General features: G+C 33.1%; 2 protein-coding genes and 1 long non-coding RNA gene across 3 annotated transcripts in view; 1 reads left to right on the forward strand and 2 right to left on the reverse strand.

Moving 5' to 3' along the window:
• Window positions 1-55,454: 55,454 nt before the first annotated feature.
• LOC124354206 (zinc finger CCCH domain-containing protein 15 homolog) lies at window positions 55,455-74,545 on the reverse strand. Its single transcript, XM_046804492.1, has 8 exons — window positions 74,307-74,545; window positions 72,501-72,696; window positions 68,627-68,865; window positions 65,784-65,903; window positions 62,608-62,820; window positions 62,101-62,223; window positions 58,975-59,095; window positions 55,455-55,632 (listed from the first exon to the last, which is right to left on the reverse strand). The coding sequence occupies exons 1-8, from the start codon at window positions 74,376-74,378 to the stop codon at window positions 55,520-55,522; spliced, it is 1,197 nt and encodes a 398-aa protein (XP_046660448.1). The 5' UTR covers window positions 74,379-74,545; the 3' UTR covers window positions 55,455-55,519.
• Window positions 74,546-79,836: 5,291 nt separating this feature from the next.
• Window positions 79,837-121,451, forward strand: LOC124354207. Its single transcript, XM_046804493.1, has 6 exons — window positions 79,837-80,287; window positions 92,003-92,134; window positions 93,340-93,448; window positions 107,239-107,409; window positions 117,259-117,456; window positions 119,316-121,451. The coding sequence occupies exons 1-6, from the start codon at window positions 80,186-80,188 to the stop codon at window positions 121,148-121,150; spliced, it is 2,547 nt and encodes an 848-aa protein (XP_046660449.1). The 5' UTR covers window positions 79,837-80,185; the 3' UTR covers window positions 121,151-121,451.
• Window positions 121,452-134,983: 13,532 nt separating this feature from the next.
• Window positions 134,984-144,179, reverse strand: part of LOC124354208 — a 19,893-nt gene continuing 10,697 nt past the window's right edge. The window contains exons 2-3 of the long non-coding RNA XR_006921664.1: window positions 142,076-142,291; window positions 134,984-135,112 (exon numbers count right to left, since the gene is read on the reverse strand). This is a non-coding gene — a long non-coding RNA (uncharacterized LOC124354208). The remainder of the gene's footprint in view (window positions 135,113-142,075; window positions 142,292-144,179) is intronic.

Genomic DNA, 144,179 nt, shown 5'->3' on the forward strand with positions numbered 1-144,179 from the left:
TATAAACTCGTGCCAAAAATGATTAAACTTTCCATGTGTTAAAATATCATCAATACTGAATGCACATGTATGAGTACGGCCACATAAAGCTTAATTATCTTCTAAACACACTGTTTTGACTCGGTGGGAGGAAAAAGATTAAATTATGTTTTTATTATCAAATTTATAAATTTCTTATATACTAATAATTTATATTAGGTAAGTAAAGACACGAATTAAATATACTTTTCATACATAACGAACGTATGAGGCCTAAGGTAGAAATAAAAGAATTATACAAAGGAGAGTTATTGACGAAAACCACATTAAAACTAGATGTGAAAAAAAACATATCTCAGAAGTTATTATCCATAAAGGTTGACAAATAATGGAGTGTTTGTGCAATGCGTAATGATTAATTGACTAACAGTCCTTAATGCAGTTTCGTAAACGAAAGCCATTGTAAGCAAATCTCGCCGCAGGAGACGAAAATAATAGAGGCGCCAACGCTGACCCCTGTGGTACACCTCAACAGCGGTGACGTCATCAATATAAATCTCGTGCCCTAGTCAGCATACGTGCTGGTGATGTCATTGAAACAGTTGTTCTGGACAGGAAGTGTGACAGTGATAACTTCCGCCCATATATGACTTTACACTATGTCACTGTGATAGTCTTGGCCTTTGAGATACCGACATTCCGATTCTCTTTGTGGTGACGACGCCTACTAGAGTCGTTATGTCGGTTAGATCACCTATCATTTGGCCAGACATATTCATACCGTACAAATAGTTCTTCGAATTATATGAAGATTAATTTCTCGTTAACGTCACAGTCACATTTAAATCACGACTCATAGAGTAAATTATGAATGACGTTCCTCTTCTAATTAGAGCAATATGAAATCGTTACACTAATTACACATTAATATTCTAACAACAAATAGAGTTTCAAGTTTTTATTTACAAGTATTACAAAATAGGAGCACGATTGATTTTCTGATAGAATGGGCAGCTCTGCGCGTCTGCGCTCTTCGCACTCAAGTTCGACTTTACCACTTTTCAAATTTCTTATTTATGATTACCTACCTTGTATAAAAATAACTTTCAAATCTTATTAAGACATCTCTGTTTGTAAGGTACTCTTAAGTAGCTGTTTACCGTGTTCAGTTGCAACCGTCTTTCCCTGTGCAGTTCTTCTGTAATGCTTCTGTATATAGGAACGGAAGATTCTAATTCTTCATAGTACCAGTTTGCTTTTCTTTTTAAGCAACTTGTACGAAGTATTACGTCATCCATTGGTGTGAAATTAGGTTCCACTTCTGTGAAACTTTACAGACATTTCAATTAGACCAAAACACCCAATAATGCTTCTCCAAATTATGTGAGACTTTCGAGAAATGGAACTGTCGGAAATATTTCGACAGTATTGTCAAATTAAATATTACATATATTTTATCTCAATTGCTACAATATTTTAGTGCATAACCTTAAAAAGTCAATAATGAGGGCGAATGGTCGTCAGAAAGTCTTTTAGTTTTTGGATTGGAAATATTTAAAAAATATTTAAAAGTTTTTAAGGTTTTAGAATGTTATCGGACTAACGACTATGAATTATTGTTTATTTTATTACTTTTGTACCATGCCTTCGTAATAAAGGAATGCCGCCAAATTTTTGGGTAATATGGGTATTAAATAAAAATGCCTTTGCTATACTTAAAAATATACAGTACTTAGTTTCTATTTATCTATTTATATAGGAAAAACATTAACATTTCTTTAAAGTAAAATATATAATAACACTATTGTCAAATTAAATATTACATCTCTTTTATCTCAATTACTACAATATTTTAGTGCTTAACCTCAAAAAGTCAATAATGAGGACGAACGGTGGTTAAAATGTAAACCGGTAAAATGGTTACCATTTTATGTCAATCTTTAACATCAACAAAATGTATTTATAGTTTATTTTATTACTACAAATTAGACCAAGCAATTAATTTTAAGAAGCTATCTCAATTAATTATTATAACTACGAGGTAACACGTAAGTAAATTCAATCGTACAAAATAAATTAAACTTTGATATCAGAATTTTCAACAGATATTCGTCGAATTAAAACTCAATCAACCCTTTGGTATTATTGATAAGTCGATAAGTCCATTAAGGCTCTCATTCAAAAGTAAGCATGAAATGGGATTTTATCATTGAACAAGAGATTATGAAGTTCGTTAACGATAATTAATTTATGATTTATCGTAGATAGCTTACAATGTCCGATCGCTTTTGTTGGAGAGATTAACTGTAACTGTCCAGTTAGATTAGCGCCCAGCCTGTGTGTACAGTCTGTACCTGGCTTTGCTCATTTATGACGCAATTTACATGCAGATCTGGGGTATTAATATAGGATTAGTCTCTCATTTTCATTCATCAATTTTGTGACATTTAATGTAGTAAATTTTATCCGTTTATTCTTTAGGCCTAAATAAAATTCATTTTTTTCATGTATTTTCAATCAAGCCAGACACTTCATATTCAATATGTATATGGATATACATTGCGTTCTATGCAACGAATCGTTGGTTCTATGTTTGGTAAAGGTGCGCTTTAATAATTTTGTTACTTAACTCAAGAAGTAAACTGGCCTCAGATCAGCGATTTGGATAAGTAACTTTTTGTACTTTATTTGAAACTCTGCATTCTTGCTAAACTATAATTTTTTTAGTACAAATATTTAATATCATTTTGGTCACGGATAATCGAGTGGAGTAAGCCTTTCTGGCTTTCCTAACGCTAAAGATAATTAAGAGCTTGGTTAATAACCTGTTATAAAATGTTATAATCTGTATGTGTGTGTGTGTGTGTGTGTGTGTGTGTGTGTGTGTGTGTGTGTGAGCGTGCGCGCGAGTAATAAGTGAATGAGCGAATGAGGGCTTTGCCTTATATATATTAACACACACATTCCTCAAGATTTACAAATAAAAAATAAAAGCATTTTCATAAAAATCTATTTGCAGTTTTAAAATGGTTGCAATCTCTATAAAACAGTTTTTCAACATCCTGATGGTTGGAGAATGATGAATTTAAAATTAAACTGTTCTCTTAGGAGACAATGTGAAGATTTTTTTTTAGATCAACCCTATGTATTTATGTATTTTCTTGATTGAGACAATGCAAACGCTACTACGGCACCTTAATTGCTTTGGACTTCAAGTCAATTATAATGACCTTAAATAGACGTTATTTTATTTACTCGCTATTTCACAAAAGGGTGATATTAATAATCGTTTAAAACAAAACATGTCATATAAACATAGGTTTAGAAATGTCTCGTTTAGCTGCTAGCTGCCATTTTATATTGATTACAAATGATTATTGTTTATAAAATTACATAAACTAAAGAAACCAAATTTGTCACATAGTTTTAAATAGAGAAGAGGAAAATTATAAAAAATTATAATTTTATTTTCTTTAATGCCAACAAAATGAAGCATGTTGGAAATTTTTAAGTCAAGTACCAAAAAACCAGTATATTTATAAAACATTTACTAGATACCAACTATTTGAAAATATTTATTAAAATTCCACCGACACTTGTTTCAAAGAAATCGGTCAATTCATAAGTGAGCATGACCACTTTAAAGATACGCTTGCACAAGCCGGGAGCGCCAAATATGTCACAGTTGAGAGGTATCAGTTGATTGTTACTCCTGTCTTGTATGTACGACTCTATCATGCTAAATTATAAATGATTTCACTAAGATTACTATAGACTCTGACCTTAATTAGTTTAATTGTAGGAGTAGGCTACTATAGAACGTTGTAGTGAAATGTGTGTATTTATTTGTACTCGTAAAAACTGTGTTAAATTACAACGTCAGAAACATTGCTCTTTCAAATTAAAGTCCAGTTATTCTAAAATGGCTCAGTAGATTAGAATATCTTCCAATGATCTTTACTTCAATAGTGTTTTATGCTATTTAAAACGGATATCCCTAGAACGTACGTGTTTTCCAATATGAAATAGCGTGCAAAGCCGTAGGTACTTGCTAGCTTATTATAATAATCTTCGTACATTCCTTCTTATTTGCACACGCATTGTGAAATTGTTTACTCTTTAAATGCTCTCAGTTTCTTGTTTTAAATTCTATCATTTACACATTATTCTTCTAAATAAATAATGTTATAAATGCTTCGATTTGTTTAATTTAAACTGAATTGATTGGAAATATATGTTTCATGGCATTTTTTTAAGTAATTTGTTTCTTTACAATTATTTTAGTAGAAGGTTTTTTGAACCTGTTGGAATTGAAGTTTATGAAATGAATTTGTTTTGAATGTTGAATTTTGCTCCAGCTCACCTTCCTTTTATTGTTGCATCTGGTATCTGACACTCCCTCATACCTGACTCCACGAATCTGGAGCCATGTTAGTCTGAAGAGATCCAAAGAAAGTCGGCGACAAAGAAGCTCAAAACAAACCTTTACATCGTTTCGACATAAGACACACCTATAAATAGGTGAAGTGCCAGTCTCATTGTCTCGTCAGGTGCACAACTGAGTGCAATACTATGATGTTATATACGGTGACACGATCTCTAAGCACGGTGGAGCAACCGAGTTTTCTGCAAGTAACGTAGCTATGGTAGGAATAGTTGATTCAACATTCAAATTTAATGAACCTATTCCTTTCTACCACAGCTACGTTATAAATTTGTTGTTTGATATCAGGGAAGAGCCAACAGCTGCTGGAGGAGATGAGAACCAGAATAGTGTTTTGTAATATTATTAAAGCGGTATTCCATACTTCGCCAAGCATAATCAAATTTGACAAATCATATCGTACAGTGATAACAGAAATACGTTTCTTCTAATTGAGTTGTGTGAAACTCGTTCAAATGTGAAATTAAAACAATAGTAGCGCACAAATACTGAGGTCTCCAGTCATGTGTAACTTGTAGCAACACGTGTGAAGTGATTATGCACGGCCCCTTAAACTTGTTAGATTGTGAGAACAGTACTCGTACATTATGTAGCGTCGGCATTGACCATGTGTAAGTGAAGGCTATTCACATAATAGTGTAATACTGGTTTGGGTATTTAGTCAATTTAATGTAAATAGTGTAATTCGATCGATTCATTTAAAAAGGCATTAAGTCGTTTGCTTCGCTCATTTCATCACTTTTTCATGGTTTTCATACCAACTTCCTCCATCCGAGGCATTTCTTGATACTAATAACTACTAATAGCTAGGCTTACTTTTCCGGAGTAATTGTCTATGATTTGAAGGTCAAGTTCCATTGTATTAGCACTCAACCTGGCTTATCTTGGTATTAATTCAGGAATTTCTCTTAGAAAGAAACCGATTGTCAACCACGCTAGTTTTGTTGGAGGTCGAAATGGAGGGCATCTAAAGGGTTAATTGTAAGAAGCGATATTTTTTGTCATGTTATATTTTTCTATCGTCAAACAGTTAAAAACTGACCATCAAACACAAAAATAATAGTTGTATTATTTATTATCTACGTAACACAACTAGATATAGATTAAAATCCACCACATCAAGGATTTCTATAATTATAGTTACTCCATGCTTAACAATATTTATGTGTCTGACGGTTGTCAAGTAAACTAAAACTATTATTTAACAAACAATATTATGCGATTATACAATACTAATTGGCTCTGCGGTCCTAAACTCTATATATCTTTAATAAATTATCCAACGTGTAATATGAAGCAACCGAACTAATTAAATTAAATTTCTGAAGATCAAACTTGGTTATATAATAGTTTTTGACTGAATTAATGAACCATATTATAATTTTAAATTGTCAACATGCAGTTAGAGTCACATACGCGACGTTCTATTTTCCTTGAAATGTGGAGAACTGGGGGAACTTAGATTTATGATTTTAACGATTTAAGCACCTATTAACTATAATAATTGAACTAAAGGCATTAGGTGCAAGTTAGTCATATTTCACATTTGCAACTATCTAAATTTTACGGATGGATTTTTTAGTTTATCCTTAATTTATCATGAATTTACCGTACAGTCTATTAAAAAAGTGGTCATATATAATTTTTAAATAGAATGATCGTTAATTTTTTTATTTCATATAAGTAATTACATGTTTTAATTGAGTTAATCCAAATCTGTAGTAGTAAGTTTTGTTATTCAATTTATTTCAACAATGTGTTATAAACCTTAATACATAGGGAAGCAAATACAAATAAAAAACACTTCTAAATGGACTTACCAAAGTCAAAAATTTTACATAAAAACTAGTTGTACGTCACACAATCTACATGTTTCAAATTCTAACCCACAACTTATACTGTTGTCAATTGTTTTACTTTGGCAACTCCACCTCCGTATATTGGGTCGTTTGCTACCCTATGTACTAAGTTTTGACACTCGAAGAGGAGATTCGATTTCATTCTCAAAAAGTAGTGTTCTACTTGTGTAACATTCAACAGCAAATATCAAAATTCTGTGATTCTTTCAAGTCAACTTTCGTCGATAGTAACTTTTAAACAAAAAGTACCCTTTTAATGCAAAAGACATAGTTCATACTTCCACATTAAATTTATTTAAAAAGCGCTTTCGCCGGTTAAGGTATCATCAGTTTCATATTGTTTACAGAAAAAAACATATGTGTAAAATAGAAAAAAAACTTGTGATTGAAAACTAACTGTAAAGACCAAAAACTAATAAATTATAAAAGAATTATGTAGAAAAATATGGTTTGCAATTCATAATTTTGGAATGGATTTCATTTTTCACTAATGGTATAAAAATATCACTGAAATTTACGGAAGGTTGGGAAATACAATTATCTTTTAAAACTGTCATACATGCACTTTCAATTTTATTTCTTTTAGTCCAGGAAGATTCTTTAAACACTACACTAAATGATTCAACATTTATATGATGATTTTCCTTTACTGCATGATCAACTAATTTAGATTTTTCAATGTTTTCTTTTTTATAATTATAAATATGTTCTTTTAGCCTAATTTTCACAGGTCTTGATGTTTGGCCGATATACGTCTTGTTGCAACCACAGTCAATTTTATATATCACATTCTTGGTTTCCTGTTGTTTGTTTTTCGGTTTTAATTTTGTTAAGTAGCTTCTTATATTATTTTGTGACTTAAAAAACAGTGCGGATATTAAATTTATAATTTATCCTACGAATTTTTTATGATGTTCCTTTTACATAAAGAATAGTTACGGTAGTGAGATAATTAGGATTGTCTTTTTTGGTAATTTGCTTGCAACTTTTGTTTTTAGCCTTAGCTCGTTCAATAATTGACGGAGGGTAGTTGTTTTTAATCAAAAGTTCTGTAGTATATTTTTCCTTTAGCATTTTATCTTTATTTATTTATTTATTTATCAACGGACAACCATTTTTATAAGAATAATACAAAGTTTCAATGGCTAATATAGATAGACAGCATAATCGAACAAATTTACAATAAAACATTTTGTGTTAGTTTTGACTATACAATAAATATCAAAAAAATAACTAATCATAAATAACACTAACCAACTCGAAAACTAATATAACTTGAGTATAATAACAATAACAACAAGATAAAAGAAAAACAACGATAAATATTTAAGAATTAACAAGATAAATTGAGAGGCAACCACATTCAGCAGTGCAATTTTAGAAACAATTATTAATTCATTTAAAAAAATAAATTAAGCATCATTGAGCATGGTGAAAAGACTATTTCTAAAAAAGCTATAGCTACATGCGAAATAGTCCAGATGCTGGCACACCAAATTACCCAATGATGGACTATGTTGCTGAAAAAGTTGGCCCGATAATTGGTGTCCACGTGCTTACGGACGAAAAGCTCCCTGGACCTAGTTTGAACAGTGGGACATCTGAATGAGATCAAGGCAAGTAGTTCTGGAGCATCCACCAAGTTGTTCAGCAGCTTAAACAGGAATAGGACATAATGGACGCTTCTTCTGGTAGAGAGTGCGTGAAGAGACAGTGACTGGCCAATCGCCAAGATAGGAGCATCCAAGTAAGCAAATCCCAGTCTCACACCAACCATTCTCAAAAAGCGGTCCTGAATCTTCCGGAGCTCTGCCTGGAAAGTAGCTTGATGCGGAGACCACACAGAAGAGCAGTATTCAAGAGTGGATCTTACGAGAGAGGAATACAACATTTTGAGTGCCGTAGCGCTAGTCATACCTCTGGTAGATCGAGAAAGGAAACCAAGATGTCTCTGGGCTCTCTTGCACACATCAAGTACATGTTGCTCAGGGCTAATATTATAAAAGCATGATTTATGAACCAATCACAAAGTACAAATATTGAAGATTTCAATACAGTTAGAATATTATGAAAATGTCAAGATAAGCAAAGGTATCAACACTTCACCGTAATATATACTATATAGCAGGCACAGTGATATAAAAATACAATCAAACTGCAAGAATTCAAATAAATTATGTAAAGAATGAAAAATAAACATTAGTAAATATAATCAAACAAACTAAACAAAAATTAACTTATACAAGTGGTAGTAACAATTAATAAATTAAATTAAGTTAATAAATATAGAGAGTGATAAATAATGAATAATTATTTATGAAACAATAAAATTTAATGTAATAAGTGAAGAATAAAAAACCTTTTAACACTGAAATATTAACTACGATTAAGAGTGATTAATGATAAAATTCTTATTAGAAACAGCATAAAACCAATCACAAACGTACAAATATGCAAGATAATTAGTAAAAGTTCGAATATATTTAAATAGAATATGTCACCTCACAGTAGCATAGTATATAACGCATAACAGGGCACTGCTTAAAAATATAATCGCTATGATAGCAATGTTTATTATTCTTTTTTTAAGGAATAATTATAAAACTATTTTCTATCCCCCGTTGGAATCTCACTTGAGAGCCGTAATATTATTATTCTTGTACTTATTCGAGTTGTTGTGTAAAATATTATTTTTCTGTCTTGTTCACGTTCAAATTTTTAGCTAATAAAATAATAAGCCAAATTATTTTAAAATGATTCCACGTGTATTTCTATACAAAAATTGTTTTTGTTAAAATAAAAATAGTAAAACTAATTTTCTGGCTTATTATATTAAGAAGTCTATGTTTAAAATAAGTTTTGTGGCACGAATTGGGATTTGCGCTGTTTAATAAGGAAGAGATCATTATTATTATAATTGAGGATTATAAAGGATTCCATGGTGCTATTCCTGTTAATTGTCTTAAGCGCCTTTCAACTCCTGATTTTCCTACTCTACAATTAGGAGTCCTAGAATAATCCACTTCTCTTAACATTAATTATTTTGGTTTTAAATTAACAGATTTTAGTTATATCAAATAATCTAGAAAATAATGTAAGTTTAGGATAGGTAAAAGATGTACTAATATTATAATAATAACGATCGTCACTATACATGAAATCTTTAAGAGTGTTATGCAAAATAACAGCAAAATATTAATTGTTTTACCTTTAAATAAAACTTTAAGAAATTAGGTTAATTGATCAATTTAAATATCTTATTTATTTTTAATCACGTTATCTCAAGTAATTACTATAATAACTACGAGGTAAATAATAATTAAATAACATGTACAGAATAAATTAAACTTTTTTACCAGAATTCATATAAGTTAAAACCTATTACTTTTTTTTCATGTCTTCATTATAAAGGGATGCCACCAAAGTTTTGCTTTTAATATGAGAAGTAATTCAAAATAAATTTGTATATATCATATTATAAATACCTTTACAGATTATAGTTCCTCCAAACAATCTAAAAAACGCTCTAAGTTTTAGATGGATAAAAATATATTCATAATGCAATACTAACAACCCAACCATACATTAAACCAATAATAGTTTGATGCATAATAATAATAGTGATAGTTATTATTTTATGTCAATCTTTAACATCAACAAAATGTATTTATAATTTATTTCATGATTACAAATTATACCAAGCAATTAAATTTTAGTAGCTATCTCAATTAATTATTATAACTGCAAGGTAACACGTAAGTAAATTCAAACGTACAAAATAAATTAAACTTTGATATCAGAATTTTCAACAGATATTCATCGAATTAAAACCCAATCAACACTTTGGTATTATTGATAAGTCCGTTAAGGCTCTCATTCAAAAGTACGCATGAAATGGGATTTTATCATTGAACAAGAGATTATGAAGTTCGTTAACGATAATTAATTTATGATTTATCGTAGATAGCTTACAATGTCCGATCGCTTTTGTTGGAGAGATTAACTGTAACTGTCCAGTTAGATTAGCGCCCTGCCTGTGTGTACAGTCTGTACCTGGCTTTGCTCATTTATTACTCATTGTACATGCAGATTAATTTGTGATATTAATATAAGATGGACTCCTATTTTCTTACATCAATTTTGTGATTTTTAATGCAATAATTATTGTAATTTGTTATAAACTAGACATAGTCATTGAATCACTAGCCTAAATGTAATGATAAAGCATTTCCAATAAAGCAGACACACAACATTCAGCGTGTATGTGGTTTGGTTTCTAACACTTATCAAAACAAATTGGGAAAATCCATATTGTTTTTTGTAATATTTTCTTCTATGTCAAAAGTGATTCCCTTTTCTGTGGGTAAAGGTCCCGCTTTAATATTTCTTTTACTTACCTCAAGAAGTAAACCGGTCACGGATAAGCGATTTGTATAAGTAACTTTTGGTACTTTATTTGATACTCTGAACATTGAATATAATTATGGTAAAGGATAAGAGAATGGAGTAAAACATACTTGTAAATGTGGTCTGGTTATTTAGCCTGAACATATTTTTTTGGAAACCCCAAAATATAATAAGCTGTTATAAAATGTTATAATTTCTATAAGTAAAAGGCAAAGCCCTCACTCACTCATTAGTAATCCTCCAACCTCCCGATTCACAAAGTTGAAATTTGGCACACGTTTGCCTAATGAATTAAATAGGAAAAGAAAGCCTTTTCATAACATCCATAGGGGTTAAAATGGGAGAACTATATTTTATTTTCAACTTCTCTGTGTCCTAGAAAGATTAAATTTGACACACACATGCCTGTGCTTTAAAAATAAAAATAAATGCATTTTCATACACAACTCCCCATTGGGGCTTAGAAAGGATTGCGTTTTCTCTAAACCCCCAATTTCTGTTTCTCGACGTCTCTTTGTACTACATGTTATATGAAATGTTACACACACACACATGTATACATATCCTCATCAGGCAAATAAAATACTTTTCACGAAGATTAATCTCGTAGATGGGTTATAATTGGTTTGGGATCCTTAAAATAACTGTATTTTTGTTATCCAACATACAAAATGTCTTAGAACATTTTAATAATACACACATGCCTTTTCATAAAGATCAGCCAGCCATAAGGGTTAAAAAAAGGCTTTCGGTTCCTTTAAAAACAACATTTTTTTCAACTTCCCGATGGTCTAATACCTGGCTTAAGCTCTCAACATACAATGTAAAGATTTTTCTTGAAGATCGACTCTATGGATAATATAATAAAGTTGCAACCCCTAGAAGAACTCTTTTTCACCTTCCCGCTGTTATAGAAATGTGTAACTTGATACAATTGTGTACATGAACTTAACAGACCACGGGTAACGGAAATGCGTTAGACCGGAAATACACGCTTTTTAACCAAGGAAGACTTTCCAGACCTATGTGTTCGTATTATTTGTTTTCTTGTTCGAGACATCAATGCAAACGCTGCTAGAGCACCGGAAATACCTTAGACTGAAAGAAGAACACAATAACCGAAATAATAACTTTTAGACCGAAGGAAAAATTTTCTGACCTATGTATGTACGGATCTTTTTGATTGGGGTAAGAACGCTACTACGGTCCCGGAAATATCTTAACCAACCCAAATTACATTACAGTGGCTTGAAGTAAACTGTTTTTAACCGAAGAGGGGTTCCAGACCCATGTAGTTTGATATTTTTTAATCAGGACAGCAATGCAAACACTACCATGGCACCGGAATTACTTTATACCGGAAGTCAATTACAGTTATATGGATTAGACGGTTTTTTACCAAACCTTTAAGACCTACGTATAATTATATATTCTTGATCGAGCCAACAATACAAACGTTACTACAACACCTTACGTACTAGAAGAATTACATAGAACAGATTATTATACACTAGAACTTCATATCAATGAATATTGAAATAATATACACCGATTCAAAATTACAAAATTGGGCTCTTATCAAATTACAACATAAGTGATCTCAATATCTCATCGTGGCAAAAAGGAAAACTTAACATTGGTGTCGAAAATATAATTCACTCGAACCAGATATGCTTATGCAGGTGCAAAATCTACGAAATCGCATGAAAAGCCGCAAGTCATTGCTAGTATATTATAATAAGCTTAATTATAATGGTAATTATTGTCAGAAGGCAATTGTGGAATTATTTAGTTTTTAAAGGCTTCCCATTTCATTTTTTTCCATTAACATTATTCATGTAAGTAAATTATTGCTTAATTGTTTCAATTTGTTTCATTTAAACTCCAAACAAAATTGGTTGGAAATATATGAGTTTAATTTTTGTGTTTTACCTAATTTTCATACTTATCATTTTTATGATGAATATTATATCTCAGTTTTTTGAAACCTGTTAGAACTAATATTTATATGAAATGAATTTGTTGACAGACTTCAAGGAAAACTAACTGCTACAGTACAAGAGAACCATTATAATGTTTTGTAATATTATTAAAGCAATATCTCGTGCTTCGCCAAGAATAATCTCATTTCACAAATCATATCGCTATACAATAGGAAAAGAAATACCTTCTTCTAATTGAGTTGAGTGAAAATCGTTGAAATGTTAAATTAAAACAATAGCTTAAATCCTGAGGTCTCCATCCATGTATAACCTGTAGCAACACGTGTGAAGTGATTATGCACGGCCCCTTGGACTTGTTAGATTGTGAGAACAGTACTCGTACATTATGTAGCGTCGGAGTTGACCATGTGTAAGTGAACGCTAATAACATAATAGTGCAATACTGGTTTGGATATTTAGTCAATTTAATTTAAATGCTGTAATACTATCCTTTCATTCGATCGATACTATTAGCCAGGCGGCATATTTGTAGTCAGCGCAATTGACTAGGAGTCGAGGGTTAATTTACATCGTAAAAGCACACGACCTGGTTTTTCTTGAAATTAATAGAGAAATTTCCCCCACTAAGAAATAAATAGATTGTCAGTCACACTAGTTTTGTTTTATAAAACCGACCTTTCAACACTAAAATAATCCTTGTATTAACTCAGACAACACTAGATAAAGAGACCGAAAGTCGGCACTTCACGGACTTTTATATAGTCAGCTGACCTAACATTAATTTGTGTGAATGTATATAATTTAAGTGAGTCAAACTAAGAAAAGATATTATTTCAGAAAAAAAGTCATTTTTGCTTATACAATGCAAGTTGGATCTTCGATTCTAAACTCTATATATTTAATATAAATCATCTAACATAATATTAAGCGACCGAACTAATAAAATTAAATATTTGAAGATAGAATTTAGTTCTGTAAAAGTTTTTTGACATAATTAACTAACCATATTAGCATTTTACATTGCCAAAATGCAGTTATAGCCGCATACGCTAGGCTATGTTTCCATTGAATTATGGAGAACTGGGGGAATCTAGATGTACAGGGATTCACGAAGATATGCAGAAACTTTGGGAGCTCATTCTACGTGTAAATATAAAGAAGAAATTTGATATAAACGTGGATCCGGAAATGCTTGTTGAAAGCATAAAAAACTAAAACGTTGTTGAAAGTTACGTTCTATTGTTGCATTAGGGTTCACTTCTGCCCTTAAATATTGGTTTGTAAATTTTTGATACCATCACGAGTAAACCGTAACTCATCGGTAAATAGAATATACTTAAAGAGTCTACGATGAATGTTTAACCAAATGCAATATTCCAAGCTATGGGCATTATCTCCTGGATTTAAATGCTGTATTTTTTGTTTATGGTAGGAATAGAGCTTCTTATTATTGAGTCTCCATACTTTACTTTGCGTAACCGTTTATAAACATGTATTGCACTAATACCTAGACCATGTTCAACAGCAGCAACAGTGTTTTCTATACAATAACATCATGTTGGCAAGAACAGTCATGCGGGAACTTTGGTACTAGGAAGTGGTCCTGTTTTCCGTAACATAATAAATGCAAAAGTAATTGTCTAGCATTGTAGGGTAACGTTGTCTGTATTCTTCAACTGCGGTCAGCACTGCCTTCACATACAACAAAAATAATTACCATATCGGCGTATTCCTCACTTGTAAATAAGTGTGGCATTATTACTCCAATAATTTAATAATTAATATGAACGAAACAGTAATTTCAAGGACTGAAACTCAATTACTACTAACACAACAATACGCACATGGACTGAAACTCAGTAATAAGTTCTCAAAATTATTTGAATTCTACAATTCAAATCATACCAATGTATTGTATAGCTGCTTATTGTATTGCCAACTTATAAAATAACAATTTCCCGCAAAAAACCATTCATTATTTTTAAATCAAACTAAATAAATCCGTACAGAATGTCAGCAGCACCTGAATGCACTGCTTAACTCAATCTACTCGATGAAATAATTTTTCATTTCATAATTTTAATTTAAATTTTAATCAAAGTTATTGTCAGTCTAATGTAAAAGGCGAGGTTTACAGTTATTAGTGAAAACTCATTTAATCAAACATCTATTCGCTTACTGTGTACTTTATTTCTACCGTGTTGTTCAGAATAACATTTTCTACAAGTTTTATAAGTGATTTTGATCTGTTTCTTGGAGAAATAATAAAGTTATTGTTGCCCAAAGATGAAAATCCGTTATTCACTCCATTGTTGCATTTGACACTGGTTTACTCAAAACTACTTAACTTACAGATTTTGCACCTATTTTATTCAATTTATTAAGTCAAAAACCATAAGAAAAGATTTAATTCGCCTCTTAATCTACCTTACCAGAATTTCAGGAAGATCTCCTTTTACATGATGAGCTACAATCCGGGCGAAATGTTTCGCTAGCCAGATCCATGTTTACATAAACTTTTTCATTATTTTTACACGTAGAATGAGTGCCAAAGTGTCTACATATCTCCTTGAATAACCCTGAATGAATTGAACTGACCATTATCTATGATAATAACACTAAGTATTAGTTGCAACTTTAACATGTTTAACATTCACAACTATCAAAATTTCTTATATAAGCTTTACCCTTTGATTGTTCAGTTTATCCATCATTTATTTCGAATTTACTGTCAAGCCTGTTATTATATAATTTTTAATTGGATTGAGGATTAATAATTTTATTCTCTTCGCAAACCGAAGCAAACACAGATTTAAAACAAACAAAAAAACCACAAAAGAGACTTACCAAAGTCTAAAATTTGACAACAGAACTAGTTGTACGTCAAGAAAGATGCGAGTAATGTACCTGAGGTTCATAGCTGTGTGTAGAAGCCTCTTCACATAACCTGCACGTTTCAATTTCTTGATGTACAACTTATTCTGCTATCAATGTTTTATTTTGGCAAATCCTTTTCCGTATGTTTTGTTTTTTGCTTCCCTGTGTATTAAGTTTTGACACTCGAAGAGAATGATGGATTCCGATCCTCGAAAAGTAGTATTTTAATAACGGAAAACGTCAAAATTCTGTGATTCTTTCGAATCAATCTTCGTCAATAACAACAATAAACAAAGAATATCCTTATTTTTTAAATACATTACAGTGGTAAAAATTTGATTTTCCAATTTGAATGACGGAAGTGATCTCAGTTCGGCCCCTGGCCAATCCTACCTCGTCCCACTCGCTGATTGGCTATCCAGATTCGGCCGCAATCCTATTTGTTCACAACCGGGAGACAAATCATCTCGGGTCCTGACACAGATAAGACCAAGCCCTAGGCGCCTGCAGACAAATCGTACCATTTGTATTCAACATTTCCCCATTGTGAGGCCGTCGTTTGTCAAACCGTATATCGTTGGCGTTGAGCGCCTTACAAGAGCTGGCTTGTTACTACTATCTGTAAGAACGTACTACGCGCAGTTACTAGGCAATGACGAAAGAAGGGATCAACCTGATTTTTGCAAGGAAAAGAGACGTTGACTGGGGCGTTATTGACATCCAGGTTTGTACGCCAAGAAAGTTCAAGTGGAGTCAAGCAACGTCTTCACAGGTTAATATCCGGCTATAGTGAAATGTCCTTGAGCTTTACCTTATAAGAGTAATGTTAATCGTTCTTACATAAATTCGGTACAACATAATTGAAATTATTTTTTTACTATCCCGTACATATTGGAGAAATATGTCATCGTATGCTTAGGTATGCTTTACCTAAATTAATTTTTCTCTCAACATTAAATGACATACAAATTGTGTATTAAAGAATAAAACTTGGGTATTTTTAGCAAGAAAACAAAATCCATATTTGGTTAGATGCTGTAATTGAATTACTTTTCCTATAGTTGTGCATTAAATTATTTCCTGTATATATTACGTATTGAAGATTGGACAAATTAAACTCTGATTGTTGTTACTGGTTTATTTAGGAAGAGCAGTGCAATATACCAGCAGTGCAATATACCAGCAGTGCAATATACCAGCAGTGCAATATACCAGCCTACCGATTTTTCTCTTGCTTCTGACCCAGTTTTAGAATGTAGATCACTCTGATTAAATCGCCACTTAACTAACTGGCCAATCCACAGCAATAATGTACGCGGCCCCGGGGTCATCCCGAGAGTTATCGAGCTCGCCAGCCGGAAATTATCAATGCGACAGATTACACCGTAAATATGTATCAGTCGTGTAGTCATTAAGCATTACACTTTCATTTAACTTGGTTAGTATCTCGTGTTTGTAATCAAGCAAATTGTGTTAACTATACAACTGTTGTAATAGCTCCACTTGCTAATTAGCTTCTAATAGTTATAACTGGTCGTTTCTATCTCAATCGCAGACTAAATAGCCCAGGATATTGTCTGTCGTATAGATGAACTGAAATAAACTAATGTAAATAATGAACTATTCCTTGATCTTAAATATCTACAAAAATATCTATTTGGGAATTAAAATTATACTTTTACTTTTAAATTATACTTACTGTCAAAACTACAATTTGCGTAAAAAAATTAAGAAAAAAACAAATATTGGTTAAACCTAAATTTGGCATGAATTTATTTTTGTATTTTTCCAGCTTTCTGTAAATATAATGACGATTGTGTCAAATGAAGAAAGGTTAATAGATATCTTTATTTAATAAATATAATACAACCATATAGCATTATCTGAACACTATATATATATATATATATATATATATATATATATATATATATATATATGTATATATATATATGTATATATATATATGTATATATATATATATATATGTATTATATATCTCATAGCTGATCTTGAAACTTTTAATCGTATTTAACATAATTGTTGTAAAATTAACGTTTCCTATTTATAAATACATAATCAATTTAAAATATCAAATGTGGGGTGAAATGTATAGGTACAAATGTTATAGCTAAACTGATTAAAGGTAAGGACTTAACATCTAAATACTTGTATTATACAGTGTGTATAATATATATATATATATATATATATATATATATATATATATATATATATATATATATATATATATATATATATTGTATATATATTTGATAAAAGTAAATAACAGTCAAACTGCGGCAAGAAATAAAATGATGGATGGACGAAAATATAAACAGGAATAGATAGTAATACATATTAATATTCGTTTTTTTAATAATTTATACAAACAATAAAAATTTATGTAACAAATTAACAAAATTTTAACACCGAAATGTTAACGGCGATTAAGATTTATTAACGGCAAAATCATTTATAGACACAATATCCTATAAACTACAATACTTTAAAAACTAATTACGAACGTACAAAATAAGCAAGACATCTAATTTGTAGAATACAAATATCAGTTTAATAGTTTATTAGCTTATATATATATTATAAATTATTGTGTTATATGTGTTATATTATTGTGTAATTATATATATATATATATATATATATATATAATTATATATATATATATATATATATATAATTATGTTTATTAAATTTTTTAGGAAAAATCGTTTAAATTCAATCCCAAATTTTTACCTTCCTTGGAATAGAACTTGTAGAAAACCGCAGACTTATTCTTCCTCTTGTTCTGAATTTTATTCTCCCTGTCTTGTTCACGTTCCGTAAATGATTAACATTGGTTTAATAACAGACAAAAGTTGTAATTTCATAACAAATAGCCCAATCATATGCTACTAGTAAACAGTAAGCCTCATAAATATATTTCCAAGGGAAAATTAACTCTTACAACCGACACACTAGTAAAACCCAGAGATATTATTCCCACAAAATCTTATTACTTGAAATACGTACGAATCTAGATTTTTATAAAACGCATACATATGGCGAAATGTGTTTTACATTCAATATTATATAGGCCTTAGAGAAAACGTTTGTAGTACCAATGGTAAGATCCTAATTAAGCAGATTTTGTGTATTCTCAGTTTAAATTATTATTAACGGTGTTCCAGTCATATTTCAATGTGGAAATAATAAGCTAAATTATTTTATGATTCCACGTGTATTTCTGCACCAAGGTAGGTTTTGTTAAAATAAAAATAACAGTACTAGTTGACTGGCTTCTATATCTAATCTTGTGGCGTGAATTAGGGTTCACGCAGTTTAATGAGGGAGAGATCATTATTTATAATTGAGGATTAAAAAGGATTTCATGGTGCAGTTCCTGTTAATTGTCTTAAGCTCCTTTAAACTCCTGATTGTCCTATTCTACAATTAGGAGTCCTAGAACATCATTATTATTGTCTCTTAACATTATTTATTTTGGTCTACAATTTACAGATTTTAGTTACCAAATAATCTAGAAAATAATTTAAGTCTAAGATAGATAAAAGATTTATTAATAATTGCGATCCACGCTATACATGAAATCACTAAGAGTGTTAAACAAAATAACAGCAAAATAGTAATAATTTTGCCTTTAGATAAAACTTTAAGAAATCAGTTTAATTAATTAATTTAAATATCTTATTTATTTTTAATCACCTATCTCAATTAATTACTGTAGTAACTACGAGGTAAAAAGTAAGTAAATAGAAAATGTACAGAATAAATGAAACTTTGTTACCAGAATTTTGAACAGATATTCATCAAATTAAAACTCAATCGACCCTTTAGTATTTTTTGTAATGCAATACTAACAACCCAACCATACATTAAACCAATAATAGTGTGAAGCATAATAATAATAGTGATAGTTATCATTTTAGATCAACTTTAACATCAAGAAAATCTATTTATTGTTTATTTCATGATTACAAATTAGACCAAGCAATTGAATTTAATTAGCTATCTCAATTAATTATTATAACTACGAGGTATCACATAAGTAAATTCAAACATACAAAATAAATTAAACTTTGATATCAGAATATTCAACCGATATATTCATCGAATTAAAACCCAATCAACACTTTGGTATTATTGATAAGTCCATTAAGGCTTTCATTCAAAAGTATGCATGAAATGGGATTTTATCATTGAACAAGAGATTATGAAGTTCGTTAACGATAATTAATTTATGATTTATCGTAGATAGCTTACAATGACCGATCGCTTTTGTTGGAGAGATTAACTGTAACTAACTGTCCAGTTAGATTAGCGCCCTGCCTGTGTGTACAGTCTGTACCTGGCTTTGCTCATTTATGACGCAATGTACAGGCAGATCTGGGGTATTAATATAGGTTTAGATTACCGTATCCTTTTCATTCATCATTTTGTGACATTTCATGTAGTAAACTTTTAATTTTATTTTATAGGCATAACTTAAATTATAAAGCATTTCCAATCAAGCCAAACTACAACATTTAGCTTGTTTGCGTTTTGTTTCTAAATCAAATCAACAAGAAAATTCTACACGTTTCCATTTTCCTAATGCCACCAAATATTTCTAATGAGATCAGTAATATAAAGTTGCTCACAAATGTTTTGACAGTTGAGCGCCCTAAGGAAGAATAAAACGTACTACAAAAATTTAATGTTTTAGGTTTAACCCTTGCTAGCTGAATCTTAAACTGTATTTATTTGGTGATTATTTCATGTGTAGATCAAAACGTACCAAACATAGAGCATATATGCACGTCCATACGTGTGTTGTTAGTACTTTACAGAGTAGTGAACATAATTATAAAGGACTATTGTCTTGAATCCACCGAATTCGTTGCTTGAATCTGTGTTAAATAAAGTTATACATATAGTGTTGATGTAACTACTTCCACATTATTCGTATGTGTATTTGTTTTCCTTTTCGATATATCTTAAGGTTTCAAGATGGCAGCCATTCAAAATTTGCTAAGGGAGTGGTTCCGTGGTATGTTCCGTTACTATACTCGAAACAAATAAGTGTTTTATAATCTCGTCATTTACATTAACGCTTGTTCCTACGAACTTTTTTAATATATTTCGTATGATTTCCAGATAGCAGGCATACATAGTTTTAAATTATTATACAATGTTGCGGGAATAATACTTCTTACTTAGACAATATTTGAACGTACCTTGGATGCATTTCTTAAACATACCTAACCAATTAAACATTTAAAGATAGCGGCCATACGCATTTAAGCAAAAATATTATCTCGACTTTTTATTAACATATATAACATATTTCGTAATACAAAATGTGGGTTTATGTTTTTAATAAGACTATACATTAAAAAAATATATTAGGTAACTATAAACAACTTTTAAACATATTTGTTTTCGATATCTCTTATGGTTTCAAGATGGCGGCCGTTCAAATAAGAGTGGACAAAGAATGGTTATTTATCAGTTATTATGTATTATAGGGCAAAAAATGTTTTCAAACTCTCAGGCCATTTACGACAACGTTTGCTCTTGCTTTTTTGCTATCTCGTATGATTTTAAGACAGTGGGCATACAATGTTTTAATTAGTATACATTACGGGAATATTGTGAACACGATAAGTACCATATTTCTTAATATATTCAGACTATACTTGGAACAGAGTCAGTATTTGTTAATACCTTAGATGAGTTTGCTAGCCACAATATTAACAAAAAAGTTTCAAGATGGTGGCCATTCGCATTTGGTCAAATTTTTTATCTCGGGGATTTCAAAACATAAATCAAAATTTACACTTTTCTTAAAATTTTAGACAAGTTCAAGCAACAATTATTCATACTTAATTTTTGATAGCTCATAAGGTTTCAAGATGGTGGACGCTTAAGTTATACAATTGAACCGTTTTAAGTGAATGCGTTTATAAACATTACTTCGGATCAATTGTAACTAAATCAAGCCCGCATTTTTATAAAGAAATTTATATGCATATAACAAATAAAACCAACTTTATTTATCTCATCACATGCAATTTGTATATTGGCCATACTTTGGTATGAACAAGTTAGGTCGTACGTAACCTGTGCTTGAGAGCTGTGTACCGTTATTACAGCACATATTTTGTAATTTATATGGAGCTAATACTTTATAAATTAAACAACTTTTCGGAAATACTTGGTTTATTCCGAAATTCAAGTTCACCCAAAAGTTTACAAAGTTTACAAACTTTTGATTCAATTTTATTCAAAAAATCACTCAATCAATCAAATCTAATTAAGAGTCTGATCAAAAGGTACTGAAATTAAAATTAAACTAAAAATGTATACTTCTCCAAAAATGGTTTAAATAACCAAAACAAAATAAAAGTTCTCTTCTCAAAATACTCAAAATTAATATAACACAAAACTTGATATTTACTTTATCACCAAAATTTAATTCACAAAACTTCAAAATTTGAATTAAATTTTCAGACTCTGAAAGATGGGAAACTTTAGAAATTTTTAATACAGTATTATAAAATAAAAGATATTAACTATACGCTGGTACGGGACTTACTACTTTGAAGATTACGGAGGCAGATCAGAAAATTAAACGCACTAAAAATTTAAATACAATACTTGAACTTGAATTTACACGCGATAAATAATTACTCTAAATCCCAACTATAGGGTTAGAGGAAGAAAACTTCAGCTTCTAACTCGACCGCTACACGTACTCCTCAATCGCCAAGACTAGACTGACCGCTCCTCCAGCGAGCCGGGAGGAACGCATCACCCGATACGTCACTGACCGATCAGCTGATTGCCGGTCCAACTGAACAAACAATGTCCCCGCACCGCGTCTAGTTAATAAGAGCCTACTTCCTACCGCGATTCAGCATAAATGAATTTGAACTATGGTACAGCTGAGTACATGAATTTGAAAGGTCTAATACAGATAAGGTACAATTTGTGACAAATACAATTGCAGAAATAAAATCAAATTAATTAAATCTTAACTTATGCACAAGATGTAAATAAAATCTAACCATTTATCAAAATAAAATACAATAAAAATAGTAATATGCACAGTGTTAATCTCTAAATCCTAAAATCTAACAATTCGTTTTCTTCTAGCCTAAGGTTAAAAGTTATGGAGTTTCTAAATGTTTTAAAGTGTTACGATTGAGAGATACCAGCATTGAGAGATCCATGATTACTGTGCAAATTAAACATCTAAATTAATAATGCATTATCAGTTTCACATATCGAGAAGACGGCCTGATATGAAATTTACCTTTCTTTCTACTGTGCCGGAAGGGATATTTTAATTCTGCTTGGACATCAAGTTCTGTTGTCTTGCTATCCTGCAAGTGGAATTCCTAGTTGAATGTAATACAATATTTAGTAACTTAAATTGTAATTAATAGTACCAAAATATTAGAATTTATACCTTTTAGGAAAAGGAATAATAAATCTATAATTATTATAGATCACTCGATTCGGGAAACTTATCAAAGCTAAGAAAGGCACAGAAATTATAAAAATATGTAATATATTCCAAGCACACTAACTATAAAAATAAACACTACTTATTAAAACTGAAATACAGACTTACAGGTCACGACAGGTCTGCACTCACAGGCCAACCAAATAAACACACAACATGGCTGTTGTCGTTCCTGTTATGCGTGTCAAAACGCTCTGGTACGTTTTGTTTACTTTAACCTAGATTTTAGTTGTGCATTAGTTTAGGCATTTACCTGAACAAGAGATCAGATCTCGAAACGTAATGTCATTGATTGTATTGTATCACTGAACGATAGCAAATGTCCGGGAAATCCTGTTTCCTTAACAAACCTTCCATCACCAAAAACAAACTTCAAACAAAGGATGCAATAATACCATTTTTTTTTTTTTTAGCTTAAATATATTTTAACAGAGAGTGTTATATAATGTGATTTTGGAATAACAACACAAACTTTTCAGATGATACAGTAGGCACATACTATAAGTCCACTATGGTTTGAAGAAACAGGTTGAAATGTTGCACAACATCTACATTTACAGACTATAATATTACCTAAAACCCCTGCGAATGTATTGAAAGTATAGTAGTTCCGAGGGCACAGTTATGTACTAGTCACTAGTAAATTTCAGAGTTCTACCTGATAGTTAATTCGATTTTCGTTGTAATCACTTATTACACTGCAGCCTAAATGGCTCTAAAACCACTTTATAATTCTTAATGAAAAAGGGGAGTACTTAAACCATTAACTAAAGGTATTCACACAAACAACATAACATTTTGATAAATATTCTAGTTAGGTTTCTTTAAATTAGGTTACGGTTTCTGAACGTTACAGTTTTCCGCAACCCTATATCTTAGTAAATAGGCATTTAAAAAAAAACACCCAAGAAAAATTATGGTTGCCTGTAAAGTCGGTTTTACGGGCGAAGATTTTACGTGACAACGTCTTTTTCTCGGTAGAATATTTATTGATATGAATATTATTAAATTGCACAATAGGAACAAGGAATTGAATGAAAATAAGAATTGCACAAATTTTAACTATAGAAATATATTTTGTTTACTAAAACATTGTACATAATTTGAAATTAATTAAAATTTGTTATTGTAAATGGTAAAGTTGAATAAAACATTTACTAAAATTGGAATTTGAAATTCTTGCTAAACACAGTTAAATTCTAACTCCGCGCGTGTTTGACTAGCAATACGCGCTGTTTCTTCTCAATCGACTGAATTACGATTGATTGCAGAGTGATTTAAACTAATAATTTACTTAACACTATCAACATTTGTCAATAGTATGACATAACCTATAAACTCAGTTTCTCAACTTTTGTGTCAATCTAACAATTAATCAATCAATCATAGTTTACGATAATGAAATATCAGTGTACAATTATTTACCTTTATTGTTGTAGTTGTTGTAAATGACGAATCTAAGCACTCCACATTTTCACGAATAAACATAGTTATCTGCTTTATCCCGTGCGGCGGACCCACAGTTATCTGCTTTATCCCGTGCGGATCCCGTGCGGCGGACCCACTGGACGGGCATCGTAACGTTACCGGGCGTTACACTTTTTCATGAGTGACTCCGAGCCGCAACCTAATTTAAGACGTTGTCACGTCAAAAAAACTTGTGTTAAAATTATGCTATTTAGCCTACTTCAGAAAAACACTCACGTCCAATAATTTTTATTATTTTAAATAACTTTATTTTATAACCTATAGAAATCAATTAAACTGAGTAATACAATTAATTTCTTAAAAACGAATATGCAAAATACCTTTTTTTACTTTCTGTATTGACCTAGATTTACTACAATTTTCTATAATAAATGTATGTATTCTGTTTACGCTAATTCTATGGGTTAATGTTCTTAGAAACCTTAGCTAATGTACATTTTCATAAAATTTTCAAGAGTAATTTCTTATTTAATCAATGTTTTGTAACATATAAAATCATTTTTTATATATTTAACTATAAAACTATAATAACTAGAAACTATAAAAATGTATTATAGGCTTAATTGTTTTTCATGTATTTTTAATCATGAAAACAAATAAAAATCAATCATGATGATTGTTTTTCATCATGATTGTTGATCATGTTGTATCATTAATCATGTTTTAATAATAATTTGTCTTATAAAAAGATATTAAGGCATATAATAGTTTAATTTTTAATATATTGAGAAACTTTTTTATTTGAAAAGAAAATTTGTATTGTAAAAATGGCAGAAGAACGGGACCCGTAAAGAGTATTGTAAATACTGCTATAAATCTTATACAAACATAAAGCTTGTAACAAATTCAAAATAACACATGTATAAGTTAATAATTATGTGTAATAATAATTACCGTACTTGCCGAATAATTAAAAATTAATTATTAAAACTCAGAAACCAACAGTCAATAGTTCCCACGATTCAAAACCATGAAGAAAGGAATAATGTGATTGTTGGAATGGTTGAGAAGCTTCTGCCACAGACACGGTGATTACTCTTACATAATATGTTGCATTGAACATATTACAATTAACTATGGTGTATTTTAACTTTTTACAAAACGTTTGTCATATATAACAATGTATAAATCAATTTCACATCAATGTTTCTATCTGAAAATATGTTTAAACGTTTATAATAAATATAATGTTTGAGTTAATAATAAAAATAAATTTCATTATTTGTAATGTAGCGTTTAAAAGTAATTTATAAAAAGTATAATATTGAATATTAGATGTTATAACAAAACATCAAGAACATTTTATGAGCTTTATGATATTTTTCTCCATATATATCGAGTACACATTTCTAAGCATAATGTTTAAAACATTCCTTCACAAAACATGAAAAAAAGAATTTATATATTTACAACTATGTTTCACATTACATTTATAAACTTTCAAAAATTAAAAGAATGGTTGTAAGTCTGTCCATGTAGGGTACTATAATAATTCCATTTGTATGAAATTGCTTACACTATATTATGGTATCTTTATATCTATAAATATTATTTATCGTGATTTTTTGTAAAGCGGATGACTATTATGGATGCATCTTCTTTAAAAATATTACTAATAAATTTCAAGTAGTTTAATTTCTAAAACAAACATTTTTCAAGTGACAATTTCCAGTATACTTATCAATCTAAATATACTGTAAATACATTAGTGTATAACTCTAAAAATACAACTAATAGAGAGACCTTTAGATGTTATTCCAATATATTTACAAGATATTTCTGTGTATGGAAGGCTATATGTAGACAATTACTATAATTATATATATATATATATATATATATATATATATATATATATATATATATATATATATAGTTCAACAGAAAGTTTAGCAGTTTAGTTTAGAAGTTTAGTTAATATGCATTGTATATGCAATATTACATTCAAAACTATTTTATTATTTACTATACATAAGTATTTGTGTAAAAATAATGTGCATTTAACCAACTGAAACACGATTCTTGAACAATCGAGATAATCCATGCAAACGAATCGATAGACGCCTCACGTTGTATTGCGTTATCATTGAATCACTTAATTCCATTCAGGAATGTTCTCATTTACATTCAGTTAGAAATCTGAAATTTACATTCAGTTAGTGGGGACTGTTACCTTGCTTTAAGAGGTCGCATTCCGAGTTTTCCTTGGAATTGGAGTATCTTCCTCACTTCTCTCAAGTTTTCTTAGATTTTAGGTAGATTTTATAGAATATTTTCCTTTCATAACTAATTATAGCTGATTTTAAGGGAGATTATTTGTATTTGTCGATTGCGACCCATTGAAGACAAAACCAACATAATTCGAAAATTAATATTGGCAATATAATATTGACTTGTGAATACAATAACGGTCGTAATTTCCAATTGGTTGAGAAAAACGTGGTAGTAATACTAATTTCGAAATTGTACAAGGCAGTACAACCAACTAAAAGTTTCGAACAAACGTTATACTTTGACTACTTCCCAATACAGGCAAAATTAATGTTTTTCATAAACAATGAACAAATTAAACCGAATTTTGTAATAATACATTGTTATACTTCTTAAGGTTTAAAGACAGCAACCGTTCAGGTTTCCAAAAAATAAATAATGTTTATTATCAACAATTTTATTGTATGTCGCAGAGCATAATGAAAACAGTTTTAGAACTCTCATTTAGCTTGTCGTACACAAAAATGTGTATTTAAAAGCTTTTATATATTTTGTAATGGTTTATATCAGCGGCCGTACAAAGTTCTGAGAAGTATAAAGTAACATAGCGGCAACACAAGCAAAATAATATGATAGCTACCAAAATTTGTAATTGTTGAAATTTATACTAGATACGAAGGTAATACGTGCGCATGCATTGAATGGGTTTGATAACCAATATCAACCAACAAAAGGTTTTAATTATGCATATTTTATATCTCTAGCAGGTTAAGTCCCAGACTAAACTTGATAGTACTACCTATGTCCCATATGTATCACTTTTGCTTCATGCTTGAATTATTCTATATCCCATGTGCAGCACATTTGCTCACATTACACGTCTGTGTTTGGAGCTGCATGAATCAGATAGGATGCATGTTTATAGCTTTCTAACATATACTGCCTTGTTGCCTGGGACATGGTTACTGTCCACAAACTATTGGGTTTCTGAAAGTTGGCAACCCTTTCCCCCTCCACCACGTTCACCCACACCACTCAGTGAGCACATGGTCAGTGCTGAGTGTAGCTGTGTTAAGTGTATACATTGAGGTTATGTGATTTTAAATACATTGATTATGGATAGGAAACTTGATCTAACACCTAGTAAGATATATATTGATGGTTATGAGAGTAGTAGCAGTGAGTTTGACAGCGACGTCGACCCAGAGTTTAACCCTTCGTAAGAGAGCTGTGTTGTTGGCCCAAAAATGTGCATAGACGAAACAATGGTGCCGTTTCAAGGCAGATTAAGTTTTTGCCAATACATTCCCAATAAAAAACACAAATATGGTGTTAAACTATACAAACTGTGCATTGATGGAGGAATTACTCATACGGTCAAAGTTTATGGGGGTAAAGACACTTCCATTGAAAATGCCGGATTGATTTCCAAACATGTTGTATGTGAGATGGTAAAGAAATAAATAAATAAAAAAGAAATAGACTGACTATGTTTTGTAGAAACAAAATTTGTAACACTTTTTTAGTAATACTAAAACAGTACATTGACTATGTTTTATTGTGGTTTCTACTACTTTAAAAACGTAATTTACATGGTATTTGGTAATAATTATGGAATAAATAAAAATTATTTTGTACACTATTTTGAGCATGTGTTTTATTTTATATAGGCCTACCAAAATATTCCAAATTTAGGCATGAAGCAATTGTGATCACGAAGAAATTACTTCGGCGTCCCATGTGCAGCAAAAATGTTCACATGTAATTTCTCAGTCAAATATTACACAAAACAATTTTTTTTCTTATTAATAGGTTTTATTGGCCAATAAAAAGTAAAATGCAAGGTAAAAAGTTATCTGGGATTTGGGAACATTTCTTCATGTAAGGTCCGGGATGTGGGAGTAGTCAGCTGTGAAGCTAATCTGCTGCACATGGGACTTAACCTGCTAGGGTTCCGAGAATGTACCTGTTCAGATTTAAAAAAATAAAAAGTCATATCTTAGCTGTTAAGCGTCTTATACGAAAACAAAAATTTACTTTACATTAATTGATTTACATTTCTAATGTAATTTACAAATAAGGTAGGAGTACTCCACACCACGTGTCGAGTAAAAGGCTTCGCAAAGGTTGCAAAATATCAAATCTCGTATAGTTAATTTCATTTTTGAGATGCTCTACAGATGCTTTCTTCATAATTGTACACAAAAGAAAGTTAACATCGCCCCGGCAGGCAAAAAAGAAACTGTGTCAGCCTACTAAGTGATAGGCTTTAATAACGCTCACCCTAATCCATAATTGGATATGCACCATCATAGACACATAGAGTAATTCTATGAACATCATAGGTCTATCTAGGAATGAAATTTCATTCAAAATTAAAGTCCAAAAATAAATTTTTTTCTCGAGATATCTTGCTACATAACACATTTAAATGTTTGTTCATTAAGTTACGGCTGATATTCAAATACTATGGTTGTTCAATGATGTTCTATGATGTTCAAAGTTCCTGTGAGCTAGGGAGAGTATTACAGCGCAAGAGCGGGCTGAATCCATTCTTGTCACTGACTTTTAATATCGACTTTCCACTCTGTTATGTTTTAATTTTACCCTGTGAATAAAATTTTTCACATGTTTAAATCAAATATTATTGTACTCAGTTTGTTTACAAGTTTATTTATTTTGCTATTCTCCCGTTGCCATCGTGGTTACCTACAAGACCAATGTAAAATTATTCGCTAACACTCAACCAAACTCCATGCAGTAACGTACACCAGCATCGAACTCAGTGCTGCTCATATAGAAATGAAGCTTCATTAAAAATTTCAAGTCTGTAAGTCATTTCATTTTAGATATATCGTGCGGACAAACAGAGAGATAGACAGGCAGAAATAAAAAAATTTCGAGCCTCTAGAGTGACAGTCTTCGCTTAAGCTTAGCCAATAATTTTGCTATCACGGTGTTTTAACATCTCATAAGGTTTCCAGATGGGGACGGTTTGAAGTTTTGAAACTTACACGGTAATATTGAAGCAACATAAATGAATACGTTTAAAACATAACTTCTAGTTAACAAGATTTAAACCAAGTTCACATTTTTTATAAACCGATGAATGTGGTTATTAATACTACATAGGGCTATCATTTATGTATCTGACCTAAGGATGAAAATACAAGAATATAAAGACAAGGCCTTTATTAATGTTTTTCAAAATATTCTCCATGAAGATTGATACACTTGTGGAACCAATTTTATTTTCAAAGCACTTTCTCCACTTCGATTCAGATACTTCTAAACCAGGGGTTTTGAATGCAAAAACTGCTTCTTCAGGTATAGGAAACCGTTGTTCACGAAGTCTTTTCTTGGTGTTCAGGAACAAAAAAAGTCATCAAGATCCAAGTCAGGGCTGTACGGCGGATGGCCCATCAATTCAATGATTTTCCCTGTCAAAAATTGCATTGTTTCAGTCGATCTGTGGCGGCTTGCATTGTGATGATGAAGAATGATGCGTCTTTTCTTTGACTTTTACCGAAGTTTCTCAAAAACTTCTGGCAAACAAATAGTGGTGTACCATTCCGAATTGACCGTCCTACGTTGCTCTAATGGCACAGTCGCCACATGACCGGTATTGCTGAAGAAACAAGCAACCATTTGCTTTGGTGTGCTTCTCCCACGAACAACTTTGGAACTTTGGGATTGGAATTGGCTCGTCTTGAAAGACCCATACGGTGGATTGCTGTTTTGTTTCAAGACCATATGAGTATATTTATGATTCATCACCTGTGCAGATATCATAAACCGCATTGGATGCACCTTGAGCGAATTTCTTCAACATTGTCTTGCACCAATCAACACGAGCCCCCTTAGAGCGTTTGTCAGGTTAAGCGGCATCCAACGCGAACAAACCTTTTTCACACGCAAATGTCCATGCAAAATCTTATGGATGTGTGTCATATTAATGCCTAAAGATGCCTTAATCTCACGATAGATCACATGTCTATCATGCATTATCAGCTCATGCACAGCATCGATGTTTTCTTTCGCAACAACCGATTTTACATACAATTACACAATTAATTACAAATGTTGTGTACAATTACTTTACTGTTATATAACTTTTACGGTTATATTTGCTGTCACGAATCTAGGATATTGATATGAGTCTTGATAGTTCTATGACTGAATATGAGTCTCTCTATACGAAGGTTCAGGAGAGACTACTCTCCAATATTGAATTCCAATAAGATAAATGGTAGGGAGTGCATTTTATACGTTTGATTTCAAATATTTTGTATGCCAATTCGTTAACTCACTGTGAGTTTATTTCATTAAATTTCCTTTAGTTATTTATGCAATTAATATTGTGTTGTTTAAGCACTTTTGCATGAAGTGCAGAGTGTGGGCAAACTGTGATGTTTATTGGCAAGTACGTACATTTTGACAATCTGGATTAGATATCGTACTGGTATTGCTTCAGTATTATAAATAGTAAAGACAGAATTTGAAATATCTTTCTCAATTAAATGAAATATTTTGATTTGCTTTGGTAAAATGAAAATAAACCGATACAAAGGAATATCGAAGGGGCCAACAGAACGTAACGAAAGTAAACACAGTTCTTTTGACCAAGAAGAGCGTAGTCGTATGTACAGACGTCCAAGTGTCTAGAATCTCTCCATCAAGAGTTATCGCACAGACAGACACGGACACGATGTTAAGGACCTACTGGAACCTTAATAAATGGAATCCACAATTGTTTTGACCAAGAAGAACTCTTGTATGTACAGATGTCCAAGTGTCTAGAATCTCTCCATCAAGAGTTATCGCACAGACAGACACGGACACGATGTTAAGGACCTACTGGAACCTTAATAAATGGAATCCACAATTGTTTTGACCAAGAAGAACTCTTGTATGTACAGATGTCCAAGTGTCTAGAATCTCTCCATCAAGAGTTATCGCACAGACAGACACGGACACGATGTTAAGGACCTACTGGAACCTTAATAAATGGAATCCACAATTGTTTTGACCAAGAAGAACTCTTGTATGTACAGATGTCCAAGTGTCTAGAATCTCTCCATCAAGAGTTATCGCACAGACAGACACGGACACGATGTTAAGGACCTACTGGAACCTTAATAAATGGAATCCACAATTGTTTTGACCAAGAAGAACTCTTGTATGTACAGATGTCCAAGTGTCTAGAATCTCTCCATCAAGAGTTATCGCACAGACAGACACGGACACGATGTTAAGGACCTACTGGAACCTTAATAAATGGAATCCACAATTGTTTTGACCAAGAAGAACTCTTGTATGTACAGATGTCCAAGTGTCTAGAATCTCTCCATCAAGAGTTATCGCACAGACAGACACGGACACGATGTTAAGGACCACTGGAACCAATAAATGGAATCCACAATTGTTTTCGCCTTACGCTCCCGATTACATAGTAATGACTCCGTATGCGCCGACGCGATGAACTCTTATCATACAGTCCTCCTCACCCGGATCCCAGATAAGTTTATTTTCTTTCCAAAATAAATTATATAACCTAAAAAGTCTTCTTTGTAATATAACTCGATGAGAAAAATACAAGATAACAACTCTTATCAATAGACACATATCCGCATATTATTTGGGCACATTTCCGGTACGGCTGATAGAACACCAACTTTTGGTAGTTTGCTTCAAACTGATATACTCGTACATCATCTGTATCGTTTATACTGTGTCGTTATGTACTATTAAAATATTGTAACTTGTATAACATTTTCTTCATTGTGTTTAACACAAAAGGAAAGGGCCAAAATTTGTTACATATTTTGTAAATGCGGTTTTAACAGAACTAACGAATAATCAGTTACGAATTTTATATGTAATCAAATCAGTTATTATTATCACTTTATATTGCCATAAGCTAAATAAAAAATATAAATATTCATTTTCACTAAGTTAAAAAATACTTGGCAGAGCGTCTCCAATATTTTTTCACTCATTTCACACACTACACTGTCAGTATTGCTGCGTGTATTTTGAAAGAATTAGAGCATGATTGGAGTCATCGAATCAGGATTTATTGATAAATAAGGCTTCACTAAGTAATTCAAGTAGGAAGATTAAATGAAATATAAGCCTACTAAATATAAATATCTCACACAGAACTCCTAAAACGAATAGTTTTCTAACTTAACCGTTAATGAACCCTAGAACTTGAAAACCCCTCCCTATACAGTTTATTATAACACAATATAATGCGTGCTTGTAAAGACAGTACCGCATTTCTTAGCTGGCCACAACCAGAATTGACCGATGCACAATTACGGACCTACAATTACCACACAATTACCTTTCCTACAAGAGTATCATTTGAGGAAACTCGCTTTTGAGGGCTATTTGATTATGGGTTTAATTAATCTATTCATAATTCAGATTTTGTAAACGGTTGTGGGCTTACCCTTAGAACGTTTGTAAGCAAGCTCAATTTATAGGATACAAAAGTTTCAATATGACAAGACGTGCTTAAGGTGATGTTTTTCTTCAACTATTGCCCGATGCTTAGTTATAATACAGTGCTGGCCAAATTATTAGACTAAAGCATATTTTTTTGTTTTTTCTTCTCAACTTTTACTAAATAAATTTTTAATTTCATGTTGGTATATGTTAAAGTATATACCCTCATTCGTGTGTTACTTTAGAATAGTATGAGCAGAAAATTTGGTAATTCTATGTTGGCGGGTGGCAACACTGCCTGTTTTGTTTATCATCTGCCTTTACAAATCTACCAGCTCCATAACCAAAATCAGGTTACAGTTACACTCTACTGAATCCTGAGGGTACTGTACCTTGTTCCAATCATCATCAGTGAACTAAATGCTTTTGGCCCATTCCAATCTCTTCTTAGCCATTGCCGGTATTATTTTTTGTTTTTTGTAGGCCTGCATGCTCGAAGACCTTGTTTATTCAAGGTTCTTCTGATGGTCCTGGGCGAAGCATTTTTGCCATAATCTCTTAACTGCTCACTAAGAACCTTGCTGGTCATTTTTCTATTGACTAGTGTCAGGTTTTTCAACTTTCTGGCCATCCTTGTACTTAACGCTTTCACCGGCCACATTTTTCCGATACGGCTGGATTTATAAATACCATTGATATCAAGTGTTTTCTTGATCCTACTAACTGACTTCGGTGAAATATTTAGTCTGTGTGCTATTTCAGTTTGTGTGTAATGTTGTTCTTCCAAAAGAACCTTGGCCACAGCACATTTCCTTGATGAAAGGTACTCTTTTTACCCATTTCCTGATAATTTTATAAATAGCCAATAAGGAAGTAAAAAAGTAGTTTCATACACTCACAAATGAACTTAAACTTACTTTAATAATAACAGAACACACTAATAGAAAGATCTACTGAAACTAAAACATGTTAACCACAGGAAAAAATAACTGTAACCTGATTGAGGTTATGAAGCTATTAGATTTGTAAAGGCAGATGATAAATAAAACAGGCAGTGTTGCCACCCGCCAACATAAAATTACCAAATTTTCTGCTAATACTATTCTAAACTAACACACGAATGAGGGTATATACTTTAACATATACCAACATGAAATTAAAATTTTTTTTAGTAAAAATTGAGAAGAAAAACAAAAAAATGTGCTTTAGTCTAATAATTTGGCCAGCACTGTATGTACTTTAGAAATTATAAGCAATTTAGAACAATATACTAGCATACTTTACATTTTACAGTCCTAATAAACCTTAATTGATTTGTTAAGGATGAAATGTAAGCCTACGATTTGAATAAAGATCAACTTAACCAAACACAAGAAAAGGTTATGACGCTTTCTTAGTGATCGCTTGCTGTTCAGATCACTAAATATACCGCATTCTTTTCAACTAGTTCTAATAGGATTTCGGATATTTGCCATCGTTATTTACGTTACAAAAGGCAAATATCCAATATCCTATTATCATTTCAAACCTCCCATCGTCAACAACAAACTTTAAACAAAGTATAGTTCTAGTTGTAGCACTACAGTAGCGGCCTAACGATGTAACGACGACTGTCACGATAGCGATCCTGACAGTTGTATGGGCGGTAAACTATCTTTGACAGCTGCCGCGCATCCACGCCGGGTAATTGGTTCCCTTGGACACTAGACCTGGTAAGTAGTCCAGAATACCGAATACCTCGCTCGGGTCCTAGACCGATATATCTGCCGTCTCTGGTAGCTGAGTTAGTGTCTCGCATTGTCATCTAAGGGTATTAATCAATGGCTTTCTCTCATCACAAAACCAGACGATTTTGGATTTACAAGACGAAAGTTCGTGCAGAGTCGCATTGAGGAGTGACTTTCTAGGTAAATACATTACTCATTCACGTCATTGTGATCATCTTTGTAACTAGCATTTTGTCAAATTGTATCAATACACCATCTCTGAGTTATTCACACTTACAATTCATAATGTCTTATTGCAGTAAAAAACCCTTTCACAATTTTAAAAAAGGCCCCTTGCATCACTAAAAACTAGTACATTTAAATAAAAACATGTTTTTAGTGAACCACGACATTCTGATCTTAATGTAAACATTTTCTACACCTATATTATATAACAATCTAATGGTGCCTCTTTTGTGTGTTTGTTACTCAATCACGTAAAAATTACTAGACCGATTGCGCTGAAATTTTACATGGACATTCCTAGGGTCTCTTGTTAATATATATAGAACTATTACTATTTAAAAAATCCCTCTGGGCTATTCCTCGCTGGTCTTGAAAACACTTTTTGACTTTATCAGCAGACAGTAAATGTTTTTTTATAACCTACTAGCTGTTTCCCGCGGCTTCGCACGCGTCTCTTAAGCTTTGCCCGTATATTTCTTTGCCTTCAAATAGTGTTTGGATATTTTAATATACGTAACTACTGTGTTGTAATTGCAGTTTATAATGTGCAGGCGCTTTGATAACTTTTATATCTTGCAGTACAGCCTGGTGGTTAGTTACATCAATGGGCATTGCGTATAAACCTTCTACATAGAAAAAAAAAATTTTTCATAGTGATCGGTCCAATAGTTTCTGAGTCTATAAAGGACAAACACACAAACATTCATTTTTATATATTATGATTGCAGAAACAGTTTAAACAAAATTTGTCGTTTCTCTTAAGCTTACTCTATGCTTTAAAACTATAAGTGTAAAGAAATTTATATATAAATATATTTTTTGTCGCATTATATATGTTTACAAAGAACAGCTGATTAAAAATTTGAAAAGACTCTTTCACTTAATAACATATGTTTGCTGCAATGCATTTCTTACGGGTATTTCTGTAACCAGTGGGGCGGAATCCTGAATCGGGAAAGGGATAAAAAGTATCCTATAACCTTCTACAGATCAAGACGAACAAATTAAAAAAAAAATTAGGCGAATCCGTCCAGCCGTTTGTGAGTGATGCTGTTACACACACGAACAGTTTCATTTTTATATATATAGATCAAAGTCAAAGGTCTAAAAAAAGCTGTGACTCTTTCATTGTCACTAAATACACACACAAAATAATAAGACCAAAACAAATCTAGAATATTTTCATGCATTTTTCAAGTACTTAAATCATACTTCAATAGTAAATGCTTTAATGAGGCATTAAAATTTTGCAAAACACTAACATTAACACAGTTATATTAACAAAAACCTCTCAGCTGCTTTATAACTAGGGTCTACAACTGTGCTGAAGCCAATGTAGTTTTAGTAACTAGTAAAATGGCTATTCAAGCCATCAAGCAGTTTTGGATCAGTTGGTATAACCATAAATTGAGGAGAATTTTAATTTTTACATAACAAAACCATTTGAGAAAGTTTGTGCCATTCATCATAGAGTATTCAAACTCCACATACGTGTTTTTGTTTTTAATATCAGTTTTATTATCGAATTATTTAAAATCCTAATTTAAATTACTCATATTTGTACTTAATAATTCATCAATACCAAATTACTAGTAAAATATAAATAATTACTATTAGTTATTTATATAATTATGAGGGCTCAACCAATTGTTTTGTCCAGGATCTGCAATTTTATGTACGGTTCTACCAATTGGCACTGGCAATTGTAGTATACCACAAACTGTAATTACTACAGTAGTATGAGTAAAATGGTAAATAAAACGTTATATAAGGATTTTTTATGTTAACAATTCATTGCTATATTTAGGATACAGTGATACAGTGATCGTTTAAAATGATGAGTCATGAGACATTCTGTAACATGGTACTGAACAGAAAGATAAATCACACCTTCTACAAAAACTATCTTGGATCGTTTGTTGGAACAAGATGTTTCAACAGTACACATACACAAACACATGCCATACCTTTATTGTTAATCCTTGAACAGGCAAATATGTAGTCACCTAACATTAACTTTTGACTTGTGTTTGTAAAAAAAACATTGTAATGATGTGAAATAAGTCACGTCACATGTTGAGAAATAACACAAAAAATATTCCGTTTTGTTTTTTATTTAAAATGCATACCATTAACTTTTGTTTCACTACAAACAATAATTTTCTTGTGTAAGAATTATTTTTTTTTAACGAATACAATTTCATCAAACAGTATTCTTTAATATGTTTTAATGTGTGTTTTCTAGACCACAATTTGTGTTTATCTTGAGAGAATTTGTAATGTATAAATAACAATAGAATAAATATATATATATATATATATATATATATATATATATATATTATATATACAGTGTGTATCAAAATGAATGACCTGATTTTAAAACTCAATATCTATTGCTAAAAATTTACTACAAAAATAATATTTATTACAAAACACTCACAAAATCTAAAAGTTTTAGGTATGTTATTATAAATGTTCTATATGTCCACCAGCAGCAGCACGAACATCCAGACGATAGCTAAATTCCTCATAAACCTTACACAACGTATCTACGTTCACAGACCTTATTGCGACAGTTATTCTGTTCTTTAGTTCTTCGATGTCATGAGTTAGAGGGGGAACAAACACTTTTTCCTTCACATATCCCCACAAGAAAAAGTCGCATGGGGTCAAGTCTGGTGATCTTGGAGGCCAAGAATGAAGGGCATGCCTCCCTCCCTCAGAACCTGAGACTTTTATAGAAGCCAATTAAATTTGAGGGTTCCTGTTCTCTTATGCTTTCAAGACTGAGAGGATATGCACCAAGGAATTGTTTCCTAATTGTAGATATGGCAGGACAACTTAAGCATATGTGTTCCGCTGATTCTTTTACTCTGTCTGATTATACAGACTGTACTGATTCTCTGTAGTCTAGATTCAACAGTCTGGCTAAGACCCACCTTTATAAGGTGTTTTCTAAGGGGGCATGTTCTGTCAACATACCTATCATTCTTATATCTAGGATCTAGGACATATCCCCACCATTTAGCGTAAGAAGAGATAAACATTTTTGATTGCCTTAATCCTGAGGCCCTACTTCAAGTTCAGAATCAGAAATAATTTATTTCGTTAATAACAAAAAGTTACATGAAATAAGTCATAGATAAAATAGTAGATAAATATAATAATAATTAAATAAAATCTCAAATAGTCAACATAGGTTATTTCACATGTTTGTGCAATCTGACAGGAATTCTTGAACAGAATACGGACATTTTTCAAGCAAAATAGTTTTAACGTTTTTTAGAAAACTTTGTGAGCTGGTTATGTTTTTCAGGTGCCGAGGCAGCGCGTTATAGAGCCGTAGGGCTGAATAGTGTATGCCCCTTTCAAAAATTTTCAATCTATGGATCGGGTAGACCATATTACCCCTGTGGCGGGTATTGTACTGATGATTAAAAGTGTTCTCTGCAAAGAGATGTTGGTTATTTTTGAAGAAAGTCAAGACTTCAAGTATATAGATACTTGGAAGAGTGAGGAGATTCAGTTGCTGAAAAAAGGGCTTACAGTGAGCACGATTACCCGCTGCAGACATAATGCGAACAATTCTTTTGTGGACTCTAAATACCCTTAGAATTTCACTAGAAGATCCTCAGAATCCAATAGCGTATTTCAGTCTACTGTATACACAAGCATAGTAAATTTGAAGAATAGTTTCTTTACCAACTGCAGGCATTAAAACTCGAAAAGCAAAGGTAATTGATGACAGCTTTGAGCATAGCGTATCTATATGTTTAAGGACTGGAGTAGGGCCTCTAATCCTCTCTTCCCAATCTTTTACAAGAGCTCTGCTGTAGGGGAAAGCTACTCTGGCCCTAACATAAGGGACTCGTTCCTATTTTGGCGAGGGTTTCTGCTTTTCAATTATTATGAATGCCCTCATGACCTGGCACCCAACTGACTACATAATAAATTTAACATGTTCACGACGATGCAAAATTTAACATGGTAATACATATTAAACAGTCACATAACAAGAAATCATCGAAAGAGGCATAACCTTTTTTTACATAAAACCATTTTTTAATGCACAAAAATACATTTTAGGCTAAAATTAGTAGAAAAAAACTTATGATACTAATAAATATATATAAATAAGTTTATATCTGTGTTACCCATGGCACACGACACCTATACATTACTCATCGTTACAATGGATGTGATATGTCGGGTGACACATGGTTTCTCTCAGCTTAATCTATGCTAATCACCTAGCAACACATGCCATTACTTTCCCGCATCTTTTCTATGTTGTTTGTTTCGCATGCAATCATCAATCTTACCTAGTCACTCACTCGCAGCTACTCTTGCATATTCACGACGATTGCTTGTGTTCTACATTTTGCAATTAGTTTTTACATATTGTGGTGTTTTATATTATTTATATCAGTTGTTATTGTGCAATTGTAAATCGTAGCTTGTGAGATGGATAACAGCGACATTGACATCGCTTTTAACGATTTTAACACAAATGACCTAACTGATTTTGAGCACTTGAGAAGTGAGTATGTACCTTCTCTATTTACTCTGATGACAATAGGGCAGATCAGTAGATACAATGAGTGATTTTGAGGATAACCCACAACCTATAAGTAATCAAGAGCTAGTGAATCATCTTGAAATTGTAACTAATTGCTAGCCTTTAAAAAACTCTTAGATTTTAAATGATACTCAGATTGTTAATGATTCCCACATTGGAAATAATGCCCAGCCCATAAATGATCATCACAATAATGTTCAACCTCATAGACCTCAACGACAACCTGAAATTTTAAGAGTTTGGGAGACTACACAGAAACTGTTATACAATTTCCATACACTGAGACGTATGTCTGGCTTGCAGCACAATTTTTATATTTCTGAACCTATTTCAGTTTTTGAAAAGTTTGCAAATAACAATGTATTTGATCTTATTGTGAGAAAAACAAATAAGTTTGCACATCAGTTTTTGGCCGATAACGATGTAAGCAGGAGGTCTATGGTGCATCACTGGCTTCCGGTTGACAGAAATGAAATAAGGCGAAATAAGGGAACATACAATGAACGACAAAGATATTGTGGATGGAACCGAACTTAGGCTTTCTAAAATAAAAGAATTAACTAATTTGCTAACTAATTGTACAAGAATATATATGTTCCTAGCGAAGAAGTATTCATTGACGAGTCGCTGGTGCCTTGTAGGGGAAGATTAATCTTCAGTCAATATAAGCCTAAAAAATACAATATGGGCTAAAAATAAGCAAAATATGCATAACATCTAACTACAAACAAAAAGTTGAAGAATATGCTGGAAAACCTGATGTTACGGCTAACATTGGTCATACACAAAAAGTTGTCATATATTTTATGGATGATTTACTAAATAATGCTCTTTCCTTATATTTTGATAATTTCTAAAAATGTGATCCTCTTGCTGAACAATTACTAAACAAGAAGACCTATGATTGTGGAAGGCTGAGTAAAGATCGAAATGTAAATTCAAAAGAGAATGAGTTTGGTTTGAGGTCAAAGTAATTATTTGGAAAGACAAACAAAGAGTTTTGATAGTATAAATAACCTTATACCAACAGCAAGGCACAACCGAAAAGTTGAAGTACATAAACCTTAAGTTGCCTACAATACTGAAAAAAAGGGAGTTGATTATTCTGAGCAAATGTCTGATTATAACACAGCTTTAAGAAATAGTACAAAATGGTTCAAGAAGGTTGGAATGTAGCTTCTGTTGGGTAGATGTGTGGGTAACGCTTATGTAATATTTAACGAACATTGACAGAAAAAATGTTAAATTTCAGAGAATCATTGATAGTCACTCATAATACAAGTTACAGCAGCTCAGCAACCTTGTACGGAGCAAACCATCGCATAATCACAACTTGATGCAGCGACCAGGATCAGCACGAACATCATGAAAACGATGCCTGCTGTCCAATGAGAAAGTAAGTAACGAAAGGAAAGCAAAAGAAGCACGAAAAACTCAACCGTACTGTCACATATTGCAATGGATGCCCAAATGAACACACACCGTGCCCTCATTGGTACAATGTAAAACACATGTAATTGTATACTATAAAAGAATATCAATCTTGAAATATTCTAGTACTGTGTGTTTGTTTCTTCTTGCTTTTTTGTCCATGTGATTTGTTCTTTTTAAATAAACACCTTTATTTATAGTACTGAAACTTCACATACTTTTTAACCTGCCATGATTATTTAACAATTCTTTAGCATTAAAAAATGGTATCATTTCTATTCATTTTATACATAATTTTGTAATATTTTTCACATTTCATAAATTACAATGATCGCTCACTTCTAAATATTTAAAGTAATAAATATTTATACATCTTCTTATTATTGTTTGTACTAGTTTCTATAATTTGGTCAGTATATAAGGAAAAACACAATGTATAATTTTATTTTCACCGTATATATTAACAAACATTAATGTGACAGGCGTTGAATATAAAACATTGCTTTAAACTCTGGCATACGTTGAAAATTACCCATACTAACATATAGAGATAGTGCATCACCTGTGGCACACTCCGTCCCCAGTTGAAGGCTATTGAGTGTGGCACCAGCGACACACGCCGGCATACTGAATGAAGCAGCATAGGTTGCCAGTGATGCACGTTGTCATGATGGTGTTATAACCTTACCACACTGTACTATTTTTTTTTCATTTTAAGCCAAATAGAATAACAGAATGTATAGAATGAAGAAGATAAATTTGACAAGTTTCAAACAATTATATTTAAAATAACTCATTTACAAAATTTTAATTCTATATTTTATGCATTTTTACCCAAATTATAAAACATATTATTGTGTATATAAAATAAATATAATAAAATACACTATTTATGATTAATTAAAAAGTTTAATCAAGAAGATCCACTGAATAAGATTAACATTTAAATTTAGAAAATGTACATATTCATAGGAAAATATTTTAAAAACCACAAGTACAATAATTATTATTACACACACATTACACAATATCTTTGGACAATTCAACTTAACAGACATCAATAATACACAGATAATACACTAAATATAATCATTGTTTCAATTCAATAAAATTCTGAAACATTAACTAAAAATAATGACTGCACTAAAAATAGAGTATTATACAAGTGACTATGTTGCCCTAGTCATCTATTGAGCACACAACTAAAAAGACTAAACCTTTTAATAAAGCAATATACACATATTGGACAATTCTCTACTGAGTAATTATTACACTCACACATTCAGTATACAGGCAGGCAGGCTGGTTGGCGAGGACTTTTCAAGTCCCTCTTTTAGTAGCGTCTCTCTGTTAAAATCAGAATAGCTGCTGGAGGGTTGGTGTGTCCAGATCTTAAAAGATCTTTGGATGCTGACATTATATGATAATTCTAGACAACTATCAATATGTGATGACAATACATTGAACATGTTCAACAATAAATTGATAATGTAATAAACATGTAAATCATTATTACTATTTCAATTAACCCTTTCACGGCCAGGAGCAAATATGAGATGTTGCAAAATTTTTTCACATCTCATATCCCCTTGTGACTAGTCAAAAGTGCTAGGCTAAATTTGGCGATTTTGCAGTCTCTTAGATTAACATTTGTAAGTTTTCATAAAAATTAGACAATGACCTAAAAGTTGCACCAAATTACTCGTATAGATATATACTATTAACAAAAAATATATAGATGTAGTTTCAAGTCATTTAGAATTTTTTTTTAAATGTTTTATTAGATTACATAAAGATTTTATTTTTTTTGCATATAACTAAAAACGTAAAAATAAAAAATAATTTTCTGTGGGAAGCTATTTTATTATATTATACATTTAGAAAGGAACACCCATACAAAATTTTGTGTTATTTCTTTCATAAATAAATTTTTTATGACACATTTTTATGACACTGGCAGCAGTCAGCTGATAATGTCACGTGACAATTACAAAATAAAAATGCATAGACCTCCAAAATAAAAATGATATTCATATTAATTATCTAAAAATATACCAGGAAATAAAAAAAAACAAAACAAAACTTTCATCATTTGATGTTGTATTTATTTAAGAAAACTACGAATATCAAGGAGACAATATATTGCTGCCTGGCGCTTTTCGCATATGTCACCGACAGCAATATTTTGTCACCTGGCACTTTTCAGACACAATCTATGGCGGCAATGTATTGCATTCTGGCCCGGAAAGGGTTAAAATAAAAATTAGCTGAAATATAAAAGTGTTGCATACAGACTGTAAAAAATAACGGGCTTTGAATAATATTAGTATCCCAGTAAAATGGGAGGGAATAGGTGAGCATAAATATCTCAAAGTGATGTACTTTCTTTTCGCCCAAGCTGAATACAATATAGTACAATCCCAATGCAAGTATAGTAAAATATTTCAAGAACAACAAATATAATCATTATATTCAGATATTACAAAGTATTTTTTTAACGATTACATTCAACACACACTGATATGACCAACACATAGATTTTGTACTAAATATAACTATTGGTACAAATCGACTATAAGATTTTAAAAGTCAATTGGTACAATTTTAAAGATTTAAAATATTATTGTATTCCACATTGATTTTCAAAAAGCTACAAATATAACATTTTTTATTCTCTTAGGACAAGAAGCTTAGAAATTGCACCTAGCTTTGCACTGCTTCCGGAGTGGAAAGATATTCTGGATGGGTAAGGTTAGGGGTAGGGGCTGCCTCCTGTCGAGATCCACGAGGAAAACTTTAGGGCATTAGTCTCATGTCCCTTCGGAAGAACCAGCCTCTCCAGTCTGGGAGTGGCACATCTTTGTGTCTATGCTAGCAAGAGCCTTTGACATTTAGGGAACCCCACCAACTCCAACAGTCATCTCCTACAGTAGACTAGACCTATAACTACCCTCCCTCTTGCACTCCTGAATCTGGACATTTACGGTGAGTGATGTGCCGCTCCTGGAAATCCATGAGGGTGACCAGATTTAAGTCACACATCGGTTTTTGCTGTGCCCAGTGTGAGTTCAACTGGAAGGCTTAAACCAGCCAGAAGTGAACCCTCCTGGGAGTACCAATATAACATACAAACTGGCCATACCTCTATTATTCAAGTACTCTATTGATAAATATTGATGTAAAATTAAATAATTATTATAGATGAGCCGCTTTGAAAGCGACCTATTAAGTGAACAGTGCGGGGGAGAAGTGATAGAGAGAGAGATATGGAGAGGGACAAGAAGCGCGGACTCACTTCCCCTTCCACATTCCTTATCAACCAATCCTCAGTCACCACTTTAACACTCGTAGGATATGTGTTACATAAAAGTTGTTTTTCAAACCTAGTAATAATAATAACAGCTGTTAACAATAAACATTTGTTTAAATACTTCATAATTATACTAAAATGTTAAATAGATGCAATGCACTATTCTTAAAATAAATAATAATATTTGTTATAACGTAACAACGAGAATAGCAAATACAGTGTGATACTCCAAAACACCAATACAGTGAAGCAGAGCACCAGCAAGAAATAGAACAAGCAGTGAAAGAGAATGTGGTGGTAGGAATGGTAAAGCTCATATTCCCCCCCTCATGCGCAAGAAATCTTTGCGCAGGTCGCTTTCAATGTGGCTCATCTATAATATTGAGTATTTTATTCTCCTTATCCTCTATCAAGCACAAAGAAAAATATGAAACCTCTTCATATAACAATGAACGGGTAATGATAAATACTTTAAGATCCTAAACAGTAACAATTAAATTCACATTATACATCTATACACATGCAATTAATCAATAATACATGTATTATGTACTAAAAGCAAGAACTGTTGTTTCAAACCACAAGTTCTCAAATAACTTCAAATTAAATAAATCATTATTATTTAGTACCTTACGGGTGGCTCCTAATAAAGAAAATTCTTTTTGCTTCATAGCTGCAACCACTCCCATTGCAATTAAAGTGAACCAACACCAATAGTGGAGGTGGTGGTCGAGCACTTAATCGTCAATTAAATTATCCATCCAACAAACAACCACGCTCATTGTAACATGAATGGGCTTATCTTATGCTAACAGCTATAGCTAATACACCTTCAACACAAAAAGTTACATATAAAGGTTAATGCACTGGAACATCTTCTACTATTTACTGTATAAGAATAAATGTAATTAACAATATTTAAAATAAGCAATGGTTAACGTAGATAATGAAAGGTGAATGCATCTAAAGAGATACTTCAGAGAAGGATGCTTGATAAGCCATGCAGGTCCCAAGTGTGAGCCTCAATACAAGTGGGGAGGTTAGTGTAGGCTATGGCGTACATGGACAAAAGAGAAGAGCCTCCACAGTGTGAAGAATCCAAGCTTGGAGCACTGCTAGTAGAAGTAGAAGAACTGCTGCGGAGGATCATGGATAATAATGGTGGAGTAAATCAAAAGAATGGTGAAGAGAAGTCAAATCACCTAAAAACATTGCAAATTTATCATCATTCATCTTGGTTATAAACTACATCTATTTATTCCTCTTTTTTGAGATAATAAATCTCAAAGAGAAAACTAGTAGGCCTACTTTTCATAAACTGTTATTGATTGGATACTAAAGAAAAAACACAGGTCCTAGGTAATATTTGTACTTAAATTTTATCCCAATGGTTGCAAAGTGATGGATGAATACTTGCACATCAACAAAGGTATTACAGTGGAGTCCCGCTAATCCGAACACGTGTAATCCGAACGTCGGTTAATCCGAACAGGTCCAGGAGGAATTATTTATAACGATAATGAACAGTTATAGGAACTACAGTGGAGTCCCGCTAATCCTAACACGTGTAATCCGAACGTTGGTTAATCCGAACAGGTCCAGGAGGAATTATTTATAACGATAATGAACAGTTATAGGAACTAATTACATAAAAAATGAAAATGGGTGCATCATTTCGTACATCATAAACAAAGAAAACTTTAATTAAATAGACATACAGTATTTTATTAAGACAAATTGTGTACGGTACAGTACATAAATAATGAAGTTAAATACAGTACCAAATTGAAACTTATAGGTTAAGTATGAGTTAAATTACTGTATTAAGAAGTGAAATCAAACAAAAATTGGACGTACAGTACTGATATTATTATTGAGTACAATATTAATTGTTAAAAGACATAAATTCAGTTATTGTCTTCTGTCGCATTAAAGAGAGTCTATTGGATGACGCGCAGTTTCGTACAACTATTGAACTCGTGGACCTGTACAATATCCAGTACGCTTACATTGCTTAACAATAGAACTCTCACACTAAATACAGTAAATGTGCTTAGTATTCGCAAACACGTTTATTTGTCAAGAAATACAATGCAACAGTCAGATAACATGTTTTAATAAACAATGTTGATAATTCTATAACAAAATAGACCCATTCTCAAGTTTAAAACCGTATTTTTCTGTAATTCTGGCTAATTCGAACAATCACATAATCCGAATAGGGCTCGGTCCCAATTAAGTCGGATTAACGGGACTCTACTGTACTTTAACCTGTTAATGTGAAGGATGGTTTACACCCAGAAGAAATATACACAAAGAACCTTGTTTACTGAACTGTTACACATAAAAGATCTTATATAGTCACAGTCTTCAGATAGTGACTATATAAGACGCCTGACCTAACAATATTATCAGTTTGATTTTTGAAAGCAATGAGGGGCACAGATTTCAGGATGTTTTGATATTAACTCTGTTGGCCAAAAGTCCTAAGGATGAAGGGGACTGATTGTTAAGATGTATGATAATTAATTCCCCCAAGCTACAAGTTATTGATTTTATAAATAAAATTTGTATGTTTGTGTTTCAAATGTTGAACTTGCACCGCAAGCAGTAATAGTCTAAGTGCACAGAGCCAGTGAGACAAGCAGTAGGCCTTGGCAATACTACTTAGACATCCTTAAATGCAGCAGCATTACCAGGGTATCGAGATATAGGGCCAACCAATGGTTGACAACCAACCCAGTCAGGCGGTGACAAAGACATTCAAAATGTTCTCTCTTGGCAATACAATGAGTTTTTTTTTTCATACTGCATCGTTTTGACATCAGAAACACCTAGGCTGCAACTGTTAAGTTCGCCCAGCAGCCATCCCGTGTATTCCAGATAAAAAGGTGTTCTCATCGTCTTGTCAGATACACAACTCAGTGCACTACAATGTTTAGACACGAACCCATAGCACCTGTGGAGCAACCGTGTCTTCTACACAAAACACAAGGTCAATTACTAAAGTTATAGAAGGTCATAGTAATTTATTAATTAGAATTGGTTGGTCTTGAGGAAGTTGAGTTTTAAATTATCCTGCATGTTATTACATAGTTTGTCTCATTTTCACTCTATAAACCATACAAAGTTACTTTATTTTAATAAAAACAATTTTATTTTTAATTTCAAACACTGTAAAATATAGTGTTGTGATAGGAAATTATTAATTTAGCCCTATATATTTGTTTTATTTTAACTTCTTGTCAACCCCTCCATAGGGTGACCTGACAATATTAGCCCTACTCTAAGTGGAACATTCCTAAGTGTGCAGTCCAGGCACTTCATTCGCCTAAGAAAATTTTCTTTTGAGTATTATGTTGCTATCATTCTACCTCAGATTTTCAGAACAAAGTATTCAACATGTATTGAAATGTTCACCTTTTTTATAATAATGGAAGATTTTTAAACTGAAGTAGAAGGCAGATACCTACTCTCGAAGTTTTCAGTTATGTACATAATGATGGCAACTGTCATTAACCTTAACATAGTACATTCTTTTTCGCTTAAACTAATCATGTATTCAGACATTTACATTGGGAATTATTAACGTTTGTTTCATCTGAATTTTACTAATTAAACCTTAAATATTAAATTAATATTGACCATAAACTCGTTTGTAATGAGACTACACCAGGTTACACAAATATGAAGCAGTTACTAGATTAAAAGGAGTACTTGTTACGTTTACTTTGCATGAATCTCAATAAAATACTACAGGATCCTGTAAAAGTGAAGGAAGTATACTATCCTTTGTTACTTTCATTTTTATTCACTGAAAACAAAGTAATTGCTTCAAAATCAGCATATCAAAACAAGTATTACTTTAACTTCACCCATTGAAGATATTAATTGAAGATAATGTCTTCCTCCCCATCACTCCCCCCTCCTTATTGTCAGTCCATTCTACTCCCGCTTAAAATGGACCAAAGGGTATATCGAGCTGTGCATTTTCAAGACAACTGTCATGTCCGCTACCATCAGACATTTTACTCACATCACTCAGTTCTAGCTCACTGGTAAACAACATTCGATTTACATCATCATCTAAGATTTAACTTGAACTCAGAATACATAACAGTCTGGATTTTAAATAATTGAGACATACACAGCAGGAACAGTGAAAATTGAGGTATTTAGCTGTCAATGAAGGTCAACCACATTACGCTTACAGATAAATCAATGACCCACTTTGAATGCTGAACACAAAGAGAGTGATTTATGAAACAATATCAACAATACATGATTGACAATGGAAGAAGTGAAGTCCTTGGTTTATTACTAGTCTAATAACGAGACCAATGTAGTTCTTTTAAAACTATACAATATCAAGAATAAGTAACAAATTTTAAACAGAAACACAATTTACAATATATACCTCTAGATAAATTTGGTATCATCAAATAAGTTCTCTTTACATCTCCAACAGGCCATATGGTAGCTTCTTTTCTGACAAGCCCATACATATATAATTGTTTTTTTTTCCAAAGAATGTAGGATTTAAATATTAAACTGGAAAAAAACTCACTGCTCATGTAACTTTATTTTTTGGAAACATCCAAATTGCTTTAAAACACAGAATTAACATGTACATAGTATGCTAACTTATACAATAAAGTACATTATTGACTAAAAATTCAATGGTTTTTGTTTATAAGTAAATATAAAATATTGATTTACATACAAACCTAACAAATGTTGGCATAGTAATCACAAATAGATGTTCTATTGGGTAAATTCAAATGTATAAGTCTCAATAAAAAAGAAAAAACAGAAAAATGTTAAATAAAAACTATTTTAATTAAATAACTTTTTACAAGTAGTGTAGAATGTAAATGTTGTATTGATATTAAATACATGTTGTAAATGTTTATTCTTACTGGAATAAAGGATAATTCAAATATTGTTTTATATATAACAAAACATAACACTACCTAAGAATTTCTAATAATAATGGTCATGTTTTAGTAAAAAAGAAACTCACAGTAAATAAAATATATAAAAATATAAATCAGAAAACGACACCTGCATATACAGACGTTCATGGTACAAATTCTCCATGATCCTCTTTTTCATTTTGTTGGTATATAAATAATCAGAATAAATCAAACTACAAGAAAAATATATTTATACAAATGTTGTAAGATTAATTAGATGTTTAATTTAAAACAGTGAAAATTTAGCTTTCTAAAAACAACATAACTTTACAGTTTTAAAATATAGTCAAAACTTGATATTATTGTACTAATTTAATTTTCTCTTTCAATTGATAGTGTTTTTTGTAATGTAATAATTTTTTCTCAAGTGCTTGTTCTCATGTGAAACTGAAAAAATATATATTGTTGGTAAATATTTTTATTTTAAAAATTAAACTACAAGATTAAAAATTCAAATATAAGATTTATTAATTATTTTCCACAGTACTTAACGGTTTTATTTTTAAATAAATATTTTTCTATTCAAGTGTTCAATCATTCACAACTAAGTGATAACATGTGTATTTTATAAACTGTGTTTAGGAATCTTGAGTTTAGATAAGGCCTATGACAAAAAGTGAAAACATAGGTTTACACAAAAAGTAGTGTTATCTTTACAGTTTTGAACAATTTATCTGTAAATAAAATAAAAAAGAAATTATGAGCCTATCTAACACAGTTTTGATTTTATGAATACTGTAATAAAATGTTATAAAATCGCTGAAATAGGCTTGGCATTTTTCAACAGTAGCTTGAGAGAAATCTCTGGCATTTTTTGGACAAACTTTTTTACTATGCTCCTGCAATAAAAGGATTAAAATGTCGTTTTATGGTTAAATATGCCATAGTGACTTGTATCATATGCCAAAATGAGCTGCTGGCCATTACAAAGTGGTCCTAGAGGAACTCAAAATGAGTCGCTGACCAGTAGCGACTTAAAAAATAAATTTTAACATTCAATATTCTATTTAAAAAAGCTTGTAAAAACTATAATTTTTTGTATAGTACAAAAAGCAATTAGATTTTAAATATGAATGATGTACAGAAAATGAGTTAACATAGCTTTAAACAGAATGAAACAATTTTGGATTAATTCATTTTGAAACAAGACTAACAGGTCAGTAAATAATCAATACACAAACCCAAATATCTGTACTCGTTCCATCAATGGTAGAAACTGAATTCGTAACATGATTGTAGTCTTATGATTTCTGAACTGAATTCTGAGAACACCTACCACTTGTAAGTGCTAGCCTTAAAGCAAACATTTGCAGACTCAGTGAATCTGAGGTGGTGACGATGCACATAATCCATCATAATAATCACACACAAGAATATTTTGAATATAGTAGATCTTACCCCCACCCAAAGAACAGATGCTATGGTTCAACTTATGACTGAATTAAAAATAAAATATTAAATAATAGATCAGATAAAAATTCTGATGGACTTTAATTTTTATTATAATAAAATACATAATAGAACCCATTAATCACTAACTAGAATTAAATTACAGGAACTTACGTTTGGTGAGAAGAAATTACTATTTTGTCCCAGACCAGCTACGTACCACGATATGATTTCACTGCTGAAGCTAGGTAGTCAAAGTAATCACTCTTATCAGCTCCTGTGCTGCTTTAAGCAGTAACATGGTCACTGCCTCATCTGAACAATAAGAAAGTAGAGCATATTTTATTCTGAGACAGAAACAACAAATAAAACTTTTCTAATATTATTATTCAATAATAAGTGTCAAAATAGAGGAATGAAAAGTGACCATCAGGCTGAGGAGCAATCTGGAAACTACGAGTAAATATACTATCATATAAATTACTAAACATTAAATTAAAAAGTTAGATATCTTACCTGTGGTTTTCTCCTTTCATATTATATTTCCCAAATCTGCATTTTTGAGAAGCTTAAATTGTTGGATCTCATCCTCAATGGTAAAGGGGGGAAAGTTATATTCTTAACTCGTTCTGTTTTGATTAAGTATTGAGTTATTGAAATCTGACAGTAGTCTCTGTTCTTCATTGGTAATCGTAGAGATTTTTCAAGTAACAATATGAAAGACATACATAAAACACCCAATACGTATTGTATTTACGTGTACAAAATCTTACATAATATAATGAAAGCAGAATAATTTGATATGGCAAATATAATTTTACTAATAAATTGCTTGTTTTAAAATATTTTTCATGTTATTTTGCCAAGGTCCGTAACAAGAAAGACAACACTATAGCCAAACAACACTTTAAGAATTTGAAAGCATTCACAAACACATGTATTATATTTAAAACTTGGAAGTTTGTTAACTTTTAATTAAATATGGCTGGATGCTGTTACTTAATTGTTATTCATGTCTCAAAATAATTTCCTTCTTGTTCCGTTCTTGCATTAGTATTTCTGTAAATCTTGACCGAACTCTTTTGCTGATAGTGTAGTAGACAGAGGACTTGTGGTAGCAGACACTTTGGTATTTTCCTGCTGTTTGTACTGCAAATCAGTACTCCACTCAGAATTCACAACTTCGCATAAGTCAATTCGCTGATCCACCAAAAATCCGATGTCCAAGGTTGTTAAGTTTTGCCTGGCTCGTCTCCTAGCAAGTAACTGGTCTTTATCAATCCTTCTGACAAATCGAACAAAAATAACTGCAGGTCTTTTATTATCAGTTTTATTCTGTATTCTATAGCAAAAATCAATCATCCAATTTCTTAAGTTATAGTCTAATGCATTTCCAACCTCCTTTATTTTTGTCATCAATTGATCAAGAGATTCCATTTTCCGCTCTGGAACTCCATGAATTTCAATAGAGTTCTTTCTCATGTATTTATTGTGTTCCTCCAGAAGGCGTTCTAGTGTGGCTACTCTGATCTTCAATAACTCGTTCTCAGCTGTGTTCCGAGCTAATTTATCTAAGCGAGATTCCAGTCTCTTAGCTTCTTCATTCAGTTCAGTGGTTCTTGCCCCCACTGGCAAATTCACGTTTCTCAGAGAACAACTTAAAGTAGCAAACAATAAGGATTGAATGTTACTCACATTTTCCATAATTTTCAATAAACATTCCAGTTTACGAATTTCAGGTTCCCGATATTCAGGTAATTTATGTTCCTTCCGTACATGGGAGTCACTCATCATCAATATGTTTGGAATCAGTTTTAACTCGTAATATTTCTTAAGCAAATATACTTATGGCTATTTCAAACATTGATTTATCACTTAACAATAACATTAAATCAACTATTTCACACATCACAAAACAACCACAGTCACAGACATGTAACACTTATTCAGATAATTAAATGTATTAGGGTTTGATAAACAGAAAAACGATACAATTTTTAAAAGTGAAAAGATTTAAAACAATGAAGAGGCCCTACAATGTGCACAGGTCCAGTGATTACACAATACTGAACCCTCTCCAGTATACATAACAGGGTTTGTTCCTGTTAACTTGTTAAGTGGACACCGCAATAACGCATTTATCCCAGTTTGATCAAAGTTAGGTCCGGCCAGTTGATGGCATAATGTAATTTTTGCTTTAAGTGGAGACACATTCAATACAGACAGGCCTGTGGTGAAATTTTGTACGATTGCTACAAGTAGTTTATTGGACTTTGGGTAGCCAGCCTAATATTCTATAAAGTAATAAGGAATTTTAGAGTGTTGTCTTATTTAATATCACAATTTTTGAAACATGTTTTGCATCTAGTTGGTGTCATCTCCCCAATTAAAAATATAATGTTCTGAAAAGAAGTTGTAATCAGAATAGTTATATCAACACAACAAATATCATCAAATTTTGGTCTCATGAATAAAAAGGGAAAATTCCTACAAAATGTTTGTTTCAGGGCAGATTTTAATAGAGGTGGGCTTTATTGTTGTAAACATTTTAAAACCTTTTCAAATGCTACCTTAATGATTTTAATACACCAGTAGTTAAGCGAACAGCTGCAATTAATAGTTGCAATATTTATATATAGTTTATCAATATATGTGGTGCCATTTATCTACATACAATTTTAAATGTTACAAGTATATCTTAGAATCAAACTGAAATATTTTAGTATTTTTTTATCTTGGCCTGTCTGGAACATGTGTTATAAAAACCATTTGAGAAATATATTGTATAGTTAAGAATAAATATTATCTTTAAAAAATAATCTACTTGTACAGTAGGTCAAATGGATTTTGTTAAAATAATTATTGTACAATGTCAATCTGAAACAGTTCTAAGTTCTAATATGATTTTTTTTAACATGACATACCATTATCAACTTTTGAGGAGAGATGACTGCTTTATAGTCAACCACGAAATAATTTAGAAAAGCTAAAATATACACAACTTTTATTGTTGATGTTACACAATAGTGAACATCAAGCAGAGCCCAGAGAACTAAGTGTGTTCTTTTTTCAACGATTATACATATATGTATAAGGTAGCTATAAACGTAAACCCTGCTACCCAGCCACAAACAAAGTCAGGGTTGAGCTTAACCATGTTACCAATTAAATATCATTACTCAACAAAGTTTTTGATATTTTGGATGAAGATTGGTTTTCAGAAAAGTCAAAATTGAACTTGAAAATATATATATAATTTTTTTTCAAGTGCAATTTTTAACTATATATATAGTTGACCAAGATTCAACCTAGCCTATTCCAAAACCATAATTAATTAATGTTCTTTTTTTAAATATGTATAATTAATATTTCTTTTTTCTGCATTAATAGAAAGATATTTTTATGTAATAAATAAAAATTACTGTCTATAATAATATAAAACTAAGTTAGTTCTTTGTTTATAGTTTGTTATTGAACTAACTTAATATTAATTCAATAAATTACACTTTTCACAGGTATACTTTTACGGTGAGTAAAAACCAAAAAATTCCAGCCAATAATATTGTTCGCTAGTACGATTTTCATTGATACAATGCTGTTTCATTAAAATCAGCTGCTCATAAAACTGCAACATTCCTAGTATTCATTATAGAAGTTTTATTTAACAATTCACAATTCTTGAAAGACTGGTGATTAATAGAATTACTGAATTAATTGAAGGATCATTTGAAACGGATTCCTGGAATGTGAAGCAACTGTAAGAATGTAGGAGGAGTGTACTTTGAATTGTACTCTGAAGGCAATTAAGGTATAATCCCTCTACATATTTGTGAAAAATCACAAGTTATAAATTCTGTAACATTTTTTAATCAACCTTACGTATCTGGAAACTTCAGTGAACTGTCCATGCTGGGAACTAAATTAATACAATGAAAACCACTTAAACCACCAATGAAGTAAGCAAAACCACTGTCACTACAGAAAATTACCCACTATGTTTTACAGAATTTTATATTTGTATTAATTTATATTTTAGCGAAATCTGTACTAAATGTGAAAAAGATTTTGAAAATAATTAAATTAGGAGTATGGATGAAGCATATTTCAGAAATTGTATCCAATATTATGCTACGTGAGAGCAGCATTTGAGCTTTTTTTAATAGTTCCATACCTTGTATATATAAAGATTTTGCAAAAGGAGTATTTTAAATTTACAAATAGATGACAGGCACTATCAATTTTGTTTGATTTAGCAATAATGCAAAAGAATTTTTTTTAATATTACAAGAGGATATTATAGCATTGATGTATATCCTCTTGTAAGTGCATACAAGCTTGTAAGTTAGTCTGTAGCTTATTAAAACATTCTTGGAGAACATATACCACATAACACTTAAAAAATTATAAACTTCCATAAAACTCGTTTTTCAATGTATTTACACAATCCTTTTAAAGATTAAAGATAAGATTGGTCAATGGTCAACCCAGGTCAATACAATAATACAATATCAGTGTAAAGCTTCTAAGTGACAAAACAAAATTCATTATATTTAATCTACATGAAACATGTAACTTTAAGTATGGAGGATCGTAAGTGGTGTTCTAAGGCAATTAAATAGACTGTAAACAGAAAAGACCAATTTATTATAGTGATGGGGGGTATGCCCGGCCAGTAGGGGACAGGGGAGGGTTACTGGTCGAGCGCTAATTCGTCCAGCTCTTCTTCCAAATCTCCGAGATCATCATCGAGGAACAGGTTCTCATTGATGGGAACAGCGGCAGCTCCTTCTTCACTTGGACTCTCTGAAAAGAATGTTAAGTTGGAAGCAAGATTTATAGGAATATACAAACCCTCAAATAAAGTCACTTTTTCTGAATTCACAAGCACTAGTAGACTACATAACCTAAGCACCGCATCTCACAATTAAATATTTTCAATAGGGTGCTACAATAGCTATAACTACATTTCTATATGTTTCTACTTGCAGAATTTGAACTACGTATAGTAATCTATTAATGAATAGTGTCAGTCAATGTACAGGATTCAATCTTGCAATTTAAACCTTATTAATTTCTTGGAGCATGTAAAATCCCAATAAATGGGTTGAAATTGCATTCTTGTCAAATATTTTAATCTTGCTGTTTGATTCTTTTATGGAGAGATAATTTATTTACCAAGTTTGTGCCTTGCTCTCCACTTCCCAACATGGCTTGGATTTGTAATTACTTAACTATTAAGCAGAAATTCAAATGTGAATTTTACATAACTGTGCATATAATTGGTGACGGATTCCAGTCACCTTAAAGGAACAATGCAAACATTTTAGATCGAGTTAAAGATATAGTCAAATATTATCAATATTATTAGTACGAATCAAAAAAACTATTTTAATCTACATAAATAATTATCATTTATAACCAGGGTAATGGTTACCATGTACTTTCAACAGTAGCAAACATAACATCTAACTGGTTCATTCAACTATTGTTGTTTTCTATTTCTTTATACTTGTGCATTACTAAATGTTTACATGTATTTAAGTTACTTAAATAATAATCTGTGTTTAGAGAGTTGTAATTTACATATAATCTCAATTTTAATCATAATTTATTGAAATAGGAAAATTTGTGCATAAATTTCTTTTATTTACTTCCGCAGATTTATTTATGATATTTAAATTGGGATGGACACAAAATTTGTTAACCCGCTGCTGGTAAGTCTCATGTTTATAAATTGAGAACTGTTAGTTTGGGTAAGAAGGGAATATGTCTCAACCTTAACTGGTCAACTCCCTGTCCTTCCAAGAAAGAGACAACTGCCAAGCTCTGTAAATCTTAATCAAGCACTCAGCACAAAATATTACTCTGAAATAGGGAGAATTCATTCCAATATTCGATATCTGTATACAGTATGGATATTCAATACCTCTTTTCAAATTCCCAGTTTTTTCCGGTCCAAAATTTCTGATTCTCTATTCCATTTTGAAACCAAAAAAACAACTGTAATGCTGTATTTAACCCCTACACTCTCGAAATGGGTTCGCGCTGAACATGAGAGAAGGTGGAGGTTGCATCCGGGTACGAGAATGAGCAGAATGGTACTACAGTCGCCTTCCTCCAGGGTGGCATCTGAATTTCTCTTACTAAGTAGATCAATGACTTCTTAGGTTATAGATCTGATTACGGGACCTGAGGAAGCATCTCCACAGAGTCGCATCCTTTGGGAGGGCCCGCTAAGCAGAATATGTGATGAGCAGGAGGAAACTACTGAACACCTGCTCTTTAATTGCTCTGCAATAGCAAGGGAGCGGTATGCCATTTTTGGTACTTTGGACAAGGGTGGTGAATTTCCCTAGGACAACATGATAGGTTGTTTTCGCCAGTTTGTGGAACTGCTGAAATCGTAGACTGGTAGGCTTCATAGTGTGCTTCTGGAGTGCGCAAAATGCCCTTGAGACTTAAGTGCATAGCAATAGGCCGCCCAATAGAAAAAGCAGAACCCCTACACCACGTGGAAAGATGAATGATTATAGTCACCAGCTGTATTTACAGGGAATACCATGAAGCTGCGGTAGTCTAGTAAATTTCATTGCTAGAGATATGCGAGAAATTCGGTGACAACTCATCACTACAAATTATTTTAAACTCCTTAGCATTTGTCTTTGCGTCTTTCAATGTGCCTACATAACATTGTGTATAACTAGCTGTCGCAAACCCACTTTTTCTTCTACAAAGTGTCTCATAAGATCTTTTAAAAATCCAATTTACATTCTGATGTATTCAAAGTCCCAGGTTGCATCTCTTATCTAACCATTAAACAGATGATAATATTAACCGAACCAAACTCTAAGCCTGTTTATAGGGTAACACTGTAAATTATAGGCCTACGCAATCTATCAAACAAACCTCTTTTTAAAATGCTATTTTCACTCAAGAATATGAGTTGGACAATTTCATTCGGAGACCCATTTTGGTAAATGAATAAAACTTAAACAGAAAACACAATTTGTATTGCGGCCACTTTCGCTTTACCGTTCGAATAGTGGCTGAGATCTGAGACAATCGGTCGGCCGACTATTTACACTTGATGGATAGTAAGCAAAATATAAAAATGCTAAAATATCTTTATATTGTACTAAATATGTAACCAAATTAACAAATTTGCATTTCCAATGTCTACGTATAACAAATTATATGGGCTAACATCAGCTACTCTATGATAAACAAACAGCCAATCGCTAACTTAGGGTTACTTTGCAATTTGTGTAGTTGTATAAATAGTTGTTGAGAATATATTTATGTTTATTTCTTAATATCATGGCTAAAAACTATATAATGGATATTTCTTTTTTACTTAAAATGTTTAGTTTTTTTGTTTGATTACATATTATAAGTATATTTACATACCTATTTCAAGTAAAAAAATATTCTGGTTCGGACGATAATTTCATAATCTACAAATGAAAGTAAACAGAAGGTAGAGGACATGCACTCAAAAATTAGTCATTTTCAAGTCCTATCCAACTCCTATAATCCATTGGCCTACTAGTTTGTACAGCATATGAACTGCACAATAAAACCAATTAATTTAGTCAAAACTTAAATTTTTTCTTGACATATTATTACTTTATTACTTGTGCTTTTAAATTCTTAATGAAACTTGGGAGACTGCCATCTTAAACTACATTTTTGTAGAAAAAAGTTATATACAGCTAGAAGTATAAATGTTAATCCAGCTAATTTTTGTTAATGTTATGTTAATTAAAGAATAAAAATGTATTGTTTTTGACATGCTTAAAATATATCATATTACAATGTACAAGTATAAAAACTACTAACAATAAAAACGACTATTTAACGTTAATTTTATGTTCATTTAAATAAAAATAAGTCTTTTTTGGCAAACACAATTTTATATTTTTTTGTACTAGTCTCTATATATTACCAACTCACTGTTAATTTTGTTATATTTTACTTAATTTCTAAATGAAATGCAACTTTTCTGATGAAAATTTTGTATATATTGTATATATGTATTGTGTATTGTATATATATATATGCAATATATATAATGCCAATACTATATTAAAAACTAGGAAATTAACATTTAAAAAATAATTTTTAGCCAAATAAATGACATAATACCTGGAGAGGATGCTTCGCCATTGGCCACACCGTTTTTGAGCCTGTCTTCTGCCGCCACCGTACCACTGTTGTCTGCTTCTTGTGCTTCCATTGCCAGGATTTCTAGTTCAATGTCTCGATACTGTTAAAAATAAATAAAAATCACTGTCTTGTATGAAACTAAAGTATTTGACTATTAAAATTTGGAATTAAAACATTAAATAATTTAAGTATTATCACCCAAAGGACTCTTCTTCTTTATAAGGGTATATTTATCTGATTTTAAAAATGTTAAGGTAAGAGATCCACATAAATTCTCTTGGGTAAGTTGATGAATTTTATTGAAAGAATGTGTATAATTGCACCAACAACCCAATGATTCATCGCCGAAAATGTCAGGCCAATAGAACTCTCAGACTCAAGAATCAATGATAGCCCAGGAGCCTCAAACATCCAATACTTAATAAAGGTTTATTCTTGAGGTCATAGACATCTTTCCATCAAATTTAAAACTCAGCAGGCTGTAGAAAAAGAACAAGCCAGCCAAATTACGATGAGCTGAAAAATTACAATATTGAAGTACATGACACAAATAAATTTGCAAAAATACTGGTAGTTTTATTAAATTATTAAAGTAGATATTAAACATGCACTATGCGCAAAGTATTAACACTTGCTCTCAAGTAATTAAAATCCTGAACATGGGCTTTGCCCAAAAGGAGACAGTATGATCACGAAAATCATTTTCACCTTCCCCTAGCTGTGATGGAGAGAATAAATCCCATTTTTAAGGATCTTAGTGCACCTGATCTACTAAAGAAATGCCTGTATGGCAAATCACAGAATCCAAATGAGTTTTTGAACCATATAATCTGGAATCGCTTCCCTAAAACCATGTTTATAAGTGTATATATTCTTTACTGTGGAGTATATGATACCACAAACTCTTTTAACAATGGAAACATAACTAGGTGTACAGTTTTACAAATGCTGGGCATGGTTGTTGGCAGAAATCTTTCAATGCAACAACAAACCTTTGATATAAGCCTGCTACAAAAAGCTCAGCTCATGGCCTATGATGTTGCCAAGAATACTCGACAAGCCCGTGTAAGTGCTAAAAGGAAGCTGGGAGACCAGTAGGAAGACCTGGAGGACCCTGATGATCCCAGTTATGGCGCAGGATATCACAAAACCACAATTTACAACTTACCAAGTAAGACTAATTATTAGATTTTTAAATTATTAAATAGGTTTTAATATTTAAAATGAAAAATTTAGAAATGTTTTCGATTTAAATAGTATAATACGTAAATATAATAAGGTCCAAAAATGTCATCATGATTTCTGAGAAAAAGGTAAACAATGGTTTCTGAGAAAAAGGAACATAAAGTATAGCAAAATAACATTGGAAGGATATGGCTTACCGAACCGGCTTAACGACCCTCCAATAAGTGAGGCTTACATGTTCACCATCAATTATTGGTTACTTTTTACTACACTAACTCTCCTTATTCTGTTTGATGAGTTACACAGGCAATGACAACAGAGGATGGGCAGAATAAAGGTTGGGACACACATATCCAAACCATGCCCAACACATGAATCACCAGTGTCGAGTATCATAAAGTGAAAGAATTGCAGTCCGGTATTCAACTTGCAAGTCTATACATGTCCGCACCAACACCGGGCCGTCGAAGCCGCGCATCACCATTAGTTTAGGTGTGAATTTTGACAGCATGGTGCGGTTTAAGACCGTCATTTATCATGGATATAAAGAAACCTAGTGAAGAAGAGGTTTTTTACAGTAAACTAGTTAATGTTTTCTTACTGTATTAAAACTACTACAAAACATATTAGGTGACTTTTAAAATATGTTTACTAATAAAAAATTATGAAATATGTTGTATACTTAGTGATTTTAGAGCAACTAAATTAAAATAATTTGAAATTTTTTTATTTAAAAACCAAAAGGATTGGTTTATTTCACACAAAACTATATTTATTTTGGATGCATTGAAATTAATTGTTAAAATGTTGTCCTGTATTTTGTAGGGATTGGATTTAAAATGTTTCTATGACGTTTCATATTTATTTTATTCTTCTAAGTTCAGTAAAGTCTTAAATTTAAAATATTTTATTTGCAGTCATGAGGTGTAAGAGTACAAAAAAACATTATACTTTAGTAGTGTATATATTTTACAAATATTTACTATGTTTAACCAGTTATTAAAAAAGACCTACACAATTACTAAGTCACTACTTTTTAAATTTGCTGTTTTAAGTATCTGTCACTTTAAAATAAAAAAGAAACATTATCTAGTACAAACAGTGAGAATTTGTACACAAGCTATTATTACTCAGACAGCACACGGGCATATGTGGCTTCACAGTAACCGAGCCAGGCTCGCACCGACACTCGGCTGACTCATGTGTCGAGCGCGGTGCATGTATGTGTCCCGAACTTAAGACTAACTAGTGGCTGAGTCTCTCCTTCTCTTATATAAAAATACCTCAGCCTTTTTGACCCAAAGGCCTTCTAAAACCTGTTTTCTGTTTTCCCAGACAACAGTAATGTAGCCTATTCATGCTAAGGAAATATTAACATGTTGATTGCAATATATTTCTTACAAGTGTTGTATGCATATACATAATTAGCATGATTTTATTACATTTAAGGGCATGTCATATTCAGCACTCATCACAGCATAGTCGGAGGCTGCTTGAAGTGGTCAATGGACTGCAATGGTCAAATACCGCAATGGATAGTATGTATGTTAATACCGTTAATATGTCACTGGTACAAAGTAAGAGAAAAAGTTACTATAATACATGTGCTAAATAGTATTGGTATATTTCCACCTAAAGTCTAAGCCTTTGTCAACCACATAGTTTCCCACATACCTATCTACAAAATCCTATCCATATGCTAGACGTTATCCCAGAAATATTCAATTTTGGATAAGTTCTCTACAATTCTTCTTCTCAAATCATTGATAAATCACATATAAAAGGCCATTGTGTTCCTAATATATTACTTATTCAAGTCTTATGTTTTTGAATTAAATGGAAAAATTAAAAATAAACTTTTAAATATAAAATAACGGCTAATACTTTATCATTATTGCAGATAAAATATATCTCACATACCTGAACTTCTGGTCCATCTTCTTCCTCTTCTCTAGCATATGAATCAAATGCTTCATCTCCATCTTCCATCATATCGTTAGCAGCCAGGTCAGGATTGAAGAAGAACATCTCTCTTCCTGAAAGCTGCAGACAGAGGAGATAGTTAAAACATTGTTGAATGTAACCTATGTATAAATTTAGAAACTATTGTTTTAAAGGATTTTAAAAAGAAATTAAATTTCAATCTAAGATTTTGAATATGATATATAAAAGTTATAATTGTAATACACAGTTATCCCAGAATATAACAAAAACTTCTGAATTATTGATGGAAGGCAAGAAAGAAACTATAAACTATAATGTTATAATTACGTTGTTTTACCACAACCCAACCTTACTTTTTGGATCAGCAAGGGGGTTGCATGGTACACGGCGTATATCACACACGTTTTTCTATTTTAAAAAACAATACCTGCCATGTTCACAGATATTGAAAGAGCATAGGACACTGGTTTTTTTTTCACTCACCCCGTGTTGTTTACCAGCCTTGTAGTCGTTTCTCTTTTTCTCTTCATCCTTGATGGCAGCATCTTTCTTCTCCTTGACTTTCCGTTTCTTCCAAGCTAAAAAGCTCTCCAAAGTGACCTTAGTGAACTTCCCAGAAGCACTCAATGCTGCACGTTCCTTCTCTACCAGATCTTCTATAGAAATCTCATCTTTCTTGTCTTCTTTCTTCCGGTCCTGAAATAAATCGTAGAAGTTAACTATGGTAATATGTGTTAACATGCATAGTGTTTTATCCATTTAAAGTATTTATTTTATTTGTTTAAAGTACAATATGATTCTGTAAAACAACTTAAAACTTTTTTAAGTTTATATCAGCAAAGAAATGTTAATATTATTTACTCAAATAAGTGTAATAATGAAAATAATCTTACAAAAATCTTTCTGTTGCCTAATACCTATTATTTACATAAACCCATAAAGAGAACTTATATAGCCCCAACATATGTATTATTAGCACAGTATGCACAACTAGAGAAAGAGGTTCACAACCACCAGTAGTAATACTATATTCTTTACCATCCAACTACTTCATGACACAGGATAAAAAACAAAAAATTGAAAAAACAAATTTAATGACTTTCACTATTGCTAAAATATGTTGACTAGGTATTCTAGGATACTGACTGTGCATAGTTTGTCATATTCAGGAATGTACAATGTATGTTAAAAGCCATCACAATCAGATGAAAACCACCAGATTTTAGTTGTAAAAACCACCCATACAATATAAGAAATAAAAATGCAATAGACATTCATAAACATAATTTTGAGTTTTTTACTAAACAAACTTCATATGCAGGAACCAGACTTTTAAATTTTATCCCTCAAAATATGAAAAATGTACCTGAGAATCAAAAGTTTACAGATTTATTTAACAAATTGAGCTTTTCATTCAATAAATGAAATGTTTATAAAGTGGAAAAGGAAATAATGTAGTGACAAAAATTTAATCACAGTTACAAAAAAGTATCGAGTGATTATTTTTAAGTTCGTTTACATGTACTGAAACAGATTACAAGCCACGGTGACCTACAAGCAAATTATAATTTAACAAAATTAACAAAAAAAAGTAACTGTAATATATTGGAAACAATGGAATTGTGAGAGTGTTTCCATACAACTTCACTTGAACACAAACTGCAGTGGACACACATTACTACCATCCTAGCTCACCTAAAGTTGATAAATTACTCATGTCGTAGTGAAGGGGTTTTGCAACTTAACCCTTTGGGTGCGACGGCGACGATTTTTCCTCGCCAGGTAACTGAGCGGAAAATGCCAGGACAACTATCCATCGTCACCAGCTAACTATGTGGAAAGTGCCAAATGACGATCCATTGCCGCTGATTATTACCACACATTTTATTAATCTGTTTTACATCCCATATTGTTTAAAAATACATTTTATTTCACAGTAGAATTCATGTATTTCGTGTAGTATTTTGTACAAATATATCAATTACTGTACAAACAAAACACAAAAGAAGAGTTGCAATAACAGATAGCATGGATAGCCGGCGACTGGTGATTTTGTGTGTAAACAAACTCGCTGCGTATAGCAGTCTGTTCTGTCACATTGTTGAGTTAACCTCATGTTTAGAAGTTAGAATCTTTTAAATGCTCACTTGAAATTGATATTTTTATTATTTTTAGAAGTTTTTGTAATTTTTCTTTGTTGCAAAGTAGTTCAGTTGAAAGATAGATCGTGACCATCTAACTGTAAGTGAAGTTTATAGACTAAGTGATTGCTAAGTGATTTGTTATGCAGTGATACTGACAATGATTCTACCTTTTCATTGCCTGATACATTTGATGACGATATTGATGAAGACCCTACGTACACACTGGAATAGAACACACAACAGGCAAGGTTTATGAATCGCAATTCCCCGATTGTCGACCCGCGATGTGACCACGATTTGTTAGGTCAACCTGCGCCCTGAACAAGGCCCTATAGTCCTACACAATTGACAGACAAGTCTTTAGTCACAGTTTGTCGAACCAGACAATGATGAAACTAATGAAATTTGGCAGTCAATCAATGAAGGTGAGATCAATTTTATTCACGACTTTTCATATCATGAGACACCTGGCCCTAAACACACTCCTCACGTGACCGCATCTCCTGTTGTATACTTTATTTTTTACACACACTCTTATTACCATGTTGGTCACTGAAACAACAGGTATGCTAATCAAACGATCGCTAGCAAAGGAGATAATATATCAACTCATAGCTGCTTGCAAGGATGACTTCCTGTCATCAATTCAATAATAAAAGCATTCAAGTAGATTTCTATTGTATACTTTATTTTTTACACACACTCTTATTACCATGTTGGTCACTGAAACAACAGGTATGCTAATCAAACGATCGCTAGCAAAGGAGATAATATATCAACTCATAGCTGCTTGCAAGGATGACTTCCTGTCATCAATTCAATAATAAAAGCATTCAAAAAGTAGATTTCAAATTTACTATGAAACCTTGGCAAAGCCTGCCATGCGACACATGGCGTGGCAGACTTCTAACTTGTTATATATTAATAGCTCTTGTATTACCTCTGACAGATTGATTTCCTTAAAATCATCTTGCCTAACAGTTTTAAAACAGGGTTCTGAATGAACTGTGGGAATTGTTATACATTAATGTTGTTATCTATTTGTCCCACATCATCTAAAAATATAATCTTATCAAATCAAATTATTTATTGACAAAGAAATAACTTTTCAGTACAGGCATCTGTCATGTTTTCATTAAAGATAGTTACAGTTGTTTTTCTAAAACTATCCTTTTTACACTATATTCTAATACTAACACAAAGGGTTTTAACACTTGAATCCATTTTCTGTAATATTGAGAAAACAATATATATTATGGTAACTTTGTAAAAGCACATGATAACAAAAAATAGCAATTAACCAATAACAATCAACAAATAATAATCAGCAAATAACTTAACGTACAGATTGATACAACAAGGAGTAGGTATATGCATCAGTGTTGAAATGTTCTTTTTTATTTAAACATGAGTGTTGATTTACTAACTTATACATAGCTATAATAGACAATGTTAATAGGAAACAGAATCAATCATTGCACTATTGCTTGAAAGTACAGTTGAAAATACACTTACCTTCTTGAGTACAAATCCTGGTGGTAGTGCGTGTTTATATATACAGCTGTCACCGTTAGGACACGCCCAGAACCAGCCATACTTGCTTTTCTCAACAGCATCCAAAAAGAATTTGCATATCTGCAAACATAATTGTGTTTAATTTAATATTTACAAATCTATAGACACAGATTCCTTTTATAAATCCTTGATTCAAATGTTTGTAGAAAATTGATTTTGGGAAGGAATTAGTATTTTTGTAAAGGTTAAAACTAACTTTATAAATGCTAACATTAAAAAGTAAATAGGTACTGAAGATTATTTGGAAATTATTACTATTACATTCAATACACTGGAAAACATTTACATTACTAGCTTATACAGACCACAACATAATAATTTAATTTTTTTTATTAGAAGAAATGATTACGAATTATTGTTTTAACAGTTAGTGAACTCTTGATCGTAAGGAACTGGAATATAGACCACAACAGTGCATGATAAATATCAAGGAAATATAAAGACTCTCAGACAGAATTTGAATATTTGTATGAGACAACTAACAAGAATTAGATCTATTTCCCAATCTTACTTAGATAATATTGAAATAGAACAAGTTCAAACTATTGTTCCAAATATTAACATATCAAATCATTTTGGTATATTTATTTTTTAAATGTCCTTCCTTGAGATTTATTATTAACTTTTACATATTAACTAATTCTTTGTAATAATTATTTAAACCAGAGTTTCTTGTGAGGGTGCTGTTAAGCTCATGAAGCATTCAATCACGCTTTGCGTTCCTCTTGTGATTCGTTTTGTAAGCATATTCTACTTTTATCTAAGTGTAAACGCTTCTCCTCTTCGGTTTCATTTGCAAGCTTCACTTGGCGTTGTGCTTTTCTTTGTTTAAATATAGATATCCGAAGTTTTTACTGTTATTAAGTTTTTTATTCCATGCAATATACAGGGAAAATTGAAAATAAATATAGGTACATTAAATTAACAGTTTATAATCTGGCTACAACTAATATTACAAGAGAAAGAAACCATACTCATGAATGAATATATTATTAATTGTATGATTAGTGGTTACCAAGTGTAGTAAAACCTTGGTTAACCAAAATAAAGGAGGGGGCAGCCAAATTTTACAGTTAATCCAATTGCATGTAAAACTAAACTATTAGAATGGGGACCTAGGGAACATGAACTACGTATAAACGATTTCTGTGTTATACTTTGAGAATGGTGGAAAGAATGGAGTAGATGGCTAATAAGAGTGGTTTCAGTGGTGATGTGGTTGTGGTTACTAGCACGGTGTACCACAACGGCTGGCACTTGTGTTGTGCAGCGCAGAAGTGGTTGGTGAAGTAGGGGGAGTGTGATTCATCACATCATTTGTCCAGCCAGTTGTTACAGTGATATGGTTGTGGTTACTGGCACGGTGTACCACAACGGCTGGCACTTGTGTGGTGCAGCGCAGAGGTGGTTGGTGAAGTAGGGGGAGTGTGATTCATCACATCATTTGTCCAGCCAGTTGCTACAGTGATGTGTTTCGCACGCACCCACTCTTCTGCTCAGAGGCAGAGGGTTGGTGCAATGTTCAGCTGCTGAATATTTTTCACTATTTTGCTCAGTTATCTATATACGCGTTACCATTTCTGGAACCATTTGGTTGACCCAGATTTTGCTTAATCCATATTCAGTTAACATTGCATTACTGTGTATTGATTTAATTTGACATCTCTCTTAAATTAATATGTTTATGTGTGATGAAAATATAAAAATACTCTTACAACAGAACAGTAAAATTAATAAACAATAATATTCACAATGTTTATATCAGCTTTTGTTCATATCAACTGGTAAATTTAAAATTGATTATTAATAAAACGACTGTAGTCACGTAAAGTTTACTTTGAACATGTGACTAAAATTGAGTATATTTATTCACTGATACATTTTTTATGGAAATTTCTTCAACTTAAGAGGCCAGTGGGATGGAGTCCAGGTAATTTAATCGTTGTACATTAAAAAACAAATAACATTTGAGTCAAGGAATTTGAGTTTATATACAACATTTCAGCTTAACTTGAAAAGGTCAACACAGCTACCTATAAGCCTACATCAGTTACGTGCTATAGCCCTTAAAGATTTTACCACATAATTATAAAATGCACAATATCAATCACATATCTAAACATTGACTAATGATTGTAATCAACTGCCAATCAAACTGAAGTTTTGCAAATTTTGTATGATTAAAATACTAGCACCAGGTTGTTGACTGAATGTGTAAAAAGAATGGAATCATAGTTAAATGTTATAAAAATTTAATATGATTTTTTTTTAACTGCTGTTTTTTATTAGGTGTTAAAAATTATTAACAAATGCTTATTAACTCATTGGCCTACCTATTTTTTAAGCCTGAAGTGCAGATGACTAGGAATTAAAATGGCCAAAATTACATGTGAATTTTGAGTTTAGTTTCAGTTCACCTTCCTCTTAGTGCAGCATGGAAACGATTCATCGACTTTTTTTGGATCTCTTCCGACAAACATGACTCCAGATTCCAGGAGTCCAATCTGACAGTGTCAAATTTCAGACACTTGTGTAATGGTAGCACATTCACCCGGCAAGTGAGAGATCCGGGTTTGACTCCCGGCGGAGCAAGTACTTTTTATATATATATGTACGCATCAAGCCAGTTTTCATTCTTCAACAACGTATGATATTTTTACATTACTAGTCAAATTTTGAGGTCAGCATTTATAACATGAACGAAATTTAAACATAATGTTTTTTTTTTAAAAACTCAATTATTTCTATTTCTCTATTTTGGAGATTTATAAAACTAAACTCACAATATCAGTTGTAGGCATTCTTTTTTCAGACTCGCCATGTTTCTTTTCCACAACCTCCTTTAACTTTTCCTCATCCCAGTTTTCCATAGTGTCCTCTTCGTCATCCCTCATGTCCACATACAGACTCCGCTTTTCTGCCTTCCGCTCCAACCCCAGATCATGGGAAAACTTGCACTTGGCCCCTTTTGTGCACTGGCCCTGCTTGAAGAAAGCGCAGACAACAGACTTTGGATCTGCTCCTGTAAAGTTAATACAGAGATTTATGATAATGTAATAAGTTGATTACCTAAGACTGTGGGTGTAAACATTTTAAGTGAAACATGAACAGTGTATCCTATTTTTATATCCTTGTTTATGACATTATGTTGAAATATCAAAGGATTGTACAGTCTTTTTTTTATTCTTATAAGAAGCCTCTGTGCATTTATTTTTTCCTATACAATATATTAACCCTTTTAGGACCAGACCAAAATTTGACATGTGCAAAGAAAATTTTTGCGTTTTTCTGGCCTTGCTCCAAGAACTGTGCACATTAAAAATGTGTGATTTTTCAAGCGTTTGAGAGAAAAATCATATCTTCAGAACTAATTACTGTACAGATTTGTTTTTAGGCTTAAAATGTTTATAATTAAATTGTTTATTGTGAAAAAATAAATTTAAGTCATTATATAGCAAAAAACAATTTGATTTATCTGTTTATCAAATAAAAAAAAGTAAAAAAATTAAAAAAAATTGAGTTTGATCTTTAATAACTACCAAAAATAACAATAAACTATCTGTGGGAAATGGTATTTATTAGTTCTACATATAATTCTCTATAACTGTACAAAATTTTAAAGCCCTGGAATAAAAAATAAAAAAGTTTGTAAATGAATTAAATTTTTCTGTAACACTGGTTAAAACACACTTTTCAGCATTAGCCTAACATACAAAACCTTATAGGCTACTAAGGATATTATTCGGTACTTTGGGATTATACCGACCACACCAATACGAAGAACACAAAAATATACATTTATAGAAACAAACATGATACAACGAAAAAACAACTCTTTAATTACAAAATTACAAACTTACAACGATTATCAATAATTGTTAATGGGATCAGATTCCGTTATATGCCCCCAACGCTTAAAATTTTTTCAATGAACTTAGAACGTTATAAAACGATGTAGTTGAGTAACAGAACTAACATTCCATCAATCAACAAGCGTTTCCAGGTATTGTGATCGGTATTGTTGTCGCTGTTATCTTATCTTTCTCGAGAATCCCGATTACGGCGGCAGGCCACGCGGCATCACATGATTATTTAAGTTATTTGCACGGTACCTACATAAAAACAAGTTGTGTGTGTTTTTTTCAATAAAGAGTTTAGTTTTTGTGTTTGTAGAATTGTAGGGGTAAAACACGGAAGTACAACAAAGCGACGCACCAGCTGAACGGGCGGCGAGACTCTGCAATCACGTTATCTACTAGACCTCGACTTTGACCTCTGTCTGAGGATGGGGAGGGGTTTGCGATAAGATAATTCCTGTTTTATATTGACGAAATTTGTTCTACGCTAATCTAGTAATCAGTAGAAGTAAAATGTCAAATAACGATTCATGTCTGGGTGTGGTCGGTATAATCCCAAAGTACCCTGACAACATTACGATGCAACATGGCCGTAAAATATTTTTTTTGACTAAGCTGATGATTCCAAAGACATTTAAAATTTGATATCATAGTTATAAACATACAGGGAATAGAAAAATAGTATATTTATTCCATATAGAAGATTAAAATATCTCTTAAAAAATATGAAAAGTCCGCCGGCGATAAACCAGACGGCTGGTCCTTTTCGCATAGTACGCCGCCGGCGATAAATCAGACGGTTGGTCCTTTTCGCATAGTACGCCGCCGGCGATAAATCAGACGGTTGGTCCTTAAAGGGTTAATTGTGTATTGGTGAAAAACCGTGTCTTGGCAACAGTGACAACCAAACCTTCAAAAGCTATTAAGAAACGTACAAATTTCATCAAAAGAACGTTATCATACATAGAGGTTTACAATGACAATAAAGATGGAATATATTTCTAACCAATACTTATTTATGGCAATACCATTAAGCACATAGTAGCCAAATATAAAAATGTGTTCATTTAAAAAACAGTTTAACATTTGTGAGAACAATAATTCCCTTGTAAAAAAAGTCCAATTTTGTTGCAAAAAAGTCACATTTGTGTGTTTTAGCAATGTCAATTCTGTACAATTGTTAAAGCAGGTTGTGGATAACCAGATAATACAAGACACCCTTCTTTAATCTGATGAAGCTCTCAAGAAAGTAATTTCATTCCATTAAAAAAAACCAAATCACACTTGTTTATTGAAATTATAAAACCTAGTATTTGATTCATCACATAATTCTTACACATATTAAGGCACTATTAATAAGGTAGACTAGGTATTTTATATTATTAAATATTATTTAACTTCTATCAAACATAAATTTTGGAACTAACAATGCATAAAAATTAGGATAACAAAGCCTCCCGGTTCCTACTTGAATGAAAACTGTATTCAATATTTGTGGGAAAGAGTTTAATTGCTCTTGCAGCTACCTTTAATCTTCTTATCTCACTTTTGAATAATCTCATTACTAATGACAGAGGCAAGCCATTTTATTATTGATAGTGGTTATTTACTCCAGAATTAAAGCAAGTACTGTAGTACAATTGTTTTGTTTTGCTTCCATTGTGAGGCAGATTGGAAGATAAATACTACTAAAGTGATCCAAGAAATTTTTCAATTTAAGAGTTACCATTAGAAAAACAACAAAGATATCTCCACAAATCTTATCAAATCTTTGGTTTGAGTGAACTGAAGTTCGAACAATAGACAGTAGACTAATTCTTTATTTACAAATTCTTTGAGAATTGTAAATCCATCAATTGAAAAGAACTAAAATGAAAAAGAACTTAGACTTCTTGTTCAAATTCACGTGAAATTGTCATTTCATTTAGTATTTGGTCTTCTTGAAAAATTTTATGATTCTGATAGTTTCTGGAACTGGTACATTTGTAAATAGACTTTCAATATCAAAACTTTTTAACCCTGTCAGTTTTCCTACCAGTGGTGGATATCCCGTCACTTTTAGAATATTGTAGACAGTGTCCTGATATTCAGAATTGCAGTTATGTCTTAAAAAAATCAAATTGCAGATCTCGAAAAATAGTGAACTGTTTTTGTTTTACATTACGACAGCAACTGTCTGAAAAAGAGTTGTTAATGTTACTTTTAAAATCCTTCCATTATCAAAAACAAATTTAACCAAAAAATTTTAATTTTATTATTTATAACTATAATAGGAATAACATTAAAGTAATTAGTATTTTGGACATAAATGTCCTTCCTGCCAGTAATTCTTTTGCTCTTATCTGTTTGTCTTTGTTATTATGATTTAAAACTGACAATTAATATGAAAAAAGTTTCCTTTTCCCAGTATTGAAGCAAAACTACCTTCATTGATAGAAGAGATCAATCTTAGAACTAATTACAATACACCGCAACATACATATGACCACAACATACTTTTTGTTGCTTTAACAGCTTTCAACTTTCCAACATATAAGGTAATTCGAAAAACAGTTACAAATTTACTGCAATGACAGTCCTTTCCTACTGCATATAACCAGTTTAATTTAAATTACAAATATACAAAGAAGAAATACATAAGGTTTTTAATTCCTCAAATGTACAGTAAATTGGGATAAAACTTGTCCAACCTAACTGAGTGCTGTCAAAGTTTTATTATTTAAGGTGAAAAATATAGCCAATATCATTAATTTTTTCCAAGTACAGAATTATGAAATTATTTCCAATTGTTTTCACTAACCTTTTTCAACTTTTTGAACTGGTCGAAACAGTAAAGCCATCTCCTTCTGTTCTTTAGACTTTGCATCTTTGTCCTTTTTCGGCTCTTCTCCCAATTTTCTAGCTGGCACCCCTCCAGTTTTTACTTGTTTTTCAACCTGCTGTATAAATCGTTGCTGCTTGGCCCCTTTTTTATTTTTTAGTCCAAAGGTTTTATCCTGTGAAAAGTTGAAATTGATTTTACAACAAGGAACAAATTAAAGTCTAATAAAAACAATTAAATACTTTATTGTGAACAAATCAGGTCCTACTTTTAGCCCAATAATGGTTTACTTAAAAAACTCATTTTATATATATATATGGTTGTCCCATAAGTCAACGATAATATACAAAGGAGTGATATAAGAGAGACCACTAAATGGGCCGGTCCACCTGCCAGGGTAGGTCAAATTCAAGAAGTTACACATCGGGCTTGCATAATTAGTTGGACAACCTTTGTTCTGAAACCACATTTGCTGCTGTGTTGCCAAAGACACGTATCTTGTTACTAGTATGGCCTAATGATTTGGTCAGTTAAAATGTCCGTTCACACATTTACTTTAAACTGATACTGAGCCTGATCTCTTATCAAGCGAGGAGTATCAGCTGCCCATGTTGTGCATATTTACAAACCCATCTCTCTTAAATGTAGTTCATCTAACCATAAGATTTTATTTAAAAACCTTAAATCTCTCTGCAGACACTGCACAAGATATGGATGGTACTTTAGCCTTTGCAATATCCTGTAGGTTGATACCCCCATTCTGGCAGCAATAGTCCTTACTGAGACATTACGTTTATCCTCGACTTCTTTTAGAACACTTTCATCAAATTTCATGTGAGGTCTTTCTTCTCCATGTCAATCATAAGGTATTCTGACTTCCAAGAAGACCTAATGAATATTTATGAGAACACAATAATCAGAGGATCACACTGCATTTGGATATCTTTCCTGATACATGATAGCTGATGATTGGTTATCAAGTCTTGGCTTTTACACGATCCATTTATAGCTTAAAAGAATTTTTGAACAGTAACTATATTAATATCTCATCCTATCTATAGGACAACTAATGTAATTATAATTTTATTCCTACTTCCATTACTTAATTGCATGGTGTGTAACTTATATTATGATTATAGCATGAAAGCATATTTACCTAATATGTACATAGCAATGGCTGGCTGATCACACCAAACCTGTGTGATCCAGTAACAAAACACTTTTTTGTTATAGTTATATAGTGTAAATAATGTATTTTTTCAACATAATTAAAGGGGGCTCAAAGGGTTAAAGAAAACTGTCTTATTAAGTTATAGATCATTTTAGGCAACATCGTGTGAAGTAGTTTAAATAGCAAACAGAATTATTACAATATAAAATATTAGCTTACTACTATTACGAATGTTGCTACATAAAATCACACATAGGCTAACATTATTGAAATATAAAACAGACCTACTATAGAAAAACAACTAGGGCATTGCTTTGAAAATTTTAATTTCAATTTTCCTTGAATGATTACAAATATCTAAATTGGGTTTTATGAGAAGATTTTCATGTCAAACCAATCACACATTGTTTTCTAGGGGGGTATATCAAGATTATTGGTTTTAATTAGGATAGCATAATTTAGGCTTTTTTATTATATCTAAAATAAGCATAAATTAAACAATAGAAGCCTAACAGATTCAAAACTAAAAATCTTGTATTCCTGCCCTATGATAAAGTACTAAATAAATTAGAACTAGGCGGTATAGAGTAACCAGCATGAGCGTAATAGACTACCTCAATAACTTTCTCCTTCTTTTTCTCAACAGTCTTTTTATTAGGAGCTGCAGGTTTCGCCTTAGGAGGCATTTTAAAGTGTGTTCAAACTACTTATCTACTATAAAATAAAATACATATAATGAATTTACATTAAATACAACAAAACGCTACGCACACGGACATTAACCTCAAACACCAACGCATAGACGTTTGATTGGATCCGGATAGGTAACCACAAAAGCGTAAATACAAATCCAATCCATGGACATTTTTGTGGAAATGGCGTTCAATGAAACATGAAACTATCAGCTGCTAACTTAGTGGGCACTATGTACTTTCAGACATTCAATTCTGCACTATGTTAGAACCTTTGGATGGCTTGTGAAAATAGTTGTGATTCATTATATTTGTTATATATCACTAAAATTAAAAAAAAGGTACTAGGCAATTATAATAGAATTATTTGTTTATGCCTTTAACCAGACATTGACAAAAGGCTTCATCAATACACCTATTGTATACAAAACGTTTAAATGTTTTCCAAATGTAAAGCTTCATGAACTGTAACAGGTTATATGTTAGAGAAAATATTACTCCTAAGATGATGCAAAACTCCTAAGATGAGAAAACCATGATGCATAAGATTGAAACAAAGTGTAATTCTAGCATATGTTGAATTTACCACTCCGATTTCAAATATTCTTTTCAATAATAATATCCTTTATTGCCTAAACAATCATACAATTACATAGCATGTGTCAATACTAATCTTCATAACTGTAGTACTAACTACAACGCCAACAATAAGGCTTTAGATATCATTTTCGATATCAGACCTGGGATTTCTCTTTCACTATCAATAGATCTCATAGACAAGTTAAAGAGAGTGTTGGTGATAGTGTGAGCAATCTTCGTTTTGTTAATGACTTATAACATCAGTACCAACTAATCATCAATATATTACTTTAACCAAAGCAAATGTTTCAACAAACTAAAGATTATTAGGTCTTCTAAAAACAAGAGTCCACCAGAGGTTAGCATATTAACATAAAGAGATTGCATACTGTGTCGGCTGTGAAAATGATAAACAAAAAGCGTCCAAATGGGAACCTTGTCGAACCAAAAGTTAGATATAAACTTATCAGATAACACTGATTAACTAACTGCCATTAACTAACTATTATATGAATAGAAATTCATATAATAGAATGTGACCATTTGTGGATCGAATCTATATTGGAAAAGTATTGTTTTAATAAGATTTACTACTATTAAAAAAATGTCCAATTGCTCCAAGAGTCTTCAATGTGAACCAGTGATAAAGATAAGGTACACTCTCATAAGCTTCGAGCTGCTCCCAAAGAATTGTATGGTAAATATTATCAAACGTCTTGGAAAAAGTAAATATAAATTGCATCCATCTGATGCGAACTTAATACAACAGTACATGTATGTTTCAGAAATAAATCTATCCTAGTTGAAATTAAGTGCCTAGGGAAGAAACTATGCTCGCAACTGGGTATCAGGAATTTGAGAAATGTATCAATGTTGGGCGGAAACAACCTCGCAAACACCTGGGCAATGGACGATGAAATTGTCACAGGTCTGTAAATTCTACATCTGCCACATCTCTGGACTTTACTATACGAACGATATAACCCAGCTTTAAAACTTCCGGAGAAAGTCAAGCAGGACGCATGACACGTAAAAACGAAGCACGCTAGCCGGTATTCCGTCTGGAACATAACCTTCTTACTCATTAATTCTAAATCTCCCTATGACCTCTTCCACTTTAAAACTTCATATGTTCCAGTTCTCCAAGATTGTTGGCTTTATTCTGGAATGTTCCTGTGAAGGTCGTAAGGCGTAATCATAACAGAGGATTTTAATGATTATAAATTATTAAGTGATTAAACAGTGTCATGTCATCCGCAAAACGGCAATATTATTCCTGCAATGTGCTTTATAAGTGCCACGCTTCTTTATCAGTTTGTTAATGACAATGGATTATTTGAAAGGATAATAGGATTTCCGATGCATGTTTCGTTATATGATACTAGGCCGTCTACACATGAAATCCTTTTCGTGATATGTTACGGATGGTTAGCATACACGTGTTCCTGATGTGTGGTAGAATGTCATATGATTTTATTGCAATTTTATTCATTAACATCATGATTACTCATAGGATAAAAGTAAAAATGTTCGCTAACGCTCTGCCAAATTCAGTGGAGTTACATGCACCATCATCCAACGGGATGTATGTAACCTTTTTAGAATTAGGAATAAAGCTTTATGTAGTCTATACAATTCAATTCGTTATCGAGATAACTTGCAGACAGATAGAAAGATAGATGTACAAATTTTCCAGCTCTTCAAGTAACAAGCCTTCATCGGGCTCAGAAAAAATAGAACATTGCACTTTTTAAATTGAAAAGTACACTCTTCCTCAGGCGTTAAAGAACATTAAGACATAATCTGAAACGAGCATTAAAAATTAAAACAAAAGTGTGACTATTAGAATGGACCCAAGCAGAGTCTTTCAACTCATTCCTTTGTAAAGAAACTAAAGTGAGCATTTGGCTATCCTATACATGCTAATTACCTAAAAATTGTCACAGTTAAAAATATATAACTATGTAAGTTGAAAACAATGTTTGAGTTAAAATTCGCGATGTTACCTGCATTGATATCGCAACAACAACAAAAATCGATTTAACAGAAACTGGTGTGCCAGTTACCTGGGAAAACTAATTTTTACAATTGTATAGCATGCATCGTGTGATGTTGACATAAAAAATACTAGCCTATTGATAATTAATTTTTTTAATTTAAATGGGTAAAATAAAAAAATAATAATTCATATAATAAAATAGTAATACAAAGTAGGTATAACACTGAGTAACGATAGTTAAGTATATTTTATCTCAACTATAATAAAAATACTAATATTATTTAAAATAGGTAAATAAAATTTGACAAAATGAAAACAGATAAAAAGTTATGTATCTGTATTAAATTGTACACTATGATTGTATGTATTTTAGAGAAATGATCAAATGTGTTAATGACGTAATTTTGATAAAACCATAACAAATGCATAAATAATATTCCAACCATTCACACACTAACACTTTCATTCAAACAAACTAGTATCATTCATACCTTACCAAACATAGGAGTTTTCAGTAAACAATAAATTTTCCAGTGATCCTCCATGAACACTTCACAAAATAAAATACGTTTCACGACAATAGATGTTTTAAACAAGCTTTAAAGTGATTTGTACAGAGTGGCGCATATGTCCGGTTCCCCATAAATTGGGATAATTTCTTTCGATACGTTGGTAACGATGTTAAGTTGGCAACAACACGGAGTAAGTTCATTGTTGTCTGTCCCAGTGGATAGTGTAAAGTGACACTCTTTGCATCTGTTATTTGTTTGTGTGTGTTTCAAAAAGGTTTACAACCCAACAAAGAGTTTACATCCTTCATTTGTGGTGGAAGCATAATATAAATACTGCTATAATAATTGAAGAATTTTGTGGTAAATATCTAGGTGTCGCGATACCCACTCGACAGTATATGCGATATTTGAAAACACAGAAAGCGTTTTTAATGACCATAAGTGTAGTCGTCCACGATCAATTTGCAATGAAGAAACCCTGCATACAGTTGCTCAAGCTTTTGCAGCCAGTTCCGATAAATCGACTCGTAAGGCATCTTCTGAACTAATAATGTCAAGAAGAATATTGGAAAGAATGTTAAAGCAGTTCCAATTTAAGCCATACCGTCCATCTTTACTCCAAGTGCTTCACGAGGATGATTCCGATAGGCGATTGGAATTCTGAAAGTCAATAATTTCCCCCTCAGAGGCTGATCCAAATTTCTTTTGCAATCAATTTTGTGGTGTGATGAGGCATGTTTAAACTAAATGGACGCGCTAATTGGCATAACTGCGCGTACTCGTCGGATATAAATCCTCATAACGTAATCCAAGCAGAATTTGCCTGGTGTATATATATATATATATATATATATATATATATATATATATATATATATATATATATATATATATATCGACTCTTAGAGTTCTTCAGAGATCAATGCTTGGATCAGTTGTTTCTCCTTTACGACCGGAACTCGTCGATCCATCGTGGAAAGTTGATTTAGTACGCGGAAGACGCAAATCTCTGTGGTGGAACAAAATATAATCAATAACTGGAGTTATTGCTGTATTTTTATGTTTTAAATTTTTGATTCGAAACATTAACATATATGAGTGTAAAAGTAAATGATTCTATATCAATGAACACATTAAAAGTGTCTGTTCCAAGGTTACATCAAACCTTTATGTTCTTCTTAACTTTATACTAGATATTCTACCCAAAAGTCTTAAAAATTGCATATTGTGGTCTTTAATGTCCTCATTTTGGACGTAGTATAACACTGTGGTACCGTGCTAACTATAAACTCAATAGAGAAGCTTCAATAGAAGGCTCTAAGAATAATCGAAACACCTACTACCAGAAAGTTGAGTTCCTTTCAGGGAGCTTTAATTACGAGTACGTTAGGGGTTGTTTAGCAGAGATTACCGCTAAAGAGAACACCCTGGTATCAGTTATAATAATAAAAAGTTATTATATTTAAGTTGTGTCATCTTAAACGAATATTAAACCCCTTATGTAGCCCTTCATAAAAATATTGAATTTTAATAATTCTACACTGTGTATCATATTCGTTCTATTATAGTAGCGAGTACTCTCTAAAGCTGCCGTTGCCTCCTGGGCTATGGTCCCGGGGATTTTCTTCCCCAGACCACCCTCTTGGCCGGCCAGTAGTTTATACACTTAGATGTTAACATAGCTGAAACTTTGCAGAAAGATCTTCAACTAATGGCTGGAAGCATTCGTCATTAGTCATTAGGACTCCTAGAAATTTGACATACTATCTGATAGGAACTAACACATGGAATGTTTCTAGTTTCTTCGCTAGTGGTTTGAAGAAGGATTTTTGTATCAAAATGTAATCTAATTATTACGAAAATGAGTATTATAATATTTTAAAGACAAGCATTAAAAAAGCTTTCCAATATTTTGACTTTCATTCTTCTCACATTTTGGGGACGGAAAACAAATAAAGTATAATTATTTCCATCGAAAAAAACGCGTGTCTTAATTACAATATTGTTTTTAGAATACGCTATTTTTTATCAGAGTGGCAGACAATAAATTCAATGTTTAACGACAATACTATGTTATTGTAAGCTAACGAAAATACAGTAAACAGTAGTTAATTTTCTGGTACCTATTAATTTATGAGAAAACAAAATCATGGCAAATAATTTAACAAAATTTGCATTCTTTTTTGCTCAAAACGTTATGAAAACCGTCTATATTAAAGAGATTTAAAGTAGTAGGATAAAAAACATTTAATATTTAGGGTAATTTACATTAAGTGTGCGGGTAAATTTTACATTACTTTAGTTACAATAGTTTGGCAAGAGTGGTAGTTGAGCCGGTACCAAGTTGCTCGCCGGCTTTTCTGTACTAAGTATTTCAAGTATTTGTTCAGTTGGTTGTTCGTTGCTGTGATCAGCTTTTGAGTTCCGAGTGATTCAATATTGAAGACATAAATTCGTTACGATGTGATTATGTAAAAGGAAGGAGTGTGTTTGTCTTTTTTTAGTAAATTTACTTCTTAACACTAAATTATTATCCCGCTTGGTTTTTCGTAATTTAGCTTCGGTGTAATACAAAACAAATTGCAAATTTAAATGTTTGTAGCCTATAGGTATTAGTGAGTTAATGTTTACCACATTTGCTGCGTTTGAGTTATTGTTCCAATTTGAAATTAAGTTATTTGTATTATAATTAGCTGTACATAAATACAAACATGAATACAAATACGATGACTTCATATGAAAGAATGGTGCAGAAAAATATTGAAGAAAACAGGAGAGTTTTAAGGAATTTGGGATTTTCATTGAGTGCAGATGTAAGTGTATTCATAAAATTAAACATTTAAGATTAGTAACACAATTTTGGGTAGAGTATAAGCATAATCGGTTTTTATATTGAAATTATCAAATAATATTTAATTCCTATACACAGCGATATAATCATCCAATAGTAATTAATTTGAATAATTACTAAATCATCTGTAACAACTGTGAACGCATTTTCACTTTCTAAACACAATTTGCTCTATAAGTATTTTCTCTTAAATAAAAAAATATTAATTAACTTAAGAAAAGTAAACAAAATAACACGTAAGGATTATTTACTGTGTCTGTCTCAGTTTCAAGATGTTTGTTTTATTGTTACATTTTCTTTGTTATTTAACTTAATTGACATTTTTCTGTCACCTGTCTTAATTTTATCATTTGATTAATGGTTCTGGTTCCTTTAATTATTTATTACACTATGTAATAGTTTAAAATATTTCTATTAATGTGAAACATGTGACTTTAATTTCATAATTTAAATACGTTGATATTGATTGGTAGTTCTGTTATTCGATATAAAGTATAGATGATTGCAATAAGCAATATAAAAACTGGGTCCGCTTATTGTATGGAATTGCCCACAATTTTCAATAATCCAGTAGCCTACTAAGATAAAGTAGCCTATAAAGTAAAAAATCTCAAACTGCAATTACTTTTGAATTAGGTTAACATGATAGTTGTGTTGTTTGTATACAGTATTAGAGCAGTCCGCACCAAAATAGTCTGATATTCGATGGAGTGTTGCCTTATCACTGCCGACCACCAGTTGCTTGTGTTATGGTGTGGCTATGGTCATATAGCCTACTGTCTGATATACAATCCATCTGCAAAACTGACAACTAAAATCAAATGTATGTATAGGCTATCTGTTAACGTTAACAACTTATGTTTGTTTACTGCAACAGATGTTGAGACGGATCAGTAATTTTCCATACTTGTCAAATTGGCAACTGTATAAAACGGAGTATAGAGGGGGATCTAGGTGCACCAGACACCATCTACTATTTTATGCAGGCTGCTCTAGTGATGATGTTGCTTATACGTATCTGATCCAAACTAATTTACCTAGCTTTCAAATTTGATAGATTGGAAAGGTATTGTAATTTCTAGTGTTAAAGTGATTCTGAGCAAATACTGGGTCAAATTCAATTTCTGCAAAAGTATGAATATTAAGTATACATGAAAATGAAGTGCTAGAAAATGATGTTAGTGTTACCTATGAATGTTCAGAGAGCATGTGTTATCACTGGTGTGCAGGAAAATAAATCGATAAAAATGTAACTTTATCCATATACATTTAATAAGGTATAACCTATTGAGACTGGAGTGCTAACATGGCTAGAGCTTGAATTTAGTTAAGGTATTTTTTTAGGGCATGATGTTTTACTTTTTGTCACAGGAGTCACTACCAAAGCCCACATTGATGACTAGGGGCATTTATAATTTTTACTTTCTCGAGGGTCACACCGTATCAAATAATCAACAAAGGATGATAAACATGACCACCTTAGAATTTGATGGAAATTGGTATGAAGGTAGTCCTCATATAGATTAGGGAATTGGCAATTTCCCCTCAAATATTTCAACCGGTTTCAAAGTTACGGCTATGTAAAGTTGCTCAACATTCATCAAAAAACCGGAAGCAACATATTTTGAAATCACGGTAATTCTAAGCAATATATGGGTCAACCTCGATGTTTCTCATATTACAATATAATGTTCCAATAGTCAATTAGAAAAGGAAATGACTAGAATTTCTTGCCGGAAAGCAGTTATAGGGAGCAGGCAACCGCCAGACGGTCATATATTGCTTAGAATTACCTATTAGTGATCAGGGGCACTGACGTGATCTGGGCTTCAAATTTGGAACTACTCGAGTTAATTTTTTTTCTAAAAGAGCAAGCAGCACGAAGCGCTGCGCAGCGGGCAGGCATCGTGCGTGATCTGGGTATATACTGAATTAATTTCAGTCCGCGCGGCGTTATCAGTCACTGGCGGCCGGTCCTAATCAGTTGCTATCGTGATGTGCAGCCGTTTGGATGTTATGACCGTCTGGCGGTTGCCTGCTCCCTATAACTGCTTTCCGGCAAGAAATTCTAGTCATTTCCTTTTCTAATTGAGTATTGGAACATTATATTGTAATATGAGAAAAATCAAGGTTGACCCATATATTGCTTAGAATTACCGAAATCACCTTAGGTTTTCTCCTAATCGAGTTAGAGAGAAGGAAGAGGTCATTTTACTCAGTTTTAATGCTCATTTTTTATATGTAAAATACCTTTTCAGCCAATCAGTAACTATTAAGAGAACAGAAGTATCATGCTTTTATCACTGTAAATTCAAGTATATCAAAGATGTATGTAAAAATATTCTCTGGAGATACAACAGAGAAAACAGTAAACATCCAAAAATGCCCTGAAAAACTAAAAATGGCAGAAATGGATATATAACCCCTGCATATGATTAAAAGTGGTGGCTAGCCTAAGTGTTATAGAAGAATGAAAGATGGAGTGAAAGTAACATTTCTGCACACTGCTGGTCCTTCATCCAGACTTATTAAGGATGCAATTAACAGAGGTACTTTATAAAGTTGATCCCGTTACTCCTACAGGAAGGATTTACCAGCATTTTTGGATGTTCATTGTTTTTTCTGTTGTATCACCAGAGAATATTTTTACATACATCTTTGATGTACTTGAGTTTATAGGAATAAAAGCATGATACTTTTGTGTTCCCTTAATAGTTAATTGGCTGAAAATGTTACTCATAAATTTCTCTTAAATACTCATCTTAAATGGAGAAGGTAAAATTAATTCCAGAAAAATTTTGAACTACCCATTCTTGGAGTGGGAAATGAGTTAAAATTTGGTCTTCATTTGGAACATGGTAGGCTTGTTTTTTCATCAGGTCTCTTCATTGAACCCCCAACTCCATCACATGGTCTTTTTCAATGGGCAGTAACAGAAAAATGTCACTCTGCCTCTACACAAAAATCTTGCTTATGATAGCACCAGCTAATTTTATAATAGTGCAGAAACTCGATAAGCTTGACAAAATTGATGGTATAATTGCAGGAATGTCGGAAATCAAGACCGATATCCAAGCTATTAAGGCTACTGTGGATTTATTGGAACCGAGAATGACCTCAAATGAGACGGATATTAAAGTAATCCACGACGAAATAGCCAAAATCAAGCAGACACGAGAAAATTACAGTGGGGGTGAATCTGAGGAGATTGTCATCCAAGAAATCAACGAGCGTCTATTTCGGAAACGGAATATTATTATCTTTAACCTCAAGGAGAGCTTGAGCAGGGACACCAAAACTAAAAAGGAGCATGGTACTTTGCTGATTTCAAAGGTAATTGATGCCTTGAATATCGGCATTCATGTCAACGGCCTAAAAATTTTCAGGTTGGGCAAGCCATTAAAAGATAAAGATAGACCACTGAAAGTTGTTTTTTGTTCGGTAGAAGACGCGATGCAGTTCGTTAGCGGCTTCTCTAGGGAGGCAATTTCTGACGTTGATCCCGCCCTCTCTGACATTTCTATATCGAGATATCGCACCATGAAGGAACGGCAATATCTTAAGAAGCTGAGGGATGAACTGGGGAGACGCAGGATGAATGGGGAAAGTAACATCACTATACGTTACTTGAAAGGATCACCCTGTATAACTACCTTCGAGCCAAAAAACTAGAAAATGCTGGGGTAAACCAGTCAGCTTTAGAACTCTATTTCCAAAATGTCAACGGCTTAAGGACAAAGTTTACCTCATTGAAACAATCAATATCTGTCTGCCATAATTATGATATATTAATACTGGTTGAAACTAATTTATCTGCCGACATTTGTAGTGCTGAGCTTGGTTTGCAGAATTATAATATATTTCGTTGTGATCGTTCAGAACTGACCTCATCTAAGGTTAGCGGGGGAGGTGTTTTGCTTGCAATAAAGGATAACATACTATCCCAAGAAATCATACCAAAGAATAGATCTGTAGAATGTGTTTTTGCTACTGTCAAATTATCATCTAGTCATCGGATGCTGGTCGGCGGAGTCTACCTTCCACCTAACATGCCCTCAAGCCAATACTTTGATTTTGCCTCAATTGTCGAAGAGCTGCTCTTCACCTCTGAAAATTTTGAACCTATCCTGTTGTTGGGCGATTTTAACCTCCCTAACGCGGATTGGGATCCTCTCGGCTCTCAAATTCATGATCCTGCGAGCCAGCCAATCAAAGATCTTGCCCATATCTTCAATCTTACACAGGTCAACGGTGTTAACAACGAGCGTGGAATATTACTGGATCTAGTTTTCTCTTCCAGGATAGACATCAGTGTCCGAAGGTCTCTTGATCGCCTTGTTCAGGTGGAATCACATCATCCAGCTCTCGATATTACCGTTCCATGTTTCAGACCAGTCACTGATAATAACAGGACCCATATCTACGACTTTAGGAGGAGTGATCTGTTTGAGATATTTAGAGTGATTCAGGGTTGGCCGTATCCGGAACTGAGCAACGTGATGAGGGATAGTGTGGAGACAGCATTCATTGATTTTTGTGGTTCTCTCAGTGGGGTGATCAGGGACTTGACCCCCACGAAAGTACTTGGAAAACGCAACTTCCCTTGTTGGTTTTCATTAGAGCTGAAGGCACTAGTCATTTTGAAAAAGAAGCTGCACGTCAAGTTCAAAAAGTCATTAAAATACTCTGACTACTTGGAATTTCGTAGTGTTCGTGCAAGGTGTAGGACTCTATCCGCCTCCTGTTACAGGGACTATATACTTCGTATTGAAAACTCCATACCAAGCAATGTGAAGGTCTTCTGGGGACACATCAGGAATATGAAACGCAAGTCTTCAGCACTTTCCAACTTGTACCTTGACAACGTGACAGCGGACACCCCTAAAGGCATATGTGACTTGTTTGCTTCTTATTTCTCTTCTGTATACAGGCTCCCACAAACACTTCCAGTTCCTTTGGAGCTGGAAACCTCATTCCATCTGTCAGGTTTTCACATCTCATGTGAAGAAGTGGAGGAGACATTAGCTGGGCTGGATGAAAGGAAGGGTGCGGGGCCAGATGGGATTCCCCCAGTAGTATTGAAGTTTTGTAGTGGTATCTTGGCTCCACATGTCACCCAATATTTCAATGCTCTTCTAACTCTGGGCATTTTCCCTAAGAACCTGAAGTCGAGCTTTATTGCACCTATCCTGAAAAGTGGTGATCCAGTAAATGCCAAGAACTACAGACCTGTTGCAATTCAGCCTGCCCTAGCCAAAGTTTTTGAGTCCTTGGTCTTACGTAGACTTTCATTTGAAGCCAAGAACATCATCTCTCCAGCTCAACACGGTTTTATGAAGGGAAGGTCGGCAACAACCAATCTCGTGACTTTGCAGAATGACATTACATCCTCCTTCAGATTGGGCCACCAGGTCGATTGCGTTTATCTTGATTTGTCAAAGGCTTTCGACAGGATAAGCCACATTCATCTCCTAGCAAAACTTAGGACTTGGGGAGTGACTGGATCTCTCTTGATGTGGTTCGAGAGTTACCTGGCGAATCGTCTCCTCGTCGTGCGTCATGCCGGTGAGACATCTTTTGAATTTGAGGCGGTGTCTGGGGTGCCTCAGGGTTCTCTGCTGGGACCTGCCCTTTTTTCTATCTTCATTAATGACCTTCAGAATGTCGTCACATCGTCTAGCCTGTTAATGTTCGCGGATGACGCCAAGGTATATAGGGAGATATCCACACTTCAAGACTGCGCCTCTCTGCAATCTGACTTGGAAAGTGTCGTCTCCTGGTGTGTGCGGGATGGCATGGATATAAATTTCGCAAAGTGCTCTGTGGTCTCATTCCATCGCTCAGCTAGGGTCATAGTCTTCAACTACGAGATGGAAGGAACCATACTGAATCGCTCAAGTACAGTTAAGGATTTGGGAGTTATCTTGTCCTCGTCACTGAGCCCTGAACAGCATCTGTCTGCAATTACTAGGAAAGCCACTATTGCCCTCGGTCTTATATTTAGGACTTCTCGAGATGGGTTTTCACCATGGACACTTCGGGCCCTGTACGTCCAGTTGGTTCGACCAATATTGGAATACTGTTCGCCTGTATGGTCTCCCTACCTGTTGGGTCAGGTTGAACTCGTTGAAAGGATTCAGATAAGATTCATCAGGCTGATTGGGTTGAGACTTGGATTTGCCTACGACGGGGTTCCTGTTGAAGATCTGCAACGCCATTTTGGGCTCCTACCCTTGAGCACCAGACGCCAAATTGCTGACCTGATGTTCTTGAAGAAGATTTTGTCGTCGTCTTGTGATTCCCCGAGACTTTTAGAGAGGATCAGTCTTCGTTGTCCTCGACCATCTTCAAGATCTGTGCAGCTTTTCGAGAGGGAATTCCTCGCTACGAACTATGCGTACAACAGTACAATACCGAGAATTCACAGGTTGGGAAATGGTCTTCCTGCGCATATTGATTTGTTCAGCATGTCCGACACATCATTCAAGAGGGAGGTCACTAAATATCTCTCTGGCCACACGTGAAACTCTGACACTGAACGTTATATTTTGCTTGCTGTTTTTTGTTTTTGTTTTTTTTGTTAACACTTTTGTTTATATTTAATGGCATCAAACCCTGCATGTATTGTCGCATATTTTATATTTCACTAAATAGAGATGGTTTCTTGTGAATGTTATATATTGCTTGCTATTTTCTTAACACTTTTGTTCATATATTATTATAATAGCATCAAAATTTGCATGTATTGTAGCATGTTTTATATTTTGCTAAATGGAAATGGTTTCTTGTGATTTTTTTATATATATCAATGAACATAGGCTACGCTAATCTTTATTTTTTCTTTCGTATTGTATTTGTTCATATGCATATGTATGTCTCAGTAGTATATAAGTAACTCTATATTTTATACGCTACCGGTACTTTAATTAAGTCTTTTTTACGGTTCCACCTTCATGTTGCACTTGTTTATGAACTATATTGCTGTTGTAATTTTTCTTTTTATTCACGATGTTGATTTTATTTGGCACTTGTTTTGCTTATTTTTTTGCTTCTGTTTGCTTTAGCATGTATGCATGTAAACTATTTATGTAAGTTGTTTATATCAAGCCTCTTGTATTTTCACAATACCTATAACAAATATGAAATGGTGTATACCGTATGTAAATAAATAAATAATACTAATTTTTCACCCAGTTTTCTCACTGAGTTTCAGCTATGACAATTAAAAATTACATTGTATACAAAACTGACTGCTGATACCATATTTGATCAGTTTCTTGTCAAAAATGCAGTATCTCGAGCAGTTTTTTTTTCTGTTATCTAAGACAGGCAATCCAATTCATGTCATTATGTTTACCCTTTTTGAGTGTTAGAAATGTACATATATTGGGGCTATATTGTCCATTGCGAGTATTTTTAGTGGAATAACTTAAACATTTACTCAATTTACACTTACAAGCATATATAGACTACTTCAAAGCATGATAAGATAATATAGTGGATAGAAAGTTGCTTTTCTGTGTTGTTTATAGTATCCTTAGAATATTACCTGAATTATATAATTTATTTTCGTGGTATATTTTTAATCCGTGAGTTGGCAACACTGTTTTAATATCAGCTGTGTTGTTTCGTGTGAGATTGGTTGAGGCAGTATCATAGATTACAATAAGACCAATAGATAGGACATCGGGTGCTCGCAGGTGAAGCCACTGCGGAGCGGCTAATACTCAACAATATGGCGGCGCGCGGGTGTGAGTCACCCTACTGAGGAGCGTCGCCTTGCACCCCCGCTCTTCACTTCGCCTTTGTCGAGCTTACTGTAGTGACCTGCTATACACTCTGCTTACTGACGCGTGTGCTTCCGGCGTGTTGCTAAACATCTTGTTGTTTACTCTTGTTTAACTTGTTTATGTTGTGGATGATGTTATCTTCACAAACACACAATGCCTATGTCATGTGTTGCTTTTGGATGCTTCAATAAAAAGGAAAAATTAAACTTTCAACCAGAAGATTGTTCCTTCAGGATCAATTTCTCAGAATTCGGACTGTTTGATAAAGCGTCAATAAACGAAGGTCAATAAACTAACATTTATAATATATGACTTAAAACTTCCTCCTCTTCTCAACTGAGTATTACAGATTAGTTACAATTAATTAACTGAGTTGTAAAGTTGAAACTATATTTTATTGTACATTTACGTAATTTTTCATACTTTATTATAATTCATCTATAAATCTTAAATCTAACTTATTGCCTTACTAATTGTATAATAAATGTTTACAGACTTAACAACATATTTTATTAAACCTTTATACACTTTGTTACAATATGTAAACATAAACTTTATATATTGTATTTTGGGATATTTTGAGCTGAAGGATTATAAGGTTTAAAGTCATGTTTCCCTCATCTAATAATTTACCCGCATATACAAACTTTGCTCATATTATAGTATATATGCAAAAGATAAATAGCAAATAAACTCTTAGTTATTCTTAGTTTAGAGTATTGACTCAGATTGAATTCCTTCCTTAATTACATAACTTATGTGATTTTATTTGAAGTAATTACTGTAAACAAGTACAAATAAAGAGTGTTCTACTCACTTTTTATAATATGCTATAATGTACGATACGAGGAACAGATGGCCCGGCACGGAGCGTTGAGCTCCAAGCGGTCGCGGCACTCGTAAACTAACGGCTCACAAACAATAACTTTCTGGCCAAACCATAAGAGCTAATTAAAAAAGAAAATATGTTCTGAAAACTTCAACTATTCAACAACATTTTCCACCGTTTTTAAACTTGCCTGACCAAAAAACGGCAAAAGTAGCAGCCGACTAACTTTTTTATGTCAAGTTTTAAAATGTAAACATAATTCTCGACTTTATTTAATTATTTAAATTGCAAAACTAATTTTTTTGAACATTTGAATGATACCACAGGCATCCATAGCTTATTGACTTCACTCATACAAAGTTTCAAAGTATTTTCTTTATTCTAAGTAGGGTAAATCACGAGTTGATTGAAACGGGAGAACTGAATTTTTTACACTAATCGGAGTGTAGTTTTGAGTTTCTATCCCACGACAACATGGCGGACCTGGCTTCACCTGCCCCAATGTTGGCAAGATAGGCATAGCCCATCTATTTGGTCTTATTGTAATCTATGGGCAGTATGTGAATTGAATAAAGATTAGTGCCCTCTCGTTTCATTTCTTATAATTTGATTGCTCACTTGGGTTTAGTTGAATGAAATGAACAGGTTCTCCTCCCAACAACGAGTGGGAGCTCATATTGAAGTTTAGTAATTATTTGCAAGTACCTACTCCAGTTTCTAGATAAATACAGTTTAGAACCTACTTGCACAACAGAAAGCACATCACAGATTGGCAAGTGTGCCCACTAACACACTCACCACAACTGAGAGTTCTCTTGCTGTATTTGTCCTGGCTGAATTTATATTGAGTGCATGGATACAAATTATACAAAGTAAGCAGAAATACACAAGAAGAAGGTACCAAGATTATCCCCATTTCAAAATCAATTTGTGGGCCTTAATTGTATCACTAAAAAAAGGAGTAAACTCTTTTAAATTCTATTCATTTTGTTTGTATAAACACTTCTACAAAAGATGTTATTTGTTATATCATATTTCCTGAAATCCCTATAGTTTCATCTTGTCTAAGGTGGTACAATCAGTTCAACAAACATAATTCTAGTCACAGGCCTTTAAAACACCTTTATAAACAGAAATACTTTTTCATCATTCCATTAGAAGTGTTACATAGATTTCTCCAAGATGATGGGAAATCTTTGATTATATAACGATTCTTTTTGTTCTCCACCGATTCATAGTAATACTGCTTCGGTTTCTACCATTTTATGAACGTATAAAATAAACTGAAATTAGACAAAATGGATGACGACAACGTTCATTTTACCCTATTGATAAAGTGTTGAGCTGATTGTGCAAAAGGAGCTGGTCAGCTCTTATTTAGCCTTGAACGCCTTTCCTCCTCGGATTGTAAGAGCACTATCACATTTTGTAATGTTAATGTCAGCAGCCGAGGAACACATTTTGCCGAAACACGGTTCATTTTTAATTTTTCGTGTAAAATGTTACAAACTGACAATTTTGGTATACCTAAATCTTCTTCCAGCTCTCAGACAGTCAATAGACGGTTTTCATTAATTGTTGCACGAACACGTTCAATATTTTCAGTGTTTCTGGCCATTGAAGGCCTACCAGATCGGTCATCACTCTCCACTGATATGCGGCCATTTTTAAACCGCCTAAACCACTCTTTTATTTGTGTATCGTCCATAGACACGTCAGCATAAACTTTCCGTATCATAGTAATCGTCTCTGATGCTGAATGGCCAAGTTTTTGGCAACATTTAATGCAAATGCGCTGCTCAACACGTTCAGTCATATTGAAATGCGATGCACACACACGGCAGCACTGTACGGAACAAAGCGCTGTGACTCACTGAGTGACCGAATCGTATTCAATGCCTAATATGGGAAGGAGTAGGCTCGCCCCTCCACTCCAATAACCGGTTCGAGCCGGTCGGTTACGTCGCAGCCGCCTACTGGTCGGCGGTCGGATACTTTTTGGACAGACCTCGTACATATGTGGTATAAACTACTTTAGTTATTTATTAATCTTTTATAAACAAACATAAAATAATATTGAACTATTAACTTTTCAAAACAAAACTGTAACACACTTGTATGTGTAAATTTGAGTTAAAGTAAATCAAATCTGAAAAATGCCTATAATATTGACATAGGTTTTGGCGTCTCCTTGTCTCTAGAACAGCTGATGTTGATGATATAGATATTGACAAGCTACAGTTCAAATTTAGTTGCTGTTTAATTTTTGAAAAAAACTAGTTATGAAATCTCTCCTCAAGGAACCATTTTTGAAACAATCAAAGCAAGAGTTTTCTGTCAACAATAAGATTTTAGTAGAAAAAAAATTACATGAGGATTCACTTGTATGACAAAGTGTACTACAAAATTATAGTGTCTGGGTGGGAGAAATTAAATTATTGATATTTTCAAAAGTATAACTTTTCTGATAATTCAGAAGACAAAACCAAAAGAAGAAGATAATTTAGGGAAAATACACACTTCTAGGTGCAAATTAAAGAATTACAAGATCCAAAGAACAGGATAATCGAACTAAACCTAAGTAAAAAAACTTAAAGGAGAAATACAAGGAAAAAAAGATATAATTTCTTTTGTATACATTCGACCAATCAACATAAATAGTAGATAATATATCAAATAAATACCTAGTGTTAAAAGGTTTAAAATTTATTGTTTTTATTTGTCAAAACTAGGCCATCTCACTTCAGCTGGCTGTTATACGTTTACTATAGTCAGTTCTATTTCTCCATTCATATAATAATAATATTGTAAATAATATATCTTCTAAATTGTGACTGATGGTCATGTGAGTATTCAATTAGAAACTATTGCAACGTGTTGGTCCTGCAAATCTTTTATAAGGTCCTGCAAAGCCTACTTTTTTATTGTTTTAGTCTGGTAGATACCCTTTATGTATTAAAGAAGTGCAAATATTCAAAATAAACTATAGTCTATGTATGCTTCGTATATAATTTCCAGTGTCTGTTCTACTTTCAGTGAAACGTCTCTATGTTTTCAGGTACCTAAACTTAAAGAAATAAAACCAAAACCACCAAGGAAGTCATACACTCTGAAATCAGAAGTGAAGCAGCCCGAGATCCAGTACAGATCAAGTGTACGCACTCGACGCTCCTCAGTGTTGATTTCAAATGTGAGTCCTTTAATTCTATTAGCTGTAGGAATACCAGTACTATGTAAATTGTAAAAAATGAATAGCACTACTTACAGTTACTAATTAAACAGTCAGGTCTATAGTAAACTCTCAATTTATTGTCCATTACATACAAGGACATACATATTGTCCATTACAAGGTCATTGCATACCAGTAAATCTTAATACCTGTATACCATTACTCCAATGAAGAATAAAAACAGAAATAAATAGTATCCTAACCATTAAAGTGAGCAATATAGAAATATTCAAATTTTTAACTCATATGTACCCATAGTTCATTTAATATTGGCGCATCAGAGAACTCCAGAAAATTGTTGGTGGTTTGTAAAGCCCCCTAGGTCTTGGGGGTTTGTATGGGTGTTCAGACTTGTGAGAATGAACAATGTCACGAGGCACATACAGCATATGTTGTACACACGAGAATCTCTAACATTCTCTGGTGCATGCAACATATTATGTTGTGTGGAGTTACCATTTACAGATGCTTTTTATTTGTATATTTGTAACACTTAAATATCAGATGTGTCGGTCTTGTGTTAACTTTGCTGAATAAACTGAAACTAAATATAAAACATTCAGCATACCAGCCAGTCCACACATATTTTTCAAAGCCTTTTTTAATTTTCTTAATAATTCACTGAGCTGTTCCTAAGGATTTCTCTTGATTTATTCAGCTGTAACGGAAGTATAACAGCTGACAACTGTGACTCAGTGTTATGGGACAATCGACTGGATTCAAAAATGGATGTAAACAACCAGAAAGAGGAGGGACCTCGTCGTGTCTGATCATACTGAGAGTCTAATATAACAATGCAGCAACGCCGCATTGTGAGGGGAGAAGTGGGGTGCTGTAATTGCCCAAACGGTCAAGCATGCATTGATGTGTCTCGTACTATATTTTGTCTTTTGTCAATTCTAATAAAAACCTCATTGTGTATGGTCACAACCAGTTTTGATTTTCATCCCTGTTTCTAGTAGATTGGAATACTTGTTAATAACTATATCAAATCCTTAGTCATTATTATTGCTTAGTAAATAGGTGTATATATCTTAACATATTTTTTTAGAAATGTCACTCCATTATAGCGCTCTGAAATTATACTATGTTATTATTAGCTTTGTTTTATTTCTTTTACTTCCCTTGTTTATAGTATAAAATATCTTATAATCTTATCCCTCAGGGCTGTGAAGAATCAAACGACAGTTCCTATGCAGTTGACGAGGAAGAAAATACTCCACCCAAAAAGAAGAGAAAATACACCCTCGAGCCTTCCTTTGGCGAAATAGAAGGTATCCAACTTAAATATTTAAATGTTAAGTTATTTTAGTTCTAACATTAGACTTATATTGAATTTTGAGTCTGTGATAGGGTAGTGCAATTTAAAATTAACATTTTTTTAGTATTGTTTCCATTAATCCTGTATTATTAAATCCTCATTAAAAACCCGACAAGGCCATATTAAAATTGTGTCATTAGCTGTCTGTCAGTCTGTCGGTCTGTACAATAATTCTTGACAGGAAGGTCATAGAGTCTGAAAAGTGTGGTACATGGGTACTTCTTGGTCCAAGGATGATCACTATTGATTTTGTGGTCAAAAAGGTCAAAGGGCTGCCTGTATGTGAGATAACTCTTGGTAGCAAGGTTATACTTGAAACTGGATACATACTTCTTTTTGTCCAAGGAAGAGCTCTATTGATTTTAGGGTCAAAAAGGTCAAGGGGCTGCCTATATGTGAGATAACTCTTGGTAGCAAGGTTATACTTGAACTGGATACATACTTCTTTTTGTCCAAGGAAGAGCTCTATTGATTTTAGGGTCAAAAAGGTCAAGGGGCTGCATGTATGTGAGATAACTCTTGGTAGCAAGGTTATACTTGAAACTGGATACATACTTCTTTTTGTCCAAGGAAGAGCTCTATTGATTTTAGGGTCAAAATGGTCAAGGGGCTGCATGTATGTGAGATAACTCTTGGTAGCAAGGTTATACTTGAAACTGGATACATACTTCTTTTTGTCCAAGGAAGAGCTCTATTGATTTTAGGGTCAAAAAGGTCAAGGGGCTGCCTATATGTGAGATAACTCTTGGTAGCAAGGTTATACTTGAACTGGATACATACTTCTTTTTGTCCAAGGAAGAGCTCTATTGATTTTACGGTCAAAAAGCAAAAGGGCAGTCCATCCTTATGTGTGCAACCTCTTTCGTTATGTTCTGTTGGGTCCTTGATACTTTGTTATATCAGTTTATTATTTTAGTTAAGGCCATTTATGGCCGCCTCTCTACTATTCGGTTGATACAGTTGCTAACCGGGACAGTACTAGTTTCCATTAAAAATGTGGAATTAACTCACTACTGTAACTATTCCTTATGTAAACGGAACATCAGAAATTATTTGTAAAATAAATTCTAAATTTAACATCTGTAATGTTTTTAAGTCACCAACTAATATAAGAAGCTAACTTCAAAATTAAAACCAAAAACAAACAACAGGAAACCAAGAATGTAATATATAAAATTGACTGTAGATGCAAAAAGAATTATATCGGACAAACATCAAGACCTGTGCAAACGAGGCTAAAAGAACATATTTATAATTATAAAAGAAAAAACATTGAAAAATCTAAATTAGTAGAACATGCTATAAAAGAAAATCACCTTATACATTTTTGTAGTTTTTAAAGAATCTTCCTGGATTAAAGGAAACAAAATTGAAAGTGTGTAAATTGAATTAAAATGAGTGTATTTCCCAACCTTCTGTAAATTTCAGTGACATTTTTCTACCATTAGTAAAAGAAGAAATCCATTCAAAAATTATGAATTGCAAACCATATTTTTCTACATGATACTTTTAGAATTTATTACCTTTTTGATCTTTACAATTAGTTTTAAACTTTATTCTAACTATTTTATTATATGTTTCTTCTATGTTATACACATGTTTTTCTGTTAACAATAACTGATGACGCCTTAACCGACGAAAGCGCTTTTAATAATAAATTAAATTATGGAAGAAATAAAAATGTATTTTTTATGAATGAGTTTAATGAAGATTATCAAGATGCGATTAAAAATGCTTTTACTAGAATTGTATATTGTTTAAGTGAAGAGCTGCATGATACACGAGTAGAAGAAAAATGGATACTCGTTAATTATAGATGCATGGTTTTTTACAGGGGAAACAACAATAAGTTGATTATTATTGGGTTTCTGTATTGTTTTATGGTAAAGTAGTATTAGTCAAGGTTGCCGCTAGATATAAGCAGATACTGCCAATAACTCTTATAGCCATTGATAGTAACCTGATTACATTACCGCTTCCACTGCAGTCGTGTCGCTTGCTGCAATTTTTTTTGTGTCACTATATCTGTTAGTTCCAGTAATTTAATATTTTGTAGTTGTAGTTTGTATTTTTAACACTACTCAAAGGTGCCACAGAAGCCTGCCCTTCTAGCCAAGGGCATTTAAGATCAGTATTTCCTGTACCAAATCATCTAACGTAATCTTGCAAAAAAAAGAAACATTCCTCCACATAGTACCTAAATTTAATCTCAGAGAACACCCAACAATAATCAAAATTAATAGTACAGTATATTGTCATTTTCCTCAGTAAAGAAAAACCATGCAACTTAATAATTAATAAGTACTGTAGGATTTCCTTGGTTACAGACAGGATGAGTTAAAGAAATAATCATGGGAGCTTTGTAGACAATTATCCAGGAACTTGCTGAAGACAATAGTTTAAAACAAGCTCTTTAAACCCACGGCAATAACTTGGGCAACCAATTCATTGCACATCAGAAGGGGGGAATTATTGCGCCACAACTGTCCACGTTTGCAGGGGCATATAAGATCCTTTCAAAGGTCTATGGCCAGTGGGAAAGAACAGAATAAGACTGAAATGAATATCAGCCACTCCTTAAAAAATGATTTGTGTAGGATAATCAAAGTCAACGTCAAAATGTTCTTTATTCATATACATCAAGTACAGAGATAGTGTCAAAAATTAATAAACCTAATTGGTGACATAAAACATTTAGAGTAGAATATTAATGTCTATGATTGGTCATTTGGTACAATTCTTCAAATGTGTAGATGGCCTGGTGTGAAAGCAGTTTATGGAGATCAGTCTTTAACTGTTTCCCCTTCTTCGTTCTTATTTCTATCGGTAGACAGTTGCTCAGCTATCTTCCTATGTAGGATGGTTTTTTTCATACTGTGCTAAGTGGTGAATGGGCAGTGGATACTGTTGAGTTGAGGGTGTTGTAGTAGTGCAGGTCTTCAAGCCTTGATATATTTTCTCTGTCAACATATAAAATAACTTCTTGTATGTAGAGAGCAGTCACGGTCAAGATCTTTAATGTTGCAAAGACCTCTCTGCAGCTTTCCCGGAAATGAAGGTTTGCAAGTATTCTTATTGCCTTTTTTTTGAAGGATTAGAATTCTGGTCATGTTAGCATTTGATGTCCCTCCCCATACAGCTAGACCGTATCTTACATGTGTCTCAAATAGAGCAAAATCGGCAGTACGTGCTGTAGTCAGATCACCAATTTCTTTAACCTGTTTGAGTGCATATAGGCTTGAGTTTAGTCTATTGCATAGCTGGTCAATATGGGGTGTCCAGGATAAGCTTGAGTCAATTGTAATTCCGAGGAATTTGGTTTGTTCAACCAAGTTAACTTCTGGTGAGCAATTAATTTGTCCTGTTCTTCTCCCAAACCCTAGTTGGGTAGTTTTAGAGGGGTTAACTACTAAGTCATTTCCATCACAATATTGATATGCCATGTTAACCGCAATAAAAGCATTTACACTTAGGTTTTCAGGTGTATTGTTGTCAAGGATTAAGGTTGTATCGTCAGCATACATCAAAGTTTTAGTATATTTATGTAAGTATTCTGGAAGGTCATTAGTAAAAAGAATAAAAAGCACTGGACCCAGCACGGATCCCTGTGGGACACCTCTATGTATAGGACGGGGTTGTGATCGGAATGCTTTAGCCAACCCTTTTTCAGTAGACTTTAGTTCGACTATTTGACTTCTGTCTTTGAGGTAGCTTTTGAACCATTTCAGAGCTGTTTCCGTTACACCAAGTTTAGTTTCTTCTGTATGAGGTCATGACCCAGGCAGTCGAAAGCCTTTCTCAAATCCAAGAAGATAGCTGTAGTCAGGTTGCCTTTTTCTATGCTGTCAGTCACTGATTCTATCAAGGTAATCATTGCTGTAGTTGTTGACTTGCCATTGACGAAGCCATGCTGAGAGCTGCTTAACAGGTTGTTCAACCTGCAATGTTCTAATAGCCTGACGAGAACAATTTTCTCACAAAGTTTTGAGACAGTTGGTAGTGATGAAATGGGTCTGTAATTACTTAATTCTGATTTACTGCCAGTCTTAAATATAGGATAGATTTTTGATATTTTCAGTGCTGAGGGAAAGTGTCCTTCGTTGAAAGATTTATTGAAGATATCAGTAAGGGGATAGATAAGTTCTTCTGCACAGTGCTTTAGTATTTTTGTGGATATGTCATCAATACCGGCTGTGTTTTTTGATTTAAAGTTTTTAATAATTAATCTTAATTAATCTTTATTAATTAAGGTATGGAAATGAAGTTTAGATACCTTAAGTTAGAATCTGAATATTTTCTTCCTATACTTTGTTATATAACTTCACTCTTTTTCAAGTGTTGCTCATACACGTGCTCATATACATTTGATGGTCCATTACTTGTCGGTTGTTTTTTTCCAGTTATAAAATTTTTTAAGAAAATATATGAGCACTTAATGAGTATGTATCCTTACCACTGAACTAGGAAGAGGCTAAATCCCGCACACCAATTTAGATTTTATTAAATTCAGATACTGCTTATCTTAAAAACTAAATTTACCAATATAGTAGTGCAAAATCCACAGATTAGAAAATGTATGATCATAATACGCCAGTCGATCAGTTTTCGTCGGAGTTGTTGCTGTTCCGTGGTCTTCTCGAACTCTTGTGGCAGGATGTTAAGAAATTTTGCACCAGCATAGGTGGGTTGTTTTTTGTAGAGAGCCAGACGATGGGTGGGAAGTATGTAGTCATGTGCGGATCAATTCAATTCAATTCAATAATATCTTTATTCACACATTCATCAAGAATGGTTACAGAGTCAACACATGCAGTAAAAATTGATGTCATCAAGAAGTAGGTAAACTAGTTTAAAACTATTATAAATGCAAAGAGAAAATATCTTTAAAATTTGATATCAACTAACATTTCTGTAAAATAAAATATATATGAGGAGGAAAATATATGAATGCATATACATACACATACATGTCTTAAATAATAGCATTAACAGAAAAAAAACTCATTCAAACTATAAATTGTAGAGTTTATCAACAGGCTGTGCAGTCTTTTTCTTCAGAGTTTTAGAGTCACATGTTTTGAAGTTTTCTGGAAGCATGTTAAAGAGTCTTGCACCGCTATAGGAAGGCTTCTTGGTGTAAAGGGTTGTTCTATGCGCTGGAAGGGATATATCATTTGCCCGTCTTGTTGTGTAGCTGTTGACGTCACCAACCCTTGGTAATCTTTCTCTTGAGGCGTGGTGATTACCTCGATGATGTATATGGACACTACTGTGAGTATCTCAAAAGATTTTAAAAGCCTCTCTACAAGATTCTTGTGGCTGTAGTCCTGCCATGATCCGCATAACCCGCTTCTGTAATACCAGGACACGATGAAGGTTGCCGGCAGATGAACTTCCCCACAGAGTTATTCCATATCGAACACATGTGATTCGAACAGAGCGTGATATGCGGCTTTCAAAGCGATAGAGGTACCAATGGATTTAATCCTCTTCATTGCAAAGATTGCAGAGCTAAGCCTTGAACACAGTTGGGTCGGTGTGATTGCTCCAGGGAAAGGCCTTGATCCAGAGTTAGGCCTAAGTGTTTTTGTGTTGTCAACTCTCTGAAGATCTGGGGGCTCAGTCAAGCATTCTTTTAATCGTCCAGAAGCGAGATATTTTGTCTTTGCAGCGTTAAACAACTAGGTCGTTATTTGAGCAATATTGTTGTGCCATACTGACTGATATGAAGGTACGAATGTCCAGGTCTTCAATGGCATTGCCACTCGTTACAAGAACGGTGTCATCAGCAAACATGACTGGGTAGCTTATATTACCCAAATACTTAGGTAGGTCTGCAGTAAAAAGAACAAACAGAACCGGGCCCAACACTGAACCCTGGGGAACACCTCTTGTAACAGCCAAGGGTCCAGATCTTGCAGTCCCCTCTCTGTTCCATCCAGGTTTTGTTTTATTTCAACGACCTGTTCTCTTCCCGTTAAGTAACTCTCAAACCACTTGACTGTAGTCCCCTCCAAAACCAAGAGATTTAATTTTGTTGATAATTAAACTATGGCCCAAACAGTCAAACGCCTTACTTAGATCAAGGAAAACACTTGTAACTGTGTTTCCTTCCTCCAAGTTGTCAATGATGTGTTCTATTAAATCGTAAAAGCACTTGTGGTTGATCTTCCAGGGATAAACCCATGTTGTCTATCAGGCAGGAGATTGTTGAGTTTAAGGTGGTTTTGAATTCTGGTTAAAATTATTTTTTTCTATGATTTTTGAAATAGTTGGGATTATGGATATCGGCCTGAAATTTTGTAGTTCCTTTTTGCTTCCCTGCTTATGAAGGGGATAAACTTTAGATATTTTGAGTTTGCTAGGAAAAATCCCCTGAGACAAAGACTTGTTGATTATATCTGTAATGGGTAAAAATACTTCACCAATGCAAAACTTTAGCAGCTTAGAGCTCACGTCATCGATACCTGAAGAATATGTTGACTTCAGTGACATTATAGTGTTAAAAAACTTCACTGAAGGAAGTGAGTCTCCATTCCATAAGTGAAGTTTCCAAGAAAAGAAGTATCACTCATAACAATGGCTCTTGATTGATTGTTTTGCAGTAGAGTTTGCTCGGCCTATATTGGAAAAAAAAGATATTAAAGTGTTCACACAATTGTCTGGGTCTTCTTCTACCTTTCCTCCAACAATCAATCTGCCATCTTGCCCCTGCACTGTCTTTTTCTTAAAATTCTCTCATTATTGATGACATTCCAGATGGCTTTAGATTTATTACTTGACTCAGCAATAAGGCTTTCATTTTCTTCCCGTCTTAGAGTTTTTAGTTTTAGATCATACATTTTTTTCTTGTTAAAACGCATCCACTTTGTCTTGCTCACTTCCAGTTTTTTTTATATTTGTCAAGGGCCAGGATGAACTCTTTTCTAAGGCTGTTAGCTTCTGGGTTGTGTAGGGCTAGAATTTTTCCTCTATTTTTTTTCGGTATGCAAATTTTACGTGGACATGTGATGTCAAGGGCTATTGTCAGGGTATCAATAAAGTTCATGTAAGCCTCGTCTGCTGTGGCTGCCTGATAGACTCTGTCCCTTGATTGAAGTGACAGGATGTCCTTGAAGTGCTGGAGGTTGTCCAGGATTAAATTTGTCTGTGAGTAGTTCTAAAAGTTTCATTTTTTCTTTATTGGGGCGTCAACGTAGCAAAGCTGTCCCATATGATCTGAAAGGCCCGTATTTTCCACTATGACTTTTAACTCTGTCAGTGTTAAGATTGGTGCAGACAATGTCAATGGAAGTAGCAGAGGTATTAGTGACTCTTGTAGGAGGGCAACGGTATTCTGGTTACATCGAACTGAAGGTGGCGAGTGCTTCGCATAATGCTACATTTTCTCTTGATGGAAGCAAAGCAATTTACATTGATATTACACAACAATACAAATTCCACTGTTGTCACAAGGAAGTAAGCTGAGGGGTATCAGTTTAACAGGGCCAAGGCATTGTCAAGAGGAGCACTGGGTGGTCGATATATCCCAAGAATGTATAAACATGATTTCCTTGTCGAATGTTATCCTGATTGAAGACATTTCACATACGAGTTCTTCTGAATGGTCAGCAATATTAACACTCTCCACCTCATTAGCCATGTCAGTGTGCTTGTAGATGGCAACACCACCTTTCCTGTGACTCTCTCTGCAAAATGCAGTTACCAGACAGTAGTCCACCAAGCATACACTTTTCAAAGTTAATTCACTTAGTCCATGTTCTGTGAGGGACAACTAAATCGGGCTTGTGGATGTGTAAAAAGTGATTTAAATCTATCGATTTTTATTGCACACAGCCAATCTATGTTCTGATGGAAGATTTGAATCTTGTCTTTAAATTTGAATTCAGGAAGATTCTGCATCGAGTTTTGCTTCTTTGAGTTGGGTCTAAAAAAGTCTGGGTTTCTGAAGAGTTTGAATTTTGGAGTGGTGATTTAATTGTTAGTACGGGTTGACGGCATAATTTTGGATCCACCGTGACATTCAGTTTTTTTGACAGGGTTTGGCTGGCTCCCTCAGTGGCAGTTTGATTTCAGTTTTTTGGACAGGTGTTTTGGCTGGCTCCCTCAGTGCAGTTTTTGATTCAGTTTTTTGGACAGTGGTTTGGCTGGCTCCCTCAGTGGCAGTTTGATTCAGTTTTTTGGACAGGGTTTGGGGATGGCCCTCAGTGTCGGTTTGATTCAGTTTTTTAGACAGGGTTTGGCTGGCCTCCCTCAGTGGCTTGGCTGGCTCCCTCAGTGGCGGTTTGGTTAAGATTATTATATGTAGTCTGGTTTGGATATAACATGAAGCTTGTCGATATAATCATTAAAAAACTTCTCGTAAGTTTCTCCCTCTCTAAGCACCTGTGCAGTAAATGGAGGTGACTTCATTTCCTTGCCATGCATGCGCTTCCGACAGATGAGTTTTGTGTTTGTTCTCTGTAGGTTTGTCTAACTCTATTAAATCATAAAGTGTGTTCACAGGATGCTTTATTTTCTCACTACCTGAGTGGGAATTTTGGGATTTTTTTATTTCAAAGTTTTTTTTTTCCACGTGACTTTTTTTTTATTTGAATCGGAAAGGTTCCATCTTCATAAGTGTGTATAATGGGAGCTACTAAGTGAGTTGTTGGTTTATCACCATCATCATCAGTTGACTCCATTGCATCATGAGATATGTTGTTGATGTCAAGCGTCTGACACCTTAAGTCTGGCTTCCCGATTTTTTTGCTGCCTGAAGGGATATACTAAACAGATTCTTTCTTTTGGTTTTATTTTTTGAATCTGTGCTAGATTTTTTCACATGGAAGTTCTTGCCAGAAGAACTGTCCCTGTGACCACTTCGGGGAATGCAAGGTGAAGAGTGTTTTGTAGGCATAATGTTTTCAAAGTTGTTACAACATTGATGGTGAATACAGTCTGACAGTTTCTGAATTGTTTGCTCCATTTGGTCTTGTCGTTTCTTTAGAAGCAGAATTTCAAAGTACACTGATGAGGATTGTGCTACTAAAGGGGAGTTGCTGTCATCAGAAGTTTGTGTGGAAGCAGATTTAGTTGACTCAGGATCGTTATTTTCAAATTTAGTGCTCTTCTGAAGTGTCAAAATAGTCATTTCCAAATTTTTAATTTTTGTTAAATTCAAATCAATAAGTTTTTGAGATTTTATGTCTTGTTCTTCAAAAAGGTTCTGCAGTTCCAGTTGAAATTCCTTTTCTTTATTAAGTTGGAGTTCAGAGTCTCTCAGTTCTTGGCTGAGTGATTCTATCTTGTTAATGTAGTTCTTTTCATTTTCCTCCAATTCTTCTAACTTTTCTTCTGTCCTAGCTATTGTGGCAACCAATCTAAGATTTTTTTCCTCCAAAAGCTTATTTTTTTCCAAAAGAGTTGTTCCTATCTTGGCAGCCATTTCCAGTTTGTCCTCTTTATTTGTTATGTCTTCCAGGAAATTCCAGGATCTTGTGTTGAGGGTGTGAACGTCATTTCCTCTTGTCAGACGTTGTTGACTTGCATATGCAACTACTTCTAAGATGTACAGGGCTACTGAGGTTAGTATTCTTAGCTGTTTAAAAGCACCTCAGATACATGATTCTAGAGGTCCTGTTCCCATTAGTATACGGATTGCTTTTTTCTGAAGCACTCGTACCCTTTGAGTGTTAAATTTAGAGGAGTTGCCCCAGACAGTTATTGCGTACCTCAGGTGACTCTCGAAAAGAGCATAGTATGCACATTTTACTATTTCTGGGCTAGCAACTTGTTTTAAGCGCCTTAGAACATATAAAACTGTGCTAAGTTTTTCACATAGTTGGTTGATATGGTCACTCCAAGAAAGAGATTCGTCAATTAATATTCCTAGGTACTTTACGTTGTCCATTCTTTCAGCGTCCGGCAATTCCAGCACTTCTTCTTTCTTCCTTCCCATTATTAGTTGCTGATGCTTTGTTTGATTCAATACCAGGTCGTTTGCTTGACAGTATTCTATTGCCATATTTATGGCAATGTATGTGTCCAAGGTCGAAGGTTGTTTATTTTGTAGCAGGAGTGTCGTGTCATCTGCAAACATGAGCACGAAGCAATACCTTTTTAATTAATCAGGAAAGTCACTCACAAAGATAATGTAAAGGATAGGGCCCAGGACTGATCCCTGCGGAACACCTTTGTCAACAGGCAAAGGTCTGGAGGTTGTTGTTTTTTTTCTTTCCTTGGTCTGTACTTTTTATTTCTACTGACTGAGTTCTCCCTGATAAGTAGCTCCGAAACCAATCTGCAGTTTTTCCTGTGATCCCTCGGCTTTCTAGTTTTTTGAGGAGTTTGCCATGACTAAGGCAATCAAACGCTTTAGTGAAGTCTAGAAAGATAGCAGTTGTTCTGTCGCCCTTATCTAGTGCTCTTATTAGATACTCAACGATTCTAACCAGAGCAGTTGATGTCGATTTACCTTCTATAAAGCCGTGTTGATTATCAGGGAACAGGTTATGTTTTTTAAAAAAATCTAACAGTCTAGACAGTACAATTTTCTCTATGATTTTTGAAATTGAAGGAAGTAGAGAGATTGGGCGGTAGTTAGCGACCTGGGTTGGGTCTCCTTTTTTTAGTTTCGGATAGACTTTTGCCAGTTTTAGTTTTGATGGAAAAATTCCTTCTGCAAATGAGTTGTTGATTATAGTAGTTAGGGGGTTTAATAGGGGCTCACTGCAAGTTTTTAATAATCTTGTGGAAATGTTATCAAAGCCAGCTAAGTTTTTCGTTTTCAATGTTCTTATAGTCGTCTTAACTTCCTTTTGAGATGTTGGCCAAAGAATAAGAGAGTCATTTACTTGAAATCTGTAATCTGGAGTAACAGGATTCCCATCGTAGACAGCTTGTGCTAGTGTTTCGTTGGCAATGTTTACAAAGTATTCATTTAGGTGTGTTGCTACATCCAGGGAGCCGATATTAGTGTGTCATTAGATTTAAGATGTATTGTTTCATTGGTGTTGTTGTTTTTACATCGTTCTTTATTAATAACACTCCATATTGCTTTACTTTTATTTTCAGACTTATTTATGAACTCAGGTGTCATAAGTTTTCTTTGGGCCTTGAGGTGAAGGTCATAGATTTTCTTCTTCTCTGTTGCTCTAGCTTTGTTTTCTTCTGTCCCAGTCAGTAGATATTCCTCTTGAGCCGCTAGATATTGGTTGCGCTTTTCTATCGTTTCTTGGTCATTCTTAATAGGTTGTCTTTTTTTCGACTTTTTGCGAGTACGGATGTAAGGGCATGCTATATCCATATGGTAGGTCAAAGTATTCAGAAACTTGTTATAGGATTCCTCCGCTGATCTGGGGGTTAGCACGTCACACCATGTTTCTTGTTTCAGTAGATTATTAAGAAGTGAGAGGTTCTTGTCGCTGAAATGTCTGTTGAATGTTATTTGGTCAGGTGTTTTAGTTTTGAAGTTCTGTAATGTGGCTATTTGCCCTGTATGGTCAGAGATAAATGTGTTTAGGATAGTGACTACTGGTTCTGTAGGAAGTTTGTTAGAACAGACTATGTCAATAGAAGTGGAACTATATGGGGTGACACGTTTAGGTGGTAGCTGAAGTCTTGAGGTGTTATAGGACTTTAAGGTTTTTTGAAGTTTTGTCTGTTTGTTTCCAGACAGTTAACATTGATGTCACCCATAATCACTATGGGGCTGTTCCAGGTAGGGATGGTTTCTAGAGTCTGCGATATTATGTCTATGGCTGCATCAAAGTTGATGTTAGGTCTGTAGATTCCAATGATGTAATTGGCATGTTTTCCTATTGTTAATTTAGCTGTAGACACCTCGCAGATCAGCTCCTGACTCAGTCTGTTTCCACCGAGTCCAACCGCATAAGTTTTTATTCCATCCTTCACCCAAATTGCAACCCCCCCTTTTTGATGTTTTTCTCGACAGAAGCTCTCGATAATGGTATAACCTTCTAAGTGGGTGTTCTCTAACTTTTGTTTTGAAAGACCATGTTCTGTTATAATTACTATATCTGGGTTGATGTTGGTTAGGAGGTCATTCATGATGTCTATTTTATTGGAGAGGCGGTCAGCATTTTGGTGAAAGGTGGTTAATTCTGAGGGATGATAATTTTGCTTGAATGTTAAATGTCTTCTTGTCGATGTGGTATATTCTCGAAAAAAAGAGTCAGTTTTTACAGAACTTTCAGACGGACTAGAGTGGCTAAAGTTATAATGTCTTCCCATATGTGTCCTAAAGAAATCGATGTGTTTTGTGAAGAAGTCTTCAAAGCTCTCATGCTTGTCTTTTGGTTTCGCATTTAAAGGTGGCCCACTCATTACTCTAAGGTTAGTTTTGTCCTGCGAGAGTATCACAGATCCAGGATTCTGCTTTATGACTTGTTTGTTCTTCTCTGGAGGAGATTCATCTTCGTACTGGTGGATAAGAGAAGTTGCCAGCTGTGTAGTTGGACCATCATCAGTTGTTGTTGTTGTAGTACACTGTTTTTGTGTCGGAGTTTGACAGATTCTCCCCGTTATTGTTGTGGTAGACTGTTTTTTGTGTCGGAGTTTGACAGACTCTCCCCGTTATTGTTGTGGTAGACTGTTTTTGTGTCGGAGTTTGACAGACTCTCCCCGTTATTGTTGTGGTAGACTGTTTTTGTGTCGGAGTTTGACAGACTCTCCCCGTTGTTGTTGTGGTAGACTGTTTTTGTGTCAGAGTTTGACAGACTCTCCCCGTTGTTGTTGTGGTAGACTGTTTTTGTGTCGGAGTTTGACAGACTCTCCCCGTTGTTGATGTAGTAGACTGATTTTGTTCTCTTGCATTTATTGGCTGGCGCATGCTTGCAATGAAGGTTCTAGTATGTTGATTACTCCGTCCATGGATTTTGTTATTTTCTGTTTCTAGCATTCTTTTTACTTGTAGTGAGACTGTATTCTTGACCGGCCTTTTTATACAATAGAGGAATTCCTGAACTGGAGGACTAACTGCCTAACCACATCTCTCGAACCACCGTGATTTATCTCAACTTAAAAAAAAAAATTGTATTTTGCTTAATGACACCATTCTGGTCTCAATGATAATGAATAAAGTATATTGTCTATTGTCAAGTATATGCTGGTAATATAATATAAGGTAAGTACAAGAGCTTTCCATGGAAGGTGAGTTATATTGCAACAAGATTAAGCAGTAATCTGTGGGCATGTGAGTGATGAACTGGAGTAATGGATGATGTAGCTGTTGTAATTTTGTAGGTACTTAACAGCAGGGTTTTGAGGAGATTACAGACATTTGCAGTTGTTATGTGATATGCACTGAACACTTCAAATAATAAAGACAAATGTTCCTAATCTTGTCATCCTTTTAAACCATCACAAGTAGTAAACTAAGAGATGGGCTTTGTTAACTGACATTGCGGTACTCCAGGAGAGGTGGTTATGACGACATAATAGTTGAATAGTAGATGTGAAAGTATGATTTTGATAACTGGTGTATGACATTGCAGAAGTCTTCGGTTGCTCACATTTCACAGATTGATGATGGTTGGTACTAGATATCCATGAGAAGGTGAGTAAGGTTAGTATCAGGTGGTTGTGACAGCTCAATAGTTGATGTGCAGGTATGAGTTGGGTGACTGGCATATGCATGACAGGAGTGCTCAGTTGTTTTCAATTACAGACTGATAATGGCAGATATTTATAAGAAGGTGAGCAATGCTGTATGATGGTTAGTAGTAACAAGTTGATGTGCAGGTGTGAATGTTGGCGACTGGTGGATGACTCGGCTGGAGTGCTCAGCAGCTGGGGTCCACCGACCGACTGTGGCAGGTATCCATGGAAAAGTGGGTGAAGGTTGTTACTCTATTGCACTTTCTGGTGGTTATGAGGATGACATTGACTGTGGGGACTGCTTTACTTACACAGGTAAGATATTTATTCTTTGTGACTTTCAGCTATCATTATCACAACATTCATTACCTTTTAATTTCATTATTTTTTCCAAAACAAAAATAATTGGTTCAAGGTGTTAGGACCTACTTTTTCACTTAATCACCATTTAGTTCTAAACCCTTAATTGTGATGGGGCATCAGCTTTTTTTAATCAGCCACAGAAGTTTGCCACCTGGAAATTGAACCATTTGACAATGGCATTCCTAAATTCTTTTATTTTTAAATTTAAATTATAAGAGTTTAAACATCGAATTAAATGACTTGTAGTGTAAATAAAAATTGTAACAAAAGAATTGGGGGAATTAAATGAAGTACCATGCTTTCTTTATCTTATGTGGTTACAAATTTCAGAATTATGTGGTTAACCTCTAGAATCAAGTAGCAGTTTACTACTCTTGCTATTTTTACTTCTTTACAATTTATACATTTTGTATTTCGTGTAATAAACCATGTAATTAACAGAAATAATCTTCTGGTGTAATATTTCAAATACCTTTGAATTTTACATTCTACTTCAGAAGAACTAGATTTGTTTTCAGCTATGTTAATGAATTAAAAATGAATCAGTGATGTTTTAACTCATTTACTTCATTTCAATGAATTTATTAGTGCTCAAATGTAATTGATTTTGTATATAATACCAAAACTACAATAACGGAACAGCCGCAAAATATAGTATTTTGTACAACATGACAGTAGACAGTAGACAAAGATATAGTATAGTCTTCATTTTCATATTTATCAAGACCAGAGATAGCGTCAATACATTATGTATAGTTAAAATTTAGTGATTTAATTTAAAATTTACGCTATAAACAGTTCTTTCTACCAGCCACTTGAATATATTCTTCAAAACCTGAGGACCATGGTTTTTGAGTTTTGATAGCATATTGTAAAGCCTAGCACCTTGTATAAGATGGTTTTTTTCCAAATAAAGATGATTTATAGGTTGGCAAATTAGTCATCGCCATGTCTTGTTTAATGATTATGGATATCAATGTTTTTCAAATGATTTCCCTTTTAGGCCTGTTGAATTACCTCAATGATTTAAATAGTCACCACTGTGAGTATATCCAAGTTCTTACAAACATCTCTACATCTATCTTGAGGATTTAAGCTAGCATGCTTTTGCAAAACTAGCACTCTGGAGGTTGTTGATGGAAGACTCCCTAAAGCACTATTCTATAGCAAGCATGTGTCTCAAATAGTGCAAAGTAAACTATTCTGGTAGCTTCTAGAGTGGTAATGAGTTTTAGTCTCTTTCAAACGAAAAGTGCTGTACTGAGTTTTAAGCACAATACATCTACAAGTTGATTCCACGAGGGACGATTGTCAATTTTAACACCCAAACTTTTAGTAGATTGAACTTGTTTCAAATCTAATGGCAAAGATCATCTTTATGTTTTTCCCATATGATGCATTTTGTTTTCAATGCATTGAAAATCAAATTGTAGTTGAGGAAAAATGTTTCAGCTCCAGGGTTTAAGCTGAGATGAAAACTTTCTTTGCAAAAATGCTACAAGCTCTTCAGACATTTTAGCAAAAATATTTTTCTTGTAGTTCTTATTAATAGCATTGGTATTCTGCTGGAGATAACAATAATACTTTTTTACTATACAATTTACAATTATATATACATATATATATATATATATATATATATATATATATATATATATATATATATATATAATATAATTTATATATTTGTAATTGTATATGTTATATAATTGTATATAACATATATAATTATATATATAATATATATATATATATATATATATATATATATATATATATATATATAAGAATTTTGTTAAAAAGTTTTTTTATTAAAATAAGTATATTTTGAAAATAAAATTTTAAATTGATTGTAAAAATGTAAAAAATAACTAAAAGCCTGCTCTTAATTTAAAATACAAAATTAAATTAAATAGTATGGTTATTTTTTTATAAATAAAGTTACTTTTATCATCCATTTATCTTTAAATAAACTAATTAGCCTCTACAACATCATTCAATCTGTAGTCTACTTTGTTTTGTAAACACCAATGTTTAAACCTCATTGAAATGGGTTGCTTTTTATTAATACTTTCAATAGAGATCATTGACAAATTACCAATATTGGTTACCTTTTACGAATCTCTGACATTTCAAAATAAAATTTGACTATATCAAAACCTCAAATCTCCAGTATTAGTTACAGACGCTAAGACAAGATGTTTAGAATTGTACAATGTTTGTTTTTGTTTATTTGTTCGTATGTGTCAGCCACGGCGCATCAGCACCGCTGTCATAGGAACAAGCATGGCCATTCTTTGGATACTATTCTTGCATAAAAAATTACAGATAACCTATCTATCAATCAATCAATCAATTCTTTATTGTCATTAAACAACATACAACATTGTAATATACATTGTCAAATAGGTACATAAAATATACTCTATGCTAAAAATATAAATATAAAGGCCTACATAAAACATATAAAATATTAGACTAGAATGGTAGGCTATGTATTGTTAAAACTTAAGGTCACTCATGTCAGCAGTTTCCCAGTCCTCAACACAATAAAAGGCTTTAATTTTTAACCAATTTTGTAGAACTTTTTTTAAAATTATGTACAGTAACATTCCTAGCAGCTAATGGTAACTTATTAAACAGTTTGACCCCAATGTAACCATAACTGTGTTGTGTTTTACTTAATCTAACATATTTCCAATCAGTTAGGCCCTTATTTCTAGTGTTATGCTCATGGCAACTACCTCTTAGGTTATATTCATCCAAATGTTCTTTAACATAGATCAGACATTGGAGAATATACATTGAGGGAACAGTAAGTATGCCTAGCTCTGTAAAATGTGATCTACAGCTATCCAGAAAGCCAATACCTGAAACACATCTGATTGCTCACTTTTGCCATTTAAAAACCTCCTTTGCACCAGAGGTGTTTCCCCACAGGATTAGGCCATACAATATGTGCGAGTGGAAAAAGGCATAGTATGCATTTATGACTAAACTGTCATTTGTGTACTATTTTAGCTTACTTAGTAGAAAAACTACTCTAGATAAGCGAGTACACAAGTTACTTGTGTGATGACGCCAGTCCAATTTACAGTCTAATGTAATTCCTAACAATTTCACAGTCTTATCGTCTAAGTTACATAAACTAAATACAATTTCCTCCGTTTTACTACTATTTACAGACAATTGATTGGCACAGAACCATAGGTTAGATCTCTCAACCATATAGTTTTTAACAATACAGTTAGTTTCAGAATTAGCGCTTGAAGTTAACAGTGTCGTGTCATCTGCATATAAAATACATTTATCAGGGATAAAAGCAGGTAGATCATTGACAAATATCACAAACAGAAAAGGGCCTAGGACAGAGCCCTGAGGTACCCCACTTAAAACTCTTAAAACATCAGATTTTTCTTCAGAAATTTTTACAAATTGATATCTATTAGTCAGATATATCTCCATTAACAATAATTCTTTTCCCTTAATGTTATAAGATTGTAGTTTTTTAATAAGAACATTATGAGGAACAACATCAAAAGCTTTACTTAGGTCTAATAGCACAGCAGATGTTTCTTTTTTGGCCTCAAAACCACTCATTACATGTGATACAACATCTTCCACAGCCTTAATAGTAGAAAGGTTTTTCCTAAACCCATATTGAGATGGGGATAACATTTTGTTGGCTTCAAAATAACACTCTAGTTGACTTTTTATTGCACTTTCAATCACCTTAGATATTGCAGGAATGAGCGAAATAGGTCGATAGCTATTATCATCCTGCCTATCACCTTTCTTATAAACTGGTACTGTAACTGTTATTTTTAAACACTTAGGGTAGGTACCTTCATGTAGAACCCAATTAATCAGGAAAGTTAGAGGATCTACTATGCCAGAAACAATCTTTTTTAGAACAAAATTAGACATACCATAGACATCCTGAGCTTTAGAATTACTTAAACTATTTACAATTTTATTTACATGATCTACAGTAACTTCTTTCCATTTAAAAACATTTGGAGGAGGTGCATTCCGTGTTGACAATAATATATCAATAGGATCAGAGACATTATCATGACTTGTAGTACTGTTAACATTAGGCCTACTTCCTACATTTATAAAATGAGTATTCAAAGCACTGACAGAAATAGGTATAGGCCTATCATACTTATTTGTTGAATTAGACAGCCTTCCACACTCAGAGTTAATGATATGCCAAGCTGCTTTACATTTATTTGTAGCATTCATAATATAGTTTTCATTTGCCTGTTTTTTTGCTATCTTAACTTAAGACCTGTAAATTTGCTTTAACCTCAAGTAACTGATTTTGTAGTTAGGATTAACAAGGGACTTATTGTAATAGATTAACATTATTGATCTAATATTTTTCAACTCAACAGTATACCATTTCTTATCTACACTATGAGACATTACTCCAGTTACCGGTACATCATTAGGCTGCGTAGGCTTAGTTTTAATTGGACAGCAAATATCAAAATAGTATTTTAAAGTTTCCATGAAACAATCAAATGCATCTTCAACCAAATTGTAAGGCAATAGCAAATCTAACCAATTAATATTATTGAGCATGACCTTAAAACTATTTACAGTGGAATCATTCAGTAGCCTAAAATATTTATTCTTACTATTCGGTCCCTTTGCACTGTCAGTACCAGTACCACCATGATGCCTAGTATTAGGCTTAATACTTAATAGTAATCCCAAATGATCTGATAGATGAGGCTGTGTTACCTTACAGTCTACATCTTCATAGTGAAACTTAGTAATTATATTGTCCAAACAAGAGTTATGTTTGGTAGGCTCAAAATTTAAACAAAAAAAGTCATAAGACCTTAGCCTATCTAAGAAACCTCTAATCTTAAGATCACTGTTCCTAGGGTTAATATTAATGTCTCCAGCAATTACAACTTTGCTGTTTTTGTACTTATAAGACTTATTAATAAATAAAATACATTTTTCAAGTTTGTCAGTAAAAATATTTATGTCAGAGTTTGGGGCACGGTACACTGCAACCACAATCAGATTAAGGTCTGGGAATGCCACCGCCGCAGCTTCAAATTGTTGCTCCTCACATAACTCCTTGACATCAATGCAAAGAAAATCAAAAGTAAAGTTAGTTGCCACATAAACGGATACTCCACCATGTTTCATGAAAGATCTGGTAAAACTTGTAATTAACTTGTATCCTGAAGGAACATAAAAATTTAACTCTTCCTGTGAGCACCAATGTTCGTTTAGGCAAAGAATGTCACATTAAATATTCTGCAGAAAGAGCTCCAATTCAAGCAATTTATTTTTAACAGACTGAATGTTCAAATGATATAAAGAAACATCACTTAAGTTAGGCATAGGCCTACTTTTAGTTGCGTCAAGTTGGTTATTTGTATTGTAATTTGATCCTGCATTAGCTTTAGGCACTAAGTGAAAACCCGTCTCTAGTCTTTCTTGGGGGATCTTCGTTTTGCTCCAAAAAATAACTATTAGGCTTGTCAGATAAAGTAGTCACTGAAGTTAAAGCTTTAGTGTTTGAAGATGAATGCTGCTTGTTTAAATAATTAGGCCTAAGCCTAAATCTTGAAACAAAGACTTCATTAGGCCAAAAACTAGGCGAGAAGACATCATTTAGTATAGTTAAGGGTAGGCCTACCTTGAATGACGAATACTGGTCAGGGTATTTCGGGGTTAGTTTTTCAACTACATAATCCGCTTTCTTTTTGTCATTTAAAAAGTTCTTCAAATCATCACACTCAGTTTCTGGACTCAGTCTTGAAACAAATAAAAAAGCTTTCTTACCAGTAGTTTTTAGGCTATGCTCACTTTCTAAAGTTCCAGTGATAAAATTTGTTCTCCTCCGATCAACGGTTGGCTTGTTAACGGTAGGCCTAGGCCTACTGTTGTTTGATGCACTTATCTTTCCCTGGCGTTGTTGCCATGTTACTTTGTCAGCCTTATGAGGTTGATTGTCAGTTCTTTTAACCACAGAGGCGAAACTCTGCTGGGAGTCATTATTTACACTTGGGCCAGACCTATGACCCGGGTCAACAGCTAGGTTAGTAGGGTAGTCTTCGGGATTGGTTTTCTGTACAGTTACCTTTGTATTTGTTGTTTCATAAGCCTTTAATGAGCTTAAGTCAGTTCTTGAAGTATTATCAGCACTGGTATACTCACGTGAAACATACTTAGGTTGATCTAACACCTCTTCTAAAAGTGATGTTTGGTTACCTATAATACCCTTTATACTGTTATTTTCTTGTTCCACATTTTTGATAATATTACTCATAGCTAATTGATTATCAGAAACTTTCGTCAATTCATCTAGAATCACTTTAATCTGAACACTACAGTTACATTTAGAGTAGCAACTTTCGTCGTTTGCTGCAGCTTTCGTGTCTTGAAGCCATAGCTCGCACTCCACACAGAACCAGCGAATTTTTTCTTTAATCGCTTCAAAACTGTCGATTTCTTTTTGATCAAAGTTAATACAGTTAGCATGAAACCATTTATTACACTTTCCAAAACATTTAATCCAGTACAAGTTATTTTTACCGACTTTTTTACATAACTGACACTTGCCGTCGTCTTTTTCGCGCGCCATCTTGAACATTGGCCACAAACTAACTAGTTGAGCGAAAATTTCCGGAGTTAAATTAAAATTTAGCTTGATTATTTTTGCATGTTACATAAATTAAATTGTTTACAAACATTAAATTAAATTTCTTATGTTGGTAAGAACAAAAAATTGTGCCTCATTTGGTGCTTTTCAATGAAATTACAATGTTGAACATTTATAACCAGAAACACTTGTTATCATATTAAGACCAAAGTTTTATATAAGACTTGTACAAGAGTACTAACTTCGACTAAGTAATTTTAGAATTATGTGGATAAAAGTTGTTGAACCAGTTGTTTGTAAACCATTTTAACTTTTTACGGCATTTCATTTTTGTAAACACAATTTTAAAACTATAGTTTTTAACACCACTTTAACCTAGTTGAACAGATTTTGTTAACTTGCTGCGGCTGGCGCATGCTCGTTGGAATGCGCAAACTGTCAGACTAACATGATGTTGTGACGATTATGCGTGGTCCACTCGCACCCGTAAGTGCAAGAAGAAGCTGTAATAAATTAAATATTGTTTTAATATATTAGACCATTTCCCATCAGCTTTTTCATATGTGCTCTGGGCCTCCAATGGCAGGTTTAACAATGAATAATTAAACTTTCAAAATTGCAGTTTAGTAGTAAAGCGCCACAACTGGTGCCTTTTTCATTCTTACAGACACAAAAGTTAGTTGTAAATAATTTACTTTATACATCTAGAAGCAGAAATAAACAAGCTTAAGTTTAATGTAACTCCCATAATTTTAGCTCTATTAGTTAGTTTGTGATTAACGTTCAAACTCGCGTATCTATACATTTTGATCCGAGAGTAGGCAAGCGTCTTCCAACTAGACAGTTTGTTGACCGGCGGCACGCACGGAATCTAATCTTTTATTTACATGAAATTAAATGTGATGACAAAATTTATGATCTTATAGCACGAGATCTCGTATCATTGAAAAAATAAATTGATTTTCAAAATGCAATATACTTTTTTTGGGGTTAGTTTTTTCTTGCGTTCTTTGCAATTTTGCGAAAGTTTTTTTAACAGCGTCACATTTTCTTGGCTTGTTACGCAAAATGTGACAAATGCAATCGCAGCTTAAGCCCTGCTGAGCTCTAGTTATTGATGTGTAGGTGTCCATTTCCATTGCCTAAACCAATTTGTTGTTTGTGACGAGAACTGAGTCATCCAAATATGATACTGGTTAGCAACACTCCCTCTGGTACTCTTAAGGTCTTCCATCAAAAAGTACAAATGTACTGTACTGGCCCCAAAACAGATCCTTGAGGAACACCTCTCTTAATCTCCGTAGGCTTAGATCTTCCAAGTTCATTCTTCAAAAACTTGCTTGATCTCCAATACATTCCTTCTTTCCTGCAAGTAACTTTGAAGCCACTTTAGTGCTGTGCCCTTGTTGTCTAAAGAGCTAAGTTTTGACAGCATTAATCTGTGAACAAGGCAGTCAAAGGTTTTGCTCAGGTCTAGGAAACACTAAACAGTTCTTCCTCAAGGTTGTCTATGAGGTGTTCAGCCAGATGTACAAGGGCACTAGTGGTTAATCTTCTACACATAAAACCATGTTGCCCCTCAGATGGATCATGATTTATCTCCAAATGCTGTATGAGATGTATCAGTATCTTTTCTATGACTTTTGACACTTTTGGAATCAAGGAGATAGGCGTGAAATTCAGTAGTTCCTTTTATTACCTTGTTTGTGCAGTGGATAAACTTTATAGATTTTAAGTTCTTCAGGAAAAATACCTTGAGTTAAGGATTTGTTTATAATACTAACAATTGGTGTACTAACTTCACGTATGCAGAACTTCAATATTTTAGAATTTATCCAATTTACTCAAGTTGATGTTTTAGATTTCACTGAAGAAATGACTTTCAGTATCTCTTCTGATGTTACTAATTGAAACTCATTGAATAGTGAATCATAACAATCTCTTGGCTCATCAATCACTGAAGTTCTTGGAGAATTGTTATTGATCAAAGTATCTTCCGCTATTGTCACAAGAAACATATTACAATATTCCGAGATTTCTTTTACATCTTGAGCTGTAGTACCATTGATGTTCAACTGCCAGACTGTCCTTTCTCTTTGATTTCTTTTCACTATTGATAATCTCCTAGACAGCCTTACTTTTGTTACCTGCCTCAGCTATACTTTGTTTTCCTAAAGTGTCACAATTTCATATCATATTCTTTCTCCTTTTGAAAGGCTACATATTTGTCTTTTTCGCTTTTGCTGAGTATCTATATTTCATTAGATTTTATAAAGTCTGATAGCAGTTCATCAATTTCAGTGGAGTACAGCTTCTATTTTTCCTTTTATTGCTTGATTTTTTTAAAGAGATGTAATTTCTAGGTCTTTTTCCAAATGTATTAGTGAATATTGAGTATGCCTGTTCTGCTATAGATGTTGAATGTACTTTTTTACCCAGGAATTCAAGGCAAGTAAACTTGTTAGCTTTGAGAGACTATCACAAGGTTAAAATGTTTTTTTTTTGTCATATGTGTAGGTTTTTTGATTTGACAATTTATTTCAAGTTTGCAGAGTTCTCCAACGTGATCCGAGACAGGGTTGGGCAATAACACTGATGTCAAATTTATCCAATCCGGCCAAACCACATCTATTGCAGTAGCAGTGGTTGAGGTTATCCTAGCTGAAGGGAGAGGAATCCTTGGGGTGTCGAATGTGACACGCATTTTAATTACTGCAATGTTTTCTCCTACCTGTTTCAAGCTATTAAACTAGAATACAGATTCCACAGTTGTTTGGAATTTCTTCTAGTGTACAAACTATCTGGGTGAGAGTATCCTCAAGTGTGGCAGAGAGCTATAAACACCAAGCACATAAGGTTTCCTTCTTGCTTATGCATATTTTTATACCTGCCATTTCACATAAAAGCCTCAATACTGTGCATTTCTGAGAAATACTATCAACTTCATTAGCAAGCTTGCTTTGCTTAAATATAGCTGAACCCCCTTTGACATTGTTTTCCATACAGTAAGCAGCAATTGGAATATAGTTTAAACGGACATTGAATATACAAAAATGTTTTGAATCCAATAAAATTAATTAAATTCCATACTGTTATAAAGTACTCAGTTAAAATCACATGAATCCCAATATTTGAAACATTAGGTGTGACTGAGTTTTTCATTGCAGGTTCTGGAGGACGTGACCTCAAAGGAACAAAATCAAATCCTAAGAATCTGCGGACAGCTCCACAATCCAAGGACCAGGTGCTGGAAGGCAGTAATGCAGCTTTAGCTTCAAACATTGAATCAAAGAGACCAGTCCGCGTAATTCGTGGTTATAAGTTACAGAGTCGGTATGCTCCGGAAGAAGGCTACAGATACGATGGTAAGTTTGGACAAGATTGGATTATAAACAATTTTGTGTTTTGATTTGGTGTCTTTTTCTAGGTGGCATTACAATGTAAGGGGTTATTTGCCCATAACTGTTGCTAGGAACATTGTAGAGATGTTTTATTTGTCATTATGCTTCTATTAAATAGAACATTAAAATGGTATGTCATAACATATAGGTTGCAATTAGAAAATTTAAAGTAACTTTTTCATCATGAAGTATAACAAGATAAATTTCAGAATTAAAATCACTATGCATAAAGAAAGCCCCTATTATTTATCAGTCAAATATGATTGACCCACACTGTTACTTTTTCAGGATTTTGAGATTGTACCATCTAGTGAACATTTTCAGTATCTTAATATCTACAGTTGTTCAATTACATTTCCATTTATTTGGAATGGCCTTGTCCGAGAAAACTATCAAGTTAAAAAAGTGGTATTTTCATCACACTTGTTCATCATGAGATCACCAACTCCATGCTTTTGTCATAATCATCTTCTTGTTATTCATGTAATAATTTAATTTTGTTAGGCTCGTAACTATTACTATTCAAAACTTGGCATGTCAACATATGATTTTTTTACGTGTATTATCTAAAAGGCTTTCAAAACATTTGAAGAATGTTCATCATCAGTTGCACTTTTTTGTCTTCCAAACCTCGTTTGGTCTTTTACATTGGCTGTCAATTCGTCCTGTACCTCACGATGTACAGTAGCACACATAAATGCCAGGTTTTGAGTACAGATTTAAACACATCTGAATAAAATAATATTTTATGAGAAGCACATTAATTTGGTATAAAATCATCGTCTGTACCTGTATGTACAACTATCATAACTTACTGGTTATTTCAAACCTCTCTCACTAGCAGTCCAACTTTTTCTGTAGAAGTACTAGTATAAATATAAGTTTAATCTGTAAGCTTTCAATTTTTTAACTATTCCACTCCTCGTGTCAGACTTTTCCAACAGGATTTTATTATTGTTTTGAAATTTTTTCTACCCATATGCAAGTTTTCTGAATGTCTAAGACTAGAATACTTCCTTTGTAGTTTATTTTTGTCTGGCTACACAAGGTATTACTTTTAAAGTTGTGAGTGTTTTCATTATGGTGGATTTTATCCAAATCAGTTTTAGTTTTTTCCCAGGTCTTTTTTTACTGTGGGAAATCTCTTTGGGTCACTGTGTGATTTTACTATTGAAATTATTTAAATTTTTGTCAACAGTGAACATGGTAGATGACAGCGAACTGCTCTGACAACTTTCACTTGTGCGTCATGTCCCTGTCCATCTGGGCATTCTGATGTCTTGAAAACTGTAGCTGTAAAACTATTATTGTAGGATAGAAACTGATGTTTCGTTATTTATGATTTCTTCAATACTCTAGGCGTTGATTTAATACACTCTAATGATTGTAAAACATATGATAAAGTTAGCAACTATCAATACAGGATGTAATCATTAGAACACTAAATAATGATAGTTGTGTATGTACATGATAACTCCTATCTATAATGTGGTTTTATTTTCAACGAACCATGGTTTAAGTTTCAATGTGTTAAGTAGTAATATGTAATATACGGGTAAACATTAGTGCACTAAGTAATGTGTGTCTCCTGAAGACTCCTACTATCCAGTCTGTTTATAGCATATCAAGAATTAATTGTGCTCTGGATAAATAAAACTGGCCACAACTTATGATGCAAGGCATTGATTTTGTGTTTACACACATCAGATGAATTTATTTTTTTATAATAAATAAGTATTTTTAATTGTTTGAATGGTTTTTTAATCTTTATTGGGAAATGATGCTTTTTATTTTACCAAATATAGCATAATTAATATTTGCAGGTTTGTATTCTGTGGAAAAGCATTGGACTGCTCAAGGACTCTCAGGTTTCCAGGTGATCAAATTTGCTTTGAAGAGGCTACCAGATCAAGCCCCCGCCCCTTGGAAATCCTCTCCAGAGATAACGAGTCCAGAGAAAGATTGTTCGTTGCAAATCCCAATGGAAGAATCAACAATTCCAGAGATGCTGAACATATCTTTAACAAATGGATTTCCTGCTAAGGAAGGATGTCAGACTCCTCCAAAAACTCATCCCAGCTCACCTAGAAGTTCAGAAAAAGGAAAGCAAGGCACTCCATCACCAAGGAGTACAAGGTTAAAAAAAGAAGTGTCGCAAAACAATGTTAGTATAGAAAAGAGCATAAATATTTCTGATAATAAGATAAAGTCAACTCAGAAATGTGAAGATTCACCTACAACTTCCAATGGAGCTTCTTTGCCAGAAGAAGCCAGAATTCCTATTGAAGAATCAGCTATTTCCGAAGAGAGTTCATCAGTAAATAATATGGATTCTTTAAGACCAAGTGATTGTAATGTTACAAACATTCATTACACATCAAAAATTTCAGACAAGGAACAATCCTCCACTTTCAATATATTTAATTTAAAATCAATAAAAGATAAACCACAAAAAGGAACGCAGAAAGATAATGACAGTTTTTGTACAAACATTTCTCCTAGGTCAACTAACAAAAACGGAGTTATAAAAAATAATCAAACATGTACACCACAAAGTAAAGCCAATATATGTTCTAAAACGTCACCTAACACGCTTTTCAATGCTAAAACAATTGAAAATTGTCAACAGAGCTTAGGGAAACAACTTCGAAGCAAATCTTCTCCTTGTTCTAAGTCTGGTAGCAGCAAGTCTCCAGGTGTACATGAATGTTCTCAAAATAATACTGTTGATTTTCCCTCCTCCAATAATGTGACTCCATTGAAGACTAAAACTGCATGGTTGACTGATGTAAAACTAAACCCTCAAGAATCTTATGAGAAAGGAATAAAATTAGGTGTTTCACCGGTGAACTCATCTGAAAAAAAGGAAAAATTCTCTCCTGATGTACACAATACAGATGTACAAGAACCAATTGTAGCAATCAGTGATCTCAATTATGAAAATGGAAATGTAAGTTATGATGAAGATTTTGCTTCAAACAATACAAGCGATATAAGAAAACAAACATCAATATTGGAATATTTTGTTCCTGTGAAGCCAGTTGTTGAGAATCAGTCACAAAAAAATACTGTGAATCCAAAATCTTTGAGGGGTAACCGCTATTCTTCATATTCAATGAATTTATCTGTTGATCAGTCGAAGATAAATGGTGACAGTACATCATCTGAAGACTCTTTGTATAAAAGTAATGAATCCCTAAAGTCTAATGTATCAAGTGTATCAAGATCTTCATCTCAAAAGAGAAAATATACATCATCATATAATATTGAAGCGAGTAAAAATGAAAATAGGCTTAACCCTAAAGTTTCTAAACTGAACAAGGAGAGTAAACCAACCAAAATGTTAGAAACCTTAATGAAAATAAATAAGAAACACAGATTTCAAAACCAGACTGTATCTCAAAAGTTTGTAAGTCCAACATCGGTGAAGCCATGTGCAGTAAAACTGTGGAAACTTGAGGAAAGTTTTCTGGGTTGGGATTATGATAATGTCGACAAATTCCATGGATTTAGAGAAATACAACATAATGCTGTCAATGAAGATGCTACTGATTCTGAGAGGGGTTTTGCTGGTTGGGACTCTAGTATAGCGCACAGTTCTAAGGGTTTGGTTACGGTAGGATTTCTTATTGAGACCTTGTCAAATTCGGAATCTTAAAGAAGCTTATTTGCTTGATATGTTAGACATTGCTTTGTAAATAAATGAAATGTACAAACAGATTTAGTAAAAATCTGTAGCCTTAACTAGAAACATAGTCTTTAGTTCTGTACAAAAGTAAATATTTTCTTAATGATATCCATATTTCTTATTGTATTGTTTTTGCTTTTGTAAAGTAATTAGACATTTTAATTTACCAAACTGTTATGAAGATGTGAAGTTCATATTTTCCATTCAGTTAACAGTTATTTATTGCATTATTATATCATAGTAAATATAACGGAAAAAAGTATGATTTCCATGTGACTCGCTATTTTATTTTATTCAACTTTCAACATCGAAAATTTGTATATTTATAAACAGTTTTGTGTCCTCTTATTTATAGTTTAATATGAATAAATTAAGTTCTTAAAATAATTAGTGTACACTTTTAATTTGTTTATATTAAAACAGTTAAACAAATAATTGCATTTTTTCTTTTAACTATCTGGATTTGTTATATATTTTCACCTGAGAATAAGTTTTATTAACCATTCTTTAAATAGTATTTATTTTTTAGGAGCAAACTACCATCACAATTACACAACAAAATATACAACCAGTTTTGACATTGTATGGATAGAATGAAATTATCTTTTGTTAGATGTTTAAGTTAACTATTCCTTTAGACACTAGGATGAAGTCATGGACAAATATGAGGTGAATGGTATGTAAAATGAGATGTCATATTAACTGTGCCATTTTGATCAAAATGAGTGGATCTATGTTCGATGGCATTTCACCCTTTAACCTATGAACTGGTGAATGACTAATGATTAGTCATTTCTTAAATGCTTGCTCAGTGGCAAAAGATTGTTTATATATTAGTCGTTTTTGCAGTCAACGTCTTAAAAAACCTGATAAAAGGAATAATATTTTAATAGGTAATGCATGGTTTATTGAATAATAATGCTCACTATTTATGCTCCAAAAATACACAATTACAATAAATTGTTAGCTTGATGCTTCAGCTTATGTAACAGTGAAGGGGGATGTTTTTACCTCTTATTTTGTCTATTCTCTCTAATGTAGTATTACATGCTAAACTATATATTTTCAGAAACTACATTCTTAATACTACATAGAAAGCAATTCTTTTATTTTCAAAAATATAAAAGATATACAAAATATCATGGTTATTTTAAATTTTCATATTTTCAAGGAATTTTGTTTCTTATTTCCAGAATTATTTAATACAATCACTGAACTCTATAATATACACTATATAAAGGTCTTCTACAATCCATTTAGTTGTTTAACTTAGTATGGAAGTTCTTGAAACATTTTTCAAGGTGAAGTGGCACCTGTCACTTTTAGTCACTCACAATAATTAAACTCATAATCACTATTTTAAACCTCATCTAAATCAGAAATGCTTAAATTTTCATGCTCAAAACAACACAAACAATACGTGAATTTAGTGTAAGCTGACCCAAAACTCTCAGATAACGTAAAACAATATTTGAAATAAGTAAATAATAAGTTGACCAGCTGAGCAAAACAAAATACCTAAGTGAAGCTAAAACAAGAACATGCCAACATAAAGTATGAGTGCTAACTATGAACTACACGAAGAAACACAACACAAAATGGTAAACGGGTCCAACCTGTGACTCTGAATTCAGTCCTGCCTATGCTGATCGGGTCAGACCCGTAATTCTACCTCAATGGGTTAATATGCGTTTTATTGAGAAATGCACAATTTTACGATTTAATCATATGATAAAAAATTAACTACAATTTTTTATATCTGCTCAGTGTGAATAACTATATATTATGATTCTTATAAAAGAAATCTGTTTGTATTTGTTTACAAATTTTTATTTTCTTTAACCATTTCAGTGCCGGAGCACGATAAATAAGTTTGTCCCAAAAATTGCCAGAGATTTCTTTCAAAGTAGTGGTGAAAAATCCCAAGTCTATTTCAGAAATTTATTCATTTATAAAATAAAAGTGGTTTTAGATAGGCTCCTAATTTTTATTTTATTTTCTATACAGATAAATTGTTTAATGAAATAAAAATAAAACATGCATATACTGCAAATTTATTTCATAAAAAATGGTTTTTACCAAAACCTTTTTGTGAACTTTATTCCAGTTTTGTTTGCAAAATAGCACTTGAAAAAAATATGCACTCAAAACAACTGATACTACTATGTACAAATAAAATTGTACAGATACACCAAAAATTATTTTATTATCCACAAAACCGTAAAGGTAACACTACTATTTGTCTAAACCTACGTTTTTACTTTTTCTCGTAGACCTAATCCAAACTCATGAGATTCAAACACAGTATATAGAAACAGGCTATCACTGATTTCTGAAAAAGTTAAACTTCATTTGGAATATACTGTATTAGCAGAAAAACTATTTTCCTTCATGAAAAGTATAAACTAAATGTTATACTTATAAATGTAATTTAATATTAAAAGTTAAAAAATTAAATATATTTTCTTACACTATATATTTTCTCCATTTTATATGAGAAATAACACTTTCAAAAGTTATTCTTCTATAAAACACAATATCAATTGAAAGAGAAAGTTAAATTAAATACATATTATATACATTAAAAGTGTTGATTAATATTTTAAAAGCTGTAAAAGTTAAGGGGTTTTTATTGAAAAGAAGATTTGAACTCTTTTTTTGTTGATTTACACTAAATTTGAACTAAATTAATCTTACAAAATTGCTATTGATATTTTCTTGCTTGTAATTTGGTTCATTCTTATTATTTATATACCAAAATATTTATAATACTTTACAAAAGTATTGTAGTAGAATTTTTACTGCAGTAAAATTTCTACAATGAACGTTTTTATACAGATTTTGGCATTTTGTGGTAGTTTTTGCAACGTAATATTGGTTTCAATATTTAGAGTTTGATTAGTCGAAGGTCACAAAAATTCCTTTTTAGGAATAAGTTTGCTCTTCTTCACTGGTAATTTTTCCAGTTGATAAATTACTTTTTGTGAAAGACTCTGTTCTCCCTTCAATAATTGATACAACTTCCTTGAAGATCTTGTGTAGTTTTCTCATAGAGACCAATAGATGTAGCATAGGTAAATGCGATGTGGAGCCAAGAAAATCACGCATATACAACAAGATGGCAGTGGCCGGAGATGAGCTATCCTTGTGGCAAGCATCAGACCAGCCTTCCCTCGTTCTCAGCAGATGTTATCCTTCATTTATGCATCACGTGCAGTGTATGTCCATACACCACTTGCCACTGCTGATCGATTGCACTCTGTCATGTATTTTTATAGTTGATATTTCCTCATTTAATCAAATTATGCCTTCTTCATGCATTGTGTACACCTGTTTGAACAGAGAAAAAAATAAAAGGAACTACCTACCTTAGATTATTTAAGTATGTGTACTACATACATACGAGTATCATTATTGATTGTAATGACTCATTTCGTACACCCATCTCACATCCATTTCAATATTTAATTTAATTTAGAAATTTATTAGTAATAATAATTAAATAATTAAGGAACAATTATTTATAAATTGTCTCAAATTTTAATACAAACAATAATAAATACAAAATTAAATATATCAAAATTCACCTTATTACATCATATAAAACTCAAAAGTTATAAAGTAAACTAAAGTCAGTGATACAGTGTGCAGGGATGATTGTTGAAGAGTGAAGAGAGCAGAGGTTTAAAAGTTTAGAGGAGATAGGGATATAGAAGAAGTGAAGCAAGATTATTATTTTAAATAAAGAAACTGGTTACATTTTATTCAGCAGTATTTGATTCAAAAGAAAGGTTAATTTATTAAATTCATATTATCACTGAAGTACAGAAAAGCAGAAGACAGACATTGGGTGAGAAAATTCCTTTTAAATTGAACAGTGATCCATTGGAAGAACATGAAACCCAGGAACATTCGATTTGGCTAACAAATCAAAATTAAAATTTAACAAAAATATTTTTCAAAATTACAATATCTTTTATTAAAAACAATACCTAATATTTCTATTTCATTAAGCCAACACGACCACCCTGCCCTAAAATTTAAAAACTGTATTTAAAAAATTTTACCATTATTGTATTCTCCATCTTTTTTCAAAATTCAAACCTGTATGTCAATTTATTATCATTAAAGTTCACATTTGTATCATACTGAGTTATTTATTATTTCTAGCTATAATCATCAGAATACAAATTAAGTTTAACCATTTATTTAAAGTGTATAGTAGTAGTATATTACATGATAAAAGTAATGTACAGTTAAATTATTGATGGATTAGTTTGCAATCGTTACTGAATGTTTGTAGATGTTACCTTCCTCACCTATACATATCATTAGATCTTCCTATGTAATAAAAATATTTCATCCTTAATATTAGTTTTGATGATTTTTAAACAGTTACTATTATTTTGCCATTGGTTGACACGTTGCATTTTCTACAACTCAGTCTGTATAGACGCATGGGTACATGTAATATTATTTTTAAGATGTAAAGATTTCAATTTAACCCTTTGACTGATCAACAATTTTTTTTTTCCAAAATTGATATGATTTTTAACAGGGTTATCCCTTAATTGATAGGCTAAAATTAGCTTTTTTGTAGTGTTTTACTAGATAATTTGTAGCTTTATTATGTAATATAATAGAAACTTGAAAGTAGTTTTGTTCTTTAGACATGTAAATGGCCTATTAGGAAAAAATATAAAAAAGCCAAAAAAATTACTTAAAAATATTTTTTTATTTTTTTTTTTCTTACTTTGTCAGTATTAAACTAAAATAATTTTTTGAAATTTCTTATTGACAGTAATTTATTCTAAAAGTATGTATTATTGTCAACAAATCCAGAAAATTTGAAGCATATAAGTTAAAAAAATGCATGACTTATTGGTAAAATAATAAAAACTTACTTACGAGAATTTGAGGCAATCTGTTTGGAAATCTGGAGTCAAACACATTGAATGTTCTATATTAATTAAATTTGTTTGTGAATCCTGTCTTAAAAATACACTTTATTGTCAAAACACAACACTAATAAAAAAGTTATTATTTACAATATTTACAGTTTTTTAGTTTTTATAATTTCAGTGGCAAACAAGCTTGCCGAGGCATTCAGCATGTACACCAAGACCACACCTTACACACACTGTCCGAGACCTCCGCTTCTTTCCTTCAGGATGATTGTCACCTGAACAGGTTCGGCACAGTTTTTCCTTCTTCTCAGGTAATTTCCTGAGTCCGAAACCAACTGATGGACCATCACCACCACCCCGGAGATTTTGCGGGATTTGCTTACTTGCAAGCCATTCCGAAGAAAGATCTCCTATCACTTATTTCATGAATTCAGCCCTCTTCAGTTGGCCTTGTGTTGTATTTAACTTGTACAACACATATGCATTCAGCACCATGCGTCCAAAAACATTAAATATTACTTTTTTGGCATGTTTCATGGTCCTCCGCTCATCCATGTACACATACAGCATCTGGTCGGTTGAGTGGCTACCCCCCATACCTTTATTGTACTGACGAGCAATTTTTGTTTTGGTCCGTATCAATACATGTCCACTTCTTCTGATGGAGTAAGTCTCTGAGGCAGCCTGGCAGTCAGTAGACAAAATCAAAAACTGAGATGAGTTTGATTTTTTTCTCTCTATGAGCCATCATTAGGAGGGGCCCTTTCCTCATATAGGTTTTCTGAGCATATTTTCCTAGTAGTTGATTAGGAATGCCTTTCCTATCCTTTCTGAGAGTGCCAGTCATAAAAGTTTTGTGATCATACAAAGTCCTAGCAAGAGATATTGAGGTGAAAAAGTTGTAGAGATAAAAATGGTGTCCCTTGTTCATGCATTTTGCCATCTGTAACAGTTGCATGACAACTGTGCTACCTAAGCCAGTCTGTACCACTCTTTCATTTTCCTGAGTCCTTTGTGCTCCTTTGTAGCAGTAGAAAGCTACACAATAACGTGTTATTGAGTCACAAAGGACCCAAAGTTTTATTCCCCATTTATGGTGTTTTTTTTTTTTTTTGGGAGGTACTGAGTCAATGCGACTCGCTTCTTCGTGCCAACCAATGATTCATCAACAGATAGAGCCTGTGTTGGGGAATAATACTGTTTGAACAGTCTGTTTGCATGATCAATGATCGGTTGAAAATGACCACAAGGCTCATAACCTGGATTTCCATGTGGAATTAATTTGCTTACATGTACAATATAGAAAAATTTTAAAATAATTTGGAATTGGTTGCATGTCATGATCTTGGCAAAAAAGGGGGTAGCACTTGTGAAATGAGTGTCCCAGTAGTTAGTTATGCTTGGCTTTGTAATCATTCCCATGTTTAAAATTATGGACAAAAATGCTTTAATTTCCAGCAATGAGTGGGTATATGTTACATCAACCCACTTCCTGACTTGGCTAAAAGGTGGCAAAGTCTCTTGATTTTTAGCAATGTATGATCTTGCGTATCAATTTGTTTCATTTACAAACACCGTAAGTATAGCTGTTGTAAAGAACAGGTTGAAGTACGCAAATGGCTTAGAATTTTGTGGAGGACAATGTTTTGGCCCACTCAATTCAGCAAACGTGAACCGATGATTGTAAGGTGGGTCATTGCCTTCCTCCACCTCAACCCAACTACTACTGTCATCAGCAGGATCATTTTGTTGGACATAATTTTGTGTAGGCCTAAGCCTACCACCTTGTTGCTCAACTACACTAGGCCTAGATGGAGGCTCATCTTCCTCTGACTCTGATGTCAGCAGAGGTACACTAGGCCTAGATAACATCAGTGGTCTGTTACCTCGAAATGAAGATGATGTACTGGGTTGGTCAGGGTTAAAAGTAGGGTCTTCATCTGTGTCGTCTTCAAAACTATATTCACTAGAACTATCTTCAGATTCACTACTGTCTCGATTAGATCCATTTTCAGAACCAGTGTCACTAGATTGGAAATTAACACTGGCATCTCTAACAATGCCAATCAAAGTATCTTCACCCACAGGAGAATGCAGTCTCTTTTTACTCATTTTGAACTAAAATTATAATAACCGGCAATATAAGACACTAATAACCTCAAACGAACCGATAGTGACACAATAATTACTACGCCGTCGGAGTTGAGCAGACGGATCGAGCTCAGATGGCACAGCCTTCCAAATTGCAATTTCGTTAAAGTTCGATGTCGAAACGTAGTATATAAAAGGATGATTGTTATTTTTAAATTAATTAGATATATTTCTCTATCAATTGAAATATAGTAAGATTTATTTGGCAAAGTAATAACGCTGAAATAAATTTATGATGCAACAACGATATATCGTTGCATATCAATTTTCGCCCGAAACATCAACAACGATATATCGTTGTGTATCACTTTTCGGTAAATTCACTCACAACGATATATCGTTGCGTATCAGTCAAAGGGTTAACACTCACCGTGGTTCTATACTGTGTACTCTCACTATGCATCCCTGCCATAAGGCGTCTACCACAGTCACTGTGTTAAGACAATATTTTCTAAATTAGTAAAGAGCAATTTTAAGTTTCTGATATTTCAAACATGTTGGTTTCACTTTTACCCAATTAATTGTTCTTCTGAGACGCTTTATGTTTATTTTCTGATTGTGTTGTGAATCATATATTTGAGTTTGTACAATACAGTAATATGATTCAGAGCATTAAAGAGAAAAAAGAGTACACTTGAAATTTTGGAGCTTTACTTCCTAAACATATCTGATTTGGTGTAATCCCTGCTTTAATCTCATTGAATCCCCCATGTCAAGTTAATTTCTACTAAAATACATAACTTCTGAAGAACCAAAAACCTCAATAAAATATAAAGGATACTAATAAAAACATTAATAAACAGTCATTATACTTGAAGAGGAAGAACAAAAAATAGGGGTTTTAAATCGTTTTGTAACTATGGCATTAAAAATATCTAAGGAGATTATTTTTTCAATTGTGATCAATATGTAATGTAAGTAATTGCTGTTGTCTATCGAAAGTAAATATTCCAATTCCAGAATATAAAGAAAATGTCGTAATTATCTTCTAGTACTTAATTTAGTGCAAGAAATGATGAATTAATGACTGTTGTGGATCCAAGAAGTCCTGGTATGGATGAAATAAAAATTAATATACTTGCTCTAAAAATTGTTCTTAAATTTAGATATGCGTATTTGGAATATATTACAAACAGTAGAAGAGAAGTTTTATTATTACACATGTTGAAAATGTATCTAAAGATGTTATGACAAAGTACGCTATGGAGCTTAAAAAAGATTATTGACATATAAAAACATGAAATTTTTAAAAGTAAGTAGTTGTATAGACATAAAGATGTAAGAAATTATATTAAATTTTTTTAGAAATTCGTGCATATTTATTTACAATTATAGTGATACACCAACTAGAAAAGCAACATCAAGCAAAGGGAGAAATTATATAAACATTTATGCTAAAAGGAAAGTTATAAATTCTAGAAATATCGCTGATAAACAAATATATAGGTTCTTATAAAAAGCATGAAATAGATGAAAATATAATAAACTCCTCTATTGGAACAAATAATACATTTTTGTACAGAAAAATCAATAACGGAAATTGGGAGAGTAACTTTGAAATATTAGTTATATTTATTGGAACAATATGTTAACTTACATTTAATCAAGAATTAAGGAGAAATAAATTTGTTATTAAAACAATATTCTTGTTAGTATTCAACTTACTTGATATCAACGCAACTTAAAAATTATAATACAATTTGTATAAAAAAAAATACTATATTACAATAAACTCAAAAAATATAAACAAAAAGAATGTAAATTGATAACTGGTAAGATTGATTTTCTTTTTCTTATGCAATTTTAATTTGGGTATTCAATTAGAGTGCCTGGAGTGAATAGTTATACAATAAGTATTTACTTAAATTGTAATTAATAGTATTCAATCAAAATATTACAATTTGTTACTCTTTAGGAACAGGGGTTATTGTGCATCCAATTTGGCAGAGCCAGCGATGGAGGTATTAGCAACACGTTACCACAGAAATATGTGGAATTTTCGTTTATACAAATGTGGAAAAGTTATACAATACGTATTACTTAAATTGTAATTAATAACATCAAACTATTACAATTTGTACCAATTTTTACCTTTTTAGGAACAGGAGTTAGGAACATCCAATTTGCAAGACAGGCATAGCAACACGGAACAATGTGGAATTTATTATAATGTGGGAAGTTATACAATGTTGGAAGTATTACTTAAATAATTGTATTATAGTATCAAATTTTACAATTATAGTACCCTTTAGGACAGGAGTTATTGATCAATTAACACTGTAAAATTATCTAGAAAGGCACATAAATTAGAAATGGTATGTAAGTAAAACACTGTTGAACAATACTACTGATGCTCTGGTTTATGTTTTACATAACTTTATCTTCTACAGTAAATTGTCGAGTTGCATACATTTTATACCATTGTTTAAAAAATATTAAAATTATATTTTTTGTAGAATTGAAAAACAAGTTAAAGAAGCATCATGAGACCTTAGGCAAGCTGTACAAAAATATCAATGGCTATTAAATATATACAAATTAGAGTTATTGTGTAAAGGCTCATTTCATATTTATTTTCAGTGTGTTGGCTTGTGTCTCAAAATGCCCCAAACTAGGGATGTTAACAGGTTTTAACCCTGTTCAGAGTAATGGGTTGAAATACAAAGTCTTAAATAGATGTTAATTTTTAATAAAAATGTATTTAAACATGTGAAGCCTTTACAGTACTGCCCATTAAAAATTATGCATTGATGTTTGGCAGCAATTTATTACATTTTGTTTTATTGTAGATATCAACATCAAATGTTAAGGTATGTTTGTTGAATATGTTTTCAGTGTACATGTAAACATTCATACAAATTTGCTAATTTTATACTCTCCTTTGAGTAGCTGTTCAAAAATGAAACAACTTTAAAATGTACACAGGGTATATATTTAATGGTGTGAGATAAATAATCCTTACATGTTGTAAAATTGGTATCACGAAATGTCACTTTAACTGTGTATTTTAAAAAATATTAACTTTAAATACACATAATAGCCTTACTGTCTGTTTTAAAAAATGGGCCATATGATTAATTGTCATCACATTAAATTAGGATGAGTATAAACATGCCTGCACCAAATGTAACACATTGTGTCGGCAATGCTCCTTGTGATGGAGATGTATTGTTCATTTTTTACACTTGGTTATACTGGTTTGTTCATTTATTACACTTGGTGTAGCCTGTTGTGTTGTCTGTTTTTTTTAATCAGCCTGATCACTTCAGAGTGCAATTTCAACCTAAAAAATGGTTTGTCTGTACTGAACAATATTTTTAAACTATCATCACTCTATTTATGAATGCATATTTTGTTTCAATTTAAAAAAATGGAAGTTAAACTAGCTTTCAAGTGTCTGGGACTAAGTCAACTCTGTCCGCACATTACCTAGAAAATTACTGTTACAGAATATTTCTACATTGGTTTTAATGGTAACCATGACGGCAACAAGAAAGTAGCAGGATAAATAAATTTCGAAATAAACTGAATCGAATCATTTGAGAGTTCAGCATGTGACTTTTATTCACAGACTAAAAAGAAGAAAGTGTGGAAAGTCAGTGTTACTCAGCGATAATATCTGATTTCAGTGCATTCTTATGTTGTAGTACCCTCCCTAGTTCACCAGAACTTTTATTATGTGAGCACTGCTATAAAACCTAACCTGTTTGGCCTCCGGTGTGAGATGTTCAAGATTAGTATTTACATTGATAAAATTTGTGTCATCTGCAATAACAAATTTGGTTGCTAAAATAGAATAATCCAGATCATTGATATTTAACAGAAACAATAGTGACCCAAGCACCAAACCTTTGGGAACACAATATTAAAAATTAGCCTCCCTCCGATTACTGCCATTCAGGTAGACTCCCTGTCTTTGGCTAATCAAATAGGAGCAGAAGAATTTAAGAGAGATGTTGTGAAACCCATAGTGATTCATTTTTGAGAGTAGCTCATCATGATTGACATAGTCAAAATTTCTGCTTGAATACTTTTTTAAACCTGATAACATTTTGATAGTTCTCCAAAAACTCCTGCCAGTGCACTTTTTGTCGTTTATTATTTGTTAAAAGTAAAAAATAATTCGAGTTTTTCATTCGTCAATTTAACTATGAAACAAAACTGGTAAGCAAGCACCAAGTGTCTGATTCAATAATTAGTTAAATTATCTAAAAAATGGTTACTCCTTAGAGAATTAATTTATAGAATGGAGCCTGGGCACAGCATCTGCCCTCAAATATTGATAGAAACTCCGTCACCAGTCCATCCATTGCATCAACTTGCCCCTTCTAAAACTAAACTTAGCCATATTCAGAATACCGTTATCTTCTAGAAACATGCTATTCTAGTGATCTATGACTTTTGACATGATAGGAAGATAGATATTGGTCTCTAGCTTTACTAGCTACAGTTATTTGTATAGGTTTCTTTAATAATATGCCACACAGCTTTACACTTATTACTACTGTTTTCAATAAATTGCATGTTATGTTCAAGTTTTGCCCTCTTAACTAATTCTTTTTATTGTTGCTTAATATTAGAGAAACTTTCCCTTAATTCTGAGGCTCCTCAAAATTTTGATAAAATTATAACAAATATTAGTTTTTTTTTTTGTATCACGCAATTCCTGATTATACCTAGAGTGCCCCTAGAGCTTTTTTCAAATTACCAGCATTTACTCTTTTTTAATGTCAGGAAGTAAATTATATTGTTGGATTATATAAGTGGTAAATGTTATACTGTTGCAGAGTATTCAGCACTATTTTTGCATGTTTATTGTTTAAATTTCCTGTTATCATTGGGTTTATCAATGTAATTGGTACACTTTGTGAAGTAAAGGAGAAGTTCTTCCAACTTCTCCTAAAAGATATCAGGATCTCCTTAGAGTGAGTGATATAAGAGATAACAATTAACTTAGACTTATCAATAAAAACACGAAATACTTCAAAATTAAATTCCCTACTGAATAACGTTACTTCACATATCCTATTCTGATAGATATTTTTAACAAAAATAAGTGAACCTCCTCCAATACGGTTACTGAAGTCGCGTGTACAATTGAAGCCAAATGCCTCTGATTGCTGGTGGTATTTTCAGTGATCTAGTGGACTGTTTTTTCTCACAGAAGTCTTAACTTAGCTCCGTTGTTGTTTGCTGCTGTATACACAGCTGATAGTGGCGGTGATATAGTGATGTTTTTTTCATAGGGATTTACTTTGGCTTCATTATTTATTGTTAATAAGACACTATTGGCAATGTTGAAGTAAGGGTTCAGAATTCCAAGTTAGAGGTCCAGATGGATTCATCATTATTTGTTGCCGGTAAGAAAGCCAACTGCAGTATCATCAGAACAGTTTCACCATCATTTGCTGTTGGTTATATAGAAGGAGAGGGTGAAGTGATAATCTTTGTTCCAGACACCAGGGAGATCTCAATACCATGTGATACTGATCTCATTTCAGGAAACACCAAAGGACTAATCTAGCTTTTTGTACTAGATGGCAACACAGCTCTTCCATCCTTCACTGTTGGTGATTCATGTCAGTCAGAGTGGTGTTGGTTCAGTAACCTGTGACTACTTCAAAAACTCCACAGGCTCTCATAAGCTGAATAATTGTGAGGCTGTTTATTTTTTTCATTACTTTATTTGGTGTAAGAGCTTTTGTTTGATACTAAATATGTATAAAAATTATAATTTTAGATACGTAAAATCACCATAAAAGTCAAGAAATTATTTTTGTAATATTGATTTGTGCTCATTATGTAAAGTTCTATTCACATTTTGAGTGATTTGCAATTGTTATGATATTTTTAGGTCAACTAAACTTCAAGGAAATCTTTTATAGTTAAATTTGGGTGTAAGGTGTTACAATTTTTGAAGATACTCCAAACAAGAAAAAATTTGATATATCTAAGGAATTTGATGTTATCTACAGTCATGAAAAGTAAGGAAACAAATTTAAACATGGAGTACCATAAACTTTGGAAAAAGGATAAGCAAAATAAATTCAAAATAGAGATTTAGCTCCTAGATATTCATTACTTGGAGGTTCTCGTTCAGCTCTAAGAACTCTGTTTTAGTGAATATTAACGGCATTCAATCTCAATATAAGAAAATTTCTTTTAAAAAGTTCTTAATATTAACAAATGTTTGATCCTATTAAATTTATTAATAGCTGTTGATGATAGTATTGGAAATTGTTCCAGTAGTTGGAGCTCTCAACAAATAACTATTATGAGGTAGATTATTTTCTGAAATCACAGTATGTTTTAACTTCCAAGATTAGTTGGGTGGAGCTTCGAAGTTAGAGATCCAAAATATATTTCTAAGTTAACAGCTGTAAATTTAAATGCCCTGGCATTAGGTGTTGCATCTTGTGAGATATTTTCAATGATATTATTAACATTAAAACTAAAAAATTACTTTGTTCAATTCCACGCAGAGGTCCACTTAATTTGTGCATGTATTCATCATATCAAACTTACATTCGTTTTAGCTAATTTTGAATTTTGGTAGTCATGTGCTACTAAGCCATGTTGATATAGATTTAATAAAAATAATATCATATGACCTACCACTTAGAATTTTTTTTTTTAGAGTTTTTATTTTGTAACAACCATTTTTCAATATCTAAACCGACTAATAATCTATGTATAAGACTAATTTGAGATAAATAATTGGTGGTAAATTATAATGAAAGCACAATACAGCAATCAACAGTTATTTATTTATTAAATTTATTTTTTTCACAAAAATGTCATTCTAAAAGTTAATGAATAGTAGAAGTCAAGCATTATTGTTTGCATTTGCTGGAACAATTGAGTTTCAAATTATCTGTAACAAACATACAAAACTATTAAGTTCTCTTACACTAACCACAAATATATAATTCAGTTTCCTAAAATATCACAATAGACCACATTAAAATTAACAGTGCTAATATTGCGACACAAACTTCACCAATCACTATACTATAAAATTCTAAAAGACATGATTCCCAGTGATTTTAGTTATAATTTTGCACATAATTCTTTTCAAGAGATTTGTATAATGTAAGGAGATGATGTATTTTATACATTATATTGATAAAAATACCTATGTAGCAACTTATAAATTCATTTAATTTCCAATGTCCATAAAATCGGACATTCCTCATAATGTCTACATTTCTCTGGTATTTTACACAAGATCAACAAAGGTGGTTTTGTAAGTTTTCAACAAATGTTTAAAAAGGTGTAGTTACGTTTTACAAATGTAAAAAAAGTGTAAATTTGAATCTTATTTTCTTAGTGCTTGTTTTTTCTGAATAAATACTATAAAACAGAACATTTAGACAAAATTGATATTCACCAACTACACCTCCATGCCAAAATTGGTCTTATTTAGCAACAGACAATTATTTTAATTGGGTGGTACCTCAAAACTGTCATTTCCAATATAAACTAAAATTACACTGTTTTATCAACAGAAAACTTCAAGAACAACAAGAAGAAAGTAAAAAGAGCAATGAACAGACAAAGGAACTTTTATGGCTTCTGATATTTCTTGAGAATTTATAATTTTGTATACAGGGTCAGTCTTAGTTGATATATACTTACTTTTGTCATATCTATTAAAAAACTTTCTTTCTCATAGTATAAAGAGAGAAGGTTCAATTATGTTGGTTCTGCTGTCATAGAAAATTAGCCTAAGACAAAACTAGGTGTCTCCTTCATCACTTTTTCTTGAAGTCCTATTGAACATTTCCATTATTCCTTTTGGTACATTATAAGTTAATCCATTGTAAAAGTAAACAGTTTCTATCAAGGAGAGGAATATTCAATAAAATTCCATTCAATACTAAAGATTACATCTCCATCATGATGATAACCAATGCAAAATAAGGTATTTTGGAGCTTTTCTAAAACATATATTATTTGTAATTTACTATTTTAAACGATGTTTCTGAACTCTGTATGATTAGTTTCCGACTAATAACATAATAATGGACAGCTTCAAAATAAATCATAAAAACTTTAGCATTTAAGTCACTAGCGTGTTAAATTAATTATAATAGCAGTTCATGTTGTGCTCTGCTTCTTGCACTGCCATAGCACAAACACTTTAATTATATTATATGATTTATTACTATATCAGTCCACGATATAAATGGTTCCAAAAATAGGTATCAGTAAAGGATGATATCTAATTAGGTCAGCTTTGAGAGTTACATAATAGACTGAATGAAATTTAGGCTTCATCGCTCTGATCATGGTTGTTTAAAATTAAATCATCCAGTATTAGAATAACCTGAATCATCATGTTGAGACCAACACATGATCTAGACAGCCCAGTGTGATATTGTCAACTCTGGACTGAGACAAATTTAAGAGTGTTTTTGTCAAACATGGTCTGTCTCAAATTTTGTAAAGGAATTACGAACAAAGGTCTCACAACAGTATTGGACATTTTTCAATCTAGAGCTGTTATTCCTGTCTCTAAACATGTTCAGTTTTCATTCTAGGTTAACATGCAAAACATAAAGGCTCTATGCTAAATTTTTGTGTGATCTTCATTAAGGAAGGTTCTATATCAGTCACTTATAGAATGGATATCATCATAAACATGAGACACGTTTGCTACAAATCCATTTTTGCTGTCCAAAAACGAATAACATTGTGAATCTTACAACTGACTTAAAGACAAAGTTGAGTATCTAATGTGCAATAAAAGTAAAGAGTAAAACCTGTCATTTGGCAATTAGTGACATTTGCTTAAGAATATAAAAGCCTACAAAAATTTATCAGTTAAAATTATTGGGAGAACTATAGAAAAGGAAGGAACTGATTCTATTACATGTACATGAATACCATGGCTAGTTAGAATCAATAAGAGTAACTTGTAAAATATAATATACAAGTCATAAAATAAGATTGAAATCATTGTACAGGAAGTAACAGACGATTTAAAATAAAAAATTTAACTAACTGAAATTAGGAGGGAACCTTAGCTTGGCTTATCTCAACGTTCACTCACTAAATAAATAATGGTTTGAAGAAATGTGGTCACTTGTAACTGATTTTGGTTTTCATGTGTTTGGTGCATTTGAGACTTGGCTAGACCCCAGCACTCCATCGGACCACTGTGAGATTCAAGGCTACATGATGGTGAGGGCTGATCGCTCCTCGGTGGTGGGGGCTGGAGTCACTATTTACGTTAAGGATGGCATTGCTTTCAGCTGTTTCATCCTACATGAAGTGAACTGTGCTATTGATTATTGATTATAGCTGTGGTCTTTAAAACCAGGGGAGTGCGTCTCTGTACCTGCATCACATTCAGGCCCCCAAATGCTAAATACACATGTCTCAAAACCTTGTTTCATTCGTTATGTACTGAAATGGCTGTGGAAGTGGATACAGTTATTTATCTGGGAGACACTTACATTGATCTGATGTCGCACACTAGCAATGATACAAAATACCTCTGACAATTAATGAAATGTTCAAACACAGTCCAGCAAATCTGCGAACCCAAAAGAGTCATTGCCAACTCGGCCACGCTAATAGATCATATAATTGCAGAAAAATTGGTGAGGTTGGAGAGTTGTGACACCATTGACACTTCTAGTATTACAGATCAGAGGAGTAAAAATAACAAATCATAAGCTTGTATATTGCAGCATATGTATTGTATTGTAAAGTAAAGAAAGAAGTAACCAAGTTCATAAAAAATGGAGATTATTCCCAGTTTAAAGGCAATACGTTTTTGAGTGATGTGGCAAATTTTGATTGGAAAAATAGTTAATTCATACAAGGAGTGCAAAATATAGAACAATTTATATCTTCTAGCATAGCAAAAATTTATGACGAAAACGGTCCCATAGTCAGTAAACGAGTAACCAAAGTGAAAATACCATGGGGGAGTAAAGAAATTACTAACTTTTACAAAAGTTAAAAATAAATTTAGAGAACCTATTGGTATACAAAAAATAAGAATGACTGGAACGTGTATGAGTGAGCAAGAAATATACTTACTCAACAAAACGATAACACAACTAAAAAGGTCTAGAGAGTTTTAGAATTGTATGAGACAAGAAAATGTAGTGGGTGGCACAAAAAAGATCAACTTGACCAAGACTGATATGGATTCAGTTAATAAGTTCTTTGCTGACATGGATGGGTTCATACTATGATCAATTAAGAATACTATAAGTTTTTATTCCTAAACTGAGCTTGAAAGTATAAAAGATAAATTTATATTTCAGAGGACGAAGTAAAATAGGCAATGAATAGCGTTATGTCAAAAGCAGTTGGCAGTGACGGAATATCAATAAATGTGATTAAAGCCGTTAGTCCATATGCCCTGAGAGTATTAACACATTTAGTGAATGAATCTTTACAAACTGGCGAATTTTCAGTCATGGAAAATGGGTTTTGTCTACCCACTACCGAAAATCCATAAGCCAACCAGAATTGAACAACTGAGACCTATCTCTATTTTGCCTGCCATCTCGAAAATCCTTGAAAAGATTACTGAACATCAAATAACGGAGAATATGGAGAAAGATTGTGTACTGCCAAAGCTACAGTCGGGGTTCAGAAGGGACCACAGCACTTGTACAGCTTTGATAAATATATTTAGCAACCTGTTTGAGGCAAGGGATAAGGACAGGTGTAGCACACCTGCCATGCTTGATTACTCTCAGCTACTGGCAAGAATGCACTACTTTGGGTTTCGGGGGAGTGCAATCTGCTGGGTGCGTTCTTTCTTGGCGGGCAGGCTGCAGGTAACTGGTGTGGGTGCTGGGCTGCCTTTGCCGTAGCTGAAAACGAGGGGTGTTCCTCAGGGCAGTTGTTTGGTGCCAGTCCTCTGTTCATGCTCTACACAGCAGACCTGCCTGGCTTTGTCACTCACTGTGCCGCCCATGCACATGTAGATGATTTGAAATTGAATCTTTCCTATGAGCCTAATTTAGTGGATGTTGCCATTTCGGAGATTAATTCAGATCTTAATAGTATAAAATTGTGGTCAGGAAATCATGCCCTCAAGCTCAATATTAGTAAGCGTTCAGTTGTCCATATAGCAGTACCTCATGTGCTGCAACTTGTAAGGAATAACTCTGAGCAAGTGATGCTTGATGGTGAGATCCCAAAAAAGTAACGGACACAGTGTAAACTCTTGGAGTGTTGATGGACAGCGATCTTTCGTTCACAGATCACGTGACTTCTGTCAGTCAGCGCACTCTGGGGAGGTTAAGGGGGCTGTACCGGTTCAGATCCTTGCTACTTCAGGCTGTTAAGTTGCAGCTGTATCAACACTCTCATTCTGTCTGTGTTCTACTATTGCTACCCAGCCTAAGGGAATAGCGTTTTGAAAGAGGGCGCTGAGCGAATCCAAAAAATGCAGAACACTACATTGGGTTTCATTTACAATTTAAGTAAACAAAACAGGGTATCTGCTCATCGTACAGAAGCCAGTCTGATGCGTATGGAGGCTGTGTGTAGAACACTGACATGTTCACAAGATCCTGACACTTGGGGAGCCATTGTACCTGTATGAGAGCTCTTGTTCTGGGAGGAGGTCACCTTGCGTCAAAGGAAAAGACTCCACCTCCTGAGAGTTCACCTTGAGCTCAGGAGGAAAGAGAGGTTTGGTTATTTCGGACCGTCATTGTTTAACGCCCTCCTCTGTGACCTTAAGTCGCTGCCTTTCTATAGTTTTAAAAATATACTTAAGCAGTGGTTTTAGCAGAAATATCTGAATGTGTAATTTTTTCTTAACTGATGTTTTTTAGTTTGTAAAATGTATTTTATTAGTTAATAAAAAAGGAACGAAGCTGAAGGCATCGCTGAATGACTGGCTGACATCAAGACCCTTCTACACCCTAGATGAATATGTGCACTGGAAAGACATTCAAGAGTGACATTATTTTTTTATACAATTTGAATTGTATCCACTGTAAACTGACGCTATACATTTCTCTAAGAAATTTTGTAATAAAGAGTTTCTGATTTTTTCTAATTAATGTAGTGTAGTTTTAAGAAACCTTTATCGTTAATAATAATATTAGTGGCGTAGCTTTGACTGTACTTATTTTGAAAAACAGAATTTGTCTGAAAATCGTTCAACAATAAAGGCATTTTTATTCATTTATTTATTAAATAGGAACATTTTATTATATACATTTAAAAACTACACACATGGACTATTCTTCAACGTAATCCCTGTTCAAATTGAGGCATTTATCATAACGTGACACAAGTTTTTCAATTCCAGCTTTGTAGAAATATGCCGCTTGTGGTCTTAACCACTGATTAACGCCAGCGTGATGTTCAGCGCCACTATTGAAGCGCTGAGTTGCGAGCCAGATATTAATCGCTAGAAAGAGGTGGTAGTCGCTTGGTGCCAGATCTGAGCTATAAGGCGGATGATCAAACACTTTCCAATCAAAATCATCCAAGACTTGTTATGTACGACTGAATGGGAACGTGCATTGTTGTGGAAAAACAAAATGAGCTCAATTATCCCCTACGTTTGTTTTGTATCGCTCGCCGTAGCTTCTGCACAGTACCTCTCTACATTGATTTTTGACCCTTGTTCAAGGAAATCAGAATCACACCCTTAGTACACCAAAAAACAGTTGCCATAATCTTTCTCACTGACAGAGTTTGGAGACATTTTCTTGGTTTTTTTTTTTTTTTTTTGGAGAATGTGTGTGCCCCCATTCCATAGACTGCATTTTTTATTTACAATTGACATGCTTCACCCATGTTTTATCACCAGTAACGATACGATTGAGAAGTTTGTTAACATGTTTGTTGTATACATCAAGGAAAGTTAACGATGCCGCACTTCTTTGTTTTTTGTGATCTTCTGTAAGGATTTTTGGAACCCACCTGCCACAAAATTTGTGGTATCCAAGCTTCCCTACAACAATTTCATGAAGTAAACTTAGTGGAATTTGTTGGAAATGTTCTGAGAGTTCAGTCATTGTGAAACACGATTTTCACGAACTTTGTCATTGATTTTCAACATCAAATCTTCTGTCACTAGGCTTGACCGACCGCTACAACTATCATCATGAACATGGTGCAGCCATTTATAAAGTCAATGTACTACTGCTTTACTGCATTCACTTATTATTCCATTCCCATAAACTTCACACAGTTGGCGATAAATTTCAATTGGTATATAGTTCTTTGCCAACAAAAACCTTATCACTGAACACACTTTACAAGTGGCGGGATTTTCAATTGCAGCACACATTTTGATTAGTCACAGTAAGAAAAGTAAAAGAGATACAGACCTCACATGACTACAGCTCGATGCGTACTGAACGCCAGAGTTTTTTTAGCACCAATATGGTGGCTGTAGCCTTGGCCACTGCCGCACCATTCAAAAACATCTGTTACTTTCTGGATAGTCCTTTTATAACAAATAAACTGAAATTAGTGTATCCAAATAATTATCAGTTGAATTTAAACTAGCAGCAGTATGTCATTAAATCAGCCAATAAGCTGTTGAAACAATCAGTTCACAAAAAACAATCTAGTTCTAAGTAAATGTACAAAACCTTAACAAATTAAATATTATTCTTCAAAGATCAATGTTCCTTGTATTGCAGTTACAGTGTGGGGGCGGCCATGGCCATAGCTTGTAGAGTAGCAAATACAGATCCAGCAGCGACATTTCCAACAAATGCCTGTGCTCCAGCAGCAAGGCCTCCTGCCACTGGTCCCATGGCACTGAAGCCTATTACAGGCAACACGGCAGGAGCTAATACTGGTAGAGCAATGATGGTCCTTGTCTTGTACTTACGGTGTGGGGGCGGCCATGGCCATAGCCTGTAGAGTAGCAAATGTAGATCCGGCAGCGACATTTCCGACAAATGCCTGTGCTCCAGCAGCAAGGCCTCCTGCCACTGGTCCCACGGCACTGAAGCCTATTAGAGGCAAAACGGCAGGAGCTAATACTGGTAGAGCTATGATGGCCGATCCAACGCCAGTGACAACAGCAAAAGCAAGGAGACCCATACTATAACAGTTATTACATGAATTAAGATCATGCCAATTATTAAAAAGTTTGGATAAAGATTATGATATGTAACCATTAATGTACCTTATGTCCATGCTAAATCCAAGGTGACCAAAGAAAAGATGGTACCCAGCAGGGATCACTTCTCGCTGGTTTATACCTTCCAATTGAACCCACCACTGGGCACAGCAAAAACCAATGTGTGACTTCAATCTAGGCAATCATATGGATCTAGGGCAATTTGATAGGCCTAGTCTACTGTGGGAGATGACTGTTGGAGTTGATTGGGTTTGTTCCCTAACCTCAGAGGTTCTTGCTAACCTCAACAAGGGTATGCCACCCCCTGTCTACTTTGACTGGAGATGCTAGTTGAGAGCTGGCCTCCCCTTCTTCCGGGGGGACATGACTTTGAGATGTAGTGCGCTAATTCTTCCTCATAGATCTCGATAGGAGGCGGCTCCTACTCTCTAACCTTACCCATCCTGAATATCTTGTCACTCCGGAAAAAAAAAAGGGAAAGATCGTGTGTGCCTGCAGTGAGAGGTATAGGTCACTTAAAGAAGGAATACAAGGCCGATCCACATTGTTTTATCTCCATTGTCGGGACTGGAACTTGGTATGTTCTCATACAGGATCTGGCACATGCAAAAACTAAAAAAATCAATCGGTGGATCTTTACAAAAGTCAAGCAGCTGATGCTGTTTTAAATCAAACTAGGTTGGAAAAACATATAGACCTTCTGATCATCAGCGAGCAGTATGAAAATAAGAATGATCCAGGGTGGTTTCAGGAAGACTTCGGAACGGCAACCATTTGGACTCCTGATACAGGCCATGTCACCGTGCTCGGCGCCTCATTTGAGCACGCGCACTACTGTCCTTCCCCCCACTAGCAGTCACGGTACAGTCTCACTGGAAAGCGACCACTCCAGCTAGGCTCACAACGCTCATTATTGTTTTCTTGCTCCCTGTGTGCAGTCAACACCCTGTGTTTGTGTTGTGATACTTGTGGAAGTTTTGGAGCTGCTGGCATGGCAACACCGACTGTATTTAAGTCGAAGCTGGATGGCAAGGTTCTGAAAAGTCAGACACTTGAAGTTATTTCTAATGTGATGGATTTTATGAGTAGAGAGGGTAAAGAGGGAACATTTGTTATTGACTCTAAGAAAGTGAGAGAAAGAGTGGCAACAGCTGTCGGTGTTTCGCAGCGAACTCTAACCCGTATAAGTGCCGAAAAAAGAAAATTAGCTGAAACAACGACTTCCTTTGAAACTCCAAACAAAGTGAGAAAGGTGCCAAAAAAAGGTGACTGGACTCGATGATTTTGATCTTGGTGTTCACTCTTATTCTATATTGTTATGTTATTTTACTATGAAATGTTATTGTAAAAGTGGCGATTGCCGTGGAAATAAATAAATGAAATGAAATAAGACGGACAATCAACAATTTTTATTTGACCGAAAAATGTCTACCAACACTGAAGAAAATTTGTTCAAAACTCGAAAGTGAAATACATTTTACCGGGTCTATCTCGAGTTTGAGAAGAATTGTTAGGAAAATGGGCTACAGATGGAGAAAGACCAAATCAAACAAACATATTCTCATGGAAACCCAGGATGTTGCTTACAAACGATTTGTATATTTGAGAAAAATTCAAGAATACCGGAAGGAGAAACGCCCCATAGTTTTTACGGACGAATCTTACATCGATTCAGCTCATGTTTCCGGAAAAGGTTGGTCCGATGACTCAAATGCAGGAGTGGCGGCCCCATTGTCCAAAGGCGAGCGACTTATTTTTCTACACGCAGGAGGAGAAATGGGCTTTGTGAAAAACTGTTTGACAATGTGGAGAGCCAACATAAAAACAGGAGATTATCACGACAATGTGA

Source organism: Homalodisca vitripennis, chromosome 2, assembly GCF_021130785.1.
Source record: "Homalodisca vitripennis isolate AUS2020 chromosome 2, UT_GWSS_2.1, whole genome shotgun sequence".
NCBI classification, from domain to species: domain Eukaryota; kingdom Metazoa; phylum Arthropoda; class Insecta; order Hemiptera; family Cicadellidae; genus Homalodisca; species Homalodisca vitripennis.

Excerpts from the sequence above, each read along its gene's own strand:
- LOC124354206 (XM_046804492.1), bottom strand. The coding sequence starts at position 74,378 with ATGCCTCCTAAGGCGAAACCTGCAGCTCCTAATAAAAAGACTGTTGAG. Across the intron at positions 65,904-68,626 it reads GAATGCCTACAACTGATATT|ATATGCAAATTCTTTTTGGA; the intron begins GTGAGTTTAGTT and ends TTATGTTTGCAG. Across the intron at positions 62,821-65,783 it reads CAGGATTTGTACTCAAGAAG|GACCGGAAGAAAGAAGACAA; the intron begins GTAAGTGTATTT and ends GATTTATTTCAG.
- LOC124354207 (XM_046804493.1), top strand. The coding sequence starts at position 80,186 with ATGAATACAAATACGATGACTTCATATGAAAGAATGGTGCAGAAAAAT. Across the intron at positions 80,288-92,002 it reads GATTTTCATTGAGTGCAGAT|GTACCTAAACTTAAAGAAAT; the intron begins GTAAGTGTATTC and ends CTATGTTTTCAG. Across the intron at positions 92,135-93,339 it reads CCTCAGTGTTGATTTCAAAT|GGCTGTGAAGAATCAAACGA; the intron begins GTGAGTCCTTTA and ends CTTATCCCTCAG.